Source organism: Enhydra lutris, unplaced genomic scaffold (assembly GCF_002288905.1).
Source record: "Enhydra lutris kenyoni isolate GAN:26980312 unplaced genomic scaffold, ASM228890v2 scaffoldscaffold12, whole genome shotgun sequence".
In the NCBI taxonomy this organism is placed as follows: Eukaryota; Metazoa; Chordata; class Mammalia; order Carnivora; family Mustelidae; genus Enhydra; species Enhydra lutris.
Genome location: NW_019154096.1, coordinates 25,334,178 through 25,474,376, shown reverse-complemented (window position 1 = coordinate 25,474,376; position 140,199 = coordinate 25,334,178). Strand labels below are relative to the sequence as shown.

At 55.9% G+C, this 140,199-nt stretch overlaps 2 protein-coding genes across 3 annotated transcripts; both read right to left on the bottom strand.

Annotated features, from left to right (window-relative positions):
* Nucleotides 1–6,029: 6,029 nt before the first annotated feature.
* LOC111145212 (solute carrier family 29 member 3) lies at nucleotides 6,030–43,529 on the bottom strand. The gene is made up of 5 exons (XM_022499946.1): nucleotides 43,236–43,529; nucleotides 23,583–23,665; nucleotides 16,167–16,393; nucleotides 11,863–12,025; nucleotides 6,030–8,554 (listed from the first exon to the last, which is right to left on the bottom strand). Exons 1-5 carry the CDS (start codon nucleotides 43,527–43,529, stop codon nucleotides 7,900–7,902), a joined length of 1,422 nt encoding a protein of 473 aa, XP_022355654.1. The 3' UTR covers nucleotides 6,030–7,899.
* Nucleotides 43,530–57,585: 14,056 nt separating this feature from the next.
* On the bottom strand, nucleotides 57,586–138,791 carry LOC111145187 (unc-5 netrin receptor B). Of its 2 annotated transcripts, XM_022499906.1 has the most exons (17): nucleotides 138,418–138,791; nucleotides 77,532–77,756; nucleotides 74,181–74,324; nucleotides 73,632–73,735; nucleotides 72,690–72,870; nucleotides 71,889–72,056; nucleotides 70,984–71,148; nucleotides 70,729–70,761; nucleotides 68,752–68,946; nucleotides 67,985–68,374; nucleotides 67,249–67,336; nucleotides 66,190–66,358; nucleotides 65,808–66,041; nucleotides 63,736–63,885; nucleotides 63,009–63,173; nucleotides 62,006–62,187; nucleotides 57,586–61,210 (listed from the first exon to the last, which is right to left on the bottom strand). In XM_022499906.1, exons 1-17 carry the CDS (start codon nucleotides 138,494–138,496, stop codon nucleotides 61,045–61,047), a joined length of 2,838 nt encoding a protein of 945 aa, XP_022355614.1. In that variant the 5' UTR covers nucleotides 138,497–138,791; the 3' UTR covers nucleotides 57,586–61,044. The 2 variants fall into 2 exon arrangements, with proteins under 2 accessions (XP_022355614.1, XP_022355615.1); XM_022499907.1 differs by lacking the exon at nucleotides 70,729–70,761 and having other exon boundaries at nucleotides 60,506–61,210.
* Between the last annotated feature and the right edge of the window lie 1,408 nt (nucleotides 138,792–140,199).

Genomic DNA, 140,199 nt, shown 5'->3' with positions numbered 1-140,199 from the left:
TCAGCAAAATTAAAAACAGTTAACACCACCTCAGCAGCTGATGGGCCCTGAGAACAGGTAGGAATTGTGACTCTGGCCTTGGCAGGAGGTGGCTCGGCACCACCCCCACCCCCTCCCCCCCCCCCCCCCCCCACCCCTGGCTGCTGCTCCCCGATTGTAGGCCCCGGGGTAGGGAGTGGGAACGTGGCTCCTTCCCACTTGTCAACCCCAAGCTATGGGCAGGACACCTTGCCCATCAGGCCTCCCTCTTTCTCATTCCTTAATCCCTCCTCCCTCCTGAATATTTATGGTGGAGGGAGCAGGTGAAAAAGAGGCAGCCAAGGAGTATAAATCCTCCGGATGAGCTGGCAGAGAGCATGAGTTTGGCTCTTACCATGCACTGGCTCTGCCCTGGATCTGTGATCACTTTTAAGGAACGATGATTGAGTGCCCACAATGCATTCACTTCTCTACAGGCTTTCCAGTCCTGAGCCCTCAGCTGGAACAGGAGCAGACAGAGGCCTTGCTCTCTCTCTCCCTGGGCCAGGTGTGAGCTGCTGAAGAGCCCTCATCTGTCTTTCGTGGTCTCGCAGAGCCACTCTTGGATTTCCGGATTCCCAGACCGGCCGCATCAGCACCACCTGGGCACTTGTTAAAAAATGCAAATTCTCATGGCCTATCCCAGGCCCCGGGAACTCGGGGTGGGTACAGCAATCTGCATGTTGTCCAGCACTCCGGGTGTGTCTGGGGGAGCGGGGGAGATGCCGCTACAATCCCTTCAGGTGCTAGCGTCCTGCAGTCAGACGGACCTGAGCTTGAATCTCAGCTCTGCCCCTTAGCAACTTGTGTCCGAGTCTTAGTTTTGGCACCTATAAAATGGGACTACTACGACTTCCTCCTGGTGAGTTGGACAGATTAAGGAAGATTATGCATTGACATGCTGCTTTACAGGGCTCCATGGGTGGTCACTCTTCTGCTTCTCTGGAAGTTAGATGAGACAGGGTAACCCCAGGAAGGCGTGGCAGGCCCTTTCAGATGTGTGCTTCTGACTCATGCCTAAAGCCGCCTGCAGCACCCTGTGATCCTGTGCCTGGTTCTGGGGACCGGACCAGGACTGACATTGTTGGTAGATCTGCTTGATTCCCAGCTTCTCTAAAGGAAACCCCTACCTTCAAGAGCAGTGCGCAAACCTCCTCGGGGCACCGTGGGTACTCTGTCAACCGCTTTCCCAGACAAGGAAACAGAGAGGTTAAGAAACTTGTCCCCAGTTGGGATGCAAAATCGGACAGGCTCCAGAGTCCCACCGTTCAGCACTGTGCTGTGTGCGAGGACACCATCTAAATGGGGCAGGTCCCTGGCCTCCCGGGAATCTAAAACCTTAGAACACGGATTCCTCTGATGGCCTGACAGATGCCTGTGGTCCCTCTGCCCAGAAGCACACAGACTTCTGCACATGCTCTCAGGGCTCCGGGAGCCTCTCACTGCTCCCAGGGGGGCGGAGCAACACCTGTGTAGGGCTCTACACTCGTTACGCTCCACAGAGCAGGCCTGGGGCCCGAGCGGCAGGGTCAGGCCTTGCAGGGAGACTGCTGCGGGGAAGGTTTCGCATCCTTCTGTCTAGAGTGAAGCATGTGGGAAATGGGCTGGGAACTCGGGGCTATTTCCCGATAAGCAGGAGTGGGATGCTCCATCTCCTCGGGGCTCTGGGGACTTGGTCTGGAAGAATCTGCCGATCAGCACAAGGCTGGGTGCCTGACCGTCTAGAATAACCTGTGTCATCTTGGCAAGAAGCAGAGGTTGGACTTGGTGACCTCAGGACCCCTCCCGGCTTTAGGTGTGTTTAAGTTGGGGATGGGAGGTGTGGGCATCTGAGGACCTCACGCTTCAGCCTGCTCAGTGTCTGGGAAGGGGGGGCCCAGCCCTGGTTCCACCTCTGGTTCCTTGGCACCCTGGAGAGGACTCAATGCGAGGCATAAGCCGTGTAAGGCGGAGGCAGTGAGGCTCCTGCCTGTAATCATGTGCTCCACAACCTGGCCCTTGGCTCGGTGCACTTTAAGTTCCAGGTGCCTGTAAAGCCTGCTGCTCTGGTCACTGAGGACCAGTGACTTCATCAAACACCACAGAGGCACTGAGGGCAGGCCAGGTGGCTTCTGTGCCTTGCCCAGGACAGGTCAGTCCTGCTGCAGGAAGGCTGGGCGCTCCACGGTGCTTGCCGCCCACCCAGCATGTGGCCCAGGGCTGCTCCCACCAGGAAGCCTTCTAGGCAGCACCGGGGCCCCAGAGAGAAGCCAGGCTTTGGAACCTACAGCCCCAGGCTGAATTCCAACTTGACCTCTTGCTGACTTAACCTCTCGGAGTCTCAGTTTCCTCCTTTGTGAGATGGCAATGGCCGCCCCAGCCAGCAGGGTTGTTGTATGTGGGCACAGCCCGGCCGTGGTGGGCACTGAGTCAGCAGCCAGCAGCCCCCTCCTTTACTGCGATGCGGGGAGGAGCCGGGCCTGTGCGGAGGCTCACAGCCCCGCCCCGCCCCGGCCCTTGCAGAGCCTGGTTACAACTATAAAATCTGCATCGCAGCCCAGCGTGGAAGCTGAGCCACGCCTTGTCCATGAGGGCTCTTCCAAGGTTAAAGTCGCCAAAGCCTTCCCTGGGCATAACAAGGCAGAAGCGTCACGCTATGGGTAGGAAACACCTTTCCAGCTGCCTCCACCCAAAGGTGTGCGAGGTGGGGAGGAAAGGAAAGCAGCTGTGACTTCAAGACAGAGCCAGTGGCCATGCCTGGAAACTTTACAGCATACCTCTCACTCCGGTTCACCCAACCACCCGCCCTCCCAGAGCTGTCAGGGGACCCGACTCCCAGCCCATCCTCATCTCCTCTCTTTTTGCTTCCTTCTTTCCTCCCTCCTCCCCTCCATCCTTCCCCTCCTGTCTTTTCTCTTCTCCCCACTTGTAAAATAATCAGTAGGTGAGCACCATCGAGCCACATTCTCGGAGAAGCTCGGCCAAGCAGACTCTTTTGGCCCCAACGGTGGGCCGCACTGGGAGATGTGGCTTTGAGAGGTGGGCAGGGGAGTGGCAGGACAGCTGGCACAGGGGACACGTCCAGAATCTAGTGAGTGAAAGAGACAACGTCAACGAGTTAGTCCTCACAGGTTAGGTAAACTGGGAAGAGGCAAATATACAGCCTTCTGGAAGCTGGCAAGGAGCGCCGATTACACTGGGTTCAATCCTGAAGGTTTTCTGTGAGTTACCACCATGCCACTTAACACATAAAACAGCCAGATGCGTGGCTGGAACAACCATGGCCAGTCAGGCTGAACTTGCCCCTGGTGCAAGGACAAGGAAGTGGTGAGACTCAGACCTGGGCTGGCCGGCTCCAGAGCCCAGAACCACTTTGAGACACGACCAGTGTCTACAGAGCATCTGTGTAGCTAGCCACCTGTGGATGAGGGAGGCAGGGCGGGAGGGGGCCACTTTTCCAGATGAGGCTTAACAACAGATCGACAGGGCTAGCCCAGAGGTCAAAGCGAAGGGCAGAGTGTGGTCTAGGTCTTGGAGCCCCAGCTTTCTGCCTCAGCCATCCAGCCCCCAGGTCGGGTGTGTCTAGGCCGGACCCAGGCAGGGCGGTAAAGAGCAGGCATCAGGACCAGAGGTGCTGGGCCCTGGGACTGGGCAAGGGGCGGGTTCCGAAGCGCAGGGTGCCACACTGTCCCGGAAGCAGCGGAAAGTCTGTTAAGGATCTGCTGTTTGCTGGGTTCTTCTACCTACAACCCAGGGGCTTTGTTACCTCTTACGGTGGCCCTGAGAAGCTTCTCATTTCAGATGGGAGAGGGTAACAGCAAGACTGGGCCAAAGAACCCATCTGGGAGGCGGCAGAACCAGAACTCCCACGTGGGGCGGGTGCCCGAAGCCCTGGCTGTCCAGTCCTCCCACACACTGCAGGCCTGGAGCTCCCTCCCACTGGCAGGCAAGGGCAGGAACAGGGTGCTGTTCTCAGGGGGGATGCACAGGGCCATCACATCAGCTGGCCAGAGTCTTGTGAGGACAGAGAACATGACCGACTCCATCACTCTCCCTTGGGTCAAGCCCACGGCAGCCTGAAGTTGAGGTCATCTGTCAGGCTGAGTTTGGGTCAGCCTGCCACGTGCACTGTGAGGCCTGGTGCAGCCCGGCTGATGTGGGCTGGGTGTCAGGAAAGAGTGGGTGTGTTGGGTTGGCTCACTGGCACCCTGGACAGTCACATTCCAGAACTTATCATTCCCTTTGCAGATGAGGAAGTGAGGTCCCAAAGACAACGTGATTCAGAGCCAGTGCCTGGTGCAGATAGGGGCAAGGCTTCCTGACTCCCAAACCATGTTCTGTGCCCTACAACCCTGTGTCCAAAGGTGGGCCCAGCACCAGCAGCCACACTGTAGCGACCTCAGCAGCAGGGGCTGGTGAGGCAGAGAAGGGGCTGTGGGGACCAGGAGGGCAGGGGCTGGGGATCGGACTGGACAGGGCAAGGGCTGGAAGCAACCCAAGGTCCTGTGCCAGGGCCCATGAGGACCCAGTCCAGAGGGGGCTGATCAGCTGCACTGGTCCGATCAGTTAGGCCAGGGCCAGTGGGCAATCCATCTACTTGGCACAACATTCCCACCAGGCCATGGGGTGGGGAGTCAGGGAGACAGGGTTCAAGAACCAAGGAGAAAGTCAAGGTTCAAGCAGGGGAGCAAGAGGGCAGGGCGGGCGAGGACCTCTCAGTTTAAGGAGAGCTGGATTTGATTCTTGTCTGGGCCACCTGGTAGCTGAGTGCCCTTGGGTACGTTACTTAGTCTTTCTGAGCCTCCTTGTTTTCAGCTATGGATGGGGAGGTAATCGAGGTGAAGCACCTGGCGGAGGACAGCACCGGGCGAGGGCTCTGGGGGGCTGATGGAAAGGTTGGATGCTGGGTCTGTGGCCTGCTGACTACTCCCACGTGCTGTGGGGCCAAAATCCCTTCTGGAATCCTGCCAGGGTCCAAGCTGAACTGGGAAGTGGGCCAACCTCAGCCAGTAGGTGGAGGGCAGCAATGACTCAGGCCCAGCCGGTGCCGTCACCGAGGAAGTGAGGATGGCAAACAGATACTAGCGGCTTTGCTCAGAAAGCCCACAAAGGTGAGCCTGGGCTGTCAATGCAACCGCCCATGCCGATGGAATGAAACCTCTCAGCTGACTTCTGGCCCTCTCTCTTCTACTTGGAGTTCTCTTTAAAGCATTACATGGTCTCAGAAGCCGGGGTCCTGCAGTGACCTCCTCCCACATCATATCCAAGCTGCTGCGGGGGCCCCAAATCTTCTCGAGGCAGCCCTGGGCCAGAGATGGCAGGAGGAGTCGTCCTTTGCAAATGACATCCCCTCTTGTAGGAACAAGCGTTTTCTTAGAAGCGCCTGTCACTCGCTAGTCGAAGAGTCCGCTCTGGTGGCTGCCTCTGGCTTTCTTTGTTGAATAAAAGGAGGAAAATAAAGATATGTATGGTCTGGAATATAGACAAGGGCACGTACTAAAAACTGGCCCTTGGGATCGAATCAGAGACTAGGAGGCAAAGCCAGCTTCTTGGGGACTCCCCCACCCTCACACTGAAAAATATCCTTCTCTTCAGCAAGTTTGGTTCACTCCCCAAAGCGCGTGAGCTAGTTCCACACTTGTGGTCATGTGAGACTAACCCCACGAGCAAGTCCAGTGCCTGGGAACAACCGTGTCTGAACACCGCTGTCTGTCCTTCTGCTGGGAGACGTGTTTTTACTTTCCTCCCTCCCTCCCTGGGAAGGAATGATCCCTTGTGAAATGCTCACAAAGGTGAGCAACTAAGTCGGCATCACCCCCACCAGCCCCCAAGCAGCCGATGCCTCCTCCTCCAGGAAGCTGGCCTGTTCCCCTCGCCCTCCCCTCCACCCCTGCCTGGCTACTCTCTTGCCCCTTCACTTCAGCCTGAGGTTGGGATGAACCAGCCAGACCACTGCCACCAAATGATCACCAGCATTAGAGGTGGGGGAAAAAAACCAAGGGCGAGATTTCAAGCTCCTGCAAGGGGAGGAGAGACAGGAGAATTTATTTTTAGCTAAAAAAAATTTTTTTTGTATTCTAGATACCAAGTTTCAGAAAACCTTTCCAGGGTGTCTTCTCTAATTCTCTGGCCGGAGAAAGGGAGTGTGTCCTAGCCTGAGAAGGAGGGGAACATAAGCTGCTCCCACTGGGTGGCTTACTGGCTGCTTCCAGGGCTAATCGGCTGTCTGCAGGACACCGGGGTGCCCGAGCTCTTCCGAGAAGGAGCAGGTGGATTGATGGTCCTTGGGGTTGCTGCTTCTTGGGGGGCAAGCTCTGTTCTTCCTGCATGACTCTCAAGAAAGAACTCCTGGGTCTGATCTAGCTCCTTTCTCTCGGATTCCCAAGCCAGCCTGCTCCCCTAAGGAACAGCGCTGCAGAAGCCTTCAAGGAACTAGAGAAATGTAAATTACTACTCACATCAGACCATCCTGGGGGGCCACACAAATTGAGGGTTGCCTGCTGCAAAAACAGCTTCAAAATACACAGCAGATGCAGGACAAACCAGGACAGAGCACCACTCAGCACCTGGCCGAAGCTGCAGAGCTATCCTGATGTGCATATGGGCCCAGGAGGGTGGTGCCCCCTTTCGGGACACCTGCTGCCCCTCCAAGTCTAGGGCCCACTGCTCTGCCTACTGCTTGGCTGTGGCTCAGTGCACAGGGGCTCCGAGGAGATGGGAAGGAGGGAAGGATGAAGGGCGTACACCTCCTGTGGGTCAAAGCAGGCTGGAGATGCCCCCTGCCCCCAGCCCTGGGTAAGGGTACCAGGGCCTTACTATTTCTGGGATATAAGGCACAACCCCATAGGATTCCTATACCCTGTCTTCAAATATCCTCACATCATCCAGTTGGAGGATGCCGTTTCTGGCCGCGACCCTGACTAATCCAGCCACCAGTCAGGCTCTCATTAAATATCCAGGTATTCATTATGCCCTTGAACCAAGGTGCTTGACATCTTGTAAACATGGTCGTGAAAAGACCCCCACCCTAGAGCAAGCCACAGACCACGTGGAGGATCCCTGTCAGAACTCCCAGGCCTGACCCCCTCAGTCTCTAGGATGGGGGAGCCTTCTAGAGTCCAAGTTTAGGGAATGGAGGATTCCTAGAAGGCCTGTCTTTCTGGGGTCCCCTGTCCAGTGGGCGGGTACTCTCTCGCCCACAGAAAGCAGGGGTCTGCACAGCCTTGGGTCTTGGGCCTGAGAACTGGCTATTCCAGTGGACTTTTTTTTTTTTTTAAGTAGGCTCCACGTGCCCAGTATGGAGCCCAGCGCGGGGCCCAAACTCACTAGAGGACCCTGAGATCAAGACCTGAGCTGAAAATCAAGAGTCCGACACTTAACCCACTGAGCCGCTAGGTGTCCCTCCAGGAGATTTCTATTCTAGGGGAACCCCCTGGAGAGGGAGGGCTGGGAATTGCTACGTCCTGCTGTCCCCAGGAGGGAGCAAGACAGGGAGAGGCGAAGGGCCTGTGGTCGGGTTTTGGCACTGGCCTTGTAACAGTTTGGAGTCAACACTGGCGACAAAGTTCATAAGAGGCTGTAAAACGAGGCGGAATGTAACCAGAAAGGTGATGGGCATGTCCACTGTCCTCTGGGTAACTGTGGTCACGGGGCCCCACTCGCATGTCTTTTGGTCTCCTTCAGAGGTCTCAGGAGAGCTCTTGAAAGTGTCTGGAATGTGTGCCTGGCACGGCTGCCAGCTCCCCGGGGAGACGGGAGGCCCGGGCGTGCTCGGCTCTGCACCGGGCCCAGCTGCCGCTCTCTTCTGCACGCTGACCCAGCCCTCCCGACACTCGCTCCCCACCCACTGGGGCTCCTAAGTGTCTGTCGCAGGGCTCCGAGGTTCCTGCCATCACGCCTCTTCTAGATGAGGTGCACGAGCAGGGTGGAGCAGGCCGAGCCCAGGACCAAGCCCAAGCACAAATAGAAGGACATCACCACCCCCGTGGCCTCAGCCAGCTCGCGGGGCACGATCTTCGGCCCGTACATGAGCGCCAGCGTGCTGAGGTAGCCATTGCTGAGGCCGAGCAGGGAGGTGAAGAGCACCGGGTAGAGGTCGGACCGGAAGAGCACCGTGTGCAGGTGGACGCGGGGCTGATAGTTGCAGAACATGAAGAGGGGGAGGAGGCAGGTCCGGAGGAGCACCAGCCCGGGGAGCATCTTGCTCCTGGGCCCCGGCACCTGAATCCAGGCTGTGACCTGCCGGCCACACAGGTCGGCGAAGTTATACAGGAGGAAGGTGGTGAGGGGGACGAAGAACCTGGTGGTCCATGGCGAGCCCGAGCCCTTGTCGAGGGACTCAATGTTGGTGGAGACGGCGGGGAAGACGAGGCTGGTGATGAAGAAGAGGTAGACGACACAGAAGCCCAGGCCGGCGGTCTTCTTCAGGATGGGGCGGAGGGGTGGTATAGAGGAGTCGCGGGATCTGAGGGCTGCCAAGGGGGCGCTGGGGGAGTCCTGGCTTGGCTGCTCTTCCCCAGAAAACACAGGGGCTGGCCAAACAGGTCTCAGGTAGAACCTGCAGAGGGAGAGGGCTCACAGTCAGAGGGCCCCAGAAAGCAGGGTCACTTGGGAGTTCTGGGGACATGGGCAAGGGACCCACAGGCCTGGTGCATGAAGCCTCAGGAAGCCCTCAGACATATGTGCCCAGGCAGCCACAGGGAGACCCGCACAGTCCTTGGCCTGCCCATTCTGGTGCTGCCTGAAAGGCTGGCCGCGAGCAGGGACAGAGGGAAGCAGCACTAACGGCCACGTAGTGAGCCATTGTTTTCATTTTGCTTTGGTGAAGACATGGAGATAAAATAGCACTTTAAATATAATTTTTCTAAAATTATAAAAATAGCACAAGCTTGATGCAATGAACTCAAAATACAGAAGGAAAATGGTTGACTAGAACGAGTATGGCCACCTCTGTCTGGTCTCACTCCTTGGAGGTCCGGATGGTTAAAAATCTGGTGTGTATGGCTCCGTGGATGGGCAAACGTCCCCTCTCCCCCCACCACGTGTCCTTCCTAGTTCTGTTTCTTAAGCAAAAGGGATCAAACTATACACATTGCAAAACTTCCCACAACAGGGCAATTCCTAAATCTATTATATAAATAATGTATACAAATGTGTTACATAACAGCCCAAATAACATGCAAAACTATGATATACACATGTGTGCCCATAATTGCATCTAGAACAGTATCTTGTGGCCAACTGTTAACATGGAGACACGTGACTCAATGCCTCTCTGTTGGGTGGCATACTTCATTGTATGCATATGCAATTTAACTGCTCCCCCGCTGATGGACATTAAGGTTAGCTCCAATCTCTCTCTACTATGAATAATGGTGCAATGAAGAGTCCCACGCAGCCTTGCGCCTGTATGCTAGGACTTCAGTAGAGCAGATTTCTAGAGAAGGAATTTCTGGATCAAAACGTTTGTATCTTTCAATGGAGTATTATGCAGCCATCAAAGACCCAGAAGTCTTGCCATTTGCGATGAGGTGGATGGAACTAGAGGCTATTATGCTGAGCGAAATAAGTCAATCAGAGAAAGACAATTATCATATCATCTCACTGATATGGGGAATTTGAGAAACAAGACAGAGGATCACAGGGAAAGAGAGCAAAAAATGAAAACAAGATGAAACCAGAGAGGGAGACAAACCATAAGAGACTCTTAATCTCAGGAAACAAGCTGAGGGCTGCTGGATGGGGTGGCTGGGGGATGGACAATGGGGAGGGTATGTGTTATGGTGAGCGCTGTGAATTGTGTAAGACTGCTGAATCACAGACCTGTACCCCTGAAACAAATAATACATTATATGTTATTTTTTTTAAAAAAGCTTTTCTTTAAAATTTTGTTACTCTCCAAATAGGTAAGACCAATCTGTCTCTGCTCTGTACCACTCCCCTGCCCCATCTCCAGTCACCGGCCCTGTTAATCTTTATGCAGTCATTGGTTTCTTCAAAAACACTGACCACAAATTATAACCATTGGGTTAGTTTATGTTTTATCATTTGGCTCCTTTGTTAAAAGACAGCTCCCTGGGGCAAGTACCATGTTTGCCTGTTTCCAGCTAGATCATCACACACAGAGTAACCCTTCAAAATAGAATTATAACTAATAAGTCTATAAAGGTATCTTTCCCTCCATATCCTCAACACTGATATAATCAATATTTTCAATTTCTGCTACTTTCACCAGAGTAGAAGACACTTAGGTGGCTTGGCCTTGCCATCTTGCTGTGTGACCTTGCCCGAGTCACTCAATCTCTCTGGGCCTCAGATGCTGAAAGCCAGGAGACATAGGCTGACCACATGACCACATCCCAAACAGAAAGCTTGGTGTGGGGTTGGGAGAACAGTAGCTCAGTGATGTCTGGGTTCTGGTATCAGCCCCCCTCTGTTTCCCCATGTGACATTAGGCCAGGCATGCCCCTCTCTGAGCTCAGTTTCCTCCTCTGTAAGATAGACGGGTCCTGCAGCCGTGAGCTTCTGAGGCCCCTGCCAGGCCGCCCATCCTAAGTGCTTACAGGTAATAATCGAGTCGGTAGGAGGGCTCCTCCTCCAAACCACTTTCCCGTGTGATGCTGAGCCAGGCACTGCAGACTTGAACTCTGTCTTGTTCCACAACCGCTATTTAGGGGAAGGAGTATTCTTACTTCCCCTTAGACTCAGTGGCAGATCCCGGCCTGAAGTCAGCTCTCAGAGGGCTCCACGCCAAGTTCCCCTGGTCAAACCTCTTCCTCATCAAGCTCTTCCACCTCTGTCTCCCGTCGCCCTCCCGTCGCCCTCCCCGAGCCAGCAGCCCCCCGCACTGCCTGGGGGTCCGTTCCTCCTGGGGGCAGTGCCCATGGGCTCCCTTTTAACTAAGATTTAGTCTGAGCAGCCCCAGGAGCCTGGCTGCCTCCAAAGCTCCTTCGTCTGATGCGTTTCTGTAAACCCAGGAGTCCTGACCAAAGTTTTAATCGGCAGAGAAGAAGGTTCCATGGGACAAGCATAGCCCCTGGGTGTTCTCTGTCTCACAGGCTCAGCTGGAAAGGGTTTTGTGAGGATTTCAGTTGGAAAGTGAGATTAGAAACGAAGGTGACCAACTGTCCCCATTTGCTGAGACTTTCCCGGTTTTAGCACCGAAAGCCCCTCATCCTGGGAATCCCTCAGTCCCAGGTGAACAGGGAAGGTTGGCCACCCCACTGGAGACACACTCGTGTGAAGCACTATGAAACGGTACACAGGGACACAGCAGGAGTGCTGGGACCCTCCTGCCTTCTGCCCATTCCGTGACTCAAAAATGTTGCAAAGGGCACAGCTCTGGAAACAAATCCGGTTCAAACCTGGGTCTGCGATTCACTAGGTGAGCAGCCTGGACACGTCTATTAGCTGACAAAGCCTCGGTTTCCTCATCTGTAAAATGGGGAAGGGCGGTAACAACTGCACACAGAAAAAGTGAAGAAAAGACACACAGGCGTAAATGGCTGAGCTCAGCACCACCAGGCAACACGGGTCCCCGCGGGAAAGGGCAGAGCTAGGACCTGGGTCCTAGCTCTGCCAGCTCGCCCACTGTGCGGTCACAGGCTGGCCCCCTGGCCTTCTCGGGCTCCATTTCTTCACCTGCAGAACAGGGCAAATGATTCCTGCCTCTCCTACATCAAATACGATAATGGATCAGGAAATGCCTTGACAAGAATAAAATGCGAGAAAAAGTTGAGGGCTGTTGTTAAAAGAGCAGCAAGAAGCACGAAAGAAGTGCAAGAAGAGGTGGGGAGAGGCCTGGGGAGACAGCGGGTACAAAGAAGCAGAGCTGGGGGAACATCCCGACGGTGAGGGGGGCCTCACCTGGCGTACTCCAGCCGCGGCAGCAGCAGGTAGAGCCCGACGCAGAGCCCGAGGAAGACGTCTGCTGTCAGGAAGAAGGCCAGGGTGCTGTCCGTGACATCGCTGGACGCCGCCAGGTCCACCAGCAAGGCCACGGCACTGATGGTGCCCCCCATGGCTCCTCCTGCAGGGAGCACAGGAGGCCGTGGAAATGGGGGGGTGAGCCCACCTCCCTGCGACTCGGGCATGCCCCCGTCCGCTCAGCCTTCATGGAACGGGGGTAGAAACTCTCCCTGCTTGACAGAGATGCTGTAGTCCTTAGGGGGCCCTGACGCCCCAGCAGACACAGGGGGCTGGGCAGCCATGAGCTCTGAGTCTAAGAGGGTATCGGAGGTCATGTCCCCAGCCCAGGTTTCCACTGATGGGCTTGTGGGAGCTGCAGCCTGAAGGGGCAAACGCCCTCCAGAGTTTTACCTTCACCTCCATCTCTCTTTACCGCCCTTCTTCTAGGGTCAGCAGTTTTCCACTGAGGGGTGGGACTTCTCAGAGAGCTCCTCTCCAGTACCCTAAGCCCAAGCCACCACCAAGCAAACTGGATCAGAGGTTCAGGGAATGTTCTGGCACAGGCCCACCTGTGGCTCTGAGCAATACCGCCCATCCCGGGAGTCCTCATCGGTTACAGAAACCCTGTGTCACCAGCCCGAGAGCTCACAGAGCTGACCTTGTGCCCCATGGAAAGTGTGGCACACATGCACGTGAATGTGGTTGCACATACAGCACACACACTCACTCACACTTTCTCATACACACTCACACACACACACTGCTGTGCTATAACACTCCTACACACAAACTCACAGTCACAAGCATGCAACCACCCTCCCACATGAAATGTTCTCTGGCCAAGGGCTTTGCCATGTGACCCATGTGAAAATATGTCACCACCATTGACCACTACCAACAGAGGAGGTGGCACAACTTAGTGGACCCACGGCTTTGGGAGCCAAACAGGTGTACCTCTGACCCTTGACCCTGCGGCTTGTTCACTGCGTGCGACTGGGGAGGCTAACACGACCCCCTGGAGCCCCAGTGTGCAGGTCTGTAAATTGGGACTAACAAGCCCTGCCTTGAACAGCTGCTGTGAGACCTGAGCTCATGTCTGGAAAGGTCCCATACACAGCCAGCTTTCGACAAGTATCGGTCCCCTTCTCTGCTGCAATCACACTGTCACTTCTGGGAGGCGGGGTGGGGAGATGGGGGATGGACCTTACTTCCCTGTTGAACCTTCACAACCGTGGGTAGTCAACCTGTGCCAGGCAAGACTCAGAGGTTAGACACGGCCGTGCGCGCCCCCAAGTCATTTACTCCTCTCCACCTGTTTCATTGCCTGGAAAATGGAGCTAATACTCGTCCTCCACCCCCGAGGTCTGGTGAGTGCGCCGCCCTGCCCGGCTGAATGAATGCGTCTGCCTGCATCGACAGCCAGGAGGCCACGATACAGATTCTCAGGGAGACAAGGAGGTGGGGGACTGCAGGCAGCAGACAGCAAAGTGTTCTGTGTGGGCAGGGACAGCCCTGTCATTGCCACGCAGATGTGACCAGGTGGCACTCTCTGCTGGGTGCTGCTCAGAGCAGGAGCCGAGGGCAGGGCAACGGTTGAGGGCCTCACCCACACTCTGCCTAACCCCTCTGGGATCCTGACCCCTCTGACCCCAGCTCTGCTGGGAACAGCCCACCGCCTCCCACCACAGATCCTTCTTCCCTAACCTCCCTGTGAGCTTTATTCACCCAGGTGGGGCCGGAGATCCGGGATTTGAAAGGACAGCAAAGAGATCAAGGTTAGCACAGCGAAGACAAAGAGCAGACTCTGGAACCAGAACATCTGAGTCCCATCCTGATTCTACCTCGTCTGGCTGTGTGGCCTTCAGCAAGTCACTGAACCTCTCTGTGCTTCCGTGTCCTCAGCTGTAAGATGGGGATGTTACTAATGCCCACATCAAAGGGCTCTTGTGAAGATAAAAAGGATCCTGAGCCCGAAAGCCTTGAGAATGGTGCCCGGCACAGAGGAGTGCCTATGAACCTCTCAGATTCCCGATTAGGTGTTTGGCTATTTCTGTCCTTCCTACATCAAAGCAGCAACAACAGGGTAAACCCCTCGCCAAGAGGGTGCCAGCTTCAGAGAAGCTGTAATCCCCACCTGGATGTTTTGTAAGAACTGGAGCTCAATTTGAGTAAGACACTTGCCGGCTGCCTAAGGAAGAGATCTTAACATCACCGCCTATTGATTTCCCTCTCTCTCCCCAACTTGTAGGGAATTTACAATATTATCATCAACAACAAACCAGGCCTCCGGGAGCTCATCTTTCATGACTCCCTACTTTTATCTCATCGGTTATGGAAATACATGCAAATGAGGGGCTTAAAAAAACACCAGTACAAAACAAATGAATTGTTCCTCGGATGCCTACACACGCAGAATTCACAGATGGGTTCCTCTGGTCCAGAAATAACGGGGTCTGGGGAGATGGCGTTGGGGCCTCTGGGAGCTGGGGCCACCTCGGATTTTCCAGGGCGAGGGGCATCTGATGGCCCCTCCCAACCCCCTGCCGAGTGATGACACTGGCTTAGGGCCTGGGGTAATCAGTACCGAAGTGTGAGAGCTGGACTTCTCCACTTTTTCAAACATGGAATTTCTGAAAAATTCACAAGAGAGTCCCCTTTTCGAGAAGATTCCCGGGTGGCCCGATGAATCCGAAGGACCCCCTGCCAGCATAAATTGTGGGTTTGGTCACTGGTAGACAGGTAGCCAGCAAGGTGGTTGTAAGGAAAAATACATCTGCTGGCAGGATGGAGGGCGATGACAGGTTTCTCTCTGAGACTCAGGTGACAGACGAGATCACATCCAGTGCTTGGGGGCCATTTCCCTCAGGCTAGGCATGTCCTTCTCAAAGCCCTGCTACAGGCATGTTGACTGTACTCAAGAAACTTAGCCACGGGCTCACTTTCATTTTACTTTAGACCCAAGGATTTCCCCGGACAGAGCCATAAGCCTAATCTTACGTCCAAAATGGCAAACAGACTTGAGCTCACATCTGAACTCTGATCTGCAGGTAGGAACACCACCAGTGCTGAGCTGAGAAGGGATGGGAGGCTCGGGGGAGAGAAACGGATCTATTAGTGATGTTCATGGACACCGAAGAGATTCTTTGTGAAATTCTTTTCAAGCGGGCCAATGCTTATGACCCTCCTTCACACAACGTGCTCGATGCTGAACACAGCTGCTGAGTTCCCAGTCTCATGTTAAGGGACGGTGGTCTTCTGTGAAAGCACAGATTCTTACTGACCCTACTCCTTTTTTTCTTGCTGGGACATCTGAGCGAGGGAACAGAGCTGCGAAAGGCCTGGACCACGGGCTTAGGATCAGCATCAAACTTCAGCCAAAGGAGTTGACCCAAGTGGTGCATCTGCGTTTCCAGAGACGGCCAAAGTTCAGGGTCATGGAGGTGCTTATTTGCTAGGCTATCGGCTCCCGAGAGGCAGGGTCTGTTCATCTTTGAATCCCTGGCACATAGTAGGTCTTCTATAAAATGAGAAAGGAAGAAAAGGGGGAGAAGCTAAGAGGAAAGCAAAGGAAAGAGAAGGCAGGGGACAGGAGAAGGCGAGGGGACGAGGAGGAAGGGAAGAAAGGAATGCTGTTGCAGGAGATGCACTCGGTAGACGGATGTGTTTGCTGAAAGGGGCTACAACTGGCTTCCCTCCCAGCTGCTCTTCTTACAGGATGATTTTCATGTTCTCCCGCTGATGCATGTGGGTCTGTGTTCTCTCCCCTCAAAGACCCGTGGGATCGTGGCTATGGTGGGCGTGGCCATAAATGGCTTCCACATCTAAGCTATGAAAGGAAATAATGTTTCTGCCTGGGTCTCCTGGGATGCTCACTCTGGTGACCCAGGCACCATGCCCCAGGGAAGCCCACCAGGCCATGCCGAGACCCTGGTAGAGAGGAGCCCCTCAGGCCCCAGGCCCCAGCCTGGCTGAGTTTCTCAGAGTGGGCCCTCCAGCCCACAGCTCTACTCTGTCGGCTAATGCCGTGCAGGGCAGAGGAGAGCTGAGCTGTCCCTGCCGACTCCTGCCCAGGTTGCAGATCTGTGAGCCAAAGACATGACTCCTATGGTTCGAAGCCACTAAGTTTTGGGGTGCTTTGTTACCCAATAATAGTGCAAATAGAGCTAACACTTGTTGCCTTTTCTGGAAGGGTCACTGCCTATCCCTCTGCATGACCCCCCAGGTAGACTAACCTGGTCGGCTGTCTGGAGGACGGCTCTTACCTGATATCAGTGCCTGGGAATTCCTCATGGGGAAGGAACCTGTCATGCCGAAGACGCTGCTGTTGAAGATGGTGGAGGTCCCGCTGAGAATCGCCATGCAGATGATGGTGACAGCAAAGAAGCCATAGCTCCAGGAGGAGGTGTCCACCTTCACTAGTGCAGTCATCACCAAGAAGATGGCCAGCATGACAGTCAGCGAGGCTAGCACACGGACTCGAATCGGAACCCTGGGTGGGGTGGGGGGATGCCAGAAGCAGTCACAGATCCCCTTGGGCTGGTGGGGAAGGTTCTTAAGGGACACTCTGCAGCCGGGAGGCCTGGGCCTGAATCCTGCCTTCCTGGCTCACTAGCTGTGTGGCCTTGGGTCAGTGACTCCGTCTCTCTGGTTTCAGTTCTTGTGTCTGTACAGCAGGGAGGAGGATGGATCCACCTGCAGGGGTGGTGGTGAGGGTCTCTGGAGGGGAGCGTGTGGAGTGCAGGGGCAGCATCAGCTCAGGGCAAATGCTCAGTGGATATTGCTTCTTTTCATCTTGCTGTGAGGTTCAAGGACAGGACAGGAGGTCTCAAGGCAAGCCCTTGCTCTCAAGCTGAGCTCCCACTGGCTTTGGCTAGTGTTTCAACAAAGTCACCACCCTCTGGGCTTCCTTCTCCCAAAACTTAGCAGTGGCGGGAGGAGGGAGACGAGCAGTAAACCAACACCATCGTCATCATAGAGCAATCACCCAGATAGCACTAAACCCGTGCCAAGTACCCTTCGGAATGTTTCTACATGCTGACTTGTTGCCTTCTCACGCCAGCCCTGCAAGACAGGCCCTCTGACCGTCCTGCAGGTACAAGGAAGGAAACTGAGGTCAGAGATGCTAAAGAACTTGCTCAAGGTCACTCACTGTGACCCCGAGAGGATTGGCTCCAGTCTGTACTCTCAGAAGGACACTCTACGGCCTCCCTGGAAGGAAGGGAATCTGGGTGGTCCAGAACAGGCCGGGGCAGAAGGATTCTCCTGCGACGGTTTCAGCTGTCACGGGCAGCCGCTGACGCCAAGCCAGAGCAGCCCTGGGCCAGCCCCATACCCACAACGCAAACCACACGCTCCTCTGGGCCCCCAACCGCCCAGATGCTTCCCTGAAGGGAGGAGCAGGGAAGGCTGGCTCTCCAGGAAACTGCACATTTTTATTCCAGGGAGAGAGAATATCATGGAAAGGGGCTGTTTAAATCATCAGATTAGACTAAGCTTTAAGCCGGATTGGATATTTGGTTAATTTTCCTGAGAACCAGTGGGTAGGGGCTGGGAGAAAAGCCAGATTAGTTATACACACATAAAAAAAATTTTATAAAAAAGAAAGACCTGAAAGGTAAAAAAAAAAAAAAAAAAAGTATCTACATATATATGTACATAAATAGGTGTGAAATGATGAGCGTGAGAAGCAAGGATTTTTCAAAGTGCTTTTGCGGCTCCGGGCTAACTGGAGTTTTCTCTGATCTTAGCTCTGATCCTCGCTGGAGGGAGGGCAGGTGCCACCTCTGCTGCGTAAAGGGTAGAGGGAAGCCTGCGGATGTGAAGGGGCAGTTCAAGGTCTCGGTGTGATTCCGTGGGGAGCAGGGGAAGAGAACCCAGGTCTGCTGAGCCTCCGCCCAGGGCTATCTGCCAACATGCATTCTCTCTGGTGTCTATTATGCAAACATTTATCAGATAGTTCCGGTGTGTCAAGCCACCTGCTGGGTGACCCCAGCCCCGGTCAGGCATTTTGCTTTAGTGTGCACAGTGCTCCACCGGGAGGGCCCCAGGGCATTCTGGGTGCATCCAAGGGAGTACAAAACCCAGCCTGAGGGTCGTAGAGTCTTTTTGGAGGAGGTACCCAACCTGAAGTATAAGGAGTGTTGGGATGTGAGGGCATGTGTCTGGTGAGAGGGGACATGGCACGTGCAGGGACCTGGCCTCAGACTGCAGGCAAGATCAAGAGCAGAGGCTGGAGGGAAGCGGAGCCCTATCCTGGAGGGCCAGGTCCAGCTGCTAAGTGCCAAGGCTTGACCTTCAGGGCAGGGTGTAGGGTACATGTGCAGGTTTCGTCTGCCAGCATCCTTTCCCTGAGGCACACTCTTTCTTCCATGCCAAGTTGTTCTGGAGAGGTGGCTGGCCACCTTGCCACCCTGACCAAGCCACAGATGATGGACACATGATGACTGGGTCTGGGGTAACTGGAGTGTCCTGTGCCACAGGGGCAGGTCACTGGTTTGGGTTTGGGATTAGCATGTGAGCCAGGCAGGGCCAGTGAGGGCCCTCCAGGACTGAAAGGTGGAGAGAAGCTCCTTCCCTGCCATGACCGTGTTGGGGGCTGCTGGTTGTCACCTGGCCAGCTGCATGGAGAGAGACCACATTTGGGATGAAGCCAGGCAGACACACACAGAGCCCGGGACAGTGCAAGAGGACAGCCCTGGGCACATACACGATCTCCTAGACCCAGCAATGTGCAGCTACGTGTGGCAGCAGCCCTGATTTTAGTTTTCCAGGTCAAGAATGAGAAAACCCTTTTTGTGTCTCTGTTGTTTTTTACCAAGAATGCTAACGCACACAAAGAGGCACATCAAGACTTCTAGCTGGTGGGCGACCTGCCCATGCACCATCCCTCTACCTCGAAGCAGGCCGCAAGTGACAGGTAATTAACATCTCCCAAGAGCAGCTTTCAACCAACAATGGGGAGGGGGGGAAGTGGGTGGATAAACACCCCGGCTCCCTCCCCCTCAGGTGTGCCTTCCACACTGGGTCCCAGAGTCCCCAGGCAGGTCAAGGTTGGTCTCTTTCTGTGGGAGCTGGTTTGGTAAGGCATCCTTTATTGGCTGCTTTCCCCTCTCATCACCCGCCTCCATTCTCCTACCTTCACCTCCCAAGTAAAGGGCTCACACTTCAAATCCCTGTTGCAGGGGCTGTTTCTAGGAAACCCCGCACCATGATGTATCTTCCCAGGGTCTGCAGGGGCCTCATCCTAGGCAGGAGCTGGGGGGCAGCCAGGTAGAGCAACTGGACCCCTGGGGGCCCAGAGTATCTAGTGTAAGTGCACACCAGCAGTCCTGGAAGCTGGTTGTTAGGCCTACCTCTGACGCTCGGGCTGGTTCTCCACACTCAGCCGGGTCGCACAGTGCCTTCCACCCTTTCCCAGCAGCTGAAGCTGCCCCATGCCCCAAAGATAAGAGCCAGCAAGAGCTCAGAGCCTGGGTCAGCATAACATTCCCATTTACAATTGTAAATATTAAGATAGTTACGGAGAGAGAGAGGGTGGCGACGGAGGCCAAAAAGCTTTACCAGATCCCTGGGGCAAGAAGGAGGCCCAGGGCAGACTAGAGACAGGAGGAGTGCCGCCAGGACAGTGCTCTGTCTTGTTTTCCCTGTCCCCCCAGGGTGGACAGAGGGCCTGGGAGGGACCTGGTGAGTCCCTGCTGGACCACACAAACTGACAGGCAAGGCTTATTAGCAGTAGAAGGAGACTTTCTGCTTCTTGACCCCCCCAAGCATGGCAGGCAGACCACTGGAAATACTGAGTTTCCAGCCAGCCTCAGGTGTGGGCTCTGCCTCTAACCACTTCCTCCCAACCCCGGTGAAGACGAAGTCCATGCCAGGAATGCTGATGGTGTCCCAGGAGCTCTCTGGAGCCTGTCCCAACAAGGTAATTAGTTGCCCCTACAGGAAGGTTGCTCTGGAGGGAGCTGGGGGACTGCTCGCCCAGCACCCCCAGGGCGGTGGGAGGTGAGGAGGTAAATGCCAAAGGCAGGCCAGGAGCAACGGAGTCCCTGCAGGTCCCTCGCCTGCACAGGCCTCCTCCTTGCCGGCAAATCACCTGCCACGTGACCCATTCTGCCCCAGGTCCTCAGGGGTCCTGCGTGGGGCTCTCTTCAATGCCCACGAAGCTTTATGAGATGTGCTACACGGAACCCACCCCACGTGCAATAACGGGGACACGCTGGCCTCTCTTTGCTTCTTCCACCTGGGCCGAGAGAATTGCCGGGGGGACAGGGACATCGTCAAGATGGTAGAGACAGTCTAGACAAGGGCTGCCCTGGTGTCAGGGGTTCTGCTCTGGGACAGGGGATGGCCGAGACAACTGCTTCGGCCCCGGGACCCTGGGCAGGCCACAGGAATGTGAGATTCTGGGCAAGGGCTAGGGCTGCCAGCTTCCCTCCCCCTTGTTCAGGACCCCAGGGGACTGATTTCTTCATAAGTCTCTCAAATGTAAATTCTACTCATAAGTATTTATGATGCTACAGATTTAACATAATAAAACACTTGGAGATTATGGATGAGCCAGTCAGAGAAAGCCAGGGTTCTCCAGGAGGGGAGAAAAGGAGACGTTTCAATCTCGCACATTAAATAAAAAACAGCTTAGCCGCAAACCATCTTCCCACAGCCCAGAAACAGACGGAGGCCCGCAAGCGTTCCCCACATTGCCTTCATCCCTCTCCTACAGGGAGGAGGGTAAGGGCAGGCCCTGGGGTGGGCTGAAACTTCTGGAAGAAGCCCTATAGTGCTTGAGCCTTCACAGCCAGCTTCCTGCCTGACTTTGGGAGGGTGGCTACCTGGGTGGTCCCGTCCCCACTGCAGGCAAACCTAGACCTCCTTTACCACCTCCTTCCTTCCAGCTGCCTGAAGCCAGGGCAGAAGGCTCTGAGGTGTGGCTCTGGCCACAGGGAGGAGCTGGGGGACCCAGAGTTTCCAAGTACAAGTGTGGGGTGAGGAGGGTCCCAGTTCCCGTCTGGACTCACCCTGTGAATTTGACCTCCGTGTGCCTATCTTCCCATCTGTAAAGCAAGGTACTGAGTTTCCCGCTCTCCAGCTGTTGGGAGGATTAAAGGAGACAAAGCTCTAAGGGGTACGAGTGCTCTGAAGTGCTACCTGAGTGTCCTGAGGACCAACCTTCCCTGTTGCTGACCACTGTCCCAGGCCGGCTTCTGGCCTGCTGGATCTCATGACCACAGTGGACGCACAACGCCAGCCTGGGCCACCCTGCACTGGTCCTGTGGTCTTGGGTATAGCTCCTGACTTCCCCCTGGAAAGGGGCTCATGTCAGGGCCTCCCTCTCGGGTTATTGTGTGTCACCAGGCATCACCCCTTGTTATAGTTCAGACACTGGCGCCAGATCTAGAAGGGGGCGGGGGCTCTCACTTACATGAGCCCGGGCTGTCTCCGCTGGACAAACCTGTGTCCCCAGGCCAGCCAGGCAAGTGGACAGAGAGGGTCACGAGAAAGTCTTAGAAAGGAGGGGGTGGTGAGAGACCAAGGGGCCCTCCACCACCTTGGCTGTCACCCCCTCTTCCTCATCCTCCTCCTTTCTGTTCCCTTCCCTTCTTCTTGCCTTCTCTCCTACAGCTCTTCCCTCCAGGGACCAGGAGTGTGGAGGGAACACTTGGCCCTGCTCTGAGTTCCATTCCTCCACTCATTCCTCCTGGGGGGGCGTGCTCTGGAGGCTGCGCCCCACCTTTGAGGACATGGAGGGTAGCCCCGTGTGCCAGGGGAAGGCAGGAGGAGGCAAGGTGAGGGTCAGCAGGCTTATCTCAAGGCCATCTGAGCCCCAGTGTGCTCTTTGCCCTTACGGCCTGTACTTTGGTTTTTAAAGATTTTATTTATTTATTTGACAGAGAGAGATCACAAGTAGACAGAGAGGCAGGCAGAGAGAGAGAGAGAAAGAGAGAGAGAGAGAGGGAAGCAGGCTCCCCGCTGAGCAGAGAGCCCGATGCGGGACTCGATCCCAGGACTCTGAGACCACGACCCGAGCCGAAGGCAGCGGCTTAACCCACTGAGCCACCCAGGTGCCCTGTACTTTGGTTTTTAAATGGGTGCAAATTCTTTGTCTCTCCTTCCATCGACAGGTGGGTCTACATCCCCTCAAAACCAAGTGACCTTGGGGAGCGCTTGCCCAGCCAAGTCTGGCTTAAGTGACACCGTGCGGCCACAGAGACTAGCTTACAGAAACCATGTAGCTTCTGCCTTGCTTGTTCAAGCACCTGCTCTTCAGCCACGAGATGGAAAGTCCTACTACCTGAGACCACCGTGCAAGAGACCATGGGGAGGGGAGGGGAGACGAGAGGAGAAGGAGATGGGGGCCAGGGAAGGGCCAGCAGCTCCAGCCGCACTGTCTGCGACCACATGAGGGGCAGGAAGACAGAGCTGCCAACTAGCCGGATGGCGCCCAGATCGTGAGACAGACTCATACTGTTAGTGTTTAAACCGCGACCATGCTTGGGGATCACTTGAATGCCACGACAGATAATTGCAATAGCCCCATTGCATAATATGTTTGGAAGGACCAGTCTATCCAGGCTTAGCCCACATGCTGCTTCTCTCCTCCCATGCTCAGAGCAGACCCCACCCATCAGTCCCAGCACACTGCCTGAGGCAAGACCTGCCTCGGAGACCTGTTCCACCAGAGATCCAGGCCGGCACTGCAAAGTTAGCAGAGCTGGGTAAACCTGATTGGCCATCGGGGATCTAAGGTTCCAGGTGGCTGGGTCCAGAGGAGCCCAGGTTCCTATTGGTAGCTTAGGGGAAATGTGGGCCAAGGAGCTAGGGCTAGTGCTCCTGCAAACCTCAATGGAGAACAAGAGTCCCCCGGTGGAGTCCAAGGGCCATGCTAACTTGCCTGGCTGTCTCCTGCATCATTTCTTCCGCCACAGCGCAGCCATGGCGCTCTCTCCCAACCCCTACTCTAACACAGTGTCAGGAGGTCCCCACAGGGCCTCTATGAGTAGTCAGCACATGAGCTGGCGGCCCATTCCGTGGAGCGAGAGCCAGAATCATGGGGAGCCAGGCTCTTGACACTCTCAGAACTGCTTGCAGGTGGGTCCGTCAGTTAAGTGTCTGACTGTTGATTTCAGCTCAGGTCATGATCTCAGGGTCGTGGGATCGAGTTCTGCGTTGGGCTCTGCGCTCAGTAGAGTCTGCTTGTCCCTCTCGCTCTGCTCCTCCCTGCCGGCTCTCGCCACCTCTATCTCTAAAATAAATACATTTTAAAAATGTTAAAAAAGACCAGCTTCCACAGGTCTTGCCCACCCCTCCCCCCGGGCCCACCCCCACCATCCACATGCTGGCCTCTGGCCACACCGTCTGCAACTCAGGCAGCTGGTAACAGACAGGCTCCCCAGATGGAAAAGGAGGAAGAGGAGGGTCCCCACATGCCTGCTGCTGGCTGCTGACACAGGGTCCTAGCATGTGGCTGGGAAGTGAAAGTCCAGCTCCCGGTCCTGGCTTCCCTCGACGGGGCCCTGGCTCGCCTGTCTGACCTTTCGGTCTTTCCTGCCGGACTCCTGCTTGGGGGCCTGCCCCTGCAGCAGCTGAAAACCAGCAGCCCACACCAGCAGCCATGAGCGACAGGCACTGGGAGAGGGCTGGAGGCACAGGGCAGGGCTGGCAGAGGGAGGGACGAGGCCTACCTGTTGACGAGCAGGAAGTTCGCCATGAGGCACAGCACACTGGAGACGGTGGAGGCAACGGTCAGGTAGCTCTCAAAGTAGTTCTGCAAGCACAGAAGTGAGGGGGCTGCTGATGTCACCACGGATGGACAGGAGGGCTCCCTGGAGAGCAGAGACCGCGCCCCTCCCCTCCCTACTGTCTTCAGAAACCAGCGCGTGATGGACAGGTCTGCTCCAAGATGGTGTGGCCCTGCCCCATGGTGACTACGACCACTTACTAGGTCCCTCAACAGACACCAATACAAGCCATGCGAAGTGCTGGGGACGTAAGTCAGGATACGACATTGTCCCTGCCCTCAGAGAGGCTCCTAACGGTCTGCAGCCCATGCTCTCCCCTCCTCTACCTGTCCCACCCACGGACAGCCAGTGTGGACAGGACCCAACTGTGAGCACGTGCACATGGTCAGGACGTGTCCTGCCAGCCTGCTCTGCCTCCCGCCAAATTTCAGTGATCCAAATGCGCTTTGTTATGACCCAACCACATTCCAGTGTTCTTGCCACCAAGTGAGGCCTCTTAGAACTACACCAACCCTGACCCCCGTGGGGACCCTTTGTTCTGACTCCGGATTTGCCCCCTCAGGAGAGATGCTCCCCGGAGGTCAAGTGGGAAATGGCTCCTAGACTGGCCGAGAGAAGAGAAAAGGGCATTTTTTTCTGGAAGCGGGTGCCAAGTACTCCAGACAAAGCGTGCAGGAGGCCACACGATGAAGAGCTCCTGATCAGAACGTGCGGGAACTTATGGCTAAAGAAACTGTATGGCAATTGTGCCCAGTTCTCCAAACTCGGAACTGTCCACTCACGAGGACAGATGTTACTGCGTATCCGTTATTCCTCAATATACCTGTCTTTAAAAAAAAAAAAAAAATCAGGAAGGGCTGACATATCTTGGCTTGGGTCACTGTCAACTCATGAACCCCAGGTTGGTACTGATTGCGGGTTCTAAGCCATGAGAACAGATCACACGTATTAAGCATTTCCTATGTGCCCAATACAAAGGCTTTTTATTAAATATACTGTTCGCTCTGAAAAAGAAAAAAGCAGCTGTGAACGTTCTCCTCTGGAAAGCTCACAAAATTGGACTTAACTTAGGCAGTGTTTTGAGTTACAAATGTGCCAAGCGCAAGGGACAGGCGTGCAAAAGCCTCACCAGAGCACAGAGCACTGTGGCAGTTGTACGGATCACGACAAAGAACGAGACACGCCTCCCGGCCACTAAGAAGGAAGCATCCCACTGGGAGTGTAAGATAGAGTGTGAAGGTATTTCCATCTCAAAACACCACGGGGAGAGATGTCAGAATTTTGTGGGTTTTTTCTTTTGTTTGTTTTTTTTGCCAAATCAGAGGTAGGAGTGGTGAGTTTTAGAAGGGGTTCCGGGTCAGGGAGTGGGACCAGGGTCACATGAGAGAATGGGAAGGAGTACGGGTTTGGGGAAAAGTCCCAGAGGAGGTGGGATCTGAGTCAGACCTTGATATGGACGGTCAGATCTGTCCTTTCTGGGAGAGTCTGATTGCAACATGGAGCCCACGAGAGAAAGATATCATAATGAGCTCCTTCTGGTCTGAAACTGATTGTTCCAGGGTCCCTTTTTAAAGCCTGCAGAGTGCTTTGTGGTCTTTGAAATCTGCATCCTGAATATCAGGTAGTGGTGGCCGTGCAATTAAAATGGTAATCACAGCGACTGCGGGCCATCAACCATGAGCCTTAGAAACAGCCTCCCTCCTTTGAGGTGCCACCTCATTGTTCCTGCCCTGATGGGCTCAGCAGAGCCTGGACTGGCCCGAGGCACTCAGTCAATTACGTCTTGACACAGTGGCTGAGCCTACGTGAGGCCAGGCAGGCAGGAGCCACGGAGAAAGGCCCCAAGGAAGAGACAGCCGCAGGTGGGGGCCAACCAAGACAGCCCCGAATCTGAGCCCCCCTCCCCACCCCGACGGGGGTCCCTTCAATTCAGTGGCTGCTCACTCATTCCACGCAAGTCTACGAACAACCACTGCATGGGACGCAGAATCTCTGTCTTTGTTTTTTTTGAGCAGGCTCGGGTTCCCTGAACATTTTAGGAATGGGGATTTTCTAGGTAATTGAATGTTCTGGTTTGTTGATATTTAAGCAGAGAATTGTCCTTTTAATGGTGAAAGCTTTTTAAATATTGACAACGGAGTAAGGCTGGAGTAAGGCTCTGCCTCCCTTTCTGTTGACGGAGCCCATTTTCTTGTCTTTTGAAATAACATGCAGGAGGGGCGGAATGGACTGGACTGTGGCCTGTTTCTCTACTGGCACAGACTGGGGACTGTAGACGGTTGCGTAGGCTGACTCAGCACACCCCATGGAGTTTTGGTTTTGTTTTTTTTTTTTAACTTAGTTCCTGATATAAACCTGTTGAGGGGGCGGGTAACTTATTTGATGCTTTTGCCTGTAAGTAGAGTTCTAACAAAACGTGGTGAGCAGATTCTCTAAGGGGCCCCCACAGTCCCAGCCTCCTGTGCTCCCACCCTTGTAGGGGATGCCCTCTGCTAAGTGTGGGTGGGACCTGTGACTTGCTTCTAGCCAAGAGAATACAGCAAAGGGGCGGCCATACACAGCGATGCATATGGGACAACGTTACACGAGATGTAGCACCTGTCTTGTTGGACCCCCCCCTTTTTTTCCTCCCTTGATGGCTCTGAGGATACAAGCGGCCATCAGGGGAACCCCAAGTGGCAAGAACTACAGGTGACCCCTGGTTGCTCAGAGAGATTTCTGGCCAACATCCAGCAAGAAACTGAAGCTCTCAGTCCTACGACTGCAAGGAACTGGATTCTGCCGACAACTCAAGGAAGCCTAGACGTGGTCCTTCTCCAACCGAGCCTCCAGGGAGACCGCAGCCCCAGCTAAGCCCTTGATTGTGGCTGTGTACGACCCAGAGACGAGAACTCCATCCAGCCGTGCCCTGACTCCTGGCCCACAGACACTGTGAGATAATAACTGTGTGTCATGTTAACCCTGTGGAGTGTGTAGCATTTTGTTACACGGCAATACATCCTTTTTTTTTTTTTTAATTTATTTGACAGACAAATCACAAGTAGGCAGAGAGGCAGGCAGAGAGAGAGAGGAGGAGGAGGCAGGCTCCCTGCGAAGCAGAGAGCCCGATGCGGGACTCGATCCCAGGACCCTGAGATCATGACCTGAGCCGAAGGCAGAGGCCTTAACCACTGAGACACCCAGGCGCCCCACGGCAATACATCCTTAATGAATGAGGGTTGTGGGCAGCTGAGTTCCTATCTATCCTAAAAACTATCCAGAGTTTTTTGTATGTTGCTGACTTCTTATAGTTTACATTCAGTTTCTCGATGAAGACAGGGATAGTTCACCGTGATCTCGTCAGATACGAAGACCAATGTATCTGCCCATGAGGGAAACAAAGGTTATACTTGCAGACATCAGTCCGCTTAGCCTTTCCTCATCGAATCCTTCGCTGAAATCAAAGCACTGCCCGGGGTCCGGTGAGATACTCTCTGAAGTGGGGACAGGAAAAGCCCCAGGACATATGCTTTGACCAAAGAGAGGCAGGAAATGGGAAGAAGACAAGAGATAAACTTCTTGACTTTCTTCTCCCCCAGTCAACTGGTCTACGATGGGGGGGAGGGGGCGGCGGCATGTGGCTTCATGTGGCTTCTCCGGATGCATGCTGGGCACCCGAGCAGCCGGCTGTGTTTTGTTGCAAAGCTGTGGCCAGCCTGCATCTGCTCTCTCCCATCCCTACCTCACTTCTCTTTTCCCCCACTCTTGCTTCCCTAGGACGGGGCACCTGAGATGGTATTCACACACAATGGGTGGCCTTGGGCTCCTTTCTAAGAAACATTCAGCAGTGAAGGCCCTAGTTTCCATCCTGGACTGCGCCCTTGGCAGACCAGTAGCTCGTCTGTCCTTTCTGCGTTTGTCTCATTCGCCTGCAAGGGATGTTGGGGCCCCCTTCTCCCATTTTATTCCAGGCGATGTAAAAACATTTGAATATTGGTTCAAACACATTGGTAACCATCCTGCCCCCTCCAAAGCAATCCGATCTCATGTCATGCAAGGTGTGGGGAGGATTCATGCCACAATTTGCCCGCACTTGGGCCTGGTTCCTAGGAGCTCCCTTGAGAGGCTCTGTTGTTATTACCATACCATGTGCCCCACGTGATTGATGAACATGGCCTCTACCTCTAGAGGTGGACCCAAAGACCCCAAAGGCCAGTGCCGGACATGCAGGAGTGGAGGGACAGGGAGAGCCCCGGGGCAGGGGCACTGGGCCACCTCGGGTGAAGGTGGAGGCTATGCCTTGCACACCCACAGGGAGTGCCAATCCTGAAGCAACGTGATGAATGAAGCCCCTCACGGTCGTGCCACAAGGCAGCCCTGTTTCTACGGTCCACGGAAAACCTACGTCCTGGGGGGTCCTTCCCACAGGTAGGAGACACTGTGACGTAGCAAGCAGGCAGAGCTGGAAGACAGGTGGGAGCTGCAGGGCAGGGCACAAGGGGATGACGGGGCCTCTCGGAGTGGGGTTCTCTGCCTTGGCCGTCAGGAGCCCCAGAGGCTGGTCATCCTACGGCTGTCTGACTGGCCGGCAGCCGCGGCCCACCCAATCAGCAACCTGTCCCGTAGTTCCCTGAAGATGCGGCCACCCCCGTGTGCCCCGCACCGTGCTGGTGGCTTGGTGTATGCCCTCTGGGAGCTTGTAGTCTGGCACTGGCCTGCAGCTAGAGCACAGGGGACACAAGGTATGGAGGAAGGAAGGAGGGGTCTGGGGGTGCTTCCCACAAGAGACCCTCTTGGACCGCAGCCTGAACAGCTGGGGGAAGTTTGCCAGATGGATATGGGGAGGCGGGGAGAGAGCCTGCACTCCAAGTGGCGGGAGCAGCACATTCAAAGGCCCGGAGGGCTGCTTCTTTGCCAGTTGCGACTCAGACACAAGTGCCTTTATTAGAACAGACTTCCCAAGGCCTTCCTTGGCATCGACAGGAACCAAATGTACTGTGCAGTGCATTCAACCCAGACATCCCAGGACAGGCGGCCACGGAGCCACGGCACTCACCCCTCCCTTTCAGGGTGCTGATGGCGGACAGCAGTCCCACCAGTCACTGTTCTGAATTCGCCAGCCTGATGGGAGGCGAGGCCCAGCTGAGGAAGAAAGAGGAAAACTTCTGCTCCTTGTGTATCTCCTCCAAGCTCCCCGCCCTCCACCATCTCCCAGCAGGCTGCAATTCCCTGGGGCTTGGGCAGGGCTCAGCCCCCAGTTACCTGGTCACCCTGGTCACACTAAAGTCATCCTTGGCACGGGGCAGGTAAGCCAAGCGGTGGCACAGAAGCCCCACAGAGTGCCAGGGAACTGCCAGGGAACAAAACGGCCCCCAGAGACCCCAGTCCCTTTGCTCTTAACGCAGCCTGTAAGGGCAGGCAGAGCTGGGTTTGCTCCCATTTTATAGATAAGAAGCCTGAGGCTAACAGGTGGATGAACCACACAGAGGTGCCTGCCTGGCATGTGCTGATGGCAGATCTTTTGATGCAGGGCAGGGCTGGGGGGACATTTCAATGCTCTAGCTGAGGGAGCCTGCCCCACAGACGCACAGGCTCAAACTCTGTCCCTGGGATTGCGCCATGACACTGAGGACCCAGTGGCCAGCACTGGCAGCCTACGGGCCTTCCCAGCTGTGAGTAGCTGTCAGCTGCAGACTCCAGGGTCCCACCAGGGCGGTGTCTTCCCTCTGCCCCAACCCTCATACATGGGTGACCTGCCCAAGCCAGCGAATGATGGGGTTTGATTTCTCTCCCCTCTGCAGTTCACTCTCTGCTCCTTAAACTCCACGGTCCATTCCCAGGCCATTTCTACAGGGCGATGGTTCTGAGTAGAGTTAAAAGGAAAAAGATCCGGAGGAGAAGAGCCCTTGCTTCTGTAGCCACCCGAAATGGACAGACACGGTCTGCTGCGGAGCACAGAACACGGTCCAGAGGACATGAGCATCGGGAAGAGCCAGGCAGGCTTCCAGCTTACCCCTCACCCCCACCTGTGCTGACTCCCCACAGAGCCCTGCTCCACCCCCAGGCCCAGCGGAGGCGGGGCTCAAAACCCAGACCCCCGGTAGGGCGGGGTGCCTGGCAGGTGCCGGGGAGCCCCACTCTGGCCTGGGTGCGGAACGCCTGATCCCCTGGTGATGGAGATGGGAAAGTCATGTTCATCTGTTCCACTCTGGCCTGGCTTGAGAACACAGCAAAGGGGAGAGCCGCTCTTCAAACACAATTTAAAAACCCACCAGGGCCAGCTGGCCAGATGTGAGGCCCATTTTACGAGAGGGGGAACATTTCCCCTCCTCCGCCACGCTGAGCGGCTCCGTACTAAGCATCTCTTCTGGAAGAATTTAATTCCGGGCTCAGCGTCCAGGTAAAGAGGTTTCTTCGGGCAGGGAGGCCCCGAAATGAGCCCGTTTATCTCTGGCAGGCCCCGGTTTAAGCTGCTTCTCCCCTGAATGCTATTTGGGCACTTTGAAATAAGTGCAGCAAATTAGTCACGAGCTGCGGCAGGCTAACCCGCAGCCCAGCGGCTCAGAGGCTGCCTCGTACAGCCCCCACCTCGAGAGCTCGAGAGCAGAGGCAGCTGGCTCCTGCGGGGCGAGAAAAAGCGATTCAGGCCCGGGGGTGGCAGCTCGAGGCAGCAAAGCGTTACCTGGATCACAGGGGCATGAAATTAGCAGCCGCGAGCAGGCTGGAGCCAAGAATAGTTTGCTGCTGCAAACTTGCTGCCTTCCGACCGCGGAGCTCTCCGGCCTGGGCTGCGGCAGGGAGGCGCCCTTGCCCTGGCATCGGCCGGGAAGGGAGCAGAAGGCAGGTGTTCCCCAGGGGTGCAGCTGGAGTCCTGTCGTTAGGTTCCGAGGCCCTGTGTTCGGGGACACTGGCCCAGGAAAGCTAAATGGGTTGTTGATGAGCTGGGAGGGCCAGCTGGAAGATGCCTGTTCCAGGGCCTGGACAGGTGAGCGACACAGGAGCCCCCATCCACCCAGGTGTGATAGGTGGCCAGGGGCCCAAGGGCAGAGCAAAGCCGAGTCAGAATCAGACAGGTAAGGTCCTGAAAGATGCTAGCCAGATAGACCCAGCCATCAGACCTGTGCACACGGCTCCAGGCTCTAACAGCAGCCCACTAACTCTCCGCCTCATGGACCATCTTCCGCTCCGGCTCCCTGGGGCCTCTATAAATCTTGGTCTTTAGTGGCCTGGAGGCCCTCATTAGCCTGCAATCCTTTTTTACACCTTCCTGGAATCCCTGCCAGAAGATAAGCAGAGTTGCGAGATTGACTGGAATAAGCCTCCCTATGGTCCCTGCCTCTGTGTAGAGCCCTGTGGAGTACACCTTTTCTCCCCCAGCCTTTGCTGACTTCCACGAGTACCATGAATGCTCACCCTCCATGCTTGCATTTTCTCTCTCTCCTTCGCTGCTGGGCCTTCCTTCTCGTCTAAGGAAATAAAAACCTCTGACCTCAAGGTTTTCAGCCACAAGGCCCCTCCTTCCCTTTGCCCTAAACCCCCTAGACAGGCAGCCCATGCCTTCAGTGCTCACACCTTGCCCTCTCCCAGGCTGCTCTGGGAAAGACTCCTTCAAAGGGGCCTCTTTGCAGCTGACCCGTTACTAAGGCCTGGTCATGCTCCTGACATCACGTGCCCCCCGCGGCTGTAGTGGGCTGAACAGTATTCCCCCCAGTTCATGTCTCCCCAGAACCTCCGGATGTGACCTGATTTGGAACAAGTCCTGGCAGACATCACCAGTTAAGATGAGGTCATCCTGGATCTGGGTGAGCCCCAACCCAAGGACGGGTGTCCTCAGAAGCAGGAGAGGGTGCGCAGACGGAGGCCAGGAGACAGCCATGCGAATAGAGGCAGAGATCGGAATTACACTGTCACCAGCCGTGGAATGCCAAGGACTGCTGGGAGCCCCCAGAACCTGGAAGACGCAAGCAAGAGTCTTCCCAGAGCCTCTGGGGCAGGCACGGTCCTGCTGGCTTCTTTGGGGCTTCTGGCCCCCAGAATCCTGTGACTAAAACACTGCTGTTCTGAGCTACCCAGCTCTGGTGTCTCAGCCACTAGAGCTGGCCACAGGAGCCAGCCATAAGAGTCGGCCACACCTGCCCTTCTGTGGCTCCTCGCCTAAACTCCCAGGTCACCCTTCCTCCTCCTTTCCCTCCTTCCCCTTCCTCCCCTCCCCCTCCTTCTTGGCAGCTGGGCCCACCTCACTCTGCCACCAGAGGCACCTCCTGAGCCCCACCCCGACTCTCCTCCGTCCCTGTGCCACACTCCTGCCTTGGGAAGCTCATCACCCCTGGCTTCCATGAGCCCCGTACCTGCATCCATCCCTGCCTCCAGAACATTTTCACCACCTGCCACCCATCCTGCCTGGGTAGCCTGCTGAGCCCCAGCTCCAAGCTCCCCAACAAAGGCCTTCAAGAGCACCCCCAGCCACCTGCGCACAGGCTCCATGGTCTGCCCCCGCTTTTCTCAGTGCTCCTGCTCCAAGTTTCTCTGCTTTCCTTCACCCACACCCCAGGTCGCTCACCTGCCAGTCCCCACATCCCTAGCAAAGGACATTGGCTCAGGCTCCCACCCTCACCCCCAGGACTCCCTTCTGCCCACCCCAGGTTCCCACGGCTCAAGCTCCTCCTCGGGCCTGGCCCTTTGCCTCCCTGACTCCAAGCCACCCTCATGTGTCTGGTCCTTGCCTGCCTCGCAGGGGCCCCGCTGCCTCCCCTACTTCTCTCTGTAGCCTCGCCCCTTGGTCCTCCTTGGGCTCCTCAGTGCACTGTCCCCCTTCCTTCTTTGGATCACTTCCAGGACAACCCAGGGGCTCCATTTTGGTTAAATGAAGGCGCCTGGGAGGTGAGGGAGTCCCAGAGGGGAGGCTATGGATGATATCCAGTACCAGGCTGAAGAGGGGTGCTCGTCTCAGAAGGAACTGGGGAGCCATGGAAGAAGGCTTCTGAGCAGCACACAGAGGCTTAGTGCTGGGCACAGAGGGGCCACCTGCCCAGAGAAGGTGGAAGGAATCGAGGGGGAGCAGCAGGTGGCAGTGGCTACTCATGGATCCATTCATTTCTTCACTCAAGACACAGTAAAGACAGCTGATCTGCGAGAGGCCACTCACTTATTCGACAGACACGGCTCAGCACCTTGTAAGTGCCACCATGTGCTGGGGGCTGGGAGGCCATTCGGCTCTAGGGAGGGAGGCAGGAAAAGGAGTAAACAGCAAGCTCAGAAAAGAAAAGATGCATGTTACATTAAATGCGATGAACAGAAAAACCAAGTAAGGAGCTATAATAGAGCCTAGTTGGGCGGGGGCGGGGGGGTGCTGATGTTGGTGACGGTGAAGGAGCTGATGTTTGGACCTGAGGATAGGCCAAGCGAGGGGCGAGGGGAAAAGCATTCTGGACAGAGGGAACAGCATGTGATTGGCCCCAAGGCAGGAGAGAGTTTGGTGCGTTGGAGCTCCGGGCAAACCAGGCTGATCCTGGATTTAGGGAGTAAGGGGGAGAGTAGGGAGACTGGGCTGGAGGCAGGGACAGGCCGGGGCGAACAGGCTGGGGTCGGAGTTTGGATCTTATTCTAAGTGTGACAGGAAGCTACTGCCGGACCCTAAGCGGCTGGGAAACTTGGTACTGGTGCATAGTCACGAAGCCCTCCCCATGCTCTGCTGTTCTGAGGGCTGGTCATGTATTCACTCCCCTGATCCTTACAGCACACTCCCAGGGACCAGTCCTGTTGCAGATGAGGAAACTGAGGCTCAGAAAGGTCAGACACTTGCCCGAAATTACACAGCTCAAACCCAGCCCTCTGTCCGCAGAGCTCTGCCCCCTTACCTGGTGCAGTAGACAGTCTTTCCATTTTACATCTTAGAGAGACCACCTCTGCAGCCTCCGTGGACCCTGGTTTGCAGGGGCGCCCTGGGAGCCAGCGGCCAGGAAGGCTGGGGCTGGGGAGCTGGTCATGGAGAAGGCAACCAGAGGTATCTGAGATGTTTGGGAAGGTGGAATCAACAAAACTTGCTGACAGACCGAGTGTGGGGGTGGAGGACTGAGGAACACAAAGGGGACCCTGAAGTTTCGGGCACAGCCGACCTGTTACCAGCAGCATGCACAGCTAACTGGGCAGTGGAGGGCGTCTGCTCCAGTGTCACCTAGGTCTGCCTGTAAAATAATTCCATCACAATCCCGAACCCCTGAGTGTGAGACCCTGGTGCCCAATCCGGGGAGCAGGGTCCTCCTCCCGTTCCCCTCTCCTCGCCAGTCCAGTGCCAGACAGGCCCTCCACAAACACAGATTAACTCACCAGTCTGCACGTATTTGCTGAACCCAATAGATATTCTAGGCACATGGGATCCAGTCCAATTTCCTGCTTTCAGGGAACGGATGGTCTGGTCAAGAGACGGTCGGTGAATGCATACACAAACACACAATGTCAGGCAGTGATCCACGTTCCAAATAGAAATTCAGCACAGTAGGTCCCTCTCTAACATATCTTGGAACACTAGTCGGGAAAGACCTGCAAGGGAGTGTCTGGTCCAGGGGTGGGCAGTCAACTGCTCCCAAGGCCAAATCAGCCCACCTCCATTTTTATAAAGACTAGAAACTTGTCAGGCCCATTTGCTTACGGATTATCCATGGTGCAGAGCAGAGTAGCTGCAACAGAGATCACATGCCATCTGGCCGTTTGCAAAGAAAGTTTGCCAACCTCCACCAAGTTTCTTAGATAAGGAAATAGAGTCCTAAGTCACCCAGCAAATTTGAAACACGGTAAGAAACAGAACCAGCTCTTCCGAATCTCAGGTCTTTCCACCACTGGAGATGAGCATGGAAAATGGAAACAGGACTTCTGCCGACCCTTTGCCCCACCCCTCCACCAAACCCCACCCAAACAAGGCAAGCTGGCCTTTGATGTTCATCCTTTCTATTCCCCTACCCACACTTCAGGCTGAAACCTCAGCAGGTAGAGAAATGGCTCAGAACCAGTTCAAGGGAGGGGACAGAGTCACAGGGAGCCTCGTCAGTCCACATGCAAGGGACCCTGACCCCTGGGGGGTGGCCACTGATTCGGGGCTCGGTCACTGCTGATGCTTGGGCTTGGCTGTCCTTCCTCTTCTGCAGCCTGACCACGTGGCCAGGGCGAGGAGGAAGAGGAGGCCTTCCAAGAAGACTCCCCACTTACCCACACAGCCCTTGCCAGAAGGGGTGGCTTTTGCACCCCACAGAGGGCCGACATGCTTTGGTGTCCCAGGGTGGAGAGCGGGGGACAGGGCCCAGGCAGACAGCATGTGGGTAAAGAGGAGGTGGTCTGGGGGTGCTCCAGCTGCTCTCCATAGGAGGAAACCCAGGAAAACCACCAGGAAGAGGGAGAAGAGGGAGTCCTGAGAAGACCCAGCCAGCACTTGCTTACCCAACATACTTGCAGAGAGAGGCTAAAGTCCCAGGCTCCCAGGCTCCCAGGCTGCCGCAGGCGGGTGAGTGCGGGTGTGCACACACAGAGGACCCCGGGGAGGCCAGCTAGGACCCCTCCTCAGCCCTCGCCACCACCACATGATGACGCCTGCAGTGAAGGCACCTGGCAAAGACTGATCTGGCTCTGCTCTCCGGATACACTCGATGATCAATCACGTTAAGGAGACACTCGAGCACTTAAGGCCCAGGCCATGTGCTAATTTGTGAAGGAAATCGCCTCTGGATTCCAAGGATGAGTGTGGGAGGAAGCAAAATCGAAGGGAGAGCAGGGTGGGGTGGGAGCGATCGATAGTCCGGGGGGCCAGAGAGCAAGGCACGGAGGGGCAGCGGAAGCCATGAGCACCCACAGAGAAAATAAAAAGAGAATCTGAGAAGTTGAGGTCACTGAAGTCATGACTGCAGCGTTTCTAGTCGGGCTTTTTCTCTCCCTTTGCAAGACACAACAAGAGCTAAACACAGAAGAAAAAGCCATCACAGGTATATTTATTGGGAATGGCATGCTGGCTGGGTCTGCAGTTGGAATCAGAGGGTGGACAAGGGAATAAAAAAATGACTCACTTTTGGTTTTAATTTTTAAAAATGGTTTGGGAGCAGCCATCCCGCTAGCCCAAACTACCAGGCAGCTGCAGGGTGGGACCCACCCTCTCTGCCCCTCGGCCACTCACCCATGCCCTGGGCAGGAAACCTGGAGACCCCTGGACTGTCTCCGCCATCTCCCCTTCTGGGAGCACAGGGCTCAGATCAAATCCTGCCTTGATCTGGGGTTAGCCCCAGGCTTTGGAATTCTGCTCTTAAAAGGTGGATTGCCAGATGGAGTGCACCTGCATGTTTTCCATTTGGAGGGATCTGAGTGGCTCTAGGATTGGCCTGCAGGAGCACCGTGATCCAGCCACACCCAGAACGGTGCAAGCTTCTCAAGGAACAGCATGTGGCACGGGGGAGCGGTTCCCCGATTTATCAGGAGAACCTGGCAACAGTAGCAGAGGCCCATGGTGGGGAGACGGAGCCAGCGTGGCCGGATCTGGGAATCTGGGCATTTGCCAAGTGTGCCCAGAAACACGAGGCAGACTCAGATACCCCTGGGTCACCACCCTGCTCTTGTCTTCACAGCCCTGTGCCGTCAGCAAGTTCCTTATTGTTTCCATTTTCCTCCCCTGTCAAATGAGGGCAGAAAAGCGTCCTCATGGCCGCTGCCAGCAAACAGGCAGAGCAGGGGTTTTCAAATTACAGGTTGCAGCCCACTAAAGGATGTGAAATCTCCTGATGGGTCATGGCTACAATTTGTTTCCTTTCATCTCTGGCTGCTTTCTCTCCTGTTCCTAAGGATGAATCATCTGCATTTTTTTTTCTTTGAAGATTCTATTTATTTATTTGAAACAGAGAGACAGAGGGATAGAGTGCACACAAGCAAGGGGAAGGGGTAGAGGGAAAGCAGGCTTCCTGCTGAGCAAGGAGCTGATACGGGGCTCAATCCCAAGGACCTGAGATTGTGACCTGAGCTGAAGCAGACGCCTAACCAACTGAGCCACCCACGCGCCCCTCACCTGCATTCTTTTCTGGGCCCCCTCCACTGTGCCCCAGAGCCCATGCCCTGTGCTCATGGGCCCCAGCACCCGCCTTCCCCTCTCTACTGGGCCACTCGCAGAAGCACACAAGCTGCCTCCTATTTCTCCTGAAGAGCAAAGAAAATCCATCCCCTTCTCAGTCCCACTTCCCGGAACTCCTGCCTCACTCCTCTAGAATGAGTTTGAAAGCTGCCTCCAGCATCCCTCCCCTGCACCCCCATCCTCCAGCTGGGCTAGCAGCCTGTAGTCCAGCGTCTGTCCCTCCCCTTTGGCAGTGCTCCCCAGGGCCACCAAGGACCTACAGGAGGTGAAATCCAAAGGCAGCTCTCCATCCTCAGCCTCCCTGGCTTTTGCCACTTAAAAGGTCACCATGCATGATCACTGGTTCCTCCTTGAAAACTCTAACCAGAGACTGTTCTGGAGTGTGGACGCTGCTGTTTCCGTTAGAGACAAGGAAATCTTGCCGGGGAGACACGCATGGGTCAGAAACGGTCTGGAAACACTTGGAAGTGCCAGAGTGGGGCACAGGGTCTTGAGCACGGATGGCCTGGGTTCAGACAGCCCGGTTTGCGTCCCAGCTGTCACTGCCCTTCTGCGTCGGAACAAAGTACATTTTTTGAGCCTTGGTTTCCTTCTCTGTAAAATGGATCTAATACCTATCCCTTGAGACTCTAGTAAGGAAATGGATAATGAAAAGAAAGCCTCTGGCACACAGCGGTTTGTTGAATAAATCCTGCCAGATTAAGGAATGAACCAGCACCCTTGGCACATGGTGAGAGAGCTGCCCTCCCAGTGATACCTGGGTCTGGAGTGGAGCTTTGACAACCTCTCTGGGGGAAGTTCTTCCAGAGAACTCTCATCATGTAGCCCAAGTCCATAGGGTGGATGCTCTGGTGGGGGGCAGAAAACAGCTCTGCATTACCCCCATGTGGTAACGTTTCATGTGGATCACGGGCTGCATGTTGGCCTCTCCTGGAGAACTTAACAATGCTTGTGCCCAGGCACCTCCTTCCACTGCACCAGAACCAGCCAGGTGGTTGGGGGTGGGGGAGTGTGCTTTAAAATCTCCCCAGAGGATTCTAGTCTATTCCACCAAGGTATCTGGAGAAGCCAGAGGGCATGCTGGTTAGCAGCACAGGCTCTGCTCACCTCCAGACTGCTCCCAGGCCTAGCTCTGTCGCCTGCTAGCAAATGGCCATGGGTCAGTGAGCCTCAGTTTTTACATCAGGAAACTGGGGAGGACAGTCCCTAATTCGCCAGGCTATCCTGCTGATAAAGACGGTAGGTCTGAAGATGTGTAGGCCTGGGCTTCATGGCAGGGGCTTTGTAAAGTCCGCAGGTCACTGCCAAGGCTTCTGAGAATCTGTCTTCAGGTTTTCTCTTCTCCAAACTAGTTCATCCTGGTTCCTTTTAACCCTACCTCTCTGAACTGGGATGTCTGCCCTTGTTCATAAGGACAGCTTCCAAGCCATGCTCTCCTGCTTTTTTGGGGGGTGCTGAGGGGTTGGGCCAGGACTAAGGTGCTATAATGAGGGGACGTCCTAGGACACCCCCTCCCTCATTCCACTGAACCAGGCCAGTCTGGGTCTGTTCCCTAGAGAAGAAATATTACTTCGGGGGGGGGGTGTGGAGGAATGGGGCAACTGGGGGATGGACATTAAGGAGGGCATGTGATATAATGAGCACTGGGTGTTATATAAGACTGATGAATCACAGACCTGTACCTCTGAAACCAGTAATACTTTATATGTTAATTAACTGAATTAAAATTTAAAAAATTTTTTAAAAAGAAATCTCACTTCATGTCTGTGCCAATCCACATGAAAGAAATGCTTTGGTGGTGGCCACTATGACCCCCAGATCTTCTTCTGCTTCTTTGCAGACCTATGCCATCCCTATCTTGGAGTAGGGTGATGGGGCTTTCCTTGCCAGCCATTCAGTAACTAATGAGACAGATTTCTCTTATTACTTTTATGTGCTGGGCACTGTGCAGGTTGTGCTAAGGGCACCGGGACATAGAGTAGGAGAGCTCACAGTTTCGTGGGGGAGGCAGGCCCATCTGTGGACTGGGTCCTCTCATCACAGATAATAACACTCCCACCTCACAGAGGTTCTGTGCGGTGAAACAAGCTAGTGTCGGCAGAGTGTGGCACAGCAGCCCCTCACAACAGACACCCAATACCATGAATCGTGTGGCAAGCACCAGAGGAGGAAGTGGGCTCTGGGGACCCAGGATCCCCTACCCCAGACGGGTGGCAGCAGGAGAGGTTCCACTTCCTCAGACAGGGCGAGTGGGGCTCCCTCTGGTTGGGGGATGGACAGGGCAGCAGCGGACTGCCAGGCCTGGGTCCAGGCTCTGCTGATACCAAGTAAGACTGTAGGTCCCACCCATGACCTGGTCATGTCCTGCAGTCCCCTCAGAGACAAGCCCTGGACAGGACAAGGCACATCAGAAGAATGTGTGAGGAGGAGGCCGTGGGGGTCTCATGGCAGGGAATGACTAGGAGAAGGTGTGGTCCCCCTCCTCTCAGGGGGTAGAAAGAGGAGCAGGTCTGGCTTATACTCCCTGGCCCAGGGGGAGCCCAGACAGGTTTGCAGGAGAGGCCAAATGGAGGGTGAGGAGAGCCCCACAGGTTCAGGGACGGCATAGAGACCCCAGAGCCAAGGGGGCACCTGGGGGCAGGGTAGGAAAGGGATCAGGGACGATGACAGTTGGAAGCTGGGTCCAGATCCAGGGGTAGAGCTGAGGCACCTGTTCTCCCAGGGTGGAAAAGGAAGCCAGGCCAAGGACAGGCTCTCCATTTGGCAGAGTCAGCAGGATAGGGTGGGGTGGGGCCCTCCCGTCTCCAGAACGGTCCCCTCTACACCAGTCTCTGAGCTTGACCAACTTTGCAATCAGCTGTCCGTCTGAATTCTCTGTGATATTCTCTACCGCCCTTGCCCGCTATGTGACTGGAGGCAGATGACTGAACATTTCTGAGTGTGGCTTTTTTCTAAACAGTTGATGAGCGGCGAGTTTAACACCCCTGCCGGCACTGCGGGCCCAGCGCCGGGCTCAGAAGATGGCGGCCACCGTGGCACCCCGTGGCACCACCTCTTCAGAGAAATTCTTCCTTTTTTATGCTCTAATTTTCTGGGCTCTGGGCCCGAAGGCCTGTGGTGGGTTTATTCAAAGTTCTTATTCCAGGGACTATAGTCGAGGGGGCAGGTGAGCAGGACGCTTTCTAAACCATCCCCCAAACTGTCCACGGCAGAAGGAAATGAGCCTGGGATGGGAGGTGACCTTGAAAGTCACCTAAACTGGAGGGGAAGAGGGTCTGTACCAACACGCTTACTCAGCCAAACTCCCTAGCCCATGGTATCCGTCCCTGGGAAATATTAAAAGGAAAGTACAGAAAAAAACCAACACCCGGAGCTAACTGAGTTGCAGGTGGCCGGCTGGAGACAGACCCATCTGACTCCTCCCCTCCTTTCCCCAAAGTGGCCCTCAGGTGACAGGGCAGGCCCACCACCTCTTGCAGGGGAATCAGGAAGAGAGTGGGCACGAACTGGGGAGGTGGGTGGCAGGAATGAGGAATTAGGCAAAGAAAAATGGCCTGCAAAATGCAGAAACGCCCCAGCATGCTTGCTTCCCAGACCCGGCCCATGAATCGAGGGGTGACAGGTCTCTCATCTCTGATGCCAAGAGCCAGGAGCTCCGCGCAGCCCCAGGTACTACATCTGCACCTGCCAGCACTTGGAAAGAGGCAATAAAGCATCCTAGCAGGGCCTGGAATGCTAAGTGCCTGCAGCTGGGAAGGGACCGCCTTGCAGCTCGAGCAGCTCGAGGCAGACGTCCACTGCGTGCGGCCGCACTCCCAGGCACCGGCCTCGGCTTCCTCTCCTGCCCCGGGGGGCCGCGGAGATGGACGGAGGAGAGGACAGGACAGGTGCACACTCAGTCCAGCCCCGGGGGCTGCCACGGCCGGGTGCTGGCCCAGACAGACAGGAATCTTCTGGAAGAAGCCCAAGTGGGCTGGATAATTTACTGAGGCTGGCAGGAACTGGGATGCTTGAGTCACTGGTATAGAAAAGTGGATCATAAAGCACCCCGGCGAAGCCAGACGTCTGGAAATACACAGGGCCACATGCTGCTCGGCAGTGCCCCATCCCCCAAGCGGTCATAATGATAATAATGTTTGTACAGCATTTACAGCTCAGTGCTGGTGTGCAGAATTCTTTACCGAATCCTCGAAACAACCCTAAGAAGCTGGTGGTAGTAGCAGCCTCCTGTTCCATGCCAGGAAGACGAGGCCGCCCGGAGGCCAGAGAGCGAGGTGCTGGCAAAGGCAGGTGGGAGCCCAAGCCGTAGGCTGGAAGCCACGCCCTGGAGAGTGTTTCTCAAACTCTAAAGGGCCTGGCAGTCACCCGGGGGGCTTGGTATCAGGTAGCTGCTGACTCAGCTGGTCTGCAGTGGGGCTCCTGTCATTAACAAGCTCCCAGGTGATGCTGGTCCAGGGAGCACACCTTGAGTAGGAGGCTCTGAAGTCCTGACCCCCTTCCCAGGACCCCTCTTTGGCCATGCACTGCTCTGGCCCTGGGAGGCGTCTTCGAATCCCTGAGTTGGCAGAAACAGGCCTTGGCAGGGTGTCAGAACCAAGGGCCTGAGGCCAAAGGAGGGAGTGCGAAGTCTTGGAATACCTCTGTCCCTCCCACACCTCAGCCTAGTTCAATTACAAGCCCTGTGGTGGGGCTAAGACTGGGATTTTTAAAAACTCCCTGTGTGAGTGCCATGTGTGGCCGTGTATGGTCCCTGAGACAGACAGTAGGGCCGCTCCGGTCAGTGTGTTGGATTTATCCCTACAAGACTGGGGAGAGTTCTTTGTGGTTAGGACAGGGATTTCAAAGGTGCTTTCAGAAAAGGGGTGGTGGGCCACTGCCTGGGCCAGTCAAGGGGTATGGCTAGGGTTGCTAGGGCTCTCTCTTCTTGTCCGGAGGAGAGGGCAGCTGGCAACCCTCCAGCCTGGAGTGCTTTCAGAGATGCCCACGCTCTCCCCAGCCATGAGCTTCCAAGAGAAAGGAGACACAGACTGGATCAGCTGTGGACACTGAGGCTCCGGATAGAGATTGCCCGAACCTCTGAGCCCTCTCCTGCACTAGGCCTTGACCGCGGCCTCCATCCTGTCTTCTACCTGCCCAGCCCAGGCCTAGCAAGAATCCTGCTGAGTCCATTTATGGAGAAGCTCCCCGACCCTAGATATCCGGCCACCCTCGGAATCTGGGCAAGCTCCTCATCCCCTGGTGTGCATGCCCTTGACCTGCCTTTAGCAAGAAGCCCCCTGCTCTTAATGGCTCCTCTTTTTTCCATCCACTAATTCCTCTCATTTTCCGTCCACGGAGCTCTCAGTCTGCTCCACGGCTATAAACCCCCCATGTCCTTGCGGTATCTGGAGTTGAGCCGATCTCTCTTCCTTATTGCAACAGCCTCGAGTACAGCCTTCCTTATGTTTTAACGGGCGGTAGAGTAATTTCTGTCTTTAACACTGCCCCCGCCCAAGGGAAAAGTCATGCCACAAAGGGAGCAGCCCTGACGGCGGGAGGTGGGAGTGGTGCCACTGCCCACTGAACACAGTTTCCATGCCTCACCTTGGCATTCAAGGCCCAAGCAATGACTTCAGCATCCAGGCAATGATCTCAAGCCTTATTTACATGCACCCCGCATATAGGAAACCCAGTGCCTTACTGCCCCTCACACACCTGAGCGTCCCCCCCCATCCTGCCTCTGCTCAGGCTTTCCCTCCCACCTGGAAGATCCCCTCCCTTGTAGGCCACCTGCTCTGAGTCACAGTAATCTCTCCCCTGGTGACAAGACTAGTGATAGCCCAGTCTTTGTTCCCCCAGTCTCCCACAGCTTGTACAACCTCCCATTTTAGCTGGGCACACAGTTCTCTGGGATAATGACTACATCTAAAGGCTACATTCTGCAGCCCCCTCTGCAGATCATGTGGTCACGTGACCGAGTTCCGCCCAATGCCATGGAAGCATAAGCAATCTGTGTTACTTCTGGGAATGTTCTCATGCCTCTCCTCCTCTTGCTGTGATGGCTGGAGCACCAACAGCCATCTGGGACTGTGAAGTGACCTTGACCATGGAAGCCCTACGTGGTGGAGCAATGAGATTCCTGACCACATGGAACATTATACCAGCATTGGGCTGGCCCCTCCAGACTTGAACAGGAGAGAAAAATGAGCTTCCATCTCGTTTTACCACCGCTTTTGGGGGAGTTTTCCGGAAGAGCTGAACTTACTGCTATCAGAGCCACCTTTTCAAATCCCTAGAGTCATGAACTCTGGGTTCTTAGGTTCCCCACTTGCATCTGCTGCCCAAGTTGAACAGTAAGCAGGCCGCAGGCTGCACCGCATAAAACATGTGTCAGGACTGAGGTCTGTCTACTGCGCTCCACACAACGCACTGGTTTGCATCCACATTCACAGCAGGCTGCAAACCATCCTGGAACGGAACACCCAAGTACCGTCGCCCCATCCAGCTGTTCCCTACTCTCAGGACACACGCACCCTTACCAGGATGTCCGAACCCGCAGGTTCCTCCCCCAAGGCTGGGCTGGAGCAGTTGCGGAGCTTGAATATCCAGTACTCCTTGGCAGTGATGAAGAAGTTCCACGGCAGGAGGCCGCCGATGCCCAAGCTGAAGAAGATGATGTAGGCCCCATGGAAGCGGTCCTCGGGCCTCTGCAGACCGGGCGGGGGGCGGTCGAGCAGTTTCTCTAGCAGTGCTTCCTGGTCTGTGCGGAGGGAGCTGCTTGCCGTTCTGTAGGTGGAGTTCGAACTGTGATGGAAGTCATCCTCGGAGGCCATGGCCACGACTGGAGCAGAGAGACACAGAGACAGGGCAGGCGATCAGAAGCTTAGGCGGGGCCTAGCTAGGGACTCAGCTGGCCCCGCAGAGCTGACTCTGCCCCCACCATGGGTCACCAAAGCAAGGTTAGAGGGCTTCAGGTTTAAGGATCGGGGAGAAAGACAGGATACCAGAACTGTAAGTGACCAGAGCATCTGCCCCGTCCCCGGGCAGGGTGACATAGGTAGCAAACACGCTGTGGGGTGGCCGGCAGTAGGCCACATGGCACAGTGGGACCTCTAGCTATCGATCCAGAAGGGTAAACCCGAGCTCAAGGCCTTCAAATGTCTATGGAGCCATAAAAAAAGGAATTAGGACCCTTGACAGGCAAAGCATGTTCTCCAAAATCTTTTCAAATTTATGTGAAAAAATTAAGGAGCAAGAAGGTGCGCAGAATATGTAATTATTTGTGCAAAAAAGCAGGCAGGGCTGGGGTGGGTGGGGAGGAGAATATCCTCTGGAAGGACACACGGGAAATTTCAGAGTTGTCGCCCCGGGGAGGGAGGCAGGGGACAAGGAGGAAGGAGGCTGGGGGTAACGGGGAGGGAGGAGTCTTCCCTGCCTCCTCTTCTGTGCCTTCTGAATTCCGAACTATGTGAAGGTATTACGTGTTGAGAAATAAAATTATAAATAAAAATAAAGGCATTCCAATGAAATTACATTTAAAAAAACACTAAAACCATGGTGTCTAGAGCTGCCTTCAGAAGCTGGTTTGAGAGATCCAAGAGTCGACTCCCTCATTTAATTTGCGGGAAGCAGAGGTCTGAAGAGCAGAAGGTCACAGACCAGGTCCATGGCCAAGCCTGGGTGTGTAGTTCCTGCCCGGGTCCCCACCTCTGTCCCTCGCATCCCACCAGGAGACAGCCACTCCCAATCTGTGACAGCACCTAAAACTAACTGAAATTTTAGGTTGCTAGGAACTACTGCCTACCTGACCTTGGGCAAGTCACCCTGCTTCTGAGCCTCAATTTCCCCATCTGTAAACCTAGGGAGGCCTTTTTATGATGATTATGTAACTGAAACTGGCTGGCAGTGCTTGGCGCATGGTAGCAGCTGCTGCATGAACGTCAGTGTCTTCCCTGCCATCCTGGGCTTGTCACCTGGCTGGCTGGCTGGCTGCTGAATTTGACTACAAGTAGCATGCCTGTTTCCATGCTCTATATGGCACCTAGGACATGGCGGCAGCGTGATAAATGGGCAGTACTTCCATTGAGCTGAGGAGGGGACATTGTAGTCTTTCCTGCAATAGATTTTCCCCAGTTCATCCAGAAATCAACATGGCTCCCATCGGAGGCTGACCCTTAACTCACAGTATCCAGCCAGGCAGAGCCGGGCCCTCCTTCCCTGGGGAGACGGGAACACCCCGTCACAAAGGCACAGAGCCTTCTCTGTTATCTCGGGAGAGCCTCGCAACATTCCCTGGAATTAAGCAGTACAGGAATTAGTGCCTCCTTTTTTCAGAGGCAAAGAATGAAGCCTTGAAGGCAGTTGATTCGCCCCACATTCAAACAGTTAAGAATTCCCAATAGCTAAAATAAAATCTGGTGTTCACGCAATGCCAAGGTCCATGCCTCGCACTTGAGCCTGACAATAGCACAACATGATAGGTACTACCCTAAGACTCATTTCCCAGATGAAGAGTGAGGCTCAGAAAGGTTCAGTCATTGGGCCAAGGTCACACAGCAGCCAAATGGCAAGGACGAGGTTATACAGCCAAGCAGTCCAGGCCCACCCAGCAGAGGAGGCTGGCTGGCAATGGGAACCCATGTCTGCTGGCTCCAAGTATAGACCTCCTTCTAGAAGACCTCATGGACAGTGAGCTGTGAGCAGAGGCGAAGAGGATGCAGGGCACCCTCACCAGTATTTGCTGAATGAATGGACTCTGTCTGGGCCGTCAGCATATGCTCTCCCTCGGAGCATGTACCCCAGAGCGGGCAAGGAAGAGGCTGCTGGACGCCCCAACTTCCCGCCAGCAAGTCTATCTTCCAGCTCCCCTGGCTGAGCAGCAGGCGGTCTTTCCTAGCCTTGCTGCACAGGAAGTCCAGCTCTAACAAACTACCCAGTGTGGGCACACGCACAGTGTGCCTGCCCACGTGCACACACACACACATTTCTCAATTAGTGTTTAGAAATGTAAAAACTACGACCCATGTAAGACAACAGACAGAGAACAAGTGGTTCTTTCCAGATGCTCCAGCCACAGGGGTGGGGGCAGGGGCCCTCAGCGGGGTCACTCCAGCCCACTCTCATCTCCAGGCATGTATTTGTCTAGGACCATTCAGCCTTGACTGAGCTTCTGAAGAAGGAGCCAGAAATTTTCTCTAACGTGGGTCACAGGCCAGGGCACTGAAGTGAGCAAAGTCTTATTACTCTTTATAAAAGCTAGCTGCTGGCGTTTGGATTAAAAAGAAAGAAAGGAAAAAGAAAGCTAAGGAAGAGCCCTGGTGTCGCCAGCGTGGGCTGACCACTGCCTGCTGTGTACCCCTCAGTCACATGCAGGAGTTGGCCAGGCTTGGTGGAGCTCCCTTCCTGGGTGACTTGTGGGAAGGGGCAGCACCCCCACAAAGAAGCAGAAGTGTGTGGTGTCCCTGCTTCAGACCACCATCTGGAACTGGGGGCTGGTTCCCTGGAGGCTTCTGACTCTGGCTAAGTCGATGTCCCCCACTGTGCCTCGATTTCCTCATCTGTGAAATGGGGATGGGGAGCTGGTGATGCTAACCCACGGGAAAGGATAGCTGGGGGACACAGGGTGCCACCCAGACAGCATGGCAGTATGGCCTTTGGGGTTGGAGGTATCCCCAGCCTCACACTCCCCCAACCTGAACTAGGAGTCAGCCACCCTCTGGATACTTTAGGCTGACTGGTCCATATCCAGGCCCCCCACAACCAGGCAGTGAGGTCCTGTGTCAGGAAATCCATGAGGAGGAGGAAGAGGAGGGGAGAGAATCTGGGGGAGAAAAAGCATAGCGACCCAGAAAGGGAAAAATTAGCCGGGGGTGGTTGGGGGAGCCAGGAGTTAGAGGGGGGCGATGGGGAGGGATACAGAGAGAGGTGAGAGGGGCCGCAGTGGAGGGGCTGAACTGCACCGCCCCCCCGGCCCCCCGCCCGGTTCCCGTGGAGCAGCCCCCAGAAGGGCTCTTCGGGGGAAGCCGCCAAAGTGCGAGACTAGGAGGCGGCCGGGAGCCTGAAGAGCCGGCCAGGCAGGGGTCAGGTCCGCGCCCGACCTCCGGCCCGCACTTACTGTCGCCGCCGCGCCGCCGCCGCCGCTGCCTCCCCGGCCGCCGCGGCCACTGCGAGTTCGGGCTCCGAGGGGCCGCAGGCCGAGCTCCGCCTCCCGGCCCGGCCCCGCCCCTCCCCGGCCCCGCCCTGGCCCCGCCCCGCCCCGCAGACGCTTCCGGGTTTGCAAACTCTTCCAAGCAGGCGTCCCCCCAGGCACGCGGAGCACCTGCGGGCCCGCGCCCATTGCACAGGTAGACCCGGCGAGGCGTCCGCAGCCCCGTGCAACGTCCGCGCTGGCCTCCCGGCTGCTGCGTGTGCTCCTTCTCCCCCGGGGGGCCGGCCCCTGTGGTCTCCAGTGCCTGCGCCCCGGGACCCAGAAGAGCTCGCCTCGCCCCCAGACCCCTGCAGAGAGTCCCCTCTAACTGCAGCCCACCACTCCTCCCCATCCTCCTTCCGGCCCAGCCACCAAGCTTTGGCGCTTAGTGTCCAGGCCTCCCACGTGCCAGGCCAGCGCCATGACGCTTTTCCTTGCCAGTGCCTTCTGGAGGCACGTTGTCTGGCTGAGGCAGAGGGCAAGCCTGGCGGGCGGTGGTCGGGAGGGGAACAGGTCCTCAGGACCGTCCTGCCAGGTCCTCTCCCAGCCCCCAGACCTTCGTGTCCGAGTGGTAGGCCAAGGCGGCCACCTTTACCCGACCCTCTTCCTTTCTCTGCCATGCCCTTCACCTCCCTCTGCCATGCCCTTTGCATGCCTGAGGCACAGGGGTGCAATTACGCCTCTTTCACAGAAGGGGGAAGACTGGGCTTACCCGAAACCACGATGGAGCTGGGGGTCTAAAACCCCTGCTCACATGCGATGCCCACCTCCAAAGGGTGCTCAGTGCTGGGTGCCCTTGGGACAAGGTGAGGCAGGCTCAGAACACTGTGCTTTCTTCATTAAACAGACCTACTGCAGTGAGGACCCCTGATATCGTGATATAAATATATATTTGGTGGGTGGTGCCTGGGTGGCTCAGTTGGTTAACCTGGGACTCTTGGTTTCAGCTCAGGTGTGATCTCAAGGTCCAGCCAGGCATCCACCTCTGCACTCAGCGGGAAGTCTGCTTGAGAGTCTTAACCCCTTACTTCCCTCTGCTCCTCCCCCCTTCCCACATGCTCTCTCTTTAAAATAAATAAAAATCTTGAATACACACACACACGCATATATATATATATGTATATATATGTATATGTATGTATATATATATGCATGCATATATACATTTGGTGTTAAAGAAAGAAAACTGCAGGCCCCAAATGAGTGAGTTCCCAAACTGGGGATTAATTCCCAAACTAAATGCAGTTTCAACCTCCCCCAGAAATGTGGCTTTAACTGGTCAGTCAGGAAATATTTCTTTCCAGCAACACCAATAAATCTGTCACCCGGGGTCCTCTCCCTCCCACCCTATGCCCAACAAAAAATAAGGCAATCCACATGATAAGATACCTTGCTTTTCCCCTAGCAAACAACCTCCATGGGAGAGATCCCTTTTTTTCCCCTAAAAATTTTCTTGCCCCCACCCTCCATCTATAAAAATCTCCCATTTTGTACAATGCCTCGGAGTGCCGCTCTGCTGCTGTCCAGTCCGAAAATCATTTAATAAAGCCAATTAGATCCTCAAATTCACTTGGTTGAATTTTGTTATTAACATCAACCTGTGGCCAGTTCTGGACATGAGAGCTTCTGAAACTCTTGGAATTTTCTGGGTAATAGGGGTGATAGTGATGTGGTTTTGAAATATAGGTAAGGTTCGGTGGGGTGAAGTTCAGAGCCAATGACCAAGAAAGAATTCTTGAGACATCTTTGGAGCAAAATGGTGGTTTATTAAAGCATCGGGACAGGACCCGTGGGCAGAAAGAGCTGCTGCCCGGGGATGTGAGGAGTGGCTGATTATAGAATCTGGGTTTGGGGGAAGTAAAGAAAATGTTTCAAAAGAATTTTCACATGTTAAAGAGGACTGACTTACAGGACATCAGATACCAGAAGTCATGCCTTTGTCAAGTTAATGTTGCCTCCCATACCCAGCAAGGTATGAACATTAAGATAGTTGGGAGATCGCTGTACAAATGTCACACATGTCCCACCCAGGAGTGGAGGAAGGGGGGAGGTTACAGGGTGTCGGTGTATGCTTTGTCTTCAACTAGCCTTCTGCTCCCTCATCACTAGGAGTGGTTTGTTTGTTTGTTTGTTTGTTTGTTTATAACAAGCCCCTTTGGACCAAGCCAGGGTTTATGCTAATCAGGTGACTCTTGCCGGGCCCCAAGATGGCTTCCGGGTGGGGTCAGATTGTTCCAGAGGAAGCAACCACGGATCTAGAGGTTGGGATTTTCAGCACCATGCCCCCCTCTAGGGAGAAGAGGACCTGAAGATTAATTTAATCACAATGACTACCCAGTTCATTAATCATGCCTCTGTGCCTCCATAGAAACCCCTAAATGATGGGGTTCGGAGAGCTTCTGAGTTGGGGAACATGTCCACTTGTTTAGGGGATGGTGCACCACAACTCCATGGGGACAGAAGCTCCTTTGCTGGGGACCTTGGACCCTGTTCATCTGTATCCTTTATAATAAACCAACCGTAGGGGACGCCTGGGTGGCTCAGTTGGTTGGACGACTGCCTTCGGCTCAGGTCATGATCCTGGAGTCCCGGGATCGAGTCCCGCATCGGGCTCCCGGCTCCGTGGGGAGTCTGCTTCTCTCTCTGACTTCCTCGCTCATGCTCTCTCTCACTGTCTCTCTCTCAAATAAATAAATAAAATCTTAAAAAAAAAAAAACCAACCAACCGTAGTACATTAAGTGTTTTTCTGAATTCTGTGTGCCCTTCTAGCAAATTATTGAAACTGAAGGTGGGGTGTCGTAGTAGGAACCCCTGACTTTGTAGCCAAGTCGGACAGCAGTTTGGATACCCTGAGCAGCCCATGTGTGCGACTGGCGTCTGAAGTGGGGACAGCGTTACAGGACTAATGTCAGCTCCCCGTAGTTGTGTCAGAATTGAACTGAACTGCAGGACACCGGAGAGAGGGAGGATTGGTGGTTGGTGGGGAAAGACCCCACACATTTAGCGTCAGAAGTATTGAGAGTGAAGATTGTGCAGAGGTGCAAAGGTACGGAGGGCTGGGGTCTTGTTTTGGAGGAGTTTGGACCCTTCCTTGGGGAGGCAGGCCAGCGTGAGAACCCCTGCAGGGGTGTGCACTGTGCTGCGGGGGCATTGGCAGGCAGGTGCCGGGAGTCAGCAGTGACTGGCCACCTGGCCACCCTCCCTGGGGCCTCACATCCTGGTTAGCCCTATTCCACAGGGCAGAAGTCCCAGGCTCATAAAGTGAAGTAGCTGGCCCAAGGTCATAGGATGGTGGAGACTGTATTTGCCACCCCCAACCCCAGCCTGTCTGACTCTGAAGGTGGTACCTATTTCCTCCTCCTCCTCCTCCTCCTTCTTCTTCTTTTTTAGATTTTATTCATTTATTTGACAGACAGAGATCACAAGTAGGTAGAGAGAAAGGCAGAGAGAGAGGTGGAGGCAGGCTCCCCGCTGAGCAGAGAGCCCAATGGATGTGGGGCTTGATCCCAGGACCCGATCCCAGGACCCCGAGACCATGACCTGAGCTGAAGGCAGAGGCTTTAACCCATTGAGCCACCCAGGCACTCCAGCGCCCATTTTCTGTTCCACCATCTGTGCCTCCTAAGGGCCTAGGACAGGGTAAGAAGTGGGATGAAGGGAAAAGGTTATGAGGCGTCCTGATCTGGTGGGGGCCAGTGGCATGGGTATTAAAGAACTCACCAAGGCAGAATGAAGGAGATAGAAGGTGATTGACTACACTGCAAGGAAGCAGCAGGCAGGACAGTAGAGGAGAGACTGTCTGCTAGGGGGCAGTGGTGGTGGGAAGTGAGGAGGTGTGGGAACTATAGAATTTTCCCCTTTACGGTACCTGTGCCCGGTTGTAAGTAGCCCATCGGTCAGCTAGGGCCTCTGGCTTTTTCCAGGTGGGTCACGTTTGCAGTCAGCTGGGAGGTCACTGTAGGCCCTTCTATCCCACTCAGGTTTCCATTGCTCAAGCCTGTGGCCTAGGAGTGGCCTCTATAAAGGGTTTCTCGGGAGCGGTGACCTTGGACCTGAATCTTCAGTATGCTTGTGGCCCCTGGAGGACAGCAGGGAGGACCTTCCAGAAGGAGCAGAAGGCTGAAGCGAAGGCAGAGGGGGAGAGCTGGTGCCATGTTGATGGAGGGAGGGATGTGAGGCTCTGAGAAAGGGCCGGGACTGGGATGGCCCTGAGAACCCGACTGGGGGCGTGGTCTTACCACCTTGCAGGCCAGGGCATTGCATTCCATGGAACTGCATTCCACAAGGGGTTTGCAGGAGAGAACAGGCCCCACCCGGGGTAGAGGGGTGACCGTGGTGATCTCTGATCACAGGCAGGGCAATTGGACTAGAGGCTGGGGCCACCTGGCTGCTGTATCTGACTGGCTTGTCCAGCCTAAGAAAGAAAACAGATCCACATTTGCAAGGTTTGCATTTAGCCTCTTAACCTTTTAAGTTTTGAACCGTCCTGGCCCCCAGCCCTGCCTCCCTAACCCAGGTTCAGGCAGTTTGAAACACCCAGCCCAGGACACCTGGACTGTACCCGAAAGGTGGGGAAGGGGTGGGTGGAAGGAGGGAGTTGTTGGGGGGCGGTGGCTGGAACACCATTTTGGAGGATTTGGAGCCCCTGTGTGGTTGCTGGGGGAAAGGCAGAAGACTTGTCTTGGGTCTCCCTTTGCTGAGCAAGCTGGTATGTGCGATGTGCAGATCGGGACGGCAGCCGGATTTCCCTAGGACGCTCCGATCCTGTAGACTTTAAGTACAGCTGACAAAATAGGCACTGTCCACAGTGAAATGACAAAAAACAATAACAAAAAAGGCTGAAGACCTTCCCAGATGCTGTCCCTGATGGGGAGGGGAGCGGTTCAGTGTCCCTCTTTCTGCATTTGGCCTCCCAGGGCAGGGCGAATGTTTTCAAGGGACCCAGACATGGAGCAATTCCAGCAGAGAGTGGGGGTCCAATAAGCAGGACTGATGCCTGGCAAGGAAGGAGGGGCTCTTCACAGAGCTCTGCACTGGCTGCCCACCCCCCGCCTCTCTCCTGCGGGGACCACTTACTCTTACTCGAGTGTAATGTACAACTCCAGAGGGTAGGTACGTTAGTTAGCTTCATTTCGCCTAGGGGCTCAGAGAGGTTAGTATCTTGCTCAGAGTCACACAGCTACTAAGTGGCCAAGACTCAAATCGACACCTTACCGCCTCCAGAGCCCTGTCAGGGGACATCATCCAAGGGGGTGGTCACAGAAGCTCGTCGGCTTACCCAATGCCTGCTGACCTGTAGGCAGTCCAGCAGCAGAAGAACCTATGTATTCACACAGCTAGCTAGTTGCCAAGGACGTCAGCCAGGAGGCTGCCAAGGCCTCCAGGCACAGGGTTGGCAGGCCACCTTGTGACCGTACTCTGTCACTGCAGTGCACACGGGCTGGCTGGCTTGGTGAGGCTGCGCTTCCTGCCATCTGGGGCTTCCGGCGCCCCCAGCGCCCTCCAGCAGGGCACGTGGGTAGGGGAGACAAGGACTCATCTGTAACAGCTGAGCTGAACCGTCTGCTCTCACCTCATCAGTTCAAATCCATCCTCCGACTCTAACCACCTCGCCTTCTGTGTCCCACGGCTGCCTTTAGGAAAGTTCCGCACTTCCTGGAGATTCCTGCCCTTGACCCCTCCATTTCCCCTCCATGCCTTAGGCATCTTGTCCTCCACCCTGACTCCGCTTAGCTCCCATGGCCCATTACTGCTGTAGCGTCTTAGCAGTGCCCCAAACTCCTATGTCCCCCTCTCCTAGGGGCCCCGCTGGCCGACCCTGGAAGCACCTGCCTACATCTGAGCAGATGAGCCTCACCCAAGAAAGTCCCCAGCTGGCAAGCGACTGTGCTCCGAATTCATGGTTACCAGCCCGAGCTGGGTCCAGACTCCAGCAGGCCCACAGCGCGTCTTAGCTCCCTAAGAACTCCCTAAGAACTATGGCCAGCTTCCTCCTCTGATTGCTTCAAACCCCTGGACACACCCCAACCCTATACGATCTTGCCTCCTGCCTCCTGGGAGGGACATCCTCATTTCTCAACACCAAATCTGCCCCCATGATTTTTTTGGGTTTTCTCTCTCCAGTTACAGCAGAGCAGGAGAGCAGTGCGATCCCCCTCCATCCTAGGGAGGGGATGGGATCTGGAGCCAGAAGGAGATCAGGCCTCCCAATTATTCGCGGCTCTCTGCCTCCCCCAAACTGTGAGGTCAGCCTCCCTATAGTTCCCCCATGGGAGTCGAAGGGACAGAGGCAGGTCACCAGGACCTGGAAGGAGCACACAAGGGCTTGTGGGGGAAGCATGAGATCAGTTTCCCCAGCGGTTGTGAGGGTAAAAATAGCCCCTACTGTGAAAATAAGTCAGCAGTTAATAAATTCCATTTATTATTATTCTCTTAGTAAGTAACAAGTAACATACTTGTTCACCATCTATGGAGGTAGTCAAGGGCACCCAGAGAAGCCCGAGTCTGGGCTATTGTGGAGGAAATTCTGGCATCAGGTGAAACACAGGAGATGGTGGCCGAGGACCCCCACCCCCTGATCCTAAGCGTCAGTGAAATGGATCCCAGTGAAGCCCTGCGGTTCTTGGGGACAGCCTCTGCCCACTGAAACCTCCTTGGTAATCCTGATATTTACTGGTCTGAACCCTGGGCATCTGTCCCCAGTGACCTGGGGATAGGGGAATTGGGGGGACCCCAGGGGCTCAGCTAAGCCCTGCCCTGGGATTCATCGGGCAGTGGGGAAGCTCCTGGGAAGAAGAGGGGCTGAGGCCACCATCCCGTGGAGGGACGCAGGAGGGGTGCCGAGGCAGGCACCAGTGTCCCTCAGATGCTACCTGACAAAGGGGCATGCAGGCGGGGGTTTCTTGGTGGTCTTAGAGAGGGCCACAGACTCAGGACAAGCCCAGCGAACAAACCCTGCACCCCCTGTGCTGTGCCCATCTGTGTATCAGATCAATAAATACTGATCGAATGTCCACATATCCCAGACCCTGTCCCTGGGGAAGCTTGCTAGACTGAGGAGCTGGGGTGGGCAAGTTCAAGCCACTTCAAGGAGGCCTGGGCATGGTCAGGCCCTGAGGGCTGCTGGAACAGGACAGATGCACCGGTGCCCCCTCCCCAGGATTACCCCCATCTCCTGGGTCAGGGTCGCTGAGACGTCACCAACTCCCACTCCCACACGCACACACACACCCAGAGAGGGCCCCGAGACCATTTAGGCACCCGCAGCAGACAGCGGCCTTGACATCTGGCCCATTTCCTGCTAGCGGGACATCAGTGTCTTCTTAGTCAGAAGTTTCGTAAAAGAAAGTTGCTGCAAACTTTGGCCCAAAGCATCTCCCCCAAAATGCACAGCTGAGAAACTATGGCTCAGGGAAACTGACCCCCTTGTTTTAAAGTATCACTGTTCCAGGGGCACTACTGTGAAGCATCTGCCTTGGCTCGGGTCACGATCCCGGTGTCCTGGGATCAAGTCCCGCATTGGGCTCCTTGCTCAGTGGGGAGTCTGCTTCTCCCTCTTCCTCTGCCCTCCACCCTGCTTGTGTCCCCCCCCCTTTCTCTAATAAATAAATAAAATCTTTAAAATACCACTGTCCCAGAAAGTGTTTCTCAATGTCCAGCTCAGTCAGTGGCCTCTGTGAGCACCCACTGGTGGGCCAGGCCCCCTTGTCCACGGGTGTCTCTGTGTCCCAGTTAGGGCCCTGGCTCTGAGGGTAGTGTGTGCCACCTCGCCCCTGTGCCCAGGCAGGACTGACTGACAGACACAGCGTTTTTGACGAGCCGTGGAACCCCACCCCCTGCCCTGCCAGCTTGTGTCTAGAAAGATCAAGACTCGGGAACCCCTCATCTCGAGCTCCTCCTGTTCCTGAAACGCTGAATCCAGGGCAGGGATTGGGGTAGAAATGGCTTCCTGTTGAGGACAGTCACCCCGATTCTCCAGGACCAAGGGCTAGGAAGGCAGGGCTTTTGGTGTGGGATGCCTGTGCCCAGTGCTGAGTGACAGGTTGGATGGCAGCTTTTCCCATGTAGGGCTGAGGCAGGGGGCAGGGAGGGAAGAAGGTGCCTGGCTGCTGGCAGCAGAGAGACGCTGGTGGAGGCTGTGAAGGGAAGGGGCAGGGAGAGCAGGCAGCCACAGCACCCCCCCGACCCTGCCCCGTGGCCTATACCAGGCGCTCCAAGTGCTTTAGTTAAATGGGACGCTGGAGTTCCAAGAATGGGTTAAGCCTTAGCAAACAAAATGAGGGAGAGAGACCATCTTAATGACAGCTAGGGAGGGAAAAGTTAGGGACCTCCACAGGGACATCATTAAGGGAGCCTGTTATCCTATGGGAAACACAGTGTTGGCAAAATGAATTTCCAAACAGTTATTGGAAAAATAAAACTATTTCATGTTTATACCTCGAGGGGTTGAGACTCTTGGATCAGATCCATTATATTTAAATATTTACATGTACAAATATATGTTTGTATTTGCATAGATCTATCCTGAGAGGATATATGAAAAAAAAATGAACTAATTGTGTTTGGGTTGGGGGGACTGGGGATAGGGAGGGAGCAGGGGAAGGGCGTGAGACAGGAGAAGGAGGAGCTTTGACTTCTCAACCTATTCTATTGTTCCTTAAACATTTTTTTTTAGCCATGGGCATGTATCCTATTTTGAATTAACTGGGGCAAGAGTTTTGACAAATTTGCTAAGTGGAACTGAATGAAGTCTTCCTGCATGTGATCTCCAGCTGAAGCTGGGGTTGGAAAGGGCGTTTTTATGGGCCCCCCCCAGTGGTGGAGGGGGGCAGCTGGTGGCCTGAAGCCCGTGGGCTGTGCCAGCTTTATCACATCACTGCCCTACTCTAGGGCACCTCCTTGGGCCGCCGCTTGGTTATAGGATGGGAACAAGCCCATCTTCAGCCAGCTTCTTGTTTTTCCTCAACCACCCCAGGGACTGTGACAGAGGAGGGCGTACCAGGTAGAGCTCTCAGGCCCCTGCCTAGAAATAGGACCCCAAATTACAGAACTACAGCAGCCAGAGGGAACTCATAGACCGGCAGGTCTAAGGCCCACATTTCATGGGTAGGGAAACTGAGGCCCAGAGAGGGACAGTGACCTTCATAGCTTCAGAACTAGAACCCAGGTCCCAGCTCCTCAGGCCAGAACCCTTTACACCCAGCAAGGGGCAGGTGGCAAGAAGAGGCTCTTCTGCTCAGGCAGAAGGTGAGGGATTTAAATAGATACCCTTGTTTCCTGGGGGGACCCTAGAAGATCTGCCTGCTTGTGGGGGCTCCTTGTAGAAAATAACCATCCCCCACCTGACTCTGTCCACCCCTTCCCTGCACGGCTGCACCACCACAGGCTATACCTCCCTTCCCTTTCTACCCACATGCACCCCTGCAGACGAATGCAAATGCTCCAGGTATACGGGGTTTCCGGGGAATGACAACGGTCTGAGCAGTGGGTCTGTGGGCATGCGTGTGCGAGTGCACGCCAAGGATCCTGCCTGACCCACGGGGCAGTAAGCTCCCAGAGGACCTAGCCTACATGAGCTCCCTACCTGTTGTGGGACAGCCAGGCGACACCTGGCATACACCCCAGAGCCTCAGCTTCCTGAAAGTCAGAGCTCGTGGGGCCTTTAGGAATCTCATACCTCAGAGCAAGGGAAGGTTAAAAGGGAAGGTTAAAAAGGTCCATGGCCAAATACACTGGGGGCACACTGTATTAATATGAAGAGACCTGCTTCTTCTTGTGGGACTTCTCAGGGCCTTTCGTTTGCTGACCAATACTGTGAGCCTCCACTCATGAGACCAGAGGGTACTTCCATCCCAAACTTCAGAGATCCACCACGAAGCAGGCTCTGCAAAGCTGGAAAATGTTGGGACTAGACTCAGCTCATAGGGAGGCCTGACAACCAGCCATATGGTCCCTTTGTGCAACGCAGAAAAAAAAAAAAACACCCCTTCAAGATCCTTCCATCTGTGGGGAAATTAACACCAAGATATTGATTTTATTAGAACAGGACCTTTACTGCCATCTGCTGGAAACATAGTAAATACACAGATCTACAGTCTCTGGGGATGGCATCATTCTCCCCTTTAGATATTTAGAAATGATATTCTTGTCCAGTGTGTCACCTGCCCAACCATGCATAGCGGCCCTGGGTCCAAAGTCACGTGATCCCAGCCCACCTGTCAATCCCTTTCTGCATGCCCCCTCATGTTCCAGGTGAGTGTTCTAAACTGACTCTCAGCTTCCGCCCTTCTGCATTTCTTGTAGACAGAAAGAGATGCTGGGGGCCTCATGGCCGTCTATCACCACCTATCACCTAGCCCACAGCAGGCTCAAATGACTGACCCCTGAACATATTCTGTAAGTGCTTATGCACTGAGGGTGCCGACCGGGGAGCAGGGATTGAGATCCAGATCCGGAACAGGCTCTACCTTGCTATGTGACCACAGAGAAGTCCTCATCTCTCTCTAGGCCTGTGTTCCCTTCTGTAAAATGAAGTCATTGAGCTTGATTGCTTCTAGGAGCTCAGAGAGCTCTGACAGTGAGCCCCCGATCCCAAATCCACGGAATTTTGAGAAAAGCAGGAAGGTCATCCCAACTGCTAATAGAAAGACAGTCAAGAAGACAATAGAATACAACCGGATTTTTTTTTTATTAGACTAGGAAATATAATTTATTTTGTAAAAATTAATTTTGTTACAATAGGAATGCTAAACGTTATGTACAGGTTGAAGTTTACAGAATAAACAGCGGCGGGATCGGGCCATCCCCTCGGCCCTACGTCCCCGGGACACAGAAACATGGCCATGGCCCAGGCAGGGGGTCCAACCCTTTTGCCCCCCCACAGGGCTGCTCCCTGCACCCAAACCCTTGATCACCCTCCCTCAGAGGGCATACTAAGGGACCCGGCTCAGCTGCCTGGTTGCTGGGGAAAGGGGCCCAGAGGGTCCTGGGTTGTCCAGGAGACAGAGAGGTCCCCACACCCTCAGGAGGATCCCGGTCTCTGCGAGAGAAGGCAGAGGAGAGGCACGTAGAAGATACACCGACTGACCCTGTGGACTCAGAGAGGTCACACACGCGCACCCAGGCGGGGACACATTCCTGGGGGGGGGGCGCACACACACACACACGCATGCATGTGCAAGCACACCCCAGCAATGAGAGAGACACCAATACCCACTTGAGGCCCCTGCAAGCCCCTCGGGGGCTCTTGATCTGATGCTTGTGGTGCACCGGGGTCACGTGGGGCAACCGCTTAGGCCTGAATAAGAGGAGAAAGCCTGATCCTTCCCTAAGGCGGGTCGTGTGGGGATGTGGCCACAGCAGCCTCAGCAGAGGACTGATGGATGGAACCCGCAAACCCTTTCCAGGCGTTTCTTATAAAGCTGGACAGTTTGAGCCCTCCCAGGAGGCTCCAGCTGATTGGTTCTGTGCTCCAGGCCCTGGTACACAGTTTCTGGAAATCAGCTGAGAAATGGCATGTGAGGGGCTGGCCTTGGCCTCCTCCACCGAGAGCTCCCACCCTGGGTGCTGAGCAGGCAGGGCGGGGAGGAGGGGCATTGCAGACCTCGGCCAACCTCCACCCACTAGGGTTCCCACTAGAACCCTAGAGCGACCATGTGTCAGAACCCAAAGGGAGTCAGACGGCAGCTGCAGGTATGAAAAGAAGATGAGGCCCAAAGAGGGCAGTCCTATGACTGAGGTCACACAGCAGTTTAATGGCACAGCTGGAGCTTCAGTGCTGGTCTTTGGACTCCAGGCTGCCCAGGGGGAGCATTTTAGAGCCCTGTCCAGCGAAAACTCCTTGTGGCACTGGTCAGCCTGCTGTCAAGGCCTCATGTCACACAGGCCTGAACAACTCAGGCTAGGAGGCATCGGGGACACAGAGCCCACAAGGGATGGTCACCCTTGGCAGGGGAGGCTCGCTGGCTTCGGGGCAACACCACACAGGCACTAGGGTCAAGAGCTGTCGACATCCCGCCCCGAATGCAGGCCTGGCCCCTTCAGCAGCCCTGACAGATGAAATCCTCTCTCAAACCAAGCAGGCCTCTGTCTGCCCATGGCTCAGCTACCCCCCAAGGCGGTCCGTAGGTGCTGAAAACCCCCATAATGCCCAGAGCCCACGGCAGAGAAGAGTAGACTGGGGATACCCACTGGGGCTGGAGCTCTCAAACCTGCTTTCCTCCCAGGAGACCAGGACTTCAAAGGCCAGGATAAGCCCGGGCTGGTCCCAGCAGCTGCTCATGGACCTGCTCAGGCAAGCCCTGGGGTCGGGGCCCGCCCAGAGCGGTTGGGGCGGGGAGCTGGAACTAGCTTTGCCCTGGGGGCCGAGGAGGAGAGAGAGGCCCATGATGAGGCCTCTGTGCTAGTTGTAAGAGCCTGGTCCTAGCCCTTGTCAGCCAGTCACAAAGGGACCTAGATTGGATAGCCCCTTGGAGCACCCCGGTGCAGGCTGGCAAGGGACTGACAGCCTCCCCCCCAGTCTGGCAACTCTGCCCGTTCAAAGCTCGCTTCAAGACGCCCCAGACTGCAGAGGGAGGCTGAGAACCGGGCTGAGCAAAGTGCCGGCAGAGGTCAGAGCTGGAAAACAGCACTCCCCAGGGCATCCTCCCCTGGGGTGGGGGTGGTGCGTAGAGCACTGCTGGGCGCCCACCTCCATGCCTCCCGGCCTACGGGGCTGACAGCTGACAGGTTCTTCAAAGCCACACTGCGGGCCCGGAAGCTCAGGCTTCTGTGGCTACAAGCCCTCTGACCCATCCCTTCTGTTTTATAGATGAACTTCCTCAGCCAGCTGAGGCTGAGGAAGGACAATTTTTGGATTCCTGGGCATCAGCGGCATGCCAGTGTGCTCCCGCCCCCCCGAGTCTAGAGCCTGTTGGGTGGAGGGGTGACCTGGCTGGTCCCACCCCGGGGTGAAGGAGAGAAGTGTCCCTAGGAGACTCTACCTCCCGCTGCCCCATTTCTGGGCCCCACCCCTTCTCCAGGGGCCAATAGACAGGGACACTGGAAACACTGTCCCTGGCTCATAGCTGGCCCTGCCTGCCCACACTTTCCACCCCAGGCCCTCTTAATCCAGACTCCCCCAGAGCCCAGGGAGCCTGTGGGGCATCTGCCTGGGGAGGTGGGTGGGCAGGAGGACCCCCCCACCCGTAGCATCTGAATGCTATAGATTTAGCATCTGCTTAAGATTTTAGAGGGAAATACGGTACCATGGCAAAAACCCCATTTGACCCTGTACAACTGGGGAAACGGAGGCCTTGTAGGAGTTAGTCTAAGACGGAATCTTTAGCAGCAAGGTGTGCCCTGTTCTGTCTCTCTCTCCCTGAAAATCTCTCTCACACATGCACACACACGCACACACGCTCACTCTGGCCAGAACCACGAGCAAGCCCACACGCGTCCACACTCAAGAAAAGAGTTTTATATTTTTTGTGTGTGTGTTGTTTTTCATTTTCTTTTTCTTTTTTTTTTTTCTTAAAAAGGACTTATCCAAATATCTGGATAATAAATCATGTGCGTTTCCTAAGAAACTGGGTTTTTCTTTTCCCTTGTGGTTTTGGTGTTGCTCTTTTTCTTCTTGGAGCCTGACTAGCGGTCTGAAGTTTCTTTCTTCCTTTCCTTTTCCTTTTTGCTTTGGACAGGAGAAAGCAGTTCATGTGAATTGTACTTGACACTTCAAAGAGGAAAATGGTGTGAAAGAAGAGGGCTCAGGGGGGAGGGAGAAACCAGGAACCGAGGGAGAAACTGAAGGACGAAACGAAGACAAATGCGACCCAGAGCTCCCGGGGCGGCCGTGGCAGGTGGGGTGGAAGGAGTGGGGAAGGCCACCTCCTGGCCACCCCCCCAGCTGCCTCCAGAGGCTTCACGGTGGTTCCTGCACAGAGATCTGAGGGTAGAAGGGACAGCAGGGGGTGGAGAAGGAGCACTGGGGTCCTCAGGACAATGGAGTACATGGATTTGCTAAGGCTGGTCACGGTCTGGAGTTGGGCCAGGGGAGGAGGAGGGGACGACTCAGGCCGTGAGCCAGGGGGCAGCAGAGGCCTCACCAGCGCCTCTCAAGAGGCTGCCCCAGGTCTCCCTGTGCCCGCCTCCTGCCTGCCCTCCCAGCCCACAGCTCCGGAGCCGCTCAGCAGTCCCCATCAGTGGCCATGGCCACCAGCATCTCACTCTTGCCCATCTCCTCCAAGGCACTCGCCAGGCTGTTGAGGTCCCCGTCGTCCTGTTGCAGAGCTTCCCAGAGGTCCAGGATCACACCCGTGGGGCTCGCTTTGGTGGCAAAGTAGTTCAGGTACCTGGCGGAGGGAAGGAGAAGGCCATTGGGCTCCCCGGCACCTCCCCGAAGCTTGGAAATGGAGAGAGCACCGGGAGATGGGAAGACTCTGCCGTCCCACAGTCCTGGGTCTGACCCCTAACCCTTCTGCTGGGGGTCTGTGTGGCCCTGGGCAAGCCACTGTTCCTCTCTGAGCCTCAGTCTCCTCCTCTCTAAAATGGAAACTGTCCTGCTCATCATGTCTCACTCCTGTGAGTACTACCACTGAAAGACACTGGCCCCAGGAGAGTCTGTCCAGACTTAGCCTTCCATTCTTTGCTCGTCCCACACCCGTTCCCTGCTTGTCTTGTCCCCCACACTCTCCCGAGAGCAGGAACAAAGCCTGAGATGCTCTGCAAAGCCCATTTCCAGTAAGGTGTCTTGTACACGGCATCTGCTCAGTGCAGGTGTATTAAAGGGTCTCTCAGTAAGTATAATGTATTGCATTATTATATTAATAAGGACGATTGTTGCCATTGTATTTATCCAGAAGAGCTCTTTAAGTTCTCCAGAAGGGCTTTGACACCAAAATATACTCTGTCACTGGGCAAACATTTCCAGAACACCTGCTCTGTCCTGGGCAGGGGGGTGCAGATGGTGATCACACCTGGTGTCCTGGATTCTCACAGGCCAGCACCCAGAGCGGGTGCTCTTCAAGGCTTTAGCACACCTGAGCTGAGCTCCTGATCTACCATGGATGGAAGGCTCTGGAGCCTGGCCCACCTACGTCTTGGGGACAAGGGGAGGCTGCGCTGGGGGGACCTGGACCAACACCCACCGGTCCATGGAGAGTTTCTGTGCCAAGAGACGCCAGTCGTTGCCCCGTGAGTTGGGGGCGTCCAGGCTATTGCAGATCTTTTGGCGGATGGACAGTGGAATCTTGAAGGCGTATGGCCCCAGCTGGGTGGTGACAGTGCTGCCAGGGGCAGAGCAGAAGGTGTCCAGGGAGCCGGCAGGTGTCTGGAAGGGTGGGGGGGCAAGGTGAGAGGGGCAGAGTCCCCCCATCCCCATGCACACCACTGCCATCTGTCCCTCCAACCTTCCTGCCCGAAGACTGGGAGCTCACGGAGCTTCCGGTCACTCCCAACGCTCTGGGCAAGCTCCAGCTGCTCAGTTGAAGTCCCCCTCCCCTGGGAATTTCCAAGGGACACAGCTGCATGCCCAGCACCCAGCCCTCGGGACACACCATGCTCATGCAATGGGCCCGGGCTAACGCATCGCATCATGATTACAAAGCCATAAGGAGCCTCAGCCACGGTCTAATCCATCCAGAGCCACTTTTACACATGTGGAAATGAAGTCTAAAAAGGGGAAGGGACTTGCCCAGGGTCAAATGCCAAGTCAGGGGCAGAGCGGGGTCTCAGCCCGTAGCCAGTGCTCTTGACACTGAGCTGCAAGGAGGTTCTAGCACTATTGTCCCGGGTGGCCTGGGTTTTGTTAACCTCAGTCTGGATTCACAGTTGGGGAGGACCACAGGCCGGGGCCAAGTGCTGACTGGATCCGAGGTGGATGGTCTCTGTCCTCCCTAAGACCCGCTTTCTAATTTAGTGAGGTGTTTAGTGATTACCTCTAGTGAGGTAATCTGTGTTGCCAAGCACAGCACCGGCCGCTCGGTAGGTGGCAGCTCTGAGCAAAAGACTCCCAGGTCCCCTCTCAGTTTTGGGAGGTGAAGGAGACCAGTCTTTACAGGAGACAGCACTCCCCACCCAGCTGAGGGGGGGAACACGGGGATCTGAACGCTGCACCCCCGGCCCCACAGGGTGTCTGGCCTCTGGCCTCACCTCGGCCAGCGTGGTATGCAGCTGGAAGATCTGGCCTTCCCCTTCCACCTGCCGCACACAGATCTTGCAGCTGAGCTCAGTGGAGGCCAGGCTGTGCCTCTCCAGGGTGAAGGTGCAGTGCAGGGCCTTCTGGCTGCCGCTCCAGATGTGATAGAAGGGGATCTCCTGAGGGAGAGACGGCAGGGTCAAGGATGGGAGGCTAGTCTGCCCTGCCTGCAGGGAACGGGAGGCAGAGGCCAGTAACGAGGCCAGGGTCGGGGAGCACGGGGACTTTTCAGGGGCCGTGCAGGGCTCTCCCTCCAGATGGGGAAGAAGAGCTGGCCAAGGGCCCCTCAGCTGATAAAGGGAGCATATGAGGGAGAAGGCCCTGGTGTGGATGCGTGAGTCTGTGTGTGGGTACGTGTGCACCTGCGCACGTATGTGTGGGCTGGAAGCCTTGCCCACTTAATGGTGTTGCACAGATGGGTGCAGGCGTGGGGAGGGGACTATTTGAGATTCCTTTGCATGGTCTGCCAGACACAAGCACTCTTAGAGACAGTAGTGCGCGATGGGGTGGGCACCGAGGTGGGGCTGTGCCTCAGGATGACCGGGAGCGTGAAGTGGGGTGGGTGGGAGATAGAGACAGGGTTGGGGGAGACATGGGGGGGCACTGGTCTTCCCTGGGCAGCCCCTCACATGCTCCCCCTCCCCAGCTTCATTCCCTGCAGCCCTCTGGCCCAGCCCTCACCTGGTACTTGGCCAGCAGCTTGCTTCTCCAGTGGGCATGGGGGATGTCATGCAGAGACAGGCGCAGGTTGTGGTAACTGTCTTTAAACAGCAGGGGTTTGGGCTCCTCCACCAGATAGCCACCCAGCGTCCGCTCCAGCTCCAGCACCTCCTGTGGGCCGACAGGCAAGGGGAAGGGGGAGCCCATCACCCTTGGCCAATGGGTTCTTCCTGCTGCAAGCTGGGGGTCTGGGGACACAGGCGGGGCGTGGGAGCCGGGCTACAGGACCAAGGGCAGGGACCCATGGAAGCACGGGCCTGGGCATTTGGTAAGCGCTCAGGGAAGACACACTGTGTGAACAGATGGATGAATGGACAGATAGTGGGGCAGATGGGTAAGTGACCGGACTTAGAGATAACTGGACAGATATATGGATGAATAGATAAATAAACAGACGCATAAGTACAGACAGACAGATGGACGTGCAGACGGATATACAAACGGATGGGTATATAAACAGAAGGACAAATGGAAGGAAAGATGAATAGATGCTTGGTGATGGCTGGACAGACACATGGACTGCTGAGTGAATGAGTATACAGATAGATGGGAAGCAAGCTGGATGGATGATGGGTGGGTGGACGAATGGATGGACGGACAGATAGGGACCGAAGAGATAAGGAATGCCATCAAACAAAAGTGTGGCAGCTTCCCTCCTGACCTTCCCTCCATTCTCCAACCAAAGCTGGACCCCAGCCAGTGCCCCCATCCTGAGGGATGCAGGCCACAAGAGCATTTGCCAGAGGCTCCAACCCATTCTGGGCCTTCTGGAATTTCAGACCAGCCTGGTGTGGCAGAAGACACTCACTCTCCCATGAGGCCTTTCCGCCTATGCTGCCTTAGTCCCTGACTGGAGTTTGGGACCAGTCGCAAGCGACTGGGAGACAGGAGCTGGAGGAGACCACACACCATGGGTAGGGGGAGGCCTGGAGCTATAGGAAAGGGACTAGAGGCTTTGCAGAGGGATGGAAGGAAGGCAGAGGTTTACATGGGGCTCAAGGGCTGTGTTCTTAGAGTGTTAGGATGAGCCTGAGGTCCTAGGAACTCGGGGGAGGACTAGGGAGGCAATGGGCAGGGACTTGGAGGCTGGGATGGGGGAAGGGTGCTAAAACACACCTGCCACCATCAGGCTCTATGTGCCCAAATCTGACCCTTTCACCTTTCTGATCTCTCCACCCAAACCACTGGCACCTGCCACAACCCCTCCCTCATTCAGGGGCACTGTCTGTCCTTTTGCATATACTTAGAACCTGGCTGTCAGCCCTGACCCCTCCCTTCTGCCCCTCATCCCATCAGTCACTGGGTTCTATCTATTCTACTAACACAGTAGCCAACCCCCTGTCCTCGATACTGTCCTTGCCTGATGTCCAGGGCCCAGGTGAAGCTTTCAACTGGCCTCCCTGCCTCTTGGCCACCCATTCCCGCAGCATAGCTCAGGGGCTTTCAAAAGAGTGCCTGTGTACAGGTGTCCACTGCCCCTATGCCCCTGCCCACTGGATAGATAGATCCCAAATTCCTGAACATAGATCCCAAGGCTGTTGGGGAGCTGAGCCCCGCCCTCCTCTCCAGCCCCATCTCTCTCCCTCCGTCACATAGCCCCTGCAGGCTTCGGTCACACGGAACGACATACCTGCCTTTGCGTTCGTGGCTTTGCCTACTGGAAGGCACTTCAGCCTTCTCTGCCTGGCACCCCTACTTGGCTTTCAGAGCAGAGGTCTAAGGCTAAATGTGCCGTGAAGCCCTCTCAGACCCTCCCCTTCCCAGGCGGATGCTCCCCTCGCCCTCTTTCAGGGAGCCCTCTCTCTGTCTCCCCCTCCTCTAGCCTGGAGCTTGGTGAGGGCAGAACTGTGCCTGATTCCTCTCTGTATCTCGGGGTGTGATGCCATTTCAATGTCTGAATAACGAATGACGGGTCTATGAGGCTGATGGTGGAAGAGGGGTACCGCGATTCTGGGGCAGGGGATACAGGAAGGCACGAGGCAGCTGGCTGGACGGGGCTGACGCACGCCCAGTGTGCCAGTGCTGGGCCTTACCTTCAGGGCTACGGGTGTGTCCTCCAGGCAATAGACCCTGAGGCTGTACTCCAGGGAGGTGCAGAGGGCGGGGGCGAAGATGGCCAGCTGGAGCCGCTTGACTGCCGAGCGGGAGTACGACTCGCCCGTGAAGACGTAGGTGCCCAGCTGGTCCAGCAGGATGTGGCAGGACCTGGCCTCCAGCTGGCAGTAGCAGGGGGTGTTCAGTGTCTCCTCGTCCAGAGTCACCACCTCCTGCAGGGTGAGGCACACAGGTCACAGTCAAGGCCATGGAGAGGTCCACCAAGGCGGGGCCAGCAGCAAAGCGTCTTTCTTTCAGCTTCGGGGGCCTCCTAGAGCAGGTTCAGAAGGCGGACCCGGCCTCCCAGCCTCGGCTCCTCACCTCCCAGTGGCCTTGGTGGGCCTGGGTCTTGAGCTGGAAGATCCAGTCGCCGGTGCTGACTTCCGCACAGTGGGGTACGGTAAGGATGACGGGGCGGCACAGCAGGAGGCCCGTGGGCCCACAGGTCACCGAGGGGCTCAGTACTGTCTGGGTCCCTTCTGAAAGCGGGCTGGGGAGATGGCAGAGGGCAGGGCGGAGGCAGTGAGGGGAGGCCGGAAGGTCAGCAAGGGCTGGGACTGGTGTGGGGCTCCTGCCTCTGCCCTGGCTCCTGGGAAGCTGAAGGCACATCTCCACCCCTCGGGGCTCCCGGAGGTCATGGGTCAAGGAGAGACAAAAGGATGGCATATGCCTTAAGATTGTTCTCAGATTTCTGTTGTTCAGGCAAAATTCTCACACTCATATCTCTGTTCTCGTTTTCAAAGGCTTTGTACTCTTAGGATGTTTTGAACAAGTGTTGCTCAACTGCCCTCTGGAAAGGGGCTAGCAGTCTAGGCTGCCGCCAGCATGCACGGGGTGGGGGGGAGTCCCCACACTTTTGTCAATATGAAGCTTTTATCACATGAAAAAAATCTGTAAATTCCAAAAAAAGCAAAAAACTCCTACTATCTCATGGCTGAATCACAATTTCTCAGACTACAAATTATGCTGAACGTTTTTTCATAATCTACTGGAGTGTGTGTGTGTGTGTCTGTGTGTATGTGTGTGTGTGAGGGTGTGTGCGTCAAAGAGACTATGTGTCAATCACTTCGTATCCTCTGACCCTTCTTGCAGTGAAATGTTCAAAGCCTCTTTACATAGTAAGGATATTAACCTTTTGTCATAATGTAGCTACTCTGTCAATTGCCTTTCAGTTTCATGATTTGTGGTGCTGATTTTTATGATATAAATGTAGAGATAATAAGGTCTGTCAATGTCTTCCTTGGAGGACTACCTCTAGCTTTAGGATCAGGCGCAGAGTGGGGGATGGTGGTATCTGAACCCAGGGTGGACAGGTAGGAGGGAGAGGAAGAGGAAGAGGAGGAGGGCAGCCCAGGCCGGAACTGAGGTCTCTCTACTCACAGGGTGTTCTCTGCCTTGTTGATAAGGAGGTACATCTCATAGAACTTGCCCTGGGGGATGGCTCCATTGGGCACCAGCAGGCTGACTCCTAGGGGGAGAGGGAGGTCAGCAGGGAGGAGCTAGATGGAGTCTAAGAGCTTAGAACAGGGGTGGGGGAGTAGCTCTTTGCTTAGGTCAAGGGGAGAAAGCCATCTCCTGAAATCCAGGTGGTCAACGAAGAGGTGGAGAGAACAGCTCTGGGGATTAGGTACAAGGACAGCCCAGGCCACTGACAGCAGGGGGTTTGTCTGATAACACAGGGGCCCCTGGCATTATGACAGGGTACAAAGATGGCAAAGACTCAAAGTCAGAAGGCCCCAATGACAGCTCCAGCCCCAGACCCATGTGACACTGGGAAACTAACAGCTGATGGCTTTGCAGCCTGAGATGGGCAGCCCTGCCCTTCCAGTATTGCTCTGTAGGTCTGGGGAACTACGAAGAGCTATTCTCTCCCACTTAAAAGATGAGGTTTACAGAGCGGCTACTCCAAGGTTCCCCTGCGTTAGTGGGTCAGAGAAAGGTCTGGATCCCACGTCTTCTCTTTCATAGTCCCTTCTTCCCCCTGGGCCTCATGTTTCCAATCTGAGAAATGGGATCAGGGAAGTCCTATTTTCTATCGGTGGAAGGGGCTGCTGGAGGGATGCCTAGAGGGGACATGCTGAGCCTGGGCTGAAAGGCAAGCAGAGCAGGAGCCCACCTGTGCCAGGGATGCTGAGCCTCCCACCCAGGCAGCCAAAAGTGCCACTGACGCTGCTCCCTGGGTCGCGGGGCAGGCCCAGGAGCTGCTGGGAGCCGAGGCTGGCAGTGCGCAGGTGTAGCAAGTGGGCATCCCGGGTGAAATCGCCAGGGTATGTGCCGGGCGGCAGGACACCCAGCAAGTCGGCCCCATCCGGCAGGCCTGGCCCAGAGCCGGTGGTGCCGGAGTTGTAGACCTTGATCTTGAGATTGGGCAGGGGGTCCAGCAGGGGTGAGTTGGTCATGGGGATCTTGTCGGCTGAGTCCTGCAGGGCATACATGGGCCCTCGGTAGATGCCGGCACTAGCAGTGAGGTCCGGAGGCGCCGACGGGTGCAGGAGCTGTGGATTGTCTGCAGGGGTTGGGGCTATGATCAGACCCAGCGGTGCCTTACTGGCTTGCTCCCATCCTCTACCCCTGCTGGGGGCCCTCCTGTTGCCAAATCCCACCCAAATGTCCAGCTGCCAAAGGCTCAATTGCCATCTGCTGCAGGAAGCTTTGGGGACCCACCACCCAGGCTACTCCCTCCCTTCTCTGGGTCACTCTGATCTACGCTCATCCAGTTATCTGTAGAGCAAAGTCTATAAAAACTCCGGGAGGGAGAAGGAGCCCCTACTGTGGTCTGGCTGGTCTGGCCGGTCTGGTTGGCTGTCGTGCCTCTCTGGGTGCCCCGGCGGGCATCTGCCCCCCCCCCCCCCCGCCCCATCCCAGATATCCCCAGGTGCTCACTGGGCCTTGCGGTCTTGAAGTTGACGGGATGGAAGCCACCAGTGAGGGCGGCGGACGAGTCAGTGATGTCAGTGTCGAAGTCCCGGCGGTTGCGGCGGTATACCACCCCCCCCACCACGATGAGGACACCCACGACAACGAAGGCGGATACCACAAGGCCCGCGTACAGCGCCACGTCCCCCGAGGCTTCCAGCACTGTGGGCACAGGAGGATGGTGTGAGACCCAGGTCCCGGGGCAGAGACCAAGGTCCCAGGACAGATCTGCGCTGTATATGCTAGCTCCTACTCTCAGCCCTGCCACAACTGGCCGGGACCTCAGGCAAGCCTGTGCATCGGTGTCTGCAAGTAAAATGGTCTAAAGATCCCTGCCCTGCTTCCCTTCCCGTGCAGAAACAGGCAAAATGACCCATAGTCCGTCCCAACAGTGAACTCATGGCTCACTGCTGAGAAGAGGATAGGGCTGTGGCTCAGTCTGTCCTGTCCCAGCCAGGAGGTTAACTGAGAGCCCTGCTACAGCCTGCTACAGCCTGCAGCCCACCCTCGGGCGGGAGGTCCCAGCGCGCAGAACTCTGCAAGCAGCCCTCCCTGAGCTCAACTTGCATCCTAAGCCGGGTGGGGCCTGGAGGCAGAGGCAAAGCAGGAGGAAGGAATGAGATGCAAGGCGATGGGGTGGAGAGGCGGTGAGCAGCTGGAGAGGAAGGAAGGGGCTCAGGGAGGCCACTCACAGCCACACTTCCCTCCCCCAGGCGGGCTGCTACACAGCTGCAAATAATTCTATGTAGGCCAGGCAGGAAGGTGTCAGGGTTTAGAGGCAGGGTCTGCACAGCAGTGCCATCCGACCGCGCTTTCCACAACCGTGAGCGTTCTCTGTGTTGTCCCAGACGACAGCCACTAGCCACATGTGGCTAATGAATGACTAAAATGTGGCCGGTATCCCTGAGGAACAAAGTCTTAAGCAATGTATTTAATTTTAACTAAGTTCACAGGAAGTTGAAAGAGCCACACGTGGCCAGTGGCTACCATGCAGGACAGCACACAGGCAGAGCCAAAATGCCTGCTCTTCCCTTCCAAGAAGTACATGTCCCATCTCCCCTCCTGTGGGGGGGGGGGGAAGCTCAGAAAAGTAGGCCCGCTTTCCCTGCCAGCTTTCCCTTCCAAGCCCCACTTCCCCAGTGCAGACAGAGCTTTCGAGAGGTAGGGGTGGTTCAGTCCCAGTGTCCTTCCATTTCTGCCACCTTCTGGCCCCACCTCTCCTCAGTGGCCCTCACTTTTGGGTTCCCCAGAGGATCCTGGCGCCCTGGGAGAGTAGCTGGAGGAGGCCCTCAGAGCTTGGTTCTGCCTCCTGATGTTCTCCATGACCACTGTGAGCCAGGCCCAGGGCCTCACTATTGATTTTATGATTCTGGAATTATTTGGGAATGATGGTTTAATTGTCACAGGCCAATCCACCTGAGCTGCTTTACTGCTCTGGGGCTGCCATAGCACAGCCGGGGGAGGAAGCCAATTAGCCCCTTGGTGATGACGGCAGGTAGCAGGTTTCCTGGAGAACCTAGTCCTGCTGCTGGGGGTACAGTATGGGGCTCCGGGTGGACAGTGTGGGCCTGGGTGCTGGCTCTGTCACAGAAAGGAAGCTGAGGGCACAAGGCTAAAAGCACCAGCATTGGCCACATAACTAGTTAGGTTCAAATCCCACCTGGATCCCCAGGTAAGCCCCTTCCTCACTGAGACCCAACTCCCATCACAGGAGGGTTGGGGCAGTGTCCTTTCTGTCAGCTGTGGGTCCCCCTGTGTCTGCATGTGACAGAGGCCATGACATGTGCAGCACCAGGGTGGGGGACCCCATGGAGGGTGGGTGAGGGGGCACCTTCCAGTCTCCCTGTCTCCCACACTGCCCTGCACCCCACACCCTGGAAAAGCCAGCTAAGGAGAGCCAGGGATCCCCCAGAACAAAGAGGACAGCCATGAAATGGGACTTACGGTGGCTTTTGGGGTCACTTAGCGTTTTCTTATCTGTCGAGGGAAATAAAGGGAAAGACAATGACGTAGGTGGCGGAGAAAGGATGGCGGAGGTGACAGGAAACGTGCAGATGAGATGATGCACGTGGGCGGATGGGCAGAGGCCCCAGGGGCTGCTCCACTGCAGCCGGCACCTGAGACCTGGGGCGGCCTAGGGGGACCCCCCCCATCCGGCTCAAGCCCACACCCAGGGGCCCTGGCGTCCCGAGGACTCACTCTGCACACAGAGCCCATCTGTGCAGTTCTTGGAGTCGAGCAGGGTCCCGCTGCAGTCTCGGCCTCCGTTCTGGGGCGGGGGCGCCATGCACTCGCGACTGCGCCAGTGGGCACACTCGGTGCTGCAGGCTGACCACTTGCTCCACTCCGTCCACGCTCCGTCCACTGCGGGAGCGTGGGGCACGGCACGCGCGGTTACGGATGCAGAATGCAGCAACGCACCCGCACCCACGCATGCGCACTATGGCAGGACAGGTCCCCGGACATGCAAGCCGAACGGCAACACCCACCCCCAGACACGGGGCCGGGGCACCGATGAGGGGGGTGGCAGACAGAACACGAACACACACATGAACACACACACACACTCTCTCTCTCCTCTCTCTCTCTCTCTCTCTCTTTCTCTCTCAGACACAGCCCGGGGCCCTCACGGGGACTCAAGCCCAAGGCAAACACACAGAAACCCAAGAGCCCGGACAAAACCAGGCATGCAGGGGACCCACAGACGGGGACGCACAGGGTGACGTGAAGAGCAGAGGAGAAGAGAGGGACTTTGCAGGATTAGGGGTGGCGGTCAAGACGTGTCTAGGTCAAGGGCAGGGGCACAGGCTCCTCCCACCCCAGGCAGCCTCGGACCCGGCCCTGGGGCTGACACCGAGAACCCTCAGCCTGGACGGCAGGAGAGCCCACCCCTCAGACGGCCGCTCAGAGCTTCTGTGTCTGTCTCTTTAGCAGCCTGCACAGAATGAGAGGGCAGAGGCCCCAGGACAAGCATCTTCCACCCCCACAATGAGAGAGAGCGGCCAGCCCCAGTGCGACAGCCCCGTGGGCACAGAAAGGAGGGCTGGGAACCAGGGTGGGGCCGTGGAGGGGGAGGTGGGATGCCGGCCGGCCCCTGGCCTTACCTGGGCACACGGTGGTGCAGGCGGTCTTTTGGAAGGCCTGACCCTCACAGAAGGCGCCTCCATTGAGCGGTGCCGGGTTGGTGCAGGTCCGAGTGCGCTTCTGCCAGCCACGGCCACAGCGGTTGGAGCAGGGTGACCATTCTGCCCAGCTGGACCAGCCGCCGTTCACTGCAAGGGCAGCGGTGTCACCTGCTTGGCCCTGCTCTGCCACCTGTGGGCCCCCTAACCCCATCTCCAGCCCCGATGAGGCTCTTCTGCTGAGGCCTGGCCTTTCCTAAGTGGACCCCTCCTGCTGTAGCACGGGGGACAGATCTGGGCTGCAGCCGTCAGCCCCAGAGGGGACCAGGGAGGTCAAGCTCTATCCCCAACCTCATTGTACAATGGCAAATGAAGGTCCAGAGAGGGCTGATGCTTCCCCAAGGCTACCCGGTAATAAAACCAGATGTAGGGTTCTTTCTAGCACACTCAAAGCATCTCAGCTATGGCTCTGCCCCCCCTATGCCCAAGGGAACAGCAAGGAATAGCCTACAGGCCAAGGTGGTGGTTTCTCATTCTGCTGGGACACCAGGCTGAGGAATGAGGATACTGACTGGGCCCTGTTCCAAGCCCAAGCCCAGAGTGCCTGACTTGACTGCTAGCTTTGCTGTGTGATCCTGGTAAAGGCACCTCCCCTTGCTGGGCCTCAGCCTCCCAGCTGTCCGTCGGCACCCTGCTGGCCTCTTCGATAGGCCTTGGTGAGGCGGGCAGATGGCCCAGGCTCTCCGGCTCCCCTGGCTAGGCTGCCCCCGCGTGGGCCCATACCATAGACAGTGATGGCGGCAGTGGTGCTTCGGCGTTTGGCTACGATGTTCTTGGCCACACAGGTGTAGTTGGCTGTGTCTGACAGGCGGGCCTGGCGGATGATGAGGTTGTGGTCGATGGTGAGCAGAAAGTTGGTGTCCTGGGTGGGGTCAATGATGTCCTCATTCTTCAGCCACTCCACCTGGAGGAGGGGAGTTGGAAGGGGGGCGTGAGGGCCAGTGCCTACTCACCTGCATCCCCGGGAGGGGGCCCTCTGTGAAGGGGATAGGACACCCGGCCATAACCAGGACAGAAGTTCTATCCATGTCCGCCCACGGCGGTGACGTGGTGAGGCAGGCCCTCCACAGGACAGGCACTGTGCTGAGCAGTACAGAACCCAGGGGTTGTGACAACCACCCACTAGCTGGACAGCCTCAATTTCATCAGTCAGAGGGCAGCATTTATTAGCATCTACCCGACAGGGCTGTCGCAAGGATTAAACACATTAGTGTGGAGAGTGGGAGAACTTAGCTCCCCGTAAGTACAAAATAAGCATTAGCTAGCAGCGCGTGCCTTCTGCCTTTAAGGCAAAGGCCCCATGGAGTGTATCCATGCTCAGACCCATGCATTATGAGACCCTTCGGTGTCCATAAAGCGGGGCTTTGGCTTTTGGGTGGGGAAGGAGGATTCAGCCACAGGCACTTCCCTTGCAAGAGACTGAGCCTGGGATCAACTCAAGTAGCCCTTGGGGATCTGGCCCCAGCTCTGCCCCGGCTTCAGGGTTATGCCTAGGCAGGGTCTGGTGCAGGCCAAATTCTTCAGAGGTGGTAGTTACCTTCTGTCTCAAGCCTTGACATTCCCATCTATGAAATGGAGAGAGCTCTGGGAGGCACCATGGCTGGTAGTGAATACCACGTCTGGCTGGTCCCTGGCATGCCTGGTATTCCTCTTGTCCCCACTCACCTCAGCCACAGGCACCCCCTCCGGTGGGCGGCACTGCAGGAGAACCTCCTGGTCCAGGGGCACTTCCTTGCCCAGAGGCTCCTGATCGAAGTTCTTGCGCAGATCTGGGAGAAGCAAGAGGAGCTGGTCACCAGGCACAGTGAGGGGGAACTGAAGCCTGAGGTGCCCAACTCTAGCCACTAGGTGGCAGTGCACACCAAGGGAAGGGGCTTGACCTGGGGCATAGCCTCTTCGCCAAATTGGGGGCCCTCCCAGGTGGAGTTGGTGGAATAGGTTTCCCTCCCTGACTCTGGGATGGTAAGCATGTAACAACGTGGAGGCAGCTCCTTTATACAGAAGTAGGCGATAGGGGCCATTAGAAATTCCAAGGCCAGAGGTGGCCCCGTTTCTGGGTCTAAGAGGCTTCTGCTCAGCGGGCACCCACGGGCCCTGAGGTCTCTGCAGTGGGCATCTTCAGCCAGAGATGCCCCCACAGAGGAGGAACTTCCTCTCCAGGAGGCACAGGGAAGGGGCCCCGGGGGACTGGGGTGGGGGTGTCAGACGGCGTACATGCGATGCGGACATAGGCCCGGCGACTCTTGGTGGTGCCGGCGGAGCTCCAGGCCACACACTGGCACCAATAATCCTCCAACCCGAACAGCTCCTCCACCTGCTGCCGTGACACCTCGATCTGGACCTCCCGCACCCGCAGGCCTGAGAGGGGGAGACAGATGTCAGCAGGGGGGTGGTCTGAGCATGGGAAGCAGGGACATGGCACCGGGACATCTGTTTCTCTTCTGCCAAGTGCCTCCCGTTTCCATCTATTTCCCTGGCCAGAGCCACCAATGCCACTCCCCTGGAGACTGCCCCGGCTAATGCAAACCCTCTGTCCCGTGCCAGCCACGTCCTGCCCTAAAGCCAGGGTGTGCTCTGCAAAATGCACAAAGCCAGGTCACTCCCCTGGTTGTGCCTCCAGTCCTCACAACACAAAGACCTTGATCCCCCACGTGGCTGTGAGGCCCTACACTGTCTGTCTGCTACAGCCTCACTGGGCATCTTCCTTCCACCAGCCACAGGGCCTTTGCACACCCAGTTCCCTGGCTGGAACTCTCTTCTGGCCCCCATGTGCCTAATGGACCCCCAATCACCATCACCTGGGCCTCACTTCCGGAGGGAAAGCCCCTCTGACCCCCCCCCCCCCCCCCCCCCGCTGTCAAAGTGCCACACAGAGCATGACTGGGCTGTGCAGGTCTCTTTCCCTGCCCAGCCTGGTTTTCCAACAGCACTGACCACTCTCTGGAACTGTATCATCTACTGAATGTGGTCCTGTGTTAATTATTATTTCCTGCAGGGGAATAAAGCAGGGCTTTGCTCTGTTTACTGCTGGGGCCACAACATGGCACAGAAAAGGTTTTCCACAAATATGTGAAGACAGCATGTGGCCTCTCTCTGTTAAGAGCTGGAGATGGTGGGAGACCCCTCTTCCTGGGAGCCCTCCGATCTCTCAACAGCTCCCTACTAGGGCCTGGAGGCCTCTCTGGATACTGGATCCAGCAGCCTACCCAGACAGGATCCATCACTCTCCTACCAACTGTTGACAAAGCCCCTTATACTCAGAAAAGGAGTGAATCCTTCTGGATTAGGATGCTCATCCAAAGCTCTTCCCCCAAAGCCTGTGGGAGGACTGCAAAGCCTCCTCCTCCAGAAAGCCCTTCCTGACTACCCCTGTTTCAGAATCCCCAAAGCTGCTGCTCTTCCCTGCCACATGTCCCAGTTCTTCCTCTCATGCTTACACATGGGTTCCGATGAGCCCCTTGAGGGTAGGATTGTCTACTGTACTCTCTGTGGTACTGTGGCATGGTGGTCAAATGTGGGTTTGGGTGGCTGGGCAGGTCTGAATCCTGGCCTCAACTTCAATCTTCTGTCTCCCCCTGTACATAATGCACCCCCAGTCACCATCAGCTTTGGGCCAGGCCTCATTTCTGGAGGGAAGGCCCCTCTGACCCTGGCCCACCCACCACCTGCTATGAAAGTACCCTACAGAGCATGACTGGGCTGTTCAGTTCTTTTTCCCTGCCCAGCCTGGTTTTCCCACAGCGCTGGAAGGGGGCACTCATGGGCCTGGTAGCAGGGGGAGTAGGGGCCGTGCTGTTACAATCACTCCTAATTGCAGGGTTGGTGAGATACGGGGTACACCAGCGGGGTACACCATCCTTCTGCTTGGTTTGGACCCCAACCGCTGACCTCTGATCTGGGCCAGAGGGCCTCAGGGGGACATAGAAATAAGGGCAAGTTTCAAGAGGAAAGAGGCCAAGAAAAAGCCAGAAAGAATATGGAAGAAATGGGGTCTACTGAGTGCCTGCTGGGTCCTGGCACTACGCTCAACACTGAGCAGGCCCCACCGTGTTCCACCCCCATGGGGACCTTCGTTAATGTCCCAGTTTACAAGGACAGGAAGTGGGGCTCATAGAGTGTGAGGAACTTCCCAGAGTCACGCAGCCACGGGGGTGGCTGGGGTACATTTCTTTTTTCTTTCTTTTAAAAATTCCTTTTTTGGGAAGCCTGGGTGGCTCAGTCAGTTAAGCCACTGCCTTCAGCTCAGGTCATGATCCCAGAGTCCTGGGATCAAGTCCCCCACTGGGCTCCCTGCTTAGCAGGGAGCCTACTTCTCTCTCCGCCTCTGCCTGCCACTCTGCCTGCTTGTGCTCTCTTTCTCTCTCTCTCTCTGATAAATAAATAAATAAAATCTTTTTTAAAAAAATAAAAATTCCTTATTTTATTTTATTTTTTAGATTTTGGGGGAGCAGGAGACTCCAGATCTGTTTTCTAAAATTCTCTCAAAATGTTGGTAAAATATAGATAACCTAAAACTTACCATTTTAATACACACAGTTGAGTGGCATTAAAGTACATTCTGGGGTGTATTTTTAAGCCTGGGTGGTTCTGAAATCGGCGAGCTTTTCCCAGAAAAATAGAAGTTGGAAGGAGGGAGAAAGGAGAGAGTGAGAGAGAGCATGTTGTTGGGGGAGACAGACCGAGAAACATGGGGAAGGAAGATGGACACAGGAGTGAAAAGGGAGAGGTGGGAAAGAAAGAAGGAAACAGGAGAGGGCTGAATAAGGGGGGAGAGAAGGATGAGGGAAGAAGTGGTGGCAGCAAGACCAAAGCAGAGGCAGGCTGTGAAGCGAGAGGCCCCCCAGAACCTGGGCCTGGCTGGGGCTGCCTGGCACTGGCCACCTGTAGGTCACCAGCAGCGGTGGTCCCCTGGAGCCCTGGAAAGGACCCCCTCTGAGGGGCCTGGGGACACGGAAGCCCCCATCTGGCTTCGGGGGCACCTCTGGGGGTGCCCAGGACCCTGCGTACATCTTCCTGTTGGGATCTGGGCTCTGTCCCAGCACCACCTCCATGGTGTTCTACTTAGTAAAACCAACCTCGTCTTCAAAGCAAACACAGCTGGAGGAGGAGACGCAGCATCTTACCAACGGGCACAGAATCACTTCCCACAAACCCAGAGGCCCTTTGACACTAAGGATGGTCCCGGAATCTGGGTATGTCTGGGGGGCCGGGGCTGCGGACGGGGCAGCTCCTCCTCATTATGTAGGGTGCACAGCAGGTGCGGGAGTGTGCAAGCGTGAGAGTGTGTGCGTGAAGAACGTTCGCCCCGTCGCCCCCAACTGCTTCCTGATGTAAGATGGAGACAGAGAGAAAAGGACTCCGTAGCGCAAAGTCAGACAGGGACATGTGGCCAATGCTTGGGGAGATACGGATCCAGGATGAATCCCAGATGGGGAAACAGAGGCCCCAGGGGAGCCATGGCCATGTGAAGTCTCACACAGAGCCCAGATTAGAGCCAGGCCCAGGACCCAGCGTCCCTGGCACCCCTGGGCCCTGGTGGTGACTGGACAAGTGGGGCAGGCTCACCCGTGGCCTCATCCAGGCCCTCCTGTGTGACATGGTCATTCTGGCTGACCCACTCGCCGTTGCACTTGAAGTAGATCTGCGTGGCGGGGAAGGCACGGCAGCGCAGCTCCACAGGCTTGTTCTTTACGATGTAGGCGTCCTGGGGTTCCTGGAGGAAGTGGGGCAGGGGCTCAGCCGGTGCCGACGGGAAGGAGTCGGGGAGCACCTCGCTGCCAGAATCCGTGCCTGTGGAGGGAGGGCGGGCTTCATGAGGCTGAGGCTGGTGGGGGGGGGGTGCGGTGAGCAGCTGGAGACCAGCCGGGATGCCCTCTGTGACCCGGGCAAGGTCTGGCTGTCCTGGGGCCTCAGTTTCCCCATCCCCCAGCTCTTACCAGGTCGTGCTTTGGAACCAGTCCTAGCTCTCTGACCCTAGGTGGTTCTCCTTCTTTCCAGACAGAGATGTCAGGGTGGCCCGGAGAGCTGAATGGATGGTCCCGGCCAGGACACCCCTCGAGCCCTCCCCAGTGTCTGCTGAACTGGACCTACTAAGCCTCCCTCTGGTTTCCCATGGTGATGCCACAGGACGTGAAGGGCTGGCACGGATCACAAAGCAGCCAGTTTTGCCCTAAAGCCACAGCTGCCCTTGGCAGCCCCAGCCTGCCAGGCTGGTGGAGGTGGGGAGACAACCCAGGACCCACAGAGGCATGAGGTGGGGTCAGGTGGGGAGGCTGCACCAGCTCTGGTTCCTTGGTGCTTGGCCCCCCCACAGGGCCTCCTCCTCTGAATGCCTAAGGCAGGCAGCAGCATGGCACGGGAGACCACCTCCCCAGCAGCGTTTACACAGAGCCTCCCCTCCTCGGGGCGGTCTCTGCCTCACTCCTCAGCCCTTCCCACCTCAGCCAAATGCACACCCTCCACCCTAAGAGCAGACAAGAAAACTGCACAGCCTGGGAACACAGATAGGCTGTTCCCGCTACAACTCCTCCCCAACAAGGGGTCAAATGGGAACCCCGGCCCGCCGGCCTCTCTGGAAAGAACAGTGCCTCACGAGGTGAGACAAACAGGAAGGGAGAGGGTCCGGCCACGACCAGCGCTGGGAGAGAGGGAAACCAGGCCACGCCAGCCCATTGGTTCACTATCCACTTTGGGAAAATTGACTTTATGACACCAAGTGCCAAACAATCAGATGGCTGGGGCGAGCGATGGGGGGGCTACGCTCCAGAGGGAACAATGAATTAAACTGCAGGGTGTGCATCCGCCCAGACCCTCACTGCCAGCCACGGCCTGTCACTGTCCCAGCACCCCAGTCCCTCCAGTGGGGTGGGGTCCCAGGAAGCACCTGCCCCCAGCCCAGGAGGCCACGATGGGACATGCATTGCCCTAGGGAGCCCCCTATGTCCAAAGGGGCCAAGGGGACACTCTGTTCTCCGCTCTCCAAGAGCAGAATGAACAAAACAAGCCATCTCTTTGTGGCCCAGGAGCTCCTGCTAAGACTTGGGGTGAGGGTGGGGGGTTCAGGCGCTCTGAGAATGTGCACAGGTTGTCACTGGCTCCAGACAGTCAGTCCCAGGGGAAGTGTGTGTGTGTGTGTGGCCCGCGGGAGCAAAGGGGAAGTCAGCAGGAAAGTGTGAATCCTGCTCCATCTAGCATGTTCCGTGGGGCCCCAGGATAGCCCTTTAACTCCCAGCACGGTACTTCGTCTCTAAAGCCGGCAGGGAGGTCAACGCCCTTCCCTGGGCTGTTCTGAGGACCATAAGAGCTAGACAAGCGTGAGCACCCAGGAGGGGGCAAGCGCATAGTAGGTGCACATCGTCACATGGAAATGGCAACTAGCGCTCGCCTGGCATTAGGGGCTGTGTTTTTAGTACTTTACACAGTCAGCTTACCTCACTCTTGCAACAACTCTATAGGGTATTTATGGGAGTCTTTGGTTTCTATGTGGGGAAACTGAGGCTGGGAGAGGTGAAGCAGCTTGCTCTAGGGCACAGAGCTAGCAGGAGGCAGAGCAAAGTTCTGAACCCGATAAACAGACCCCTGGCATCTGGGATACTGCCCAGGACTCCACACGGCCTGCTGCTGGCGTGGCTCGGGGACAGGGTGAGCATCCCCGCGTCTGAGAATCCGGATGGATCCTGTCCTGACACCAGCCGGGACCCCACAGCTCGAAGAGCTCTCTCATTAAAGCTCTCTCATTAAAGGCTCAGCGAGGCTGCAACTGTCCTTATTTCGGAACTGAAGACCGTCCGTGTGGGGGAACGACGGACCGAAGCTCCCTGGCTGGTGGGCAACTGGGAAGGGCACGGAGGATCCCAGGGCTTGTCCATGCCCACCTCCCTCTGCCGGGCAGGGAGACCCCTTCCGTGTAGGTAGAAGACTGGCAGCCCCTGGGGTCTGGGAGCTGGCGCAGTTGACGGCAAGGTGAAACCCCGCCCAGGGAGCGGGACAGCATCTCCCAGGGGCCGGAGAGCAAGTGGAGCCAGGAGGGCGTGTGGGCAGCAGAGCACCGGCAAGACTCCATGCCCCGCTCCCCCACCCCTGCCGCAAGCGCCTTGCTTCAGTCTCAGACCTGAGGGGGGTGAGGCAGGGCACAGACTTCAGATGGAGCCACCTCTAGGTCTGAAGTCACCCTTCCTGACCTCGGGCACCGCCATCTGTGAAATGGGGGGACCAGGCCTCCCTATGGGGGGGTGGAGGTCACCATAGAAGGTACAGGGGAGCCCGTGGGTCCAGTCACTTGCTAGCTCCCTCTTCTAACCATACGGCCCCCAGCCCCCCAGGCCCCCAGGTGATGGCTGCTCTGACTCTCTGCGGCACTACAGTCGGTATTTACGACTTGGTTTTATAACCCTAATGCGGCTCATTTATAAAGCAGGCGCAGATGCGGCGGAGGAAACTGAACAGGAGACACATCCATTAGGGAAGCAGGGCCCTAGTCTGGCAGCCCCCGCCCCCCGATCCCCACTCCAGCCCTCCTCTCCACCCTGGCACAAAGCTTCCTCTCTGGCCTTGGCGGGATGCAGCCAGGGATCCTCATCGATGCCTCCCCAAGCCCGGCAGGGCAGCGGGGGACCTTGATGTAGCTGGTGTCCTCTTACAACGTCTCCAACCCCCTGGGGTCCTGAATTCGGATGCAGCCGGGAGACAAGAAGGACCAGGTCTGACCAGAGAACTCCTCCCGAGGCAGACCACCGGCAGACTCTATGCTTGCCCGGCATGTAGTAGGTGGTCAGTGAATCCAAGTTCAATAAAAGTGGGGCTGGGGGGTGGGGAGTGCTGCCAGGGTCTGGGGAACAGCTAAGCTAGGTCCCCAGCCTCATCAGTGGGCACTTCCCCTCCTTGGCTTGGCCCCTGGCTTGGGCCGTCATAGTTGAGGGAGGCTCCACAGGCGTCCCGGCCGAGGGCCAGCCTAGAGGGAGAAGACTGATGGAGTTTCAGGGTCCCCAGGGGACTCCTCTGCCCGCAGCTTTCCTCTGAACTCACAGTCCCGCAACAACCCCCACACAGCCTCCTACACTTCCTTGGTCTTTAGTATCTTGGTAACTTTTACCCCAAGGCCAAAAGAAATTCCTAGAGGTTCTTTTTATTAAATAGTTAGATCTAAACAGCTTGTGTGTGTGTGTGTGTGTGTCCCAACAATTTGTGTGTGTGTGTCCCAACAACTTGGCAGCCTTTTGAAAAAACAAGACCCATAATTTGAAAGAAAAAGTAAGATCTGTAGTCCATTCCTAAAGAGCCACAGTGATGAGTCGTGTGGGGTGTGCATGCCGTTTGGGTACTGCTTCTCAGTCTTGGAATCAGACTGGCCCCACCACCCTCACTGTCTGTCTCAGAGTCCTTCCGAATGCCCAAACCCCACCTCTGCAAAGACAGGATGCTGCGAAAAGGACAGAAGTAGGATACGATGTTGACATTGACAGCTGTCTTGAGCCAACAGTTGTGGCAATGTCTGGTAGCTGTTCAGCACGGCTGTCTTTCCTTCAAGATGAATGAGATTTCCCATAGCACCCCTGGGAATGTGCGCAGCACCCTGGGGTGTTTTGGCACAGCTTTTGGGAACCACAGCCCTATGCGTTAGGTACTATTATTATGCCTTTACTACAGACAAGGAAACAGGGGCCGAGAGAGATGAAGTCACTGGCACAGGGCTATGCAGTCAGTGGGCCGCATGAGCGAGGGAGATAACCCGGGCATTCAGGTACCTGAATCTGACTTCTGGGTTAGAACTGGGATTTACTTCTACTACGTGGCAGGAACTTTAAATATTTTGCCCAGTTTACTTTCCACAGCCCCCAAGCAGAAGATCATCTTCCCATTTTCCAGATGAAGACACGGGGCACCCAGGGACTTGCCTTATGGCAAGGTCACCTGGTCATTGGGAGAAAGGGCCCTCTCTTCCCATCACCTGTTGCCCTGGCTTTGCTACGGCTCTTTCCAGAGGAGACTCAGACCTGAGAAGAGCCCCCAGTGGAGGGTAGCCTGCTTGTGCCAGGCCAGATCCAGATCTGGAGTTCCTGCTGGCAGGAAGATGTCCCACCAAGTGTGTCTGTCTTTCCTTCCTTTCCTTCCTTCCTTCCTTCCTTCCTTCCTTCCTTCCTTCCTTCCTTCCTTCCTTCCTTTCTCTCTGAGAGAGAGAGAGAGACAGTGAGAGAGGGAACACAAGCAGGGAAGTGGGAGAGGGAGAAGCAGGCTTCCCACTGACCAGGGAGCCTGATGCGGGGCTTGATCCCAGGACTCTGGGATCATGACCTGAGCCAAAGGCAGACACTTAATGACACAGCCACCCAGGCGCCCCCTACTGGGTCCATTTTTAATTGCTGAAGAGAATTTCCTTTGGGCGTGGTCAACTTTTTTGCCACTGTCACTCCTCGCTTAAAGGCCCCCTGCACAGACTGTGGTCCTATGGCACAGTGTTGGGGAGCCCAGGGAGGAAAGGGGAGGCACTATTTGCTGCTGGGCTCTCCCAATCAGGCCCAGGCCCTCCCACCCCAGGCCTCAGCTCACGAGGACCACCCGCGCCTCCAGGTGGGACCACTTGTGGGGGCCATTCAAACCCCCACTTCCAATTTACCTACAGCTGCCTGAGGGCTCTTGTCACGTGTGTCTTGTGTGTCACATAGATATAGAGTCACAGGGAGAGAGGTTACTGTTAGGGCCGTCTTGTACAACATCCCCCATCCATTCCATCCAACCTTGACTCGCATCCCTCCATGGACAGGGAACTCACCACCGCTGCTCGTCTCAGCCAAGTTCTCCTTTGAACTGACCTAACGGAAAAGTCCTTCTTACTTTCAACTGAAATTTGCTGTCTGAGGTTCCAGCCATTGCTACAATTTTAACCTCTGAGTTTCCACAGAAGAGTGATTCCTCCGAAGTGTGGGGCTGCCTCCCCTGGCCTTCTCACCTTGCTTTCACATAGTCATGAGACACAGGTTTGCACCTCCTCAGCACCAACCTGGCTTCCTTGTGGACAAGTTCCATTTTGCCCCCAACCCACTTAAAGTATGGAGGGCGGGGGGTGGTCAGGTTGGGGGTCCGGCAGGCACGTCCTGCTTCTGGCAGCTCCAAGTTTCCTTTAATAGCTTTGGTGGCCGCTCTGGAGAGCAGGGAGCCCTCCACACCTTCCTTGGTGTCCTCCCACGGTGTTAGGACCGAGTAACCAGCCTCTAGGGCCTCTAGTAGGTGAGTGGAGCCTGCGGGACAGAGAAACAGAGCCGGGAGCCCGAGCCCCATCCCCACCTGCCAGGAGGAGCTGTGCTAGGTTCAACACTCCCTCCCAGGGGCTAGGCCTGGGCAGGGCCCAGTGTGGGGACACAGGGTCCCACTTGGCAGGGAGGAAGCCAAGACCCTGGGCTTGCTTAAGAGGTGTCAGAATCTGAGCCACTAGAATAAGCAGGAGCCAGACGTTGGAGGTGAAGGAAGTGGCTTCAGGACCAAAGTGAAGAAGCTGCATTTTCCAGAGCTACCCCTGAGGAGAGGGAGAAGCTAAAACTACAGTGTTCAGACATTCCTACAAGGGAGACTATCACCAGATGCTCCTGCTTCCCTGACGGAGACCCTGCGAGGAACGGGTTCGAATCCCCACTCTGCCACCAAGACCTCGGGGAGGTTGTTTTACCTCTTGGGGCCATCTATAAAAGGGAGAAAAGGCAGAAGCATAGAAAGTCACAGTCAGAGGGGCCTGGAGCCCTACGTTCCACAGCTCAGAGAGGGAATGTAACTAATTCAACATCACACAGCAAATCAATAGCCAAGGCGGACCGAGTGCAATTTCCGCTTCGGGGCTGAGAAGGGTCGACCGCACGGGCAGAGCAGGGCTGGAGGCAAATGTTTGCTCTCTGGATTCCCCCTGTCTGGGATGGAAAGTCATCACCACCCATATCAGCCAGGGCCGCCTCTGGTCTTGCCCAGGGCAGATACCTGAGCATGAGGCCGCCGTGGTGGGTACGGAGGGCCTTGCCGTGCCCACCCACCGGTCTGGGGCCCCCATGTGGGGGACAGGGCCAGTCCCGAGACCCCTAGGCTCAGCAGCAGGAGGTGGGCATCTGTAGCTGAGCTGGGCCGTGGGTCTCCAGGCCTGGCTGGCGTTGAGGCGGCGCCCACACCAATGGGGCAGGGCTGGAAGGGGAGAGGGGAGCAGGCGGGAGGTGAGGGACAGAGAGACACCCCACGCTGGGCATATTCATCATCAGCAATCACAGTCTCTCTAGCCCCTGGACGCGGGCTGATTCTCGCCAGACTTGACCTCCCACTGCATGGAAAATCTCTTCCATTCACTGCAAGGCTGATGTGCTCAGTGGGGAATGCGGAGAGTGGGGGGGAAGGAGCCCACTTATTATTATGTTTTAAAAACACATAAGCCCCCCATGGAAGGACCCCTCCCTGGACACAAAGCCCTTCTTCCATCTGGCCCTGGCTTCTGGCGGCTGTGGGGTTCAGGCTGGGGCCCCCCTCAGAGGCGGTTACAATGGCCGTTACCGATGACAAATGGGGGCTGGCGGGCTTGGGGGACGCTGAGTTACTCCTAACAAAAGAGGCCCCTTGCACAGCCCTTTTCCCACACCCTCTGTAGACACGCCTGGGCCCATGATGTCACTTCCTATGCTGGCCACAGGAAGCGGCCTCACCGTGATGGCCAGCTAGGGCAGTGGCTTACATCCTGAAGGGGGGGGTGTCTGGCTGACCCTGAGAAATGGAAGGACTCAGGGACAAGTGAGGGCAAGTGAAGAGCTGATGGGAGGCACTGAGTCCCAGAATGGAGCCCAGGCCCCATGTTACTGGGGGCCACACAACTTACAAAGTCAGGAGGGACACTATGGTTATTGGGTCTACCCTCAGACTCTTAGTGGGGCCTGGGGAGGCTGCATTCCACACAGGAGTCCCTCCTCCCACACCTTTCCTTCAGCCATTGGACTCCCTCAGCCTGAGACTTTCTAGGGCGAATTTCTGGCTCCCCTTCCAAGCCCTAGGTCCCAGGGTGTTACTATGCCTGGAGGCTTGAGCCCTAAGGAGGCTTGGGGTGCATTCTGCTTCCACCTCCTCTCCCAGACAAGGGGCTCAGAGCCCTCTTATGCATCACATTCCAGAAAATAACCTTTTACCAACAGCAGTGTGATAACAAACACCATCAATACAGTAATCCTGTGAGCTAGGTGTTCCATTTCACAGAGGAGGAGACTGAGGCTCAAGGAAATTAAAGAACATGCTCAGGCTCACAGCTAATGAGAAACCCAAAGCTCTTCTTGTTAAACCACAGGACTCCTTTGGTTCACAAGGCCCTAAGGAATGAGCAGAGGGCAGCTAGTTTCCTCCCCATTTTGCAGATGAGCAAATAGAGTCTCTCCAGAGTTCACTAGCTTGCCGGAAGGGAAGAGGGTCTTGGTGTCCTCACCCCAACACCTGGCCTCCCTACCTCTGGGGCCTGACAAGTCCCAGACTTGTTCTGGATAGCCCAGCCAAACAGAGATCCATCCTAGCCTGGAGGGACCTGTTGCTAGCCTGGTGTCGCACCGAGACACACACACACACACTCCCAGCAGCAGACACCCGCAGACCACACCCATGGTCACAGGCCACCCTCTCCCCAGGATCCCCGCCACTATGCTGGGACAGTGACTCCTTTCTTAGGGCTATTTATGTCAGTGCTCTAAGGCAATGGCCGTGGCTCGGGCCCCCTGAGGGACCCTCTATTTTATTTGGTCATCTCCCCTCCATTCAGAGTTGGGATGAGGTGCACGTGAGTGGCTCCAGTCCTGGCTAGGGAGGTCTCCCTTTCCCTCCCTAAGCCCAGGTCCTCCTGCGGGGACCTCCTCACTGTGCTCTCTACCTTCCCCCTCCCCCTCCAATCGGAGATGCTCACAGCAGCCGGAGCCATCTCGTGAAACAGAGGTCAACCCCCTCTTCTGCTTGTAGCCTCTGACGGCTGCCATTTGCACTTGGAGTGAAGTCCCACCCGGCACCGAACCCTCTGACTTCAGAGGCTCACTCATCATCACGGCACCCAAGCCATTCGCCCCCGTCCACAGGCGTGTTTCCTGCCCCTTGAATGTGCCTCCTTTATTGCCACCACAGGGCCTTTGCTTCTCTCCTGGAATGCACGCGCACCACAGGCCAATCTCTCTGTACTCTTGCAGCAACACTCTGTCCCCGAGATCTCAGTGCCACCTGCCGCTCCCATGTGAGGCCCTCCCTGACTGGGCTGTGTACACCAGTCCTCCTCTGCTCTCCCCTGTGCCATCCCCAGATTGTCCTGGGTTTTTTTGTTGTTGTTGTTTTGCTCATTTGTCTGTTTTTCTTGACAGTGTTCACCTCTGGAATCCCTTCTTCCTGTATTTGATTGTTCCCTGTCTGTGTCTGAACAAGTCTGCTCTCTGGAAGGCAAGCTCCTGGAGAACCTGGAAATCCTGTTTGCTTGTTTAGCTGGACCTACTAGGGTTGCAGGACTTCTCCCAACACCTGGGGTGGCAGGAAGAGGCAGCAGGAAGCAGCCAGAGGGACGCACACACGTTGGGCTCACCGGAGCCCTGGGACACACACCGGCCCTTTGGAAACCCGATCCTAAAGGACACCGCTAACCCACGGAACCTCAGAGACCATCTAATCCTTGTCTTCCAAGATGGAGAGAAGAGAGGGTGTGGCCTGATCTAAAAATCACACAGCACCTGAGCCGCAAAGCCAGTAGAGAAACTGGGTTCTAGAAACTCCCAGGGCAGGAGGAGGGACTTTATTTTAAAAATCCTCCTTGTCTTTCTAATGAAAACACTTTCTTTTCCCCTCTTGGCCTCTTCTGATGACAACTGAGGAAGAAATAAAAATGAAAATAAAAACCACCCATTCCAACCTCCTGTTTACCAAAATTAACAGAGGACGTCGGTCCTCTCAAACTACAGACAGGACGCTTATTTGTTATCGAGGTCCCACAATATACAGTTCCATATTCTGTTTCCCTTGAAAGGCCCTTAACTGAAGACTTTGAAACCACAAGCCAAATGCACAAAGCATCTTTGGTGCTCAGCACGGTCCCACACGGCACAGGCGCGGGCCAGTGTGGCTGACTGCCCCCCACACCGCATCCCAGGTCGCTGGAGAAGCAGCAGGATACAGAGCTGGTGCGGGAGGCCACAGGGCAATGACATCGGGGGCTTGGCACATTTGGGTGCTGAGCAGAAAGATGCCCAGGGTCCAGTCCCTGTCCCGCGGGAGAGTGAAAAAGCCCATAGGTACAGCCTCTGGCTCAGGGACTGCTTGGTGGGGCAGTGATGAGGTCCCTGCTGCCCTTTGTTCCGGGTGAGCTGTCTGCATGCCCTCCTGGGAAGTCCAGGGTCAGGCCTGTTCTTGGAGCGCCCCAGGGCACAAATTTCCTCTCCTTCTCTGCCTCACACTTTCGGGCTGAACAACCCCTCCTCGCAAAGGGGAGACAACCGCCCACACACTGCAAAGCAGAAAACCGGCTATGATCCTTGCCGGCCGCCCTCAGCACCATCACCACGCCTGGCCAGACCCTGCACCAGTGTGGGTTGTGGGCCAGCCGGCAGGCACCCAGAGGCAGCTCAGACTCTGGGCTATGGGGGCCTCAGGCCTGAGTCCAAACTCTTCCTTCCGGAGAGGAGCAATGACTTGTCCAAAGGCAAACCGCCAGTGGGTGGCTACAGCAAGCCTAGTATCTGGGCATCACGTTTGCACAAAGAGAACCACACCAGGGCCAGAGAAAACGGGCAGCAGGCTCTGGCCTTTGCCAATTTCTGAAACGGGCCCTGGAACAAAGGAGGAGAGATGATGAGAGGTGGAGGTGGAGTCACGGGGAGAGGGACAGAGAAAGAGAAAGCTGAGAGCGCCAGCAGGGGAGGGCGAGGTGAACAGCACAGGCTCCTCCTTGTCCTTTTTCTGAGCCTGGAATCTACCTGGGTTTGCGCTTAGGCCAGGAAAGCGAGGGAAGGTGGCTTCCAGCCCTGGTGTCGATCCACACCGCTGGTCTGCCTCTTCCACAAGGCCAAGACTGGGCTAGGGTTCCATGGGTCCCGAGGGAGGCAGACCTTGGAGACTCGAGCTCCCGGGGTTGGATTAACTGGTCTCAGGTCACAGAGCAAGTGGGAAGCAAAGGGGCTGAACGTGGGCATCCTGGCATTCAGCCCAGTGCTTTTGCCCTTGCCTCTCTGGCCCTGGTCTTGGGTGAACAGCTGAGTTCTCAGCGGTGGAGACATGGGGAGACAGATGCCCCAGGCCAAGAGGAAGACCCACATGGCCACTCAGGCACATCTCGAGGGAGACAGGGTGGTGGGCAGGGACTCACCCCGACTCTTCCATTCATTCATCACATGTCCTCATCTCCCTTTGATCACACCTATGGTAGGGCCTTAGAGAGCTCTGGTCAAGCTTCAGTCACACCCATGGGAAGCTCCCAGCAAAAGTTCAAGGTTAGGGATCCCACATCTTGACTTTCAGATTCCTGCTCCGTCCGCTTCCAGCCTAGCCCCACAGTGATGTCCCTCTGCCTGTGGACCCACCATCAGTGCAGAAATAAATCGATAGCTATGTCTGTAGCTCCCTCTTTCTCAGTCAGGGAGCCAGCCAGCCCGCCTCGTCCCGGAAGCATGCTTTGACTGCTTCCACCTGGATGACCCCAGGGAGTGCTCATTCTCCAGGCCCCTCTAATCCCTTCTTATATTTTTCTTGGGCTGAAATCCATGGTGCTGTCCTTGGCTCATGAAGCAACTCTGGGTGAGCCACTTCACTCTGAGCCTCAATCTTGCCTTCTGGAAAATGGGGCCACTTTTACTTGCTTCAACCCCCTGGGGTTGTCAGGAACACCAAGCTCAGAAGTGTGAAACTGTTTTGCCAGGTGGGCAGCCCGGTGCTCTAAGTTTTATAATTGTTTGTTTGTTTGTTTGTTCATTTTGCAGTAAGAAATGGTGGCTATGCCTTCCTGGGGCTGCCAGAGTCCTGGCTGACTTCTTGATCAATAGCCCTAAGGCTTCCCTCTGGGTTCCAGGTGCGGGCCAGGTGCCCCGCTCCCCACCCTGCCCCACATCCCCGCCCCAGCCCACTCGGTGATGACCCACTCAGTGACGACATGGAGCTTCAAAAGGCTGATGCAAGCTGGAAGGAGGGAAGGAAACAGACTCGAGTGGGGCAGGGGGAGCTCCACCTCCAGCCCCGTGGGACTCCCAGCCTGGCTGCTGCCACCTTGTTTGTACCTGCTGATGTAATCACTAGGCCTCCTTGGCTCAGGGATCGGTCTGCTCACCTTGACCTCTAAGCCGGAGCCACAGGAAGTATGAGAGGGCAGGTGCCCGGCCCCCGTGCACCATGACAAGGCCTTTCTCCAGGGAGGGGTGTGGGTCGCCACTGGGCTCCAGGGAGAGCAGAGGGGAGGAAAGAGCCTGAAACATGGCATGAAGAAGTGCACGGGCCCTGGAGGAAGTGGGAGCGGGGTCAACCCCACTCTGCTAGGGGGATAAAGAAGTCAGGAGGAAAAGATGTAGGGGGTAAGTGTGGCTCCGTGGAAGGAAAACATGGAAAAGGTTCCTGCGTGAGGAGGCCAGCTGCCTCATGTCCTGGGCCCTGGGCTTATCTGTAAAATGGACGCGGTATCATTAGCCCAACTGTGCTCATTTCTCAGTGACGGCTGGGGCCAGAGGTGTGAAAGTGCGATGTGACACTAAGGTATGTGGGTGGCTCAGAGGACCTGGGGACAGCGGTGGGAGAGTTCTCTCCAGGAGCCTGGAAGTGCGGCTGTGTTCTCTGCCTGGCCTGGTCCCAGGAGCCTCCTCTTGGGGAGGAGGGCACAGATGAGGAGCGCAGGGTTCCCCCGAGGCCTCTAAGGAGCCTTCAAAAACACGCAGGTGGTGAGGACAAGAGCCAAGACACACTCCTGGAAACTGCGTACAGCTGAGGGCCCCGAGCCCAAGAGCTCAGGGTCTGGAGATGGCCCTGTCTCCAGACTCATTCTCAAACCTGGTTTTCCTAGAGATGCCTTTGCTCTTTCCCTGAGAAAGGGGTGGAACAAAGAGCCTCATGTGGTTCATGAGTCTCTTTGGTTAACACTGAAGGCTCCTGAAAGATGGGGAGCCAGCCCGGTAGGGGCGAGATGTCCATCTCAGCTGCCCTCGATCCTGCAGTCCCAGGAGTGGGGTCACCTTCGGTTCTGCTAGGTTGCTCTGGTGGGAGGGCTGGGTGCGATTCACGGGCTTCCCTGGCCACACAGACCCACCTTCCCTTTCCCATGGCCTTGAGTCACAGCGGGTCACATGGGGAACCGGTAACAAGGACAGTTACAGGCCAGCCGGCTCCCAGACACTGCACAGAGCACTTGGCGTCCAACTGAATATTCCTGACAACCTTTGAGCCCAGTACTCTTATGAGGACCCCCAGCTTGTGGGCAAGGAGACAGAGAGGTACAGAGAGCCTAGGTAACTTGCCCAAGGTCATAGGGCAGGGCCGTTGGCCCTTACATCTGGATCTCCCTGTCTCTAAGCCCCTACCTGTCAACCTCCACCGTGGTAGTTCTCAAACAGCAGCAAGTGCCAGGACCCCCGGAAGGCGTGGAGAAACCCGGGGCGCCAAGGCCTTCCTCCTCCATCCCTGGACCCCCCACTCAGCAGGTCCGCGGTGGGGCTTGAGAGCCTGCGTTTCTAGCATGTTCCCAGGAGCTGCTGCTGGCCCACAGCTCTATGCTCTTTTGCTTAACAGAAATGTAAACCACCTAGCCCACAGGCGGTGCTGGGTGGTCAGCAACCCTTCCCTGAGCTTCTGTGATTCAGCCGGAGACCTTTCAAAGAGAACCAAAGGAATCACGTAGGAGCGTGGGGCCGGCCACCTTAGCTTAAATTGGCTCTGGTGTGGGGCGCTAAGGATAATGACAGTGCCCCCTGTGCATTCTGCCACATTCCTTAGCTTCTCGGGGCCTCAGTTTCCTTATCTGCAAAATGGGAGGGCTGAACACATTACACGCCCAAATCGCTCAGAGCAGTACGTGCCACATCAAAAGGGCTTACTGGGCATAAGCTATGCTATTGTTTTTATTATCGTTGTCACTATCTACATCATCTCTATTGTCTTCCCAACAACCCCATGAGGTTGCGGTGATAGTTACCTCCATTGTTTGAAGTTGCTCAGCGGGGTAAATAACTTGCCCAAGTCACCAAGTGGTGGCGGAGGAAAGATCTGAAGCCAGGGTTGGCAGCCCAGTGGCAGGACCTGTGCCCCATGAGCCAAGAGAGATGCGTACTTCCTCCAGGAAAGATGGAGGGTTATTTTCCAATTTATTTTTATTTCTTGTTTATCTTCTTGTTTATGTTTCCTGCACTTCCTTCTGGATGCCCTCACTCCGCCTGGGGAATAACAGTGTCACTGCTGAAGGGAGAATGTCTCCAGTAGGAAACCAGAGCTGTGTCAGCCTCCGGTGCTTGGTGACCCTGGCCAGTCAGACCTTTGCGCCCCCTCCTCCCCCCATCTGTCCATCTGTCCCCTGGTCCGCTCCACCTTACTGGGCACCCTCAAGGAGCAGGGGATGGCTCAGCACCAGCCACTGGTCCAGCCCCTGAGAGGGGGACGGTCACATGCTTCTCCTGAGACCCTCCTGCCCCCATGTCCTCTGGGATGGCAAGTTCAAAACAAGAGAAGCTTCAGGTTGCCTTGATGTAAAGGTTTAGTAGGTGTCTAATTTTAGCTAGGGAATGCTCGACATTTTCCCAGCCGCCGCCGCCGCCACCGCTGTACTCTGTGCTGGACAAATGGCCTTGGTTTTCCTCCCCGATTGTTCTCAGCTGGGGGGCTAGGGGCTGACTCCAGCTCAGGACAATTGCCTTTGTGTCTACTTCCGGGTAGCTCTTAATAACTCAGCAGAGAGAATAGGACAGCCCGGAGTTCTCAGCCCCCAGCTCTCAGTCCGAGCTCTCTGGCCCCTACCCCCATCCTGTCAGTGGAGTCCTTGCTTACACTTCAGGACGCCTCCAAAATGTAGTGTTTAAACAGGACTTGCTGGTCACAGGCTCCTCAAATACCCAGGGGTGGTGGCAGGGAAGGAGGGCTGTGGCCTACGGGGCCTCCCAGTGGACAGATGTGGATGCCAAGGCCCAGAGAGGGTGTGACTGGCCTAAGGTCACACAGCACTCTGGCAGAGCTAGGCCTGGACTGGAGGTCCACAGTCAAGGGTCCTGCGCTCTTTGCACCATGTGCAGGAGAAATCCCACTGCTGTCCATGCTTCCAGCCAGCGTGGGGACACCTCAGAGCATCAGACCCCAAGCTGCAAGCCCCCAGTGGAGACACCTGGAATGCTGAGTCATTGCCCCAATTCCCCTCACCTGGTTGAGCTCTTCTGTCTCCAAGTTTCCCGAAAGGTCATCTCCTCAGAAAGCCCAGCTCCTGCCTGCTCCTCCCAATGACCCTGGGGCCTTGGCTCTTCCTCGGGTATTTCTTTTTCCTTATTGCCCTTGCCACCATTTTTTAGTTACATACTCTGTGTATTTCCTTGTTGAATGCCTGGGTGTCCACCAGATCTTTGTCTCACCCCAGGGGGTAGGTGCACGGTCGCAGTCACAACACTGAACCCCCTCTGTGGGCCCTGGGCCAGGGTCCCAGAGCCCCTGCCGTGCCAAGTGAGGCTGGGGAGGGGTCCCAGGGGAATGAATGGGGCCCCTGGGGCCACTCAAGCCTTGGGATGGTGGCTCTTTGCCACCTAGCGTGGACATACTCAGATGTTCTCAGCAGTGTGATGTCCTCACTGGCATTTGCTGCCTGAACACTGTCCCTGGCGGGATGGCATGTGTGTGCCCACTGCCGACCCCCAGTGCCAGCATGGCACACAGTAGGTGCTTCATAAGTGCTCTTCGCATGAATGGATGGACTACCTGGGCTCCTGTGGATCCTCTTCTCCCTGAGGAGAGGCCTCAATTCGACCTATGTCCCACCCTTCCCGTGAACAGCTCTGGAAGCAAGAGAAATGAGGAGCCTTGGGGAAGGCACCCAGGGCCCCAACCCAGAGGGCTGTCTGCTGGCCTTGCAGCCCCCCACTCTGCCTGGCCCCCCACCACTCCAGCCGGGACCCAGCATGCTATAATTACAGTCCTCCTTCCAGGCTCCGGTAATGAGGGGTGTCGGGTGCCAGCCGTAATTACAGCCTGGTTAAAACGAACAGGAGCCGCCTCCAAGCCAAATTACAAAGTCTGCAGCCGGACTCCCTCCTGCCCTGCTCCCTTTTTATGGGGCTGGTTAGAGGGAGGGTCGGAGAGTTTAGGGAGAAGCCAGCCTGGGCTGGGGCTGCGGTTTCAGCACAGCAGAGAGCGGCGGAGAGCAGAAAGTCTGGGCCTGCGATGCTTTGAAAGTCTCCTTGAGTCCCCCCAACTCACGGCCCCATCAAAATTTCCAGGCAAAGCTGAGGTCAGGGGCAGACAAAGAAACCAGCTCTTCTGACACTTTGATCAGCATGGCACCTTGGGGCTGAGCACTCGGAGCACACAGGTGGCTTCCAAAGGCCCAGGCATTGTCGCCCCAACTTTGCCAACCACGGTTCAGGGCTTAACACACTTGCCCTAAATCACACAGCCAGTGAAAGGGAAAATCCAGGGCTCAGGTCCACACTGGGAGAAGGTTCTGGAGCATGGGCACACTCCACCTTGCACAGGGTGGCATAGGAAAGGGCTTGGGAACCCTGAGAATGATGAGTTTTGGGAGTCAAGGCCTGGGAGTTTCAGTGAAGTCCTTCTCCCCCTTTTGAAGATGGAGAAATTGAGACTAATTTCCAGTGGCATCTCAGGACCCACAGGCAGAGCTAGGATGAGGGAGTCCTTGTCTGCCTCAGAGTCTTGGGATGGTAGAGAGTATCAGGGCTATAGAGAAAATCCAGTTCAGGTTCAAACACACAGCAGTAGGGCCCCTCCAGAGGCTGTGGCAGACATCACTAATCAATGCCTGAACAGGGCCTCAGACTCCTTCTCAACACAGGACACACCCAGACACACCAATCAAGTGATGAAAAAAAAGAATCCACCATCCCTGACTTGAACTGTCTCCACTCACCCCCAACTTAACCCCAGGGGAAAACGGAGCCCAGAGAGCTGGGGTGACTTAGCCCAGTAACGGAGTGGCTCCTTCCTGACCAGCCTCCATGGATGTGGATCGGCCACTCCCCCTGCACTCTCAGCACGGCCCCACGGACTCTGGGCCTCCAGTGTGGGAAAGACTCCGGAGACGCAAGAGCCCTCCCCGGCCCCGGCCCCGCAGCACCAACCAGGCCAGAAGGCCACCTTCGTAAGGGACTGCAGAGGAACAGGACTGCTCGCCGGTGGAGGGGTCCCCAGGCAGGAATGACAACCTCTGCACAGAGCTCTGAGCTGCCAGCACAACCCTTTCCTGGGCCTCTTGGCTGGGCTCTCCTCCCAGCCCGAAAAGCTGGCTCCAGCCACCCACTGCCCACTCACCACAGTTGGCCCTCGGTGACTCAGTCTTCTGGGTTACCTCCCCCCAGCCGTTCTTCTGCCCCTGGCATCCCCCGCTCTAACAAGCCTCTTCAATAGAGCCTTTGATCCACGCTCTCCAGGCTCCTGGACCAGGACAGCCGGCTGCCTTCAGCGAGCGGTGTTGGACAGAGGTGGCTTAGGGAGGACAGGGACCAAGATGGGATGGACACAGCCCTGGGGTCCTTGCTTTAATGTGTGTGACTCCCCCAGTCTCACCAGGATGACCAAAGGCCCTGAGCCTCAAGGCCCTCCAGGGGAGGTGAGAAAGCTGCTGAGATTTCTGGGAGGTGCCTGCCTCTTCCAACACTGCTGGGCCTGAACTGGAGGGCATTTTCAAAAGGACACTTTAATTAGGGAACGGGGCGGCCAGCCAGCGGGATTATAGGGCCACACCCGGTACCATCAGAGGCCTCTCAACGCCTGGGCCAAGCCTGCCGGTCTTGCCTCCACCTCCTCCCTGGAGTTGTGAGGAAAGTGAGGTGGGGTGGAGGGGTGGGGGTGGTCCCTGAGCACCTCTGCCTGTCGTCCCTACAGCGGGGCCCCTGGAAAGAAACACTGGAAATCTCAGATATGCTTTTTCGAGCTGAGTTTGGATCTCAGGCACAGAAACACAAGTGCCGGAGACAGCTGACCAAAGCAGAGAAGCCGTCCTCTGAGCAGGAGGCAGGAGGAGTTCTAAGCCACTTCCGCTGGGCCACGGAAGGAAGCGGGCCCTAGAGCCTCCACCCCTGACCCTGGGTGCCCCTCACCTCTCTCCACGGAAAGGGATGATGACAAAGGTTGGTTTGTCCCCTGGAGGCTCTGGCTCAAGCCCAAACCGTGCTGTTGCCAGCGTCTTTCCCGGCACTGTGTTCCCACGTCCAAGATGGGCAGATGTGCGGCTGCCTGGGGCTGTCCATCCCTGAGCATCAGGAGTGGGCACACAGGGCCCAGGCCCACTGACCTGGCTGGACTGGGGCCAGGGCACCCCACTGTAGGTCATCTCCGTGCCCCAAGTTCTTTCTCTATAAAATGGGGAGATCTGCAGGAATCTCCCAGGCCTGCCGTTCAGGTAAACCATCACCTACGTGAAAGTAACCAGCACAGGGTCTGGCCGGCGTGCCCAGAAAACCTCGTTTAGGTTCAAGTCCTGCTCATAGGTTAATGGGCTATGTGGCCCTGGGCCAACCGCTTCCCCTCTGAGAGCCTCAGTTTCTTAATCTCCAGATGGGGTGAACAGTAGGTTCTGCTTATAGAAGTGAAACCTTTATAACCTATAAAGGGCTGTCCAAGGCTAAGATCACACACAATTCTTTTCCTAATGAATAGCTACATGTACCCTCCCTCTACCCTGCCCACGAGGTAAGGCTGGGACATTTCTATCCCAGCTTCCCACCCCGAGGCTCAGCCTATCCCTTGTCATCTGCCAGCTGGCTCTTGGACAGGTTGGTGACTGGCGGGTTCTTGGACGGGCAGGGGGAAGAGAGGCTTTGGATGTTTAGGTCTCTGGGGAAGAAGTCTTCACCCACTGGTGAATCCTCTCCTCGACTGGCCACCAACCTCAAGAGAAAAGACAATGTTGGGGTAGGTAGGGTGGGACAAGGGTGGGGACCTGGGCGACCCTGGGAGCAGATGGCATGAGCCAGGTGGGCAAAACCCACCTTTAGCTCTTCCTCCTGCTTCTCTTGAGGGAACTCCAAAGATTCCTTGGGATGCCCCAAGTTGTGTGACCTTGGTTAAGTCCCTTCCTCTCTCTGGACCACCTTCTTCCTCTAAAAGGACACTCTCCAAGAACATGGCTTGTCCTGTTGCTCTCTGATGCTTCGAGTAGAGGGCTCCGGGAAAGGCACAAGCAAAACCAGCCCCTCCACACTTCACTCACTGGCTTCAGTGAAAAGCCAGGTGTCCTGGGGGCCACAGGGCTGGGTTTGGAGGAAAACGGGTTGGCTTCTGGACACTCATGAAGCAAGAGTGTTTGAAAGTACCAGGGCTTCACTCCAGGCTCTCCTGATCTGCAAGCCCTCCCCTCCCATCCTGCGCTTGGCCAGCAGGCGTCAAAGACAAGCATGAGGCAACGCATGGAGCAGCCTAGACCTAGAGATGGGAGCTGGAGCTGAGGGCACACACGTCTCACCAGGAGGGTGGGGGCCCTTGCTTTCAGTGGAAAGAGCTCCCGTACGCACCCGGGGGAGAAGAGCGGCATCGATAGCTGTGGAATCTTAGGCTTTTCCTTCTTTTCTATGCCTGGAAAATGGAACTGTGAGGAGTCCCTCACCTAGCGGATAACCTGGAGGAACGAGCATGACTGTGTGTGGAGCACTTAGGCCAGCACCTGGCTCAGGTGAGCGCTCACCAACAGTGCCCAGTTAATGCAGCGCCAACCTTGGAAACATCGCTTCGGGTCCCCAGGCCTTTCTTTGTGCTGCATCTGGAAGGTGGATATCAGGACGTGCCTGGTGCGGATCACACGTACTACGGGGTTCAGCACAGGCCTGGAGCACAGCAGGCACACAGGCTGTCTGTGGGAGCCGCTGAGGCCGGGCGAGCTGGCAGGGCTCCCCACACACCTGGCCGTGGCCTGCCCCGGTTCCAGAGAGGGAACAGAGCCTCGTCTCTGCCCTGCAACAGACAAGGGTTTCCTCACTCCTTCTGGCTGTCAAGCCCCAGATCACTGCTGGATCCCCAGCCAGGGCCAACACCTTTCACACCCACGTGGCCCCTCTGTGCAGCACCTGGTGTGCGGAGGCGGGAGCTCACCACCCAGTCCGGGATGCCTTCCAGCCTGGGGCTGGAGGGGAGCCGGGAGCCCGGGGCGGCGGCCTTGATTCTGCCCATTTCACAGACTGAACACGTTACCGAGGCGCTAGCCACCTCATGTGACTGGTCTGGGTGGCCTGACAGGGAAGGGGGTCCCAGAGAGAAACAGGGGTCCTTAGACACCTGATTGGAGGCCAGCAGAAACTCTCAGCCCAAACTTCCCAGTTCACCATCTGTTTGGTAGTGAAAAGAATGGTCCCACATAACAGGTAAGGAAACAGGCTCAGAGGTGAATGGCATGCCTGGCTCAGAAGCAGGGTTGGCGGTGAAGCTGGGGTTTGAGCCCAGGGCCCTTCTCTTCCTACTATAAGGCCAGACATGCTGGTTGGGGGATGCAGGTGGAGAGGAGCAAGGCAAGATCTAGGAGTACAGCTGACTCTCCTCCTGCTCGTCCCTTTGTGCCTAGCAAAGAACCTCAGGAAGCACTTGCTAATTGACAGAGGAGATCCAATGAGACGTAGCTTTCCAGGGTTCCCCCTTAACCTGCCCCTGCCAGGATGGTCTATGTTGGCTGCTGGACCCCTTCCCCTCTTGCTACTGGGGCTGTCCCAGTTCTCCTTAATATACTTCCTTAATCCTGTGCCCCACCCTCTCCCTGGACCAGACTGGCCCCCCAGCTCCACATTCTCTACTTTGCCTCACAATCTATGCCTTTTTTATGGCCTTCCTTTCCATTCCCCTGGGCTCAACTCTGGATGGAATGTTCCTGTGACATCCCAGGGAGGCAGGGAACCTGGGCTCTTGTCTCAGCTTAGTAATCAACTGCTGTGTGACCTTGAACAAGTCCCCGACCCCCTCTGGGCCCCTGCTTGCTCATCTGTCATTGAGAAGTTAGGTGAGAAGTTCTGATGTTCTATGAATATCAAAACCCACACCAAATGTTCAGGCTGGTATGCTGGTGGACATCTGGGACCTTGGACTCCTGGCTCACCTCTTGGCTCCCCACTGCGGCCCTGGAGAAGCTGGTCCAGGGACTGGGCTGCCAGACGGGGCCATCCTCTGCACCTCTGAGTCCCTGTCTGGGCTCCATCTGCTTTCTCAGAGCTTCCTGTATGCCTCTGTCTCGGGCTTCTGCTCCACTTCCCTCTGTTTCCCATCCTGTGCTCGCCCCCAGGCAGCAGAGGTTGCCCCTGTCACTGAAGCCAACTCCTGGAGGAATTATTTCCCTCTGTGCTGGGCTTCCATTAGTCAGTAAGTACAGCAGACTCAGGCAGGGCACTAGGGAATGAGGCAGCCATAAATCACCGTGGCGCTCTCTCCGAGCGTGGCTGCTGACAGCCTAGGAGCTCTGCTGGCTCAGCGGAGTCTCCCTTCCTGGAGACGCCGGGCCAGGGCTGAAGAGGCTATGTGAGTGGCAGTGGTACAGGGTACGGTAGGCACATGACCACTTATCCAGTCACCGTGACATTGTCACCATAGCACCCCGCCCCAGGACATGGTAGGGAACTTGACAAGTCATTGAGACTCAAAGCCTCAGTTTCCCAGTCTGTAAAATGGGGTGATCATACACCAACCCTACAGAGTTCATGGGAGGATTACCTGAGGACCCTGCCCTGCCATGCCCCACGCCAGTCCAAACACACACACACACACACACACACACACACACACAATGCCAAGGAGCATAACTCTGTAAACTATCCCGTCTCCCCTGTGGTAGGGGAAGATGCCCTGCTTGCCTCTGTCATTTACACGATCCCCTTTTGCTTGGACGGAGGCCGGCCTTTTGCGTGGGATCCAGACTGCCCATGTGAAATCAACCGATGCCAGCAGAGCTCACCGTCGACCCCGTCTGGGGAGGGTGAGAACTCAGCCCGGCCAGGAGCCTTTGGCACCCTCAGTAAACAAAGTTTGGCTGAGAAAATTAAATGAGATCACAGGGGTGAGATTAAAAGAGCAAATTGCTTGAAAGGGCTTCCGCTCATTCCAGATCTCACTGCAGATGGATGGCGCTAATTACCGCTTAGTAAAGCAGGTCCCTAAGGGCCCCTGGTGTTTCTAAGTTAGGGACTCTGGAAGCCAAGGCCTGAGCTCCTTTTGTCTCTAATTCACATTCCTTTCCCCCACAGCGAGGGGTAGCTGGTGAAGTGTGTGATATCTGGAAAACACCTTTTGCCATCTTCGGAGAATGATGACTTGGGGATAACTCTTGCTCCCAGTCCACAAAGCTATGTGGCCACAAGGGTCAAGGACGGCATGTCTTCTCCCGAATTCCATTCTGGGAAGCTCTCCCGAAGCGCTCAGCCAAGCTGGGTTCATGGAGATGTTCACTGCAGTGCTATTTACCAGGGAGAAATACCCCCACAGCGGGAACTGGTGGAGTAAACTCAAGTATATCCATTGCCCATATGTGGGTGATTCTGAGGTGGGAACAGGGCTACGATGACGTCTATGTAACCGCATGAGAAAGGCTTGCGCAATCAGGTTAAGCAAGGAGACCTGAGTGTGACATGAAGCACTGACTTTGATTTGGCCATAAAACAAACCCAAGCCTAAGCCTGGAAGGAAATACAGAGAGAAAGACACTGATATAATAGGAAAGCAGTGGCTGGGTCTGGTGGGGCGGGATTATGGGGAGATTATGGGGGGCAATATGGCAACATTATCTGGATGATATAAGCAAGCAAGCAAACAAATGCATCCTGGATTCAGACGTACTGGGTCCAGATTGGGGAGAGGACCGGAGCCTGATCTCTCAAAGAGCCTCAGGGATTCTAACAAGTGCCCCTCAGGCTGCTATTCTGCAAGCCTGGCCAGCATTCTAGGCTCATGTAGTGTGTGACAGCCTGGGGGCGGGGAGCCTGTGGGGGCCAGAGGCCATCCACCCTGCTCTGTGCACCTGTTGCTCCAGGAAGGCCTCTCTGGGGATGTCCCATTGTTCTCTGGCCAGGAGGAAGGTGGGGGCAGGGAGAATGGCTGGTTCCAAAGCCAGGAAATAAATCTCCCCAACCCAGCCTCTCCATTCAGGCCGGCTTATTGATGGGGACCCAGGGGGCCTGGGGAGAGCTAGTCACCTTCCCAGGATGCGTGAGAAAACTTCTCTGTGCTGGGCCCATGGCGTCTTATAGACTCTGGGGGCCCATCCTGGAGGCTTCCTCTGGCTATTTCCTGGCGTTGTCGGCCCCATGCCGCCACCGCAGCAGGACACCAGGCGCCCACAGTCCCAGAGCCAACTCGCACCCCTCCCCTTTAACCACAGCCCACCGGGACCCAAGCCTTGGGGTGGGCAGGATGATCTCCACGGGCCTTATCGGATCTGATAGTCTGTGAAGGGAAGAGACCCCCACCAGCTCCCCTAGGACACACCCTGCCATGCTAGGTGCAGAGAGCCATGGACATTTGCATATAATTTACATCAATTTGATAACCACCTGCTTTCACAGAAAGAGCATTGACCAAGAGTCAGAAACCCCGGAGTTCAGTCCTAACAATACTACTAACTAGATGTGACCTTGAGCAGATTTCTGTCCTCTCTAGACATCAGTCTCCCACCTGCTGAATGGGGGTCGTGCTGCTGATCTGTAAGCTGACATGATATGGTAAATAGGAACACACATGGAGCAGGGAGGGGGTCCTTGAGATGCCCCTCTCAAGCTGTGACACCCCCCCCACGCCCCGCACCAGTCACAGGACCTGCCTGGATCCCTCCTGGCAGACATTCCTGAGGCAGCTGCTCTAGCCTCTGGGCGCCCCCCACCCCACTGGTGCTCACCTCTCACCCCCAGGCTATGGGGGTCCCTGGGGAGGCAGAGTGCTCACTGCCCCACCCAGCACTCCTGCCCCTCCTCCCCTTGGCAGCCCTTGGGGAAGCCCAGCTTCTGACAGCCTGAAAATGCTGTGAACCAGGTGCTAGGGAGCTTGGCAGGGCCCCAGGGAAAGGGAGGCAAAGCCCAAGCTGTCCAGGGACTGAGTAAACTCAGCATACATGCGCCCGTGCACGGGCACACACACACACACACACACACACACACACACACACACACCACTCCACCCTGTAGCCTGAACCAAAACCACAAAACAGTGCCATTCCCGGCATGTGCCACTCGGGCTGGGCCGGTGAGCCTGCCCACCTGCTGCGGGCAAGGGCCTGGGTGATGGATAAGGGGCTGGTGGAGAGCAAGCCTCGTCTCTGGGAAGTGCCGTTGCGGCTCCTTGCATCAGGATCTCTGGGGCACGGTGCCAGGGGAAGGGCCAAAGCTCAGACAACGGTCTACTTCGACTCCCAGGCCTTGGCCCCACACAGCGGGATGGCTAAGATGGCCTCACTGTGGGGTGTGACATGTCTGATAGTGCTTTGTGGATCCCCCAAGCCCACAGCTGATGAGGGATAGGGTGTGGGCGGAGGAGTCAGGGTGTGAGCTGCAGAGGCAAAGAGCTAAGAGGGACAGGGTGGAAAAGCCCTTAGACCCTGGGACCCCACAGCCTGTGCTCTGCCCAACTCATCCCAGCCTGGAGCTCTCCAGGAAAAGCCCCCTCTTTTCCCCAACCCCCGCCCCTCTTCCCCGCTTGCCCTCTGCTCCTGTGGGAAGAACAGACTGCCAGGGTCTGACTGGTTGTCTCTGGAATGTACTATCATGCTTTCAATGCCTTCACTCTCCCCAGAGTTCACAGGTGCTGCCGTCTAGTGACGCCAGTCCCCTGGAAGGGCTCTGGCCTGGGGCTAGACACTCCGTCTCTCTGAACCTGCTTCCTCCGTTCCGAATGGGAGAGAGGATGCCTATCTCTTGTGTTGCTCTGAGCACTAAAGGGGGCGATTTAATACAAGTTCAGCACAGTGCCTGGCACACAATAAAAATCTTAAAATTTGCCAGCAGCTGTTATCATCAGCAGCCTCTTGGAGCCTTGATTTCCTCTTTTGTACAATGCAATGCAAGTGCTGCCTCCATGGGGTGAGTGAGATTAAAAGGAGGTGAGACATACAGATGCACACTGCCAATAGGAGTGGGCAGGGCGGAGGGCGGGAGGCTGTGGGCTCAGGACTGACGCCGGGCCCCCGTGAGGTACAGGTCAAAGGTGTCTACACTAGAACGGAGTCACAGACGGGAGCCATGTACTGTGTGGCCAGGGGCTCTGTGACGGTTTCTGCTGCCCCAGGCCCAACATCATCCCATTTGACGGATGGAAACACAGAGGCCCAGAGAGTCTCTGGCAACAGACCAGCTCACAGTCACACTACGCAGCGAGGGAACAACTGAAGGAACTAGAGCCAGAAAGCTCAAACTCAAGATTCATGGGGGCCTCTGAGAGAGCAGAAACTGCTTCCCCTTTCCTTTTTTTTTTTTTTTTTTTTTAAAGTACGGACATTTAGAAACACATTGTAATCTACAAAATAGTTATTTTAAGCCAGATCACAGCTCACTCTTCTGAGGAGGGGGAGAAAAGCACTTACTTCTTGTTGTTCTAAACTCACTACATGTCACTTTCCATACTCACATCCTGCATACCTAGTATACCTCAAGCAGCAGCCTTCCAGAAAAGTCTAGTCAATCTGACAACAAACGAAATGACAGACTGGAAATATACACCCCCAGCCTGTGGATTTTTTTTTCCCCAGAGGAAAAAAAAAGGCTTCAAGAAAAATAAATAGCATCCTCACTTCTCCCCCGCCTGAGCTCCTGTGTAAGACTCGCATATGAGACTCCGACAGGACAGGAGTTCTCTCTTGGTTCATTCATCCCTTTGTCTGCCCAGGACCGTGTGGTGGGAGGTTGGAGGGAGACAGAGCTCAGGGTCTTCGCAGGGACCCTCTGCAACTTACATCACCTTGTCTGCAGGCGCGTGCGACACAAGTGAGAGACAGCATTTAAAAGCAAACTTATTATGGTACAGGCCACCTTTGCGACACACCGGCCCACAATGGCTTCCATCGCCCATCATGGGGCAAATGGAAAATGGCTCTCTCAGATGGAGAGGTGGGTCCTGTGGCCTGTGAGTCGCAAGGCCAGGGCAGCCGCCAGAAGAAAATCCGATTTGCCTTTAAATGCCATCTACAGAGCGTTTCTATCACACCAACTGCCTATGACATTAAAGGGTAAGAGGTAAGAGTTTAAAAGTCTAAAAACTGCATGAAAATGTATAAAGACTGTGGCTACAGGGAGCAGACAGACAGACACATGGTCAGTGTGTCTGCCAAGGCTCCCTTCAGCTGCCCCTAAGTCCCACTGATCGGTCAAGCAAGGATGAGGCTTGCCTGGGGAGAAGGCAAAGGAGTGTGTGTGTGTGTGTGTGTGTGTGTGTGTATTTGCATATATTTGGGAACATGTGCATATGTGGTGTATGTGTTTCAGTGTGTTTGTGAGTATCATAAACACAAGTGAAAACTCACGAGAATGTGCTGGAAAAACTCCTGCCTTTTTTACTTTTACTCTCTTAGCAGGAGCTAGCATTCTCTAATCATTCAACCAAGCAATGGGATGACGTCTGGTTCCCTGACTCCATATCAGTCTGCTCAGAAGACTGACTAAAACCCAGACAGCCATACCTGGTAGGACGGCTGCCATGGCTGAGCCCGTGACAGACATCACTAGCTGCTCCCAGCACTCTCTCCAGCTGAGCCTGATCTCCACCTCGGGATCGGCACAGCTCCTGGAAGTCATTGCTGTCTGTTCAGGGGTGCCAGGCAAGAGGACGTCTATCTGCCATCCCTGAAATGGATGGTCTCTGGAGTTCCTTCCACCTTGAGCATACGCTAAGCATCCTCCTACTCAGGTCTACTAGATCCAGACCTATGTTAGAATCCAGGGGCAGGTGGGGGCAGGGCAGAGAAGTAGGCTCTGCTCAAGGGAGAAGTACAGCCTTTGCTGTTGTGCTGGGAGTCAGGAGGGGGAGAAGCCTTTGTGTAGCCATGAGAGCATGGTAACGAGGCTGCGACCAAAGCCCTGGAGCCAGGATGGCAAATACAGGCCTCAGTACCACTAGCTCCAATCCCGTGCCCAGAGAGGACCTTCCTAACTGACACTAGGTGTCAGTTTACAAACGACGCCAGCTGTGGCCCTACAATTCTTCTAAATGTAACCCATCAGGTAGTCACCCTCCACTTGCAAACAGCCACCAGAGATGAAATGAACTGTTTTTGCCAATGCTGCCCTAGACTTTAAGGTACGGACCATAGGACTAGGGACGTTGGGGTTATAAGGACAGGCTTCCTGGGAGAGGCAGGAATTAGGCTGGGACTTGGGAAGCACCGAGAGCCCCAAGCCAGAACAGACGGATGAGGAAGAGAAAGAGGCCAAGGCCAGGAGAAAGGCGATGGTGGGGGTTCCCAGGAGGGCCTGGGGGGGAGCACGCCGGCCAAGGCAGGGAGCATTGTGTTTGGATAGAGCAGAACGGCTAGAAGGTCAGGAGCATCCTGGGAGCCAGGTCAAAGGGACTCTGGTGTCTGAGCCACTGGCATTAAAGGCCCTCTCATTAAAGGCATCCTGGGAGCGGGGCCTGGGCCCCCACAAAGAAGGCCTTTGGCAACTGGGAGGCCCAGGCCCAATGTACCACGGGCTCCCAGTGCCCCTGGCCACTCAGGAATGGGAGATGCTTGTGCCATGGTAGTCTCTGAGGGGGGCAGGAGACGGGCACCCGTGGCCCACACATTTTCCACCTGGTTCCTTTGGACTGTTCTCCTGAGCCCAGATCTGTGCTCAGGCAAGAAAACCACATCTCCAAGACCCCGTCCCATGCCTCAGGGGAACAGTCTGAGTTCCAGAGTGGAAAGAGAGAAATCTGTGCCCCAAAAGGCCCCATGGGCACTGGGACATGTGGCCAGTACCCTATGAGGGACTTTAGTAGGGGACTCTCTAAGTACTCTCCCCTGACCCAAGATGTAGTCTTGGTTTTTCGTCTGTATAATGGGTTGTTCCCACCAACTGGAAGTCTGCACTGCTCACTGGGCCACTGCCTCCTGGCCACCTTGGGCTTTAGGGGTTATGGAGGACAAATGGGGAGTGATGGGAGGGAGGAACCATGCTGGGGGCTCTCCTAGAGTTAGGGATGACAGCTGGGAAGCCACATCCTCCTGGACAGCTCTGGCTTCAAAGAGCCTTGCCTGGAAAGCATGGTCTCAGCACAGAACTACAAGCTACATTCCTGCAGGGCTAGGAGCCTATCTCAGCGGACAAGCTCAGAAACCACACCTAAGAACACTGTTCTCTCAGCCCTCAGCCCTTGACTAGAAGGGCAGCCGGGAGCTGGCAATCCCGAATGGGCTCCAATTGGCAGCCTGTGTCGGGCCAAGGGCTCAGGCTGCTTGCTATGCCCAGGCTGGAAGGTTCTGGCACCAAGACTGGGTGGACGGCCCATCAGAGACGCCTAAAAGGAGTCTGGAACTTGTGGCAACCCACGGTCTGTGAGCTGGGTGGAGAGGAGGCCACAATCTCGCTCTAATGTGTGTGTTCAACCCTGGGCTCAGTCAGGCGCCTGTGTGGGGCTGCACAGGAGGGATGGAAAACTAGGGCACAGAAGGGTCCCCCAGAACACCATCTGGATCCCATCCACCTCTTTACTAGAAGGAGCTATGGTTTTTGTTTGTTTTTTAAAGATTTTATTTATTTATTTGACAGAGAGAGAGAGTGACACGGGGAACGCAAGCAGGGAGACTGGGAGAGGGAGAAGCAGGCTTCTCACGGAGCAGGGAGCGGGACTTGATCCCAAGACCCTGGAATCATGACCTCAGCTGAAGGCAGATGCTTAACAACTGAGCCAGCCAGACGCCCCTGGAAGGAGCTATGTTTGGGACCACCTGACCAACTGATACAAATATGAGCATATATATAGAAATAAGGAAGGATGGACGGGGGAGTGGTGACTGCAGGCCAGTGGCGTGTGTGCTTTACGCCCTGGTGTGTGTGTGTGTTTGTGTGTGTGTGTGTGTGACTGTGTCCTCTGCCTCGGTGTACACACCTATAAGCGGACGCCTGTCAGCAATCCCTTGAGTTCAGGGAGCCTCCCATTGCCCACAGGAACATGGACACGGGGCTGTGTAAATGCGCATTAGAGCAGCTGCTGTTTAAAACAAAGAGCTTGGGCTGCAAAGGAAAATGATGAGATTCTTGAGAACGTCAAGAGCAGCAGATACTTGCCGGTCTACTGGGGGTTGTTACACTAACCGCGTGTCCATTCTGCCTAATACATAAATTACTAATGTAAATTAAAGGATAATTGAAGCCCTTTAGGCCCAAATATTTAAATTATTTAACAGGCAGTAGGGAATGGGAGAAAAAAGGAAGAGCTGAGTTTAACACCCGGAGAAAAAAAAGTGCCAACTCAGGGGAAGAAGGGGAGGGAGGGCCCTGCCACTGGTTCAGCCCTCCTGGGTGGGGGGGTGAGGATGTGCAGGTCCCAAGAGCAACCCGGACAGGGGGAGGGCCTCCTCCTGCTCCAGGATGGCTCTCTGCACTGTCTGTATGGCTGCCCTCCTTCCCTTCCTTGTTCGTCTCCAGTGGCAACCTCCCTGGGCATTCCTGCTTGGGTAAGCACTGCCGAGGCCAGAGGCAAGGCTGGCTGCCCAGCAGGGTGGGGAAGCCTGACTGCCTCCTGCTCAGAGGCTCTGCCACTAGGAGAGGAGAGCAGGTCCAGGGGCTCGGGGCCCTCGGACAGGTCCCCAGGGTGAACCTGGCATCTCTTCCCTAAGATCTCACCCACCTGGCAGGGCCATACTCACAGAGGGCCCGCAGGGGCTCATTGAGTCTACCCCTTGTTAGAGGACGAGGAGGACAGACACACAGGAGGAGGGAATCAGCAGCTAGCTAAAGGCAGAGGGGGTGCTCCCCATCTTCTCTTTTATTCCCTGAGGCCTTGAAAGGGATCTCCCAGACACAAGACCCCAAATCACTAGGGAGCCTTACTTCCCTGGCACGAGACCCCAGGGCAAACCAAAGGAAGCATGTCTTTCCTAAGGTCCTCTGTCTGATGTCTGGAACTTGCTGCCTGGTTTTTCACCGACCTGAATGGCAAGAACTCCCAACCACGTGCAGCTTCTAATTTGGGGGGTATGGTCATGGTTCACAGCCTTGCCAGGACCTAGGGGGCTGGGGAGCAGAGATGGGGAAGACCCAGTCTTCTCAGGTCCCTGAAGCATCTCAGCTGGGCTGGGGATGGGTATCAGATTAGAAGTACAGAGGGTCAGGTCTGGGGAGCTCAGAGGGCGAGGGCCTCAGCAGACAGCGCCCTGAATGGGAGCTCATCCAAGAGCAGAGCCCTCCGTGGGCGGGACAGAAACAAGGCAGACCTGTTCATTCATCTCTCTTCTGCAGCATGTTCCCGGGGCAGGGTGGTGGGGACCTGCTAAGTGGCTGGCCAGAAGGAACAGTGCCTTCTCCACAGGCCCCAGCCCTCCCTTCAGGCCTAGCTCCAGCAGCACCTCCTCCAGGAAGCCTGCCTGGTGTGCTGCGGATGTCTGTGCGACCTTTTTGTTCTCAGACACCAGGAGCACCTTTGCAGCAAAAACTGACCTTTACCATCCTTTTTTGTCCTGAGGAACCGTGGCCAAACAATTGGGGACTCAGTAAATATTCAGAGATGAGCTTCCTGGACAACCCTGCTGGGGCCTGGACCGCCTCTGGTGGACAATCAGGGCCATGGACTGTCTTATTTGGTTTGTGCTGGAATCCGGGGAAGGCTGGAGCTGGGCTGCCCCTGGCATAGGGGTCATGAGCAGTGGAGGCATGAGCAGATGGGTGTGGAGGGCCTTAGGCCGGGTCCCTGGTCATGGAGAGAATGGGCCAGGGACGATGGATGACACAGGGTCCAACCCTGCCGCTGCAGAGCGCCAGGAAGCTGGGGTGCTCAAGAAACACTCCTCATGGGAGACTGCTGGCCCGAGGGCTGTACCTCTCTGGGTCTGGGCCTTAGTCTCAATGATCCTACAGAGAAATACTCACAGCTTTTCTCCCTCAAAGGACAAGCATGGGAGCAGAAGCATGCTTGGGATGGGAAAGGGTTTTGACAAATACAGAATCTAGGACAATTACATTCATCCCTCCCGTCTTCCTTCCCTCTCCTCTCCAGTCACCTGGCCACTCACCCACTGATTACTAAGATCTAATGGGCACATACTGTGACACACGATGGGGTCACCTTCTGTGGAAGGAGCCCAAGGTGCCCACAACATGGTCCTTGTCTGGGCCCCAACTCCTCAGGGAGGTCTCCCCTACCGTCCTAAGGACCATCCCACTAGGGACTCAACTAGGCCTGGGAGCTATCCCACTACAAGGAACCCGCACGGGCCTTTTACCCTGGGGTCCTTGCTAGGACCTCCCCATGTCCCCTCACACCCCTCAGAATCTCACCCCTTCCAGCCTGCCTGCAACCCCTTCCCTGTAACCCCCTCTTGGCCAGGAAGGGACTCCTATCAGCTCTGTTCTTGCCTGAGGAGCAGCCTTTGCCAGCAGCTGGTCTCCTGCCCTGGGGTCAGATTTTTCTTTAACCTTCCAAAGGCGGGAGCCTCGTCTCCCCATTTAAGCCCCCAGCTGCCTGAAGTTAGCCCAAGCCTGGGTCTCAGGCCTCTCAGGGCACCCGCTGCCCCTGCCCCAAGCCAGGCATGCCATGCCTTCCATAAGCCCTCGCTGAGAGGCATTAACACTGGACCCAGGTAGGGCTGGAGAGTTTATGGAGCCATCACAGGTCCCCTGTGAGGCAAGCAGGGCTGACATTATTTGCTCTATTTTCATAGGAGGCAGGACCACAAGCTGGGCCACGGAGACACAGAACACAAACTCTCGCCACCCCCATGAAGGGCCCAGATCACCTGGAGATGCAGACGCCCACGCCAGTCTCTAGAGGGCACAGGGTAGGGACTAACAGGAGCCCAAGTAGCAGATGGCAGGGCTGGCCCAAGACCTCTCTACCATGCTGTGTGGCCAGTCTGGGAAGTCACCTCGCCTGCTGCCCTACTGGCTGCCAGGGATGGGATGACATTCTCAAGACCCATTTGCCTCCTCTGTTCCCCCACCAGGGGCTAGCTAGGCTGTCTCTTCCCCAAGCCCACACAGACTGGCAATTCAGGCTCCAGCACTGGGGGCTCTGGGTCTCCTAGTCTGTACCACTAGACCCCACCTGGGTTCTCCTGATGGCAGGACCTCCAACCCCCTCCTACTCAGCTCCTATACCCTCCCAACAAGAAGCCCAGCCTAGTGCTTCTCAGACTTGAAGCAGGTATGAATCACCTGGGATCTTGCTGGAATGCAGACTCGGATTCAAGAGGTCTGGGGCAGGCCTGGGACTTTACATCCTTAACAAGCCCTCAGGTGAGGCTGGTCTGGGGAGCACACTAGGAGTAGCGAAGCTCTACGGGGCTCCCTGCGCTGAGCTCCCAGCTTCACGACACTCCACAGAAATACCCAGCCTCAGCTTCCTGGAGGGCCAGCGTCACGGAGAGAGGACACGTCATGTAGAATAAAAAGAAATCTTTTCAAAAGTGGTCCCTGAGGGTGGGGGGGAGCAGAGGTCAGAGAGAAGAGCGCCTGGGGACAATAGTGAATAGAGTTGGGATTATTTCCTGAACTCTGACTCCTCGTGGGAACAGGGTTATGAAAAGCTTTTCTTAAAATGGTTATTATTTAGTGGGCTGTCCAAAATAAACACACACACGCACTGCACGGAGCCAGGCAGGAAGTGAGAAACATCTGGGAGACATCTGGCTGCCGGAGAACTGGGAAGTGGGTTGGGGGGGGCGGCGGGGCAGAGAGAGCTGGAGACGATCTGTGTGCCACGACTGCCCACGGATGCACACGGCCATGACGGTGGGACTTGGGGCACGCGTGCACACACACGCATACTGTCTCTTCCTCTCTCTTTCTCTCTCTCTCTCGAAGCAGTCCCAGTGACCTGCAGGATCCTTGCTCACAGCAGGACCCGAGAACATAGCTTCTCGGAAGCGGACATCCTTGCTCTCAGCATCCGCCCTCCCTCCTCCTTCTCCTCCTCCTCTTGGATGTTATTATATTTATGACTACCTCTGTACGCAAGCTGAGTGTTTTCCTTCCACCTGCTCCCTGGTTCTCCTAGAAAGGCAGCCGCAGGAGGTAGACAGAACCCTGGAGGAGACATGAGGATTGCTGGGCGCCCTCCTGCCTTGCCCTGAGCAAGGGCATGACCTAGGGCGAGCCTGGAGGCTCCTCCGAGTCTCACTTTTCTCCCCTGAAAAATGAGATGTGCTTCTCCTGCCTGGAGAATATTCATCCAACTGAGTTTTGCTGCAAGCCTTCTGTAGTGCCAGGAAACTGCTGGGTGCTGGGTGTCCTTTTCAGAGATGAGGACTCAAACCTCAGCATCCAGGTTTTGGGCGCAGCCATAATGCCTGAGCGGTCCCAGTGTAGGGAGCCACCTGCTCCCTGCAAGCTTTGGGCCAGGTGACAAGAAGACTTGCTGCAGCCCATGAGGGTTGGGCTCAGAGACTCCTGACTAGGCACCGGGGCACCCCTCACCCTTTTTGTACCGCGAGTGATGTGCGGAGGAGACCTGAAGGGCAGGCACCCTGCATTGTACAATTCTGTGTCCCCAAAGCTGCCTGGCCCAGGACTGGCCATTGTAGAATAGGTAGACAGTAAATAGAGCAACGGGAGGGCTGGGAGAAGGGCATGGCCTCTGGAGACAGACAAAAAACCTGGGCACAGATCCTGGTGCCAGTGCACACTCGCTGTGTGCACCATGACCACTGACTTCACCTCTCTGGGCCGCGCTGTCCTCAACTACACAATGGGGAGAACAACGCTCAGCTGACATAGCTGACAGGTCAGGCCCTTCACACGGTGCCTGCTGCTCGGTTAGCCCTCAGCCAATGTTGCTACTACCAGGTGCAGATGAGATCTGGAAGATCTGAAGAGTGGTGGCCACCGTATGCCGTCCCCAGTGCCCCAGTGGGGACTCCCCTCTCTGCTGCAGAGGGCCTTCCTGAGACAAGCGGACAGACTTCCAGCTTGTCCTGGCCTCTCTGGTCCTCCTGCCCTGGCCATTTAGGCCCCCGGGGTGGGGAGGGGACCCCTCTGGGCAGCAGAGAGAGGACGGACTCCCCTGGAGGAAGACTCATGCTGTAATAGACACACGATGGATGGCGTCTTCCCAGAACTTCCAGAGCTGGGCCATCCAAAACGGCTGCTGCCAGCTATTTAATCTTTAATTAATTAAAATGAAAAATTCAGTTCCTTAGTTGAGCAGCCATATTTCCAGAGCTCAACAGCCTCGTGCCGCTAAGGCTACCACGCAGGACAGTACAGGTGGAGGACACGCCCGTCCCTGCTGCTAAGGCTACCACGCAGGACAGTGCAGGTGGAGGACACGCCCGTCCCTGCGGGCAGCTGCTGCAGCGCAAGACTGCGTGTGAGTGCCTGCCGAGCAGCCAGGGACTCCAGGGAAAGTCTCGTCTCCCAATCCTGAGACTCCGGGACAGCCCCACATCCGCTCCGCTTTATAATCTCATCAGAGGTGATGTGCGAGATAACAGGGCTGAGGCTAGGGCTGTTATTATCCCCATTGTTAGAGGTTTGTTATTAAGATGAACCTGGCCTTAACCCCCTTCAATGGCCCAGGAGCACCGTTATGATCCCGTGTCCTTGGGCGGCACTTAGAGGCCCAGGGCCTCGACTCTGGCCATGGTAATGGGAGGCTCCTTCCAGCTCTGACAGCCTGTGATTTAAAGATAGAGATCTCCTGGGGCAGTGCCAGGTGGAGAAGAAGGCGAGCCTCGAATCTGGGTGCCTGTTACTACGCGGCTGTTCGAGTCCAGCCCCTGCTCCCAGGGACGGAGTGAGGTAGGCCTGCTAGTGCGTTTCCCCTGCCTGCCTTCCCCCTACTCAGACAATACAGGGCTACCTGGGCAGCACTCAATAGGGGATGTGGGGGGAGGACAGCAAGGCCATTCCCAAGGGCAGTTCTCACCCCTAGGGCCTCTGGCCCATTCCCTGAGCAGACCAGGGCCACCAGAGCCAGCACTAACCTTGAACGTGGTCAGCCATGGTCATGGAATGCGGTCAGGTTCCATGACGCAAGGCTCTGACTCCAGGGGGCTGAGCTCTGGTACAAATGCAGTGTTTGAGGAGGCCTTGGCAATAAGCCGAAGCAATGTCTAGGACATCTGTGGGGGGCTCCTGCTGCAGTGACGGTCTCTCTAGGTGGCCCCTTGGGCACTTGTGGCCTATCAGGCTTCTCAAGGAGGCTTGGGCAACCTCTCCTCTAGTCAAAGCCGACCACAGCCAACTGAATCTCAAGAAACAGGCTCAGAGGGCAGTAGAAGGCAGTCAGGCATCACGGAAGGCCCGGCAGCAGAGCGATAATTATGGGGTAGGGTCCAGGGGCACGCTGCCAGAGTGGGACATGCTGGCTGGTCACTCAGCTTCTCTGGAAGATGGGACCAGAATTCCTGCCTGAAGAGGCTTCCAGGATGAATGGGAATCAATGCACGTAGAGTGCGCAGAACAGTCCCTTGCTTACACGGGGGCCCCTGTGGATGGTGGACTCAGAAATGTCCAGCCCCAAAGCCAGAAAATCAGAGACTCGTGGACTCCCAGGCTGTAAAAGAGAAAGCAGTCTAGCCGGTCATCCAGAATCCCCCTCTCCAGGCAGGAATCCTCACCAAAGTTGTTTCTGGCTCTTGGGAACTGGTACCCAAGAGCCTACTTCCTCTTACTTCTAAGGGCCATCAAAGGAACTTTCTTCTGATTTCTCAGGCACAGGCATTCTCAGGCTAGACAGCCTGGCCAGAAATATCAAATATGCCTTCAGCTTGCCCTGGCTCCCATATTCCCCCTTGTCTCTTAAGAAAGGAGACCATGTAGTGGGAGGGGAGTGGGGGGAATACGGGAGGGCAGGAGGAGGGTGGGTATCTGCTTGGGTCAGAGAGAAGGCAGGCCTCTGCTGCACAGGGAGGAAGTCGTTATTGCTGTCCTCTGCTTGCTGTGACCCTCACAGGAAGCAATGCGTGGGCCCTGTGGGAGGCTGGAGTCAGAGGGAGAAGGCAGGACGAGGGGTAAAGCTGGCCCTTCCAGGCCTCACCACCCACACCCACCCTGCTGGCCCTGTGCCCATGCTGGAGCCTTCCAGAGGCAGGCCGCACACAGCACCTCTGTGGCTGGGACCCCTGGTTTCTGGGGGCACTGGCCATGCTCCAAGGGCCTTCCTTTCTTACTGGGGATATTCAGGTCCTGGGCAAAAGGAAATTTAAAGCTCAGCAGGTTGTGTCAGCAGAGGAACTGAAGTGGCAAGTGGCTGGCCCAGGACCAGGGGCTGGAAGCCAGAGGAAGCAGATTTAGGCCTGACCAACAGCTGTCCACGTTGTCCCCAAAAGGAGCAATCCCCATGGCAGGAGAGTGACAGTGCCACTCGGGGGCGTGGAGCAGAGGCTGGTATGTGAGAAGTATGGCTCACAGTCTCTGGCACCCCACTGGAAGCAGAGCTTTTTGGCAGGGACTGAGAGAGCACAGTGCAGGAGTGGGGAACGGAGGGGAGGCAGGCCTGGCTGGGCATCCAACGCGCCCCGCTTGGGCCCCTGTCTGAAAGCTCCCGGAGACCAGTTGGGCCCCCTTCTAAGGACCCACATAGGACATCTGCTTCTTTTTCCTCAAGCCCAAGGCCCATCTATCCTGCAGAGCCGGTGGCTCCCTGCGGGCAGGCCTGGAGGTTTACATGCACAAGGCACACATGGAGAAGCAGGATAGGAGCCTAGAACTCGGAGCTGATAAATCTAGCCTTCGGCCTCACCTGGGAACCCTCTGGTACGGGTGATCGGTCACGACCTGGGAGCCAGCTGCCCACTGCCCACCTGGGGAACCCTCTGCTGAACAGAGAATGGGGTGGGGGGGGGGGGGGGGGGGGGGGGGGGGTAAGGGGGGCGGAGTTGGCGATCTTAGCTGGGCCCTGTCTAGCTTAGCACCAAATACTATTAGCACTGGGAGGGGCATGGCGTGTACTTCCCAGCACTTCTGATGTAATAGCCCTGGGCTGAAATTCTCAGGGATCCTCCAACTGACCCCTCAGAGTCTCCCATCAGGTAGGTGCTGCTGATAAGAGGGAAACAGGGCACAAGACGAAGTGATCTACCCAGGGATACCTGTGGGAGGCTCCCAACTGCTTAGCACTATGGGGAACCATAGCCCACCACCCAGCCGTTCCTTCTTTTGCCCACCCCGCATAGGAGATGGCTACTGCTGCTCAGGTCCCCCTTCCCCATTAGCAGGTTCTCCTGGGGGAGGTCTTTGTTGACCTCACACTCATGGAAGGTGTTGCCCAGGGCTGCTAAAACCCACCCCACGAACTATCAAGTTACCTGTTGCCTTACTGAGAAGTGATAAGCCAGCCTCTCCTGGGTCAGAGGCCCTGTGGGGACACGGCGTAGGTTGTTCGCAGGCCACTCAAACCTGAACCTGCCCTCTCCGCTACCAGCCAGCATCTGCCACCATCCCCCAGCCACCAGCCTCCAGCCAGGACAGCTCAGCAGCAGGGAAGTTAGCAAGGCCTCGGTTTCTAAGTCTGAGCCCCACAGAGACTGGAGATGCTATGGGAGGGGAAGAAGCACATGGAGCAAGGAAGTGGGGAGGATGGAGGGCCAGAGTGAGTGTGAGCAGCACAGCCTGCAGTCGGGTGGAAACTTCTGGAAGACAAGAGCATCTGGGGCGGGGGTGGGGAGGGAGTGGTCCAGGAACAGGGTCTCCCTGGCCATAACCAAGGGTGCAGGGCCACTGTCCTGGCCTTCGTCCCCTTTGGGAGCAGCAGGCAACCTGCAGAATGGGTGATCCCTGAGAGCTGTGAGCAAGCCCTTCCTGGGGCTCCATTGCTGGGAGACTGGCCTTTCCACCCGGGGCAGGGCTTATTTTTAATGATTACACTCCTATTTATTTATTTTGTGTTGAATCTCCCCCTCCCCACGCCAATTTCTGCCTCGGGGCGTTACAGGCAGCTGGGCTATTTGTGGTGGAGTTTAATGAGGTGACACAGAAGCGCCTTCTCTCCCACCAGAAGACAGAATCCCCTCTAGCCCCAATTACCTGCCTGGTGGGGCCCTTCCCACCTCACTCACCCTCCCCAGCTCAGGTTACTAACCCCCTCCCCTGACCCACCCAGCTCACCACAAATGAGGAAAACGCCCCACATTTATTGTTTTTACATGCCTTAAGGTAAGCATTAAATGTTTCTCAAGACTGAAAAAAAGAACTTAAGGAGCCCTAATAAAGACCATTTCTGCTCCCAATAAAGCCTCCCTTCCCGACCCTGGAGAGGCCACAGGCTGAGGATGGAGGGCCCTACCCTGCGACAGACACCAGACAGGCACACAGTTGGTGTGGAATCCCCATTTCACAGATGGGAGAACTGGGGCCACCAGAAGTCAAGTTACCCCCCAAGGCCATATGGTCTGCAAGAGGTAGAATTGAGTTTTGAAGGCAGGCTACCAGACTCCAGAGACCCCCTAACCACTGAGTGATATCCCCTCACACAAAGTGTCATTTAAACTTTATGAAAATGGACGTCACGGGGGGTAGACTGCTATTAATTGCTCGTTGAGGCTGACGTGGAGACTCAGCTGGGTTAACTTGTCCAAGGACACAGGGCTAAGCAGTGGGAAAGGTGGCAACTGACCCTTCTGTTGCCAGAGCTTGTCCCCATAAGCACGTGTCTTGGTGACCAAGAGAGAGGGGTCCTTGGGCAATGTGTTCACAAAGCCCTATGGCTCTCACAGACTGCCCCTCCCCCACCAACCCCAAGTTCGGGTCCTGGCTCCTTGCTCTCCACCACTGCACTGCACACCCACCCCAGGCTCCTAGGTGCCCACCCATCTCCATTTCCCACTCCCACAGTCCCCGCGTCCCATGCCTGCCTCCTCCAGGAAGCCTTCCCCCATCCCAGCCATGGAGACCCTCCACCTCTGAGCTAGAGAAAATGTGAGCTCTTTCTCCATAAGCATCCATCTTCTCTCCCTAACTGCAATTTTGTGCACTCCTTGGAGCAGGTTCTAGGTCTCCTTAGGCTAGGCACAGAGAAGGGAATTAGAAATAATGGGGGCTTCCCTGTTCTCAGGATACATCCAGGAACAGAGTCCCTCTGTGCCTTCTGAGGCCTCCACTGGCCTGCCAAGAGCTCCAGGGAGCCCTGAACCTGGATTCCCTATCCATCCCCCCTAAGAGGAGAAGCACTGCAGGTTTCCCTTGCACAGAGGAGAAACTGAGGCATGGCTAATGGTAGCACCAGGGAAGAAGCACAGGAGACTAGTGACTCGGATACGGGCTCAGGCAGAGGGAGCCCCACACCCATAAGTGAGGAGCCCACTGCCCACCAGGGTGGGGTGGGAGAGCCCTGGGCCCAGCTCCGAGGAGCTCTGAGAACCACTTTACGACTTTCTAAGTGGCCGCTCTGCTGACAGCTTAACAGCCAGATCCTCCCAGCCCCGGGCTTCATATTTACGAGCTGGAGGCTCCGGACAGGGAGGCTCAGGAATTCAGCCCACACCACCCAGTCCCCCAGCCCTCTGGCTCCGGGGCCAGGAAGCCATAAAAAATGATCTTGCCTTGCTTCCCTTCCCCCAAATGGTTTTAGGGGGCTGGGGGAAGGGACCGTGAGTGGAGGTTGGGAGCAGGGAAGATGCAGGGCCTTTTCCAGAGCCTGCCCAAGTTAATACTCATGGAGAAAGATGGCTGACCCCTCAGCCTCCTGACACCCCCCAGCCCAGGCTCCTGAGGCAGGCCTTTGCTGGTTCTGAGGTCCCTAGCCAGAGCTGCCGACGACTGCACACAATCGTATTTATGGAGCACCCACTCCAAGCCAGAGTATTACCTCCAACCTGAGGCTGTATGTCCTCATCCCACCTAGGCTTCCCAGTTTACAGCTGAAGAGCGTGAGGCCCAGAAAGGTAAAGGAACTCGCCCAAGGTCACGCAGCGTGTTAGCGATAACATACTGACCTGACGCTAGGGCTCCCGACTCCCAGGGCCCATGATGCAGACTCCTGACCCCTGGGAGGCATCCGACCTGCCAGTGGGTGAGAGGAGTGTCACCCCTTCTTGTTCTGAACAGGTCTCTCTATCTGGACATTGCCTGAACGTGACCAGATGCTCTCTAGGGGCGGCCCTAGCTCTCTAAGGCAGGGGTGCCCCCTGGAGCCAGGTCCTGGGCCCTGGTGATGGAGAGTCCCTCGTTTCCAGGCTGAGGCCAGAAGGCCATGCGAGCTCTGGCCATCTGAGTCCTGTCCCCAGAGCTGGAGAAGCTCTAAGAACCCTCAAGCATTCTCCCTCCTCTGTCCCTAAGTGTCCTCAGCCCCTGTCTGGCCTGGGAAGGGCCAGAGTCTCCCACAGGATGTGGCTGTCTGGCTGGCTGTAGCCGCTACCACATCCCCTTTGGGCACTGTCCAGGCCCAGTGCTGAGGAACGCTGACCACGGAAGCGACCCCACCCTCTGACCTGCTCTGCCCTGGCCCCCCGGACCATACCCTTTCTTCCTACTAAAGTGGGTCAGTCTACCCCGGGGAAGCCAGGCCTCAGCTCTCTGCTAAGCTGGGGGGCTCAGTCAATGGCAGCCAAGCCCCCAGCTGGGTGCAGGAGGGGCGGTGAGCAGGGTCTGGCCGGTGGGGCCTGTTGGTGGCCACCCGCCTCCTGGTCGCCACCCCCTCCTGTCTTTCTCTGTGGGCTGGGCCCTCTCCCTGGTGGCCCCCCAGTGAGGGGCTGTCTGCAGATAATCAGCGAACAGATTCGGAAAGAGGGAGGAAAAAAGCACTCAGGCGCCAGACGGGATCCTTATCTTCTGGGGTGGAATGTCAGAGGCAGCAGCAGCAGCAGCAGCAGGCCGGGAGGAGCCCTGCGATGGAGCCCTGCATTCACAGCCACAGGGGAGGAGGGGACCTGCCCTGGGCACTAGGAGGAAGGAGGGCAGGACGGTCTGTTCTGGGCCTGCAGAACTTGAGGACCAATGGGAATCTGGCCCTGCCCAGGAGGGGCTTTAGATACCAAGTCTCCAGGCCAGCCCCCAGGCCCCGCAAGCTTCCACTCGCCCTGGGACCTCCATAGAAGGACAGGGGAGGAGGGGCTAAGTGAGTCCACCAAATTCCCAGCCAGGCAGCACGGGATCCAAACCCAGACCTGCACTGGCTGGGCCATGGCCTTAGCCACCAGATGCTGGCTACATTCCCTGATGAGCTGTGCCTTGGTGCTCTCACCTGTAGAATGGGGATTAAAAGCCCCATTGCCTCTTGCATGGAACTACCGGAACCCTCCATGGAGACACTGTCTGTGAAGACAAAGAAGGGCCAGGAAAGGGGGGCGTGTGTTCTGCCTGATGCTTAGAGCCTTCCACTCAAGAGGCTGCTGGCTGCTTCTCACACAGCTTGGGGGCCCACAGAAAAGCTCTACGTCTTGGGACTGACTGGCCCCCACACTTCCAGTGAAACCCTGTGGCATGACAGTGGTTCCTTTCACAAAGCAGAAAGCAGGCTTTCTGATGGGGCACTGTCTTCCTGGGTTGGTCCGTAAACCTAGAATAGGACTGAGGAGCCTGGATCCCCCTGGCTTGGACTTCTCCTCTGGGGCTAGATTGGACCCCAAGCATGAGGAGTCATCTGTGGGGCTCCAACAAAGGCCTCGGGGGGAGGGCACCATCAGTGGGGGTTAAGGGCACAGGCCCTAGATTTTGGTTCAAATCCAGGCTCTGCCACTTTCTAGCTGTGTGTCCCTGGCAAGTGTCCTCACTGCCCCCCCCCACATGACCACCTGGGGCCTCAGTTTCCTTGTCTGTGAAAAGAGAGATGCTTTTCAGCTCTAACATTCTGTGACTTTATGCTTGATCTGACACTTGGGTGTCTGCACTATAAACCTTGAACTGGAACACCAAGGAAACACACTCCTATCAAAGCAATATCAGACTAAGAGTGACCGAGTATCCTAGAGCAACCTGAGGCCAACCTATGCATCCCCTGGTCCTAATTTCCTGCTGGCCTCAGCCAGGGGCAGTCAGAGTAGAAGCCCTCTGCTGGAGTTGGCGAGCTGACCTCTCAGGGAGGGGGCAGGAAATGCTAGTGGGGGTCGCACAAAGAAGGAAAGACTTCTGGTTGGCAGTGGGGATTAAAAGTACAGCCCCTCTCCAGCCCCATGAGGGTCTGGCCGGCCTGTCCTCCAGCTGCCATCTGCAGAGCCCTGAACTAAGGCCAGTCTGGGACAGCGCCTGCCTTTGGGGCCTGCGTGAGTGACGGACAGGAGGGGGATGGGACCAATGGGAGGAGGCGGCACGAAGGCCTGGCCAGCAGGAGGGGTGAAGGTGAGTGCTGGCTGGAGCCCGAGCATTTTCCGGGCTGTTATTCTGGGCAACTTTTTATTTATTCAGAGGCTGGGATGCGGCTTAGCATCTGTCGGCTCAATATTTATTACATGCACATTGGCCTTGTACCACAGATCCCGGGACAGGGCCACCACAAGACCCTCTTCCCCCATGTCCTCAGCGAGAGAGCACACTTGATGACCTGCAAGAAGGAGCTGAAGGGTAGTACCTTCCCGAAAAACCACCTAATCCGACCCTTTTGATTTACCTTCGGGGAAACTGAGGCCCAGAGAAAGAAGCAGCCTGACTCAAGGTCACAGGCACTCTGATACCTGAGCCTTGATCTCTTAGCTTTCAGGCCAGTGGAAGAGACAAACAGGACTGTAATAAAAACACTGCAGACCACACTGAGAAGTGACGGCGACCTGCCCTCCAGTCCCCCACTGGGCCCAGGCAGCACCCACAGAGATCTTGGCACGAGCCCGCAGCTCTGCCACTAGAGTCTTTACCCCTCAAGCCTCAGTTCCTCCCTCTGCGCAAGCAAAGTAATCAGAACCACGCCAGGAGCGGTTGGGAGGGGCGTGTGACGACACCCTGGAAATTGTCAAGTCCTGCACAACTGGAATTTATTTATTGATCTTGATGCTGCATAGGCCGGGGCGAGGGTGGGGGAAGAAGTGAGGCAGGACACTGTAGTGGGGGAGGGGCATCTGTCCATGGCCACTGAATCCCTTCCTTATCCCAGCCTCCAAGGGAAGGCTGGAAGCACCTAGCAGGTCAATAGCAAAAGCCTGGGCTCCAGCCACTGAGGACATGTAAATGATGGAGAGAGTGGCACAGTGGGAAAGGAGCAGGGGAGGGCAGTTGGCAGAGCCGGTAGTGACATCACACTTGCTCCCAGCTCCAAGCCTTCCAGCAGCCGTGAGGTCAGCTGGCAGAGCAGGATACCTCCCCCACCCGCCACACGCTGAGCCAAGAGGAGCATGGCACTGCCAGGGCCGGGGCCGGGTGCCAGCTCGGATTCCCCGGGTTCCTTCTTCCTTCCACCTCCCTGGCCCTGCGGCCGCTTTGCCTCCAGCCCCCCTGACTGCATCTCCATGCACTTTCTTTCCTGTGAGCACAAGATTGCCGCTTCTCATATAACACATAAGCTGTGGTGTGAACTTCTGGTAAATGAAGATCTTATTTAAAACTGTGTGCTATCAAGGGAGGGGAAGAGACAGGTTCCAACACAGCTCAGCTCTCTTGCCAGGAAAGGGAGGCACTGGACTGTGCACAGAGCCACCAGCAATCCTGGGAAGTCGCTTGGAGAAGGGCCACAGGATCCCGGGCACACCCTTGATGGACTGCCCACAAGGGTCAAACAGAGTTACTCTTCCTTTATCTGCACAGGAAGGGAGGGCAAGGAGGTTCCCCCCCGCTGGAGCCTTGGGGTTGCATGTGGAACACGGGGCTTTCCAAGAATCGCAGAACTTGGGACCAGAAAGGCCTTGGAGAGGGTTGAATCCTGGGGCCCTCTACCTTAGCGGCACAGCAGATGACCTGGTGTGCTTTCAAGGCTCCCAATGCCCAGGTCAGACCCCAAGACCAAGTAAGTCTGGGTGGGATCTCAGGCAGAGGTGATCCTATCATTCAGCCAAGGCTGACAACCACTGAGCTGATCTCTTTTTAACAAGTGCTGTGCATCTGAGAGGTCGAAATTCACAAGCACAGACTTCCTAAGCCGGAACTGCTAGGGATAAAGGCCAGGCATGTGAGTCTTGGAAAAACTCTAGGAGAGCCACATGTACAGCCCTGATTCTTTACTCATCGAGCACCTGTTCATCAAGGGCCCACTCTGTGCCAGGCACTGTTCCAGGCCTTGTGGGTTAGGGTTACTGGGTGAGTGAAATGGCCTGCCTGCATGGAGTTTATAGGCTAGAGTGTAACAGATGAGAAAACAGCCAGCAAGGAACTGGTTGCACAAATAATCATCCCAGCTCATAGAAGGTGCTAGAAGAGAAATAAAAGGGGCAGGGGATCAGGGAAGGGCTCTCTGAGGAAGGGACATCTATGCTAAGACCTGGATGGCAGAAAGGAGCATGGGGTGGGGGACTCGGCGTGGAGGCATTGTCTACTGACACGGGGATGGCGTGCTCCTGCTGCTGTAGGGCCCACTCTCATCAGCCCCTCTGTTGACAGGATCCTGGCTAAACAGGAAGTGGTGGGAAAGAGTCAGTGTTGCAACGGCCCTCTTGGGACATCAGGAAATTCTACAGGTTGATGGGCCAAGGGGGATTTTGGAAAACGTGCAGCTGAAAGCTGTAAGGGGGCTCAGAGTTCACTGGTTCAACCCCCATCAGTTAACAGATGGGGCAACTGAGACTTAGCATGAGGCTGTGATTTACTTGGGGGTGGCATCACCACTCTGAAAGGGTTACGTGAGACCCCACTATGGAGCTGGTCTGCTGCTCTCAAACCCACTGTCCGCCCCTCTCCTCTTCCCTCCTCCCCAAATACTATTCATTGCTCCCCGTATAAGTGATCTGTGTGTTCCAGCCACGTTCTAAACCTGTGACACACATAAGGAGCTTGGGTGGTGAGAAAGTGTGGGCACCCCCCAGTAATTGCTCTGAGGTTAGGGAGGTCCTTCCACCCACACCAGGAAGCCCATCGAAGGCCAGACAGAATGGTGCCAGATAAGGCTGTGGAATTTGGAATTTAGTGGGATCTGGAATTTCCCCTATAGGAAAGCTGGTCCCAGCTGTCCACCCATGGTGAGCGTCTAAGGGAAGGGCATGACATATTCCAGGGAGGGGACGGGTGGCCCAGGTACCCAGAGTCAGAGGCCTGATGTGGAAGGGAGAGCAGAGAGAAGGCAGAGGGAAGGCAGCTGGCTCTCTCTGGAGCATTTCTGCCCAGAAGCAAGCTGGGTCCACCAGGTCACTCTATGTGTGAACAGATCACTGAAAGCGTCTGCTGGCCTTGCTCTTGCTCAAGACTGATTTCTGCCTTTGAATGTGGCGTCACTAGGAGGGCTAGAGGCCAGGCTGTGAGGCCACCAGCATCCCCAGCCCCAGAACAGGCGCACACCCCTACCACTGAGAGCACTCAGAGCTAAAGGCCTGATAGCTCCTCTCCATCTCCAGCGGAGTTTCCTAGAGGTAAATCCTGGAGGGAAGACTGGGTGCCCTGGAAAGACAATCTAGAACAGCTCTTAATCTTTTCTTAATCTTTCTCAACTATGCCAGGGTGGAGAGGGCCCGGGGCAAGGGTGAAAACTCAGCCGGCCACAAGCAAATCCCGAGATAACTTGGGTAAGTAAGTCATTCCTCTCTCTCCCTGCTCAGTTTCCCCACCTGTAAAAGGGAAGTCCAGATACTTGCCCTGATGACCTCCAGGGCTGTTCCAAAGCTAAGATTCATGTGTGAGGGTGCTCTTTGCTCCAAGGGCTCCATGCCTGTGAGAAATGGGCACCACCCTGACATGTGCTGGGCAGGCAAGACAGAAACAGGCCCTTGTGTACCCCATCACAGCTCTGCCAGGCTGTGGTTTCTGAGAGGCTCTGAAGACCAGCCCTCCCCCATAAGCACTGGGATTCCCTACCAGGAGCCTTGGAAATGAACTCCAGGGCAGTGCGGTGGAGATGTTCAAGCACCTGGGAACTTGTTCAGCCAGCTCTGCAGCGGTGATCTGCCACCCCCCACCGCCAGGGCTTCTGGGACCACTCTGGTCCAGTGGGCTGTGGTGGGAAGGTGGGGAAGACAGCTGACTTCAGGCTTCCAGCAGCCCCTCTCCCTGGAGAGGCCAGACCCTCAGCTGGCCCAGCCCTTCTCTCTGCAAACTGCACAAGACCCAGAGCGGAGGCAAAGAAGGATGTCAAGGGTGTAATAAACGACTTATTGACTGGTAAGCAGAGTTCTCAGGGCTGGGAGACCGACCTTCCGGCAATTATGCCCTCCACCGCCTGCCCAAAGACCCCTCCCTCTCTGTGGAGGCTCAGGTCTGGCTGAGCCCCTTCCCCCCAGACCCTGTCCTGACCTATAGAGGCCTGAGGCCTGCAGACAAGGTGCCCCCAGGGCTGCCAATGATCCTCCCCATGCACCCACATGAATGTGCACCCTCTCAGACCGACCCTTAAAATGGTACAGGCTGGAGAAAGAAGACTCACGTGCTGGCCGGGACTGGTCTACGGGGGGAAAGCCCAGTTCTGCCTGTTAGCTCTTTACTGAGACCAGGCTGGAGTGGCTGCATTTCACAAGGGTGGTCCAGGGCTCACACGTGCTCACATGCAATCATTCCACAAGTCACTGGTGCGTGGCCGGCTCTCATGGGGATGTCCGGGGAGGTGTATTGGGGGTGTGGGGGGGGGAGACCTGGTCCCAGCCTAGGGCATGGATGCAGAATGGGTTTCTGGAAGGAGCACTGAATTTGGAGTCCAGAGACCAGGTAACACCCTGACCAGGCTCCAACAGAAGATTGAATCACTTCACTTCCCTAAGCCCCATAAGACCTTCTTCCCAGAGTCATTACAAGGGCTCCGTGAGAATCAATGCGGGCAAGAGAAGAGGCCAGAGTAGAAGAGTGGCTGGGGCCTCAGAGGGCCTACAACACACCTGGCACACAGATGGAGTGCACATGGATGGGACCCTCTCTAATCAAGGAGAAAGCAAACAGAGCAGCCACCTCAGGGTGTTCAAAAGCTCTGGAAAGAATGGAGGGAGGTGTGTGTGTGTGTGTGTGTGTGCATGCATCTGTGTGGCAAGGGACTGGAAAAAGAGAATCCAAGGCTTACTGAGGCCCAAAGAGCAACCAGCAGACCCTGCAGGTAAATAATAAACAAAGCCCTTTGCACACACATGAACTGTGACAAGATCCCACCTCCTCTCTGTGAGGCAAGAGGTATGGAATTCATTACTCCCCACCTTACAGAAGAAATCGAGCCCCAGGGTGCTGAAGGCATGTGCTCAGGACCACAGAGAGCCAGGAGTCACAACTGAAGCCTGAGCAGGGCTAGCACTTGTGCATCCTGACCTCTCCATCTTCCCTGGGGGCAGCACAGGGAACCTGTCACCCCGTGAACAGCCACTGCTTGGACCGGTGAGCAGAGCAGGAGGCGCACGCATGAGGAAGCAGAGAGCATTCCAGCAGCCATGGAAACAGAAAGAGAGGTCCGGATCTAGCCTGGTCTCCCACCTACTCCTCTCTTACGTGAGAGGTAGTGTCCTCTGGATACTATGTTATGCTTCCTTCGTGTGCTGGAATATTCTGGGAGTCCCAGCCCTCGGGTCCCCAGCAATGCCATCATTTCTGATGTGTGCTTGTAGCTGATTAAACTCCTCCTGCAAGGCACAGGGGTGATTTCCAATATTTTGCAACTACAAACAACGTGCATATGTATTTTTGTATTGATAAAGCTGTACCTGAAGGGAAGATCTCTAGAAGTGCTGGTTTTGGACCAAAAAATAGAGTACGTGACGCGCTGCTATGAAATACTGGCCAACCATCTAGCTGAAGGATTGCACCAAGGAGCGGTTCCACCGGTGACAACTGCAAGTGTGCCTTGCAAGGCTTCCCAGGAGAAGGTGTGGTCCTAACTTTTCATTTTGCCCAGTCTCCTAAAGTGAGAAGTGGTATCTCAGGGTTTGTTTTCATTTGCATTTTTCTAACTCTGAGTTGTAACATTTTTTCATGTGTTTGAGGGTGACCTACATCTTGTTTTGTGAATTGTCTGTCCATGTCTACTTTCTTCCTTTTTCTTTTTACCAGGTTTTTGGTCCTTTGTTACCCAATATTTTAGAGTGCTTTCTGTATTGGGATGTTAGTTCTTTGTCTGGGGCATGTGTGACAAGTATCCCCTCCTGGCTTTGTCTTTTGACTAGTCTGGGGTGCTTTGTTGTCCAAAAATTTTTAATATTTATGTAATAAATATCAATTTTTTTATTTTATTGCCTCTGGATTCTGAATCATAGTTGGAAAGCCTTTCCCACCCCAGCATTAAGGAAGAATTCACCCACAGTTTCATCTACTACCTATGTCTGGATCTCTAATCCATTTGGAGGTGTTTTCTTTTTTTTCCCCCTCTCTCTATGGTGTGAAACGTGAATAAAAGCTTACTTTTTTCCAAATGGCTACCCAGGTGTCCCAGCACTGTTCATTTCAAAGTTTGTCTTTGTCCCCGTGGGCCAAGATAGCATCTTTGTCATATACTACATTTCTTTATGCACTTGGGTCTCGTTCTGGAATTTCTATTAGGTTTGACTAGCCTGTCCAACAATTCACACACCCATGCTGCAGTCTTAATTATGGGAGTGCTACAGTAACAGTATGTTTTAACATCTGGTAGGGATAGTTTTATCTCATCATTACCCATTTTTGTGCCTCTAAGTGATTTCTCGTTTAATCACATTGGCGAATGGTTCTAGCACCGTGTTGAAGAGAAGGGATGGTGGGTATCCATGCTTCATTAGTGATCTTAATGGAAAGGCTGTTAGTGTTTGTTTCCCCATTAGACAAAATACTGGCTATAGGACTAGAGTATGTATGTATTTTATCAGGCTTAAAAAAAAACCCTTAATTGCTTTTTTTTTTTTTTTGCACGTTGATACAACAAATGGGTGTTGAATTTTGACCAAGGCTTTTTCAGCATTTATAGAGATTATCACATGATTTTGTTTCCTTAGATTCATTAATCTGGTGCATGATATTAATTTGGCATGTTATTAATGTGAATGGATTTTGAACCAACCTTGCATTCCTAGAATGACCCAGAGTTAGTCATTCTGTGTCATTTTCTTAGGGGGAAAAAAAAGAGAGAGAACGGAACTGGGTACCAAGGATGACAGCCAGCATTTATGGAACCCTTTCTCTGTCCTCTACATGCATTATTAACTGATTCAATCCTCAGGATTGAAGCTATGGAAGCGGGCTTTATTATTCTCATTTCCCAGATGAGGAAACGGAGAACAACAATGCGGAAGTGGCCTGGCCCACATCTCACAGCTAGCAAAGAAAAAAGACAGGACTGGATCTTGGGTCTTGGCTGTAAGTGGGCAGTGTTATTTGGCTGTACTTAGATATACAAAAAATGCTCACAACCTGATAAAATGTGGGAAGGGGCACGTCTCTGTAGGAAGTCGGGGGAGGTCTATCCTTACTTCCTGGAAGCTTGAGCTGCCCCCCTCGCCCCACTCCACTGGAGCCCCGCAGAGAAATGGTGCGAGGCGGGGCTGGCGATCTTGCCGAGGGCCAGGTGCTGTCAGCAAACGGCCTGCGGATGCCCCTGAAGTCTGTGAGGCCAGGCAGCAAGCAGCCCTGCAGGCCTGCCATGTCCCCATCCAACCTCAGCCTCGCTCTGACTTCGCGTTCGTGGCTCAGGCTCTGGATGGTGTAGGAGCAGCTCAGAGAAGGAACACTAATCCGGGGAGGTGTGGGCTGCCAGAGAAGAAAGGGCAGAGGAGGAAACCCTACCCCTCCACTCCCTGCTGGTCCTGCCTGCCCCGTTTTCTAAGAACGGGCAGCCGGCCGAGGGATTATGTAAGTTCTGGTGGGCACGGCAGATGGTGTGCTAGCTGAGACACATCAAAGCCAGCACTGATACTAACCTTCCCTGACGTGCTACCCCGGCCTCCTCTGCTCTGGGGTGTGCAGCATGGAGAAGGGTGGGGAGAGACCCCAGACTCTGTCATCTAGCTCAACAGCCACGACCAGCCAGGCTAGGGGAGAAGCCAGGGCCCACCACCCAGCAGGAGGTTCCAGCCAGGGAAACAAAGGGTGGGTCCTTCCTGGGTCCTTCCCGTCCCCCCCCACCCCCCAAAACAGCTCTCAGATGAACCACATGGTCCATAGGACAAGAGTCCCTGCTCTGCCCGCCTCCTTCCACCTCAGATCAGCTTCTCAGATTTGGACAACAGTTTCCAAAGCATCTCTCTGGGTGTTCTCTGCTTTGGCCCCACCTGCCATGCAGCTTCTTTTTATTCCTTTTACTGATGGGTAAACCAAGGCTCAAAGAGGGTGAGTGAGCTCTTGGTCATACAGAGTTGGCCTTGGAGCTGAAGCTTCCAGATGTCTAGTCCAGTGCTCTTTCCAAATGCATAAGACCATGCAGGCTCCTCCCCTTGCTGTAACCCCAGGTGGGTCACTAAGTCCCCAGCAGGCCACCCTGAACCTTATGTCTGATATTCCCCACATCAAAAGGGGACTACTAGAAAGAAGCAACAACTTGCAGACTAGAAAGAAGCGACTTTGCAGGTGGATTTCTTCCTGGGTAGAAAGAAAAGGAAACCAGCTTTTACTGACCATGCCCCATCTCGTTCAATCTCCCCAACAACCAATTGGGGCTCATCTTTTTTTTTTTTTTTACAGTGAGGAGGTGCAGTTACTGACCGAGACAGGACTTGAGCCCAGTTATTTCTAGGGCAGACCCTCTTCATTTGAACATATGAGGGTACCAAAGCCCAGAGAGGGAGAGGGAGTACCTTAAGGCCATACAGCAGATTAGCTGTGTAGACAGGATTAGAATCCAGGCTTCCCAATCCTTAGCTCAGGATTCTTTCTGCTGTTGTCTCTTCCGAGTCCACGCGCGTGTGTACAGAAGTGGGGTGCGCCAGCACAAAAATATGGGGCCAGATCAGATTTGCAGCAGGGGTCACTGTGCCCAGCAGCCCTGGCTGTCTGGCTGCCAGGCAGGAATTCCAGCTCAGCCTGTGACAGGGGCTCCTGGCAAGAACCAGTGGATGCCCAGCTGGGAGGGTGGTACTGGCCAGGCCTACCGCTGCCTCTGCCAAGGGCCCGAGGGGGTTGAATCTCCCAGGGAGGCTCCCTGAATGTTAGCATCAAACACAGTGCCAAGGAGAACCTGGCTTGGTCAGACCCTGCAGCCAAAACTGCTCCCCTGCACCAAACCCGGCTCCTTCTAAGGAGCTGGTAGCATTTGCTCTGGAGGGCTGAGGGCTGCGGTCAGACCCTGCCCGTGGGCCTTCGAGAAATACCCCCTCAGCCTCCATGCAGTCCCAGGCCCCAGAGCCCACGTGCATGCAATAGGCATTCTCTTGAACCACCACGAGAAGCCAGGCTGGAACGGAATGATCAATGGGCTTGGGAAGGCAAGGAGAAAAAAAAAACATTTTACAAGGGCCTCGGCAGACTGATGAGACTTGGTTAATTCTTTGTGGCTCCCTTGGACTTAGCAAATAAACTCTCTCACACCTAGGGGCTCTGACCACTGAAGACTGGGCTCTTTCCCCACGTCTGGTACATAGGAAGTGCTCAAAGACATAAGCGGAAGAGAATGCAGAGAGGTAGGCAAAGACGGGGAGGAGGCAAGCAAAGCGACCAGAATCTCCTGATTCTTGGGCTACATCCACAGCCACAAGCCCAAGGCACAGGAGGGGCTGAATCATAGCGAAGAGCGGGGTGAATAAAGCCTGAATGTGAGATCTCATTCATCTGTTCTACAAGTGTTTATCAAGCACCTTCTATGCATTGGGGACTGTGCTGGGAGCCAGGGACATGGCAGGGAGCGAAATCAGACCCAGTCCCCTAGCTACCTGGTGTCAGAGTTGCTCTTTCATGACCTACTTGTTCAAGCCCATCCTGCCTCCACCCAGGTCCCCAGGGCCCTGGCTCAGTGACAAGGAAAGGGAAGGGTGGGAGGCTACCCCATGCAGTATTTGTCACCTGGTCCTGGGCCACTGCTTACTCTGTGAGTCTCGCTCTGCCTTGCTGCGTCACAGAATGCCTGAAGGTGGGATGGGGGAAGGAGCTAGGAACAACTTTCCTGGAATTTCTGACTCAATTTCTTGTAAGCTCGGCATCCTCCTTGGGTGCTCAGGCCTCAGGCTGGGCAGGCGGGCGCCTCTGATCGCATTACAGAGCTACTTGCCTTCAGCTCTGTCTCCTGACTCCAGTAATGCCTCTAGACGCCACTCGAAGCCTCTGGGGGTTGCAGGCTCCTGGGTGATCTCAGTAGCTGTTCTTCCCAGATCTTGGTGATGCCTCCTGGTACCCACCAGCCCTAGGTGAGCCCCAGGGACCAGAACAGGCAGGCAGCCTCCCTCTTCCTGCCCCTCTCCCTGGCTCTCCAGTCAACCCAGAAGCTGCCACTCTCTGTCTCCTTGTTCTCCTGCCCAGAGATGGCCACAGAGAAAAAGCAAGGCACAGCCCCAGCCAGGGGTCAGCCAGATCAGGGTGGGGGAGAGGCAGGAAGGAGGGAAGGCAATAGAAGTCAAGAGAACCTTCCCTGTGCCAGGATCACATATGGCATCTCACGGCAAAGCACTGCCCAGTGAAGGGGGCAGGTCACCTCGCAGGTTGGGATCTGTGGGGCACTCAATGAGTGAGTGCTTTTAATCCCAAATGGCTCTTTCCACTGTACCAAGGGACCCCCGGCGCCAGCATTCTTCTTCTACCGGATGATCAGGAACAAGTCAGTGCTGAATTAGCAATTTGTCTCCTGGGTGGGTGAGCCAGATGCTCCCAGCTCCAGCCCCTCACAAACATAACCCCCATTAGGATGCCCTCTCTGCCTCCCCAAACTCTGCTTATCCTTTGAAGGCCAAGCAACATGCTGCCTTCTACAGGAAGCCCTCCCTGACCAGCCCCACAGGCCCACAGGAGGCTTCTCTCAACAGCCTCAGTGCTTCCTGCTATACCACGTAACACGTGGCATCAGTAGAAATGATGCTGAGGAGGACGGTGAATGCTACGAGCACCTGAGGATGTGCCACACTCTTGCGTGTATTACCTCATTCTTCCCTACACCAATCGGATGCATTGTGTGTATTACCTCATTCTTCCCTATAAAAATCGGATGCAAGCGGCATTATCAGCAGTCCCATGCTACAAATGAGAAAACAGAAGCTCAGAGAGGGTAGGCAACTAGGCCACGTAGCCAGATGGGGCCCCAGCCAGGATTTGGCCCACGTGGTCCGACAGCACCGCCTGCCCTCCGAGCACCGCACTGGATCCCTCCCGGGCCACCTGGGAGCAAGCTCCTCCCCGCCACACAGTCTTCCTCACTCTCACATCTCAGCAGCATGCACCGGGCACAGGGCTTGCCCGGGCCCCAAGAAGCAACTCGAGTCAGTTCAAGGGTTAGGCCTCTGCGCTGTCCCCCTTCGACTACAGAGCCCAGGGCTAGCTCAGATTGAAAGAACATATGCACGTGCACTGAGTTCCAGGGCTTGGGCTGGTGTCCCACCAGGATGTGGGGACAGGATCCTTCCTTCCCCACCCACAAGATCAGCCACCCTCCACCCCTACAAAATGAAATGGTGAAGGTCTTGGTAGGTCTGAAAGTGTGTTCCCCCATCCTCTCCTCAGCGCCCTCCCCCAGCCTTGGTGGGGGAGGGGAGTAAGTGCCTTGTCTCATGAAGACTCAGGCTGTCTCTGCCAGTGGGGTCCTTCTCTGCCCCTGGGCCCTGCTTGGCATCCAGGGCTCTTGGCCTCTGAGGCAGAAGATGCTTATAGAGCAGGAAAATGGGACTGAAGTCTGGAGGGGTGATTTATGGCTTCAGAGAGAGAGACCCAGGGCCACATAATGTTCACAAGGGCATTCCAGTCGATATATTGACTTTCTAGAGGGGCCTCTGTAAACACAAGTGGTTCTGGGCCTCAGCTACTACCTCTCTCTCGCTGGCTGCGGGGGCCTCTGGAGAGGGAACTAGACAAAAACAAACAAGCAAACAAAAAATAACCCAAAACACCCAGAAATAAACCCCAAGGCCCCCAAAGGTCATCCTTCCACCTTTCCCCACCCCAAACTTCCAGAAGGGGAGACTAACCAGGTCCCGGAGAGGAAAAGGCAGCTGTCAGCAAATACTAGAGTCTCCTAACTCCTGGGCCAGGAGCTGCTGGGCCTCCAGGCCCAGAGCCTCCATCCTCTCTCCTCCCCTCCCGCCCCTCAAGGAAGCCAACTCTGGCATCACAGGGCCATCTCCGTGCCAGGGCTTTATCATAATCAGGTCATGTGCTCCTTAAAACAACCCCATGAGGATGGCATTACTACCCCCACTCTACAGATGAGGCAAATGAGGCATGGCACAGTTAGGTGAGCAGTCAAGGCCACAGTTAGGAGGTGGTGATGCTGGAAGGCTATGTTAACCTGCTCGAAATCCCAGTCGGCCCTGCTGCACACCTTCCATGCCTGCAGCTGAGGCCTTGGAGAGGGGCCTCTGTGAGGAGGGGTGGTGGAGGAGGGCTGCGGGCTCCTATAGGGGGTAATGACAAACAAACTGTCCCCCTCGGATTGGCTCGCAGAAGCTGTTGGGCCCAGGGTTGTCCTTCCCTCTGTGTCCACTCTGGTGGGGGCATGGCAAAAGACATAGGAGGACACCACTCCGTGCTCCCGCCCACAGCGTAATGCCTACTAGTGTGTGAAAAGTATTTTCCGGGCTCACTCCATCTTCAAGAGCCAAAAGGAGAGAGTCAGAGAATAAGATAGCTTTTCCTTTCCAGCTTCCACCCCAGGTCCCAGCCTGTAGTCAGATGAGTTCCCCAAGATGCACCCCTTCAGATGAGTCTGAAAGCCCCAGGAGTGGAAATGTGACCAAGGGCTGCCTCACCAAGGACTGGGCTTGCCCAGGTTGGTGGCTGAGCAGAGGCCAACAGGGTCCATTTTCTGAGAGTGGAAGAGGCCTGGGGCCGGGCATCCCTGCCCAGGTACCCTCAGCTAGCTAACCCAGCCCTGTCTTTTCAGGGCAGGCTCTTAGAAACACCTGAAAAAGAGAGAGTCAAGGTCTGGCTCCCATCACCCCTTCCAGGAAGCCCCAAGGCTAAGAAAGCTCACTCTTGACTGTGTTCCCCCACACATACGGACACTTCCCTCACTTGGCATCTGAGACTCTCTGAAGGTCATCCCGATTTTGGAGTGGACATCAGCATCCAGCATAGTAACCACCTTGAGGGTTAGGGCCAAGGCTGCTCTGGCTCTGACTGGGTCCCAGGTCAGCTTCCTAAATAGGTAACCTTCTCCCTGGTGGGGTTCTTATAAGGACCAAGTGAGGTCCCATCTATAAAAGGGTTTTACAAACCAAGGCAGTATGCACCAGCAGTGGGGCTGGCACTTTCCTATATCTCCCTGGTCCACACTGGCACATCTTTTATCCTAGTGCTAAGGATGGGAGATAGTGTAGGCAGAGGTGGGAAAGCAGAGGGATTCTTGGTGAGCAAGGAAGTGGTAAGGATAGTGGAGTAGGGCTCTCGAGTGTGTCCATGTGCACACGTGTCCACTTTCAATTGCTTCCACTGAGAGTCCCAGCCCCAGCCATGCCTGCTTACTTTGCTTTCCATAAGAGATGCCACTTGCTGAAGCTCTGCCTGCCTCTTCTCTAGCAAATTCCAGAGGAGACCCCATTGCCTCTAGAGGGCTGCAGCATGAGCCTGACCCAGGTCAGAGAGCTGATTTCCAAACCCTCAGTGCTGCCGCTATTCTTGGTAAGCTGGAGGCCAGCTGCAGGTGACCCGAGGACCCAGACCCTTGTCCTGGGGGCCATCAATCGAGCTCCTGGACTGGCTTTAGGACCTATATATGGCTGACCTTACTCCCTCTGGGGCAGCAGGACCTACCTATCCTATCTGCCCTCAGGGGAGGTGGGGGCACGACCACAAGGACACCTGGCCTCTGCCCTCTGCCCTCCCAACTCCAGAACCTGGCACTTGGACCAAATCCTGCCCACAACTCCCAGTGTGGAGCAAAGTAAGGTCTCCTTAGTGCTGAAGGGCAGATGGCCTGGGTCCCATCCGGAAGAGACAGCCCCAACAGAATACAATGGATGAAGCGTCTCATGCCTGGTGGTGACTCACTGTCCCCATGCCACACATACCTATTTATACACAAACACACCACAGCTGTGCCCATATGCACATGCACACACCCCCGCACACCCAAACACACGTAGCCACCTACCTCACACATACCCATTATACAAAAGGCACAACCCTTGCGACATACCTATTCACTGTCCTGCACCTTCACCTCATAGCCTAACACGCCAGTGCAACACCACACCTACCATCACTGCCCACCCCCTAATACACATTCTCACCACCCACCCCTCCTGCCCAGCAACAGGCATACTCCTTAATACACACTTTCACACCCATAGCCTGCCTTCCCGGAGAACCCGGCCACGCGGCGCAGGGAAAGTTGTGAGGCGCAGGCGGGGGCGGGGGGCGGGCAGCCTGTTCTGGGAGGTGAGGACGGAGGCGCCTAGGCTGGGCGCCACGGTGTTGGCGCTCCCGGGGGAACTCTGCAGAGGAGGGGAGGGGGTGCAGGGAGAGAGGGAGGAGAAGAGCTGGGCGCGGAGGAGGGCAGTGGGGAGGAGAGAGGGGGTGCTGGGGGGCGCAGGGAGGAGGAGCGGGGGCACTCAGACGGCCGTCTCAGGTAAGCGCTCATCACTGTGGGGCCGCGCGGCTGGAGAGGGTCAGTTCGGGCGCTTCCCGCACCCGACAGCTTTCGGAGAGAAGGGACGGGGAACAAAAGGGGTGAGGGAGCGGGGACGCGGCCGATTTGTGCGCGCACTTCAGCCAGTGTTTTCGCGGCCATTAGAGAGAAAAAAAAGCCACCGCTCGGAGAGGAAGGGGTGCCGCGAGACCGACCCGGTGGGGGCGCAGCGGCAGCGAAGGCGCGGGGCCAAGTGCCAATGCCACGCGCCCGCCCGCCCAGCTAACAGCCGGGACCCGAGGCCAGCTGCGGGACGCCCGGCTCCCCAAAGTGAATGTCGGGATCCGGACACATCCCCCCAGGCGGCCGGGCCCATGGGGGGGTGGGAGGGGCGCACCAGCCCCAACTCGGGAAGCAAATCAAAGGGGGCCTTGCACCGATTCCCTCCACCTTCTCCTCGTATTATTCTAGTTACGGTATTTTAAATTTTCCTTTAAAAAAATAAAGACAAGAAACAGAAAAGCCCAGAAGGCACTTGTTTGGTTTCATTTTGGCTTCACAGCTTTAATGACTCCATTTGTGGAAGCTGTTGAGGAAACTGGTGAGGAGGAGAAGGAAGAGGAGGCCAGGAGAGGCACAGGCTGTGGCCTAGGATGCCCTGCTCCCCTCCCTTCTCCCCAGGGGAGCCACCCAACCAAGGGGGCAGGGTCTCTCTGTTCCTCAGTCCCAGTCCCAACTGGCGACCCCGTCTCTCTCCCTTCCCTGCAGGCATCAGGTGGGCTCCAAGGTGTCTCCTTGGCACCCTAACCCCAGGGTTCAGGGTCAAAAGAACATGCTTTGGGGCGGGGGGCGGTGCTCCAGGAATCACCAACCTTACTCTCTTGGAAGGAGGGGGTCCTTCTCTACCCTCATCCTCAAAGTCCTAGGCAGTCCACACCCTCCTTAGAAGACAGTGGTGAGGAGGGGAGGGGGAGAGGGGAAGATCTCATCTTAAGCCTGACAGCCAGAAACTCAACAACATGGGTGGGGAGGAGATGGGCTCCCCAAAGTTTCAAAATAAAAAGTAAAAATACATTCTGCTCCATCTACACATATGAAGGCAGACCTTTAAAGTGTAGAACCAGGTAGTTCTGCAGCCCAAGGGAGCTTGGCTTGTGGTTTATATCTCACCTGGGGCAGATCAGGACCAGGCGTGGAGCCAACCTTTGGGCAGTTGGCTAGTCTCGGGCCTGACCTCTGACCTCTGTGGCGGGGCCCTGTTCCACCTGTCTGGGGTCCTGGTTCCTGACTCCACCTCTTCCCCCAATCCTGCTACAAGTCCCAGTCTGACCTAACTACCAAACAAACCTTATCTTTAGCTGCCTGCTTTCCCTCAGGGCCTCCATTGGGCAGCTCAGTACCAGACACCCCCCCCCCCCCCCACCCCCTGCTGGCCAGTGGGCAGCCTAGCAGTAGAAAGGAGTCAGAAGCAGCCTGAGGTTTTCGAGGCCTGAGTTCAGATCCTAGATCTATCCCTGAGTCCCCAAGTAACCCCCATGCATGTCAGGGCCTGTCCCAAAGCTTCAGCAGTTAAATAAAGGGGTTGGAAAGGGGAATTGTTTTGTCCTCTGGAATTCCCAGTTGGGAGTGGGGTGGGAGTGGAGGAAGGAGAGAAATTACCTCCGAAATTTCTCCCCTATAGTGATACTTCCACTTTAATGAGAAAGCACATTAAGACACTCTTGATTTTCCATTTGTTTGAGATGGGTGTTTGCTCTAGTCTCCCTCTGGAGACTCTGATGGGCCACCATCTGACACCTACACCCACACACATGCACACCCACACACATGCACACACCTGCACACACAGCAGAGACACTGGGAAAACTCTGGTTTTAATTACAGCTTAAAAAAGAAGTGTTATCATGATACCGCGATCCCTTCTCAACCATCCCAGTCAGAGGCCAAGGCAAGACTCTTTAAAAACTCCAGGAAAGGCTAAGGGGTGAGGTGAGAGGAGATCCTCGGGGCTGACCCAGGCTTTTGAAGTGGCCTCTGCTGGCCAGTCACTTGCTGACACCTCCTTCTAAGGGTCTGGGGTTTTATGGTTCCAGATTTGATTTTTCCACCATCAAACTTTAGGGCTTAAAAATCCTTGAGGCTGTAAAGGGGGCTCATCCCCATATCTACCAGGGAAGGGGCTGAGATAAATGAGACAGAAGTGCTTGCCACCTGACCTGAGGGGAGCCTGCACACCCCCAGAAGGGGTCCCCCTCTGTGGAGACAGCCTTGTCTCCCTCAGCTTTACAGTAGCCTCAAGGCCGAGGTGGATGGGGTCACGAGCAGGAGTCCAGGGTGACCTGAACCAGCCTGGCTGTTAGAGAGGAGCAGCCCTGCATGCAAGTCCGCAATCTGTAGTCAAATGAAGGCAAGATTTGAGGAAAGTCAACACTCTGGCCTTGGTTTTCCCCATCCGTGAAATGGGGAAAAGACCAAGAACCAAATTACCAGACCCAAAGAACGTTCTGAAAGATGTTCTGTGCCTGTGGCATTCGAGAGGCGGGCTGCGTTGGAGGAAGGGGCATGCTCTCCCTCCTGAAGGCACATTTCTAAGGGCTTCACATTCTGGGCAGAGGGAAGACTGCACAGTGACCCCACCACTTGGCCCCTCTCTAGGCTGGTGGGCAGGCAGCCCCTGCCGTGCTAAGTAATGAGCACAATTCCAACACTGGTTCTGCTCACTAGTGAGAAATCAAAGCCCGGTATTAGAGGCCATTTCTGGCTGGGCTCCGTTTGTGCCCAAATCCATCAAAGCCATGGGCCTGGGGTTTCCTCTGGGGAAGGTGGGGGCTGGATGCTTTGTTAAGCAGGAAAGGCAGGCCACTCCCCAGCTGAACCCGGCTCTGGGAGAACTCTAGGCCAACTAGTCTTGTCTTTTTCCTGCCCAGCAGAGGCCCACCCCCTACCCTCAGTAACCTCAGTATTTATTCCTGATCCCATTGCCCGGCTGGTTCTAAAACAGTTTCCCAAGTGCCCTTTACAGAGACTTCACCCTACCCTTCAATCACCCCCCCAAACACCCTCAAACCAGAAACCAACACCCCAGCCCAGCAACTCCCACATTCAACTGCACTCTTTAAAACAAGGTTGGTCATTCAGCAGCTTGCCCCCTCCCCCATCATTACCTTCCAACTTCAAAACGCTGCTTTAAATACCAGAGTCTGCCCAAATCGTAATTAACTTGGATCAAATGATTGTGTCGTAACTTTACAACAGAGGGCTGGAAAAAAAAAAAAAAAGTGGAGGCTGTGCGAAAACCAAGCCCTCGCTCCTAGGCCGTGGGAATCATTAATTCCAGAATGAGGAATCTTGGGCTATTGGGGTGTACGTGGGGCGGGGGGGTGGGGCGGGGGCTGATGCCAACATCCCAGCGGAAGGTGGCGGGGGAGGGCTGCGTCACCTCGTCTACTTTCTGCGCCAGCTTTCCTGCCCCATTCTCAGCCTCAACTCAGAGGACTCCTTGCAGGACGCCCCCCTCCGCACCCCACCTTGCCCGGTCCAGGGAGCTCAGGTGTCCAGAGGCCGCAGCCAGCCCACCTACTTGGGTTCCGGTACCAAAGAGATGCTGGCTCGCCTAGAAACGCAGTCCAGTCAGCGACGCGGGGCCCAGCAACAGACAAGAGAGAGTTGTACACAACCAGGGCGAGGTGGTGGTGGTGGTGGTGATGGGGACTTTATTTTAGGAGCCCACCAATCCCCTTAAGGCATTTTGCAGGCCCACAGTAGGCAAGCGCATCTTGTCCGCTTGTCCACTCCCCGGACGGGGGAGAATGTCAGTGACCCATTTAAAAGGAAACTTGGCAGGATCACTATGTACTCCCCCCGACCCAACACACACACACACACACACACACACACACACACACACACACACCCCAAACCCCAGAAAAAATCCTTCTAGACCTGCGGATCCTGCGGTCGCGGGGAAAGCTGTATGAGCAGTATTCAGCCCTTCCCCCTTCTATAGCCAAAGCCCTTCAAGCCGGCCTCCCCTGGCTAGCGGAGCAGACCCGCGCTTCCCCTGCTCCGCAGGTCTCTTGCTCCTTCCCGTCTGCGGATTCCGGGGGGGTGCAGCGCGTAGGAGCTTGGAAGAGCCGGGAACCAGGACTAGGAAGTTGCCGGCGAAAAGCAAGCAAGCGCACACCTGGCCCGAGCAGCAATAGTCTTTTCTATTTTTTTTTTTTTTTGCTGCCGCGGTGCGCGGGGAGCCCGGGGTCCCTGGAGCCAGTCCTCCGGGAGGAGCAGACCCAGACTCCGACACCCATTCCAAGGAAAAGAAGCAATCCCTTCTAGGAGAGGGGCAGGGGCAGGGGCGGAGCAAGAAGCTTACTCTGAACCACCTGGCCTGCGCCCCCCCCGCCCGCCACCCCGCGAGGTGACTGCGCCATCTCCCACTTTGGTGGGGCGGAGAAATCTACCTTTTAACTTGGGTGCCCTTGCGTTTTCCAAGTACACACCGACGCGGTGATGGACCACTTCAACTTCGGGAAAGATTGGGGCGCAAAGGTCCCCTAAACCCCCGCCCCCATGCCCTATCGTTCCCTACCTGCTTGGCTCAGCCTCGGGTCCCAGCAGAGCAGCAGCGCCAGCAGCAGCGCACCCCGCGCTCCACTCCGGTCCCACATGCTCCCGCGGCCAGGCTCGGGCGCTTCTCCCCCGGGGCTTTCTCCCTGGCCCCAGCCTCGCCGCCGCCGTCTCCGCCGCCGCCGCCTCCTCCTCGCCGTCCTCCCCGGCGCCCGGCCGCGCCAGCCCGTGCCCTCCGTGGGGGCAGCGGCAGCCAACGCTGCGCAGAGGGCTGCCCGGCGCTAGGAGCGCAGTGGGTGCCCAGAGCCCGCTCTCCAGCCAGCTCCGGCGCGCCCCTCTCTGCGCTCCTCAGGTTCTGGGGCTCCGAGCGCTTCCCGGGCTCCCGCGTCCTGGCTTCGAAGTTTCGCGACGGAAGGTTAGTGCACTCAGCGACCCTCGCAGCGGCAGGCACCGCGCCGTCACAACCCCGGCGCGCGCCTCTCTGCGCCCCGTCGCTGCCCGGGGCTCAGGAGCCCTCTCCGGCCCCCGCCGCCTGCCACAATGCCGAGCGCTGCCGCTCGCTCACCCTAGTCAGTCCGCGAACGGATGCGGACTGCGCGCTGCCGGGGCGGGGCCTGGGCGGGCGAGGGCGGGGCCGGCAGGGGGCCCCCGGAGGGGGGAAACCGACGGCCACCTGGGCGCCGTCTCTGCTTGAGCGGGTTGGGGGGGCCTTTCGGAGTGGTGGTGGGGGGGTCTTCGCCAGACGCTGGGCCTGGCGTGTTGGAAAACCCGGCCACTAGAACAAAGCTGGAAGCGGAGTCTGCCCAGTTTTCTTTTCCAAAAATTAAGGAAATATATCTACGCTCTCCTTTGGCTTAGCGGTGTCAGCTTTCTCATCCAATTAAGTTGTGGACCCTCACTTTTGGCTCCCTTGGTCTGTACTGTGTCCTATGCCTTCAACCTGTGGAGGTGTTTCCAAAAGACTCCCTGAATGGGAAAAACCTCAAACACTCAAGTCCTTTTAGGCTGGGGCTTACAGCTATGTGAAGGTGGGCACAGATTGGGATCGTCCTGGGTGGCTCTACTTGTCTGTATGACTTTAGGCAGAACTGTTTTCCAGACCCCTCTAAACCTCCTGTAACACTTTCAGTACTAGTGTTAAAAACGTGCCCTCCAAGGGACAGGGGGTCAGAGGGGAGAGGTACAACCATTGGGCTCTGCTCCTCACCTTCTGTGTGACCTTGAGCAAGTTACTTAACCATTCTGACGATCTCTTCATCATCGTCTAAAATAGAGAAAAATTATAATTATCTCATAAGGGGGTGTAGAGTTGAATGAAAAAAGTATGTATGGAAACTGCATAAACGTCAGTAATGTCTCTTTCCAAGATCTCGCCTCCCTGCCAGTCTGATTTGGGGGGTAAAGTCCCGGCCACTCAAGGGTGGGCCAAAAGACATCCGGAAAGTCTGAGGGACGGTAGTGTCTGAGATTGAAACACAGAGGTGTCAGGAGGGGTCAGCCTGCTACACTGGCAAAGCCCTGTGCCCCATGAAAGGGGTTAAGTACTTTGTACGCATTATCTGAGTTAGTCCTCACAACAACTCTGAGTTACACCAATTGTATCCCCATTTTATAGATGATGGAATGGAAGCACAGAGATGTAAAGTCATTTGCTCAAGATAACCCGGCTTTGCAAGAACTAGTGATTGAAGGGGGAAGGGGAGATGGCACTGGAAAGAAAGTCTCTGAGCTGGGGCACATCCCCCCCAGCCCTCCTCTGGGACTGGACTTGGCAGCTGGCAGCTATGCCTCTTTCCCATTGCTC

What these genes read in the sequence shown, in the direction of transcription:
- LOC111145212 (XM_022499946.1), bottom strand. Translation starts at nt 43,529, where the DNA reads ATGGCCTCCGAGGATGACTTCCATCACAGTTCGAACTCCACCTACAGA. An exon ending in CTGCGGGTTCGGACATCCTG is followed by an intron (nt 23,666 to 43,235) that starts GTAAGGGTGCGT and finishes CTGTGCTTGCAG; the next exon opens with AACTACTTTGAGAGCTACCT. An exon ending in TTCCCAGGCACTGATATCAG is followed by an intron (nt 12,026 to 16,166) that starts GTAAGAGCCGTC and finishes TGCTCCCTGCAG; the next exon opens with GAGGAGCCATGGGGGGCACC.
- LOC111145187 (XM_022499906.1), bottom strand. Translation starts at nt 138,496, where the DNA reads ATGTGGGACCGGAGTGGAGCGCGGGGTGCGCTGCTGCTGGCGCTGCTG. An exon ending in CTTCAAGACCGCAAGGCCCA is followed by an intron (nt 68,375 to 68,751) that starts GTGAGCACCTGG and finishes CAACCCCTGCAG; the next exon opens with ACAATCCACAGCTCCTGCAC. An exon ending in AACAAGGCAGAGAACACCCT is followed by an intron (nt 66,359 to 67,248) that starts GTGAGTAGAGAG and finishes CCATCTCCCCAG; the next exon opens with CCCGCTTTCAGAAGGGACCC.